General features: G+C 42.5%; 3 protein-coding genes and 1 long non-coding RNA gene across 15 annotated transcripts in view; all 4 read right to left on the reverse strand.

The window, feature by feature from the left end:
- Positions 1-5,953: 5,953 nt before the first annotated feature.
- On the reverse strand, positions 5,954-21,085 carry zbtb34 (zinc finger and BTB domain containing 34). 5 transcript variants are annotated; one of them, XM_079516549.1, is made up of 3 exons: positions 20,874-21,085; positions 17,595-17,645; positions 5,954-12,745 (listed from the first exon to the last, which is right to left on the reverse strand). In XM_079516549.1, exon 3 carries the CDS (start codon positions 12,710-12,712, stop codon positions 11,189-11,191), a length of 1,524 nt encoding a protein of 507 aa, XP_079372675.1. In that variant the 5' UTR covers positions 12,713-12,745; positions 17,595-17,645; positions 20,874-21,085; the 3' UTR covers positions 5,954-11,188. The 5 variants fall into 5 exon arrangements, with proteins under 5 accessions (XP_079372675.1, XP_079372674.1, XP_079372673.1 ...); XM_079516548.1 differs by having other exon boundaries at positions 20,870-21,085; XM_079516547.1 differs by lacking the exon at positions 17,595-17,645.
- A 17,989-nt stretch (positions 21,086-39,074) lies between these two features.
- LOC306934121 lies at positions 39,075-50,181 on the reverse strand. The gene is made up of 4 exons (XR_013791291.1): positions 50,118-50,181; positions 49,684-49,777; positions 48,893-48,986; positions 39,075-39,973 (listed from the first exon to the last, which is right to left on the reverse strand). It is a non-coding gene; the product is annotated as an uncharacterized lncRNA (long non-coding RNA).
- An 8,109-nt stretch (positions 50,182-58,290) lies between these two features.
- On the reverse strand, positions 58,291-116,272 carry LOC306934605 (LIM/homeobox protein LMX-1.2; the record flags this gene model as incomplete). 2 transcript variants are annotated; one of them, XM_079517248.1, is made up of 8 exons in its annotated part: positions 58,291-58,732; positions 60,014-60,154; positions 62,709-62,775; positions 63,189-63,266; positions 64,313-64,485; positions 66,742-66,974; positions 115,148-115,334; positions 116,134-116,272. In XM_079517248.1, the coding sequence occupies 8 exons, from the start codon at positions 116,270-116,272 to the stop codon at positions 58,575-58,577; spliced, it is 1,176 nt and encodes a 391-aa protein (XP_079373374.1). In that variant the 3' UTR covers positions 58,291-58,574. The 2 variants fall into 2 exon arrangements, with proteins under 2 accessions (XP_079373374.1, XP_079373373.1); XM_079517247.1 differs by having other exon boundaries at positions 59,993-60,154.
- Positions 116,273-135,168: 18,896 nt separating this feature from the next.
- LOC306933361 (multivesicular body subunit 12B-like) overlaps positions 135,169-144,179 on the reverse strand; it is a 168,309-nt gene continuing 159,298 nt past the window's right edge. For 5 of the 7 annotated variants that reach the window (XM_079515559.1, XM_079515556.1, XM_079515557.1 and 2 more), the window contains 2 exons: positions 141,195-141,250; positions 140,231-140,438 (listed from right to left, as the gene is read on the reverse strand). In XM_079515559.1, coding sequence (XP_079371685.1) covers positions 140,301-140,438; positions 141,195-141,250 — 194 coding nt within the window. In that variant the 3' untranslated portion in view covers positions 140,231-140,300. Of the gene's footprint in view, positions 135,253-138,266; positions 138,323-140,230; positions 140,439-141,194; positions 141,251-144,179 lie in introns of those variants that run through there. The other 2 variants (XM_079515560.1, XM_079515561.1) reach the window with 2 other exon arrangements.

The following is a 144,179-nucleotide window of genomic DNA, read 5'->3' on the forward strand; positions in this document are numbered from 1 at the left end:
CTTCCCATGGTAGTACCTTGACAGTTGACTTAGGCCATGTGTGGTTACAACGTGCACTAGCCTTCCTGTATATCTCGTAAATATTGGAGTCATCCATGGGGGGTACAGGAGGCGGGGGGACAGGAGCCCTGGCTTGCTGGTGCTCCTGTATGTCCATGGCATCCAGGTCGTCGAAGGGGCGACGAGTGGTGCTGACGTAGTCCCCGGGGGAGAGGTCATCATGGCCATCTCGTTCGTCCGCGTAGGCCTCGTCCAGGACGTGGTAGTCCTGGAGTTGCTCCTGGAAGGAAGGGAGCTCGTCATCACGAAGCTCCCCTTCCTCCCTGGTAGTCCAATGCTCCCGACCGGGAGACATTGCGCGGTCTGGGGAAAGGTCCAGGCGGTCCACCATATAGCTGGGTGCAACGGCAGGCTGTCTGCGTCTAGCTGTATGTCTGGGCGGGCACTCAATGGTGGCCTGCACGACGTGTTGTCGAGCACGTGGAGCTGGGGAAGAGCGGCGCGGTGCGAAGGTATCCCTTGGCCTCGCGCCATGAGCCTCGTAATCAGTGGCCTCGTGAGCCCTGGTTGCAGAGGCTGAAGTAGCGTACCTGTCTCGGCTAGCGCCGGCAGGTGCTGCTCTTGAAGAAGAGGCTCCGGTTGGGGCTCTGTTGCCCGAGTAGTCGAGCCTCTGTCTCGGGGTAGCTCGTTGTATGCGAGCTCGTCGCGGGGGAGGAGTGGGGCTCCTCTCTCGGAGTCCGTGGGCGGCAAAGTTGTCATAATACCTTTGGACACGTCCGAGCCTGTTGTTTAGGACGTCGTCGTCCATTTTCTCACAATGGAGGCAAACGGGACCGATTTCCTCCATGGACTCACGGGTGTGGGTGAGGCCGAGACAATACATGCACTCGGCATGCCCGTCTTTGCCCGACATCGTGTTCCCGCATCCCCAGGTGGAGCACGTCTTTTGTTTGGGGCCTTCTTGACAGTCGGCGGGCACCGGCTGTCCTCGATGGCGTCTTTCCCCGGGCTGGGTCTCCCTCGTCAGCGACATGGTTGCTTGTAGAGAGAGGAGTCCGAGTGCTTAACAGCCACAGGTTTATCTTCCTCGTGGCGTGTAATAGTAGACCACAGGCGTATCTGCCTAGTAGCGCTAAGCTAACTATCGATAGCTTTAAGCTAACAAACGCTAGCTTTAGCGAGAGAGAAAAAGAGGCGCGAGCTGTTTTTTCCGACAAGCTAGCGTAGCAACAAGTTGCCTAGAACTCACTTGTGTCGAAGTTCGGCTTTTTTTCTCGAGAAGTATCCTTCTGTTTGCTTCGAGAGTGTGCCAGAGATCTCACGGTCCTAAAGAATTAATCTCTCGGCCGAGTTTGCGAGATATATTACCCTGCACACACTGGAATGTTAAAGTTCGTTCTCGCAGCTTAGCAGAAGAAAAGTTGAATGAGGGCTGACGTAGCCACGCAGGTATCTATACGGGATAGGCGTGGCTTCCTACGTCACCCTTAGAGCCCAGGACAGCGAAAATTCTAGAATTTTCTGTCCTGGGAGTACATAAAATAATGTTCTGCAGCTAGGTTTTGAAGGAAACCTACCCATAAACGAAAGGTATTTCGTGAAATTTCTATATAATACAACTACGAAACAGTGTAACTGCCATGACCAAATCAGCTAAAAGTAACTTCATTAATGATAAAGCTCAGGAAAACAAAAACAATCCTCATGAGCTCTGGAAGCTACTAAACAATCAACTAAGCTAAGGTCAGAAACTAAAAACCAGATTTTCGAACATAAACATCAAATCTGACAACACTCTCATCACTGACAACCTTGATGTGGCCAACTACTTGAATATCTTCTTTACAAACATAGCAACAACTCTGGTTAACAAACTGCCCTCCCACTCTGGGCTCTTTGGTGTAGAGCACATTACAACCTTCTACAAAAACCTAGGTGTTTGTAAAGACGATTTTAAACTAGTTATGGTAACAACTGATGAGATAATTAAGAAACTGAGTGCCCTCCAACCCCACAAGGCCACAGGCCATGACAACATTCCCTCCAAATTTCTCAGAGACTCAGCCATCTCTATAGCTCCAATCATCACCCACATAGTAAACCTCTCCATCAAACAGGGACAGGTCCCCCAAGATTTCAAACTGGCCAAAGTAACCCCCTTGCACAAGAAATGGAGTAAATTAGACCCCGGCAACTACCGCCCTATTTCTATTCTTAGTTCCATCTCGAAAGTGATGGAAAAAATAGTCTATGAACAGGTTGAAAAGTATCTTGCCACTAACAAATTATTGTACGAGTTCCAATCTGGCTTCAGAACATCCCACTCCACTGACACATGCCTTCTCTATTTAAGCGACCACATCAAACAAGAGGTGGACGCTGGCAAATACTGCGGCATGGTCATGCTGGACCTCCAAAAGGCTTTTGATACCGTGAACCACTCCATACTGGTTAACAAGCTAAAAGCAATTGGTTTCGATAGCACATCAGTGAGCTGGATGCAATCCTACCTGGAGGGGAGAGAACAGATGGTGGAAGTGAACGGAACACTGTCCCCCCCCCTCCCAGTGAGCTGTGGCGTTCCACAAGGAAGCATACTAGGGCCTCTACTGTTCCTAATATATGTAAACGACATGACTTCAGCCTGTGACTGCAACTTGTTCCTGTTCGCAGATGACTCAGCACTGCTGGTCTCGGACAGGGACAAACTGCAGGTTGAAAATGCCCTCAGCTCTGAACTCGGTAGAATCTGCACCTGGCTCGCTGATAACAAACTATCTTTACACCTGGGAAAAACTGAATCCATTCTCTTTGGCTCTATTAGTAATCTCAGCAAGGCAAATGGCTTCTTGGTTAGAGTGGGTGACAATGTTATCACACGTAAAGATGAAATTACCTACCTAGGTTCCATCCTGGAGGCTAATCTTTCCGGTGATAAAATGGCCACCAACGTAATCAAAAAAGTCAACCATAGAACAAGATTCCTCTACAGGATCTCCTCACTGGTCAACAAAAACACCTTGAAGACCTTAACAGGAGCCCTTGTACAGGGTTTCTTTGACTATGCATGCACCTCCTGGTACCACAGCACCTCAAAGGCCCTTAAAACCAGGCTCCAGACTTCCCAAAACAAACTGGTCAGGCTCCTACTTGATCTAGCCCCCCGAACCCACCTCACCCCTGCCCACTTCGACAGGCTGGAATGGCTTAGGGTCGACGACAGAGTACAGCAACTTGCAATGGGTCTGGTCCACAAGATTCGATACACCACCAAGATACCCATGTACCTGTCTAGATACTTCCTTAATGTTAACGAAGTCCACACCCACAACACCAGAGGGAGTGCAACGAACCATGTACAACCCAGATTCGGCACAAACAAGGGACTAAATTCTTTTCGCTCCTATGCCACCAAAATGTGGAACGCCCTACCAACTGTCATTAAGACATGCGAATCCCTTGACTCCTTCAAAACCGCTCTCAAAGGGCACCTACGGATGGCTGCAATTCGAAACTGGCCCCCGTAAAATCTGAATCCCCCCCCCGCCCCCCCCTTTTTTCCCCTCACTGTATATATTTCTTTTCCCTTTTTACCTCCTTTTTGATGAATTCCTGTTCTGTCTATAGAAGTGTCTATTTGTACGTCTCTAAATGTTTTGATGATTTGAACATGGTGGACCCTGTTGGAAACAAGTGTAATGCTTAATTGGGTCGTCCACTCACAGTTAACAGCCTTTGTATTGAGTTTGTGCTTGAAATGTACTGTAATTCTGCAAACTGTTAATAAATTCTTCAATCAATCAATCAAAACCACATGCTCCAGGCGTCCAATTGGTGTCAACTCACCACATGCTCCAGGCGTCCAGTGGGCCTCCCACTAAAATTTCAAAAAATAAAGCATTACCGGTATTTAGGTCTACTGTATGTGTTACATTGAACAGACAGACAGACAATAGGCTATGACTGTATACATCAATTCGATGGAGCAGGTATAATGCTATGAGAAAACATGTTTGCCAGAGCAACAAGCGCCACAGACATAATAAAACAATTTAAGAAACAGCATTGTGTAAACAGCTGTCAGATTGCGACTTGGGGAAAATGGCAGAAATTGATATTATAGCATTTTGGTGGTGAGGGAAGGGTGTTGCTAGGCTATAATAGGCCTAATGCTTTTTTGAAACAAGTAGCAGCAATCGTTCCGGGTTTTGCATTCTCTTTTTTGGCCAGTTTTCCCAAAAATAGGCTCATAAAGGGCAACTTCGCGTCACCAGGCTTTCCACCTCGGAGGAAAATAGCCTACTTTTTGATACTTACTTGCCGGCCTCGAAGACGTTTCGTCACCATTCCACCATTCCGCACAGACATCCACGTGCCGCAGCCCAGAGTGGTGTAGAGTAGACTAGGAGAGTGGCGTCATTGAGGGGGCAGAAAACAGCGCGTTCATGACTTCATGCAGTGTGTGACAAGTTGGAGTTTGAAATGCATTGTTTTCAACGAGGGCGGCGCAATTATATCAGCAATTTTAGGCATGCAACAACAACATGACAACTGTTTTAATGTATTGACAACTAAAGTCTCTGTAATGTTTATGTTGTACTTTACTAAAAATTAAATGAATAAAAGGGATTTAAGATAATTAAAGCTGAGCTGTTGCCTGAGTCTCCAGTCTCCGGTCCAGGACTTTGTCATCTTCGCCATGCTCTTGTCACAAATTAACTTCCAAGAGCATCACATCAGCATGGAACTTCACCAGAGATGTGGTCACTGCAAATAAAAACGTCTAGCTGGGTTTCCGAGGCTAACAGCATCCTCACCGGGGCTCCACCGTGCGCGTCAGCGTCGCGTCTAGACGCAACGCGTCCGGTGGAGCCCTGGCGTTAGCGGCCACTGTTAAGCGAACACCTGGACGCTGAGTGTAGCAACTATTACGTTTCAATCATTTCATTGGTCGGGGGGTAATCACGTGGATAACTTGCAGCTGGCTGTAAGGCTCTGGCGTAAAGTGCATAAAGTAAAGTACACTGTAAAGTGCATCAGTGTTCTGTGTTAGATAATAGTTCAGTAATGTAGGCTATATCTCGGATCCAATATTGTACTTTTACTGATTGATTGATTGAACAGTTTGTAGAATAAGCACAGGAAAGTTAACCTGACTCCGCCAGATGGGGCAGCAGAGAGTACACTGGGTTCCCCCCTCCTGCTCCCAGGGGGGACTCTCTGCTGCCCCATCTGGCGGAGTCAGGTTACAGGAAAGTAGTTCAATACAAGGTCTGCAAAAAAAAGATCCCCCAAGAAAGCAGTCAAAGCACCAGGCTTGTTTCCATTAGGGTCCTCCAGTTTCAATTCATCATACTTCACTACATTTATTTGAAAATGTTAGTTACTAGTTACTTTGTAGATTTTGATTACAAAACATGCATTAACCACTTCAGAAATATACATTTCCGCCATTTGAAAATAGACGATTGATCTACAAGCTCACAATGCACAGTAGGCTAGGCCTACTACTTTTGTTTACTTTTGTTAAGCTACTTTAACCACTTTTACTTGTAACAGAGTATGTAACAGCAGTATTGATACTTTTACTTAAAACATGTGATTACTTTTTCCACCACTTCAAATGTAAGAGAGCAACTCACTTTGAATTGAATATTAATAATTAATGAATTAATAATTGAATATTTTACCAAGAGTATCTATAGCCTACTACTTTGTCTGCCACGTACTGCATATCCATGGGTTTGATATGGCTGTATACTTAACATTTTAGATATCATAAGGTGAAGGGTAAGACTCTGAAGGGGTTCAAATGGTGTCCGATGGCTCATGGCTGAATACTAAACACTGTCTTTCAGTAAATTATATCCCCCGGTAGTGGAGGTATGGTGTAAACTATTTTGAAGGGCTTCACACAAACATACATGTATGTATAAAACAAAAAAACACAATATAGAGCTAAATCAGCATCTTTATTTTACAAACAAACGCATTATTCTATTGACATTTTTTGTATCATAAAAAAGCAATTTACAAGCTTAAGAACCAAATAAAGCAGCACAGAATGATTATGAGTAAAATATATAATTTGAATAAATATATTTTATTTCATGCTATAAAATAAATTCATAAATGGCAAGTTAATAGATACAACATCAGCTCTAGCTAGCTTCATTTACTTCATAGTTGTACAAAACAGTAGAGTTCTGAGGTTCACAGTTGGGTTGTGAGGTTGTGTGTAGAGTGGACAAAGAAAGTAGGAGATGGCCAGATCTGCTTTCATAGTTAAGTTCATGGTCTCCACAGTTCCTCAAGCGTCAGCTCTGTGGAAAACACAGGCTCAGCGAGACCTTGAGGCAGAATGTTTGGGAACCACTGACTGGGGAATGAGTTTCCCCACCTGAAGAGAAGTGCACATTTATACTATGGACATAAGCTGTATGCCCAATGAGACCACTTTTTAAACACTATAAACCCTGAGTTCTATTTTTTTTTTTTTGCCTTGTCACCAAATTCATGAAATCCAGAGACCTGAGAGTGTAGAGATAAGGGAATTTCACAGAAAAGGGATCATGGCCAAGCTGAACTTTTTCAAAACCAGCCCTGGCCACTTCCCTTCTGACCCTGACCAGCTAAATCTACAGTCTCAGTGCCTGAGGGGGTGTAGGAGAGACCACTGAACCTTAACATGGAAACACGATGGCCACTCCTAAAACAGTGGCTATACAGCCCAAAATCCCTTTCAATATTTGACACAGCTGGAGGCTGACCAGTGCCATTGATTTGATGACTGAACGAATGCTCAGTTATCGTGTTGTAGTTCACTGACAGTTGTACGCTTAGGATGCGTATTTATAATACCAGCAAGCAACACATTTTGTTTTTCATCTGAGGAAGTCAAGCTGTCCAAAGTTTCAGAAAATATATAAAAAATAAAATCAATATCAAATTGCCCTGGTCCTACTTCAATTCAACAGCTCCCTGACATTCAGGTTGTTCGAGTCATGACAAGCCCAGATTCTAATAGGCTCACTGAAACCAATACACCACTTTTAAAAAGGTTATTGCTTTTGTACAATACACAGTGGAGAGAAACTGACAGAAAAGCTATGGAAGACTTAAGATTTTCTTCTAAGTCTGTATCAGTGTTCGTAAACTACCTGAAGTGAGTCTAATATAAAAGTAATAGGACGAGCTGCAAATTCAAAAAGTAGTCCAACAGCCTTCCCTGTAAACACTTCCTTTTGATTACTTGTGGCCCATAATGCATGTCGTTTCTCTCAGAAATTTGGAACAATCAATGCAAGTTTGAGTGTGTCATGTTCAGGCGGTACTGTAGTTGAGTATTAGTATTAGTAACTATAGTTCATAAAAAGCGTTAACACAAATTACCCCAACATCCCACCTATATGGTATATATGGATTTGTATACTCATTTGATAAGATAAAAATCAATAAATAACCTGACTAGTCTAAAAGCACCATTTAAGGGTAAAATATCCTTACAAAATGAAGTGACTGAGGCTGTATTTGCGAAGTCCCTTAAGGGGAACTAGAATGATAAGCAATTCCCCTTTGGAATAGGTACTGTATTATTGACTGCTTATTATAAGTGCATGCCAGGTGACATAATTACAAGATAACGTAGATTATAAAAAAAATAACCATTGGCATTTTATACAATTTTTGGGGCAAGGGACGTGCAATTCAGATACAGTGTCAGGGCAAGCTGATAATCACCCAAACACGCTTGACAAATGTTCAGTTTAGGACTGCTAACTACTCAAGCAGCTGTTCCCTGACCAGATGTTCTACAAGAATGATGGAGGGGAAATAAGTCTTGAATTACTTGCTCATCTCCTCTCATTGAAATGCCTGATACTAATGCAGATTGCTTCGATTGTCCTCAGTGCTTAGAGAGGAAAGCTGCAGTATACAAACAGTCTCTGGAGAGGGTACAGGGATCTGGACATTTGAATGAGCAAATGTGATTAGATGTAAATTTACATTATCTTTAAAACAAACTGTTCATTCCATGAAAAATTATAGTAATAATAAATCCAATGATAAAGGGAGCAGTAGGTGGAGAAGTGCACGGGGATCAGAATCGATGACAAATACACTTCAACTTAATTTCTGTATTATTCCCAATCCCACACCATGAGGAACACAGCCATATTTGATTCCAATTTCTCTTTTGAACCGTTTTCAAAGAAGAGGAGGCACATAAGTTAAGTGCCAGAGTCTAGAATATAAAGCTTGTGGCAAGGCACAAAGTTTAAAATGCCACTTTTAGTGAAATATTCTTTTGTATACATTGGCCTTTCAATTTTACAAAATGTATTGCACAACTAAGCATTCTGTGAGCTTCGTTATGGCTTAATTGCCTGTTAATATAGGACAGCTACTTAATGCCTTGTTTATAGTTGAACCAAGCTACTGTGGTGGTAGTATTATGAACGTGTAAATCCATTGGAAATAGCTGAGATCAGAGAGTAGGAATTAGGCCTACATCAAATTATGAGCCCAATTCTCAAGGTAAGCATTCAATTGTACATATTTCCAGTAATGGAGTCTACCTTTAGATTAAGTCTTTGGTGTGAACTCTTGGCACAATCATTTTTTTAAGTTTGTACCTAGTCGATACTTATTATACATGAAACCATTAATGATTAGAAGGCCAAATTCCCTCCTTTTTGTGGACATGAGGATAGCATCTGAACAGATTAAGACATTTCAGAGACTGATCTTGGCTAGGTCAGACCTGCTGTCAAATGTGCACAGTGCATTGCCAGGTAACGAGTATAAACGTGACTTTGCAAACATTCACAGGAAAAATACTATAGTTAGACTGTAGTGTAACTAAGTATGGTTGATATGGATACTACAAAGTACATAGCATACATGAAGACCTAGCTATGCCGATTCTTGCGAAATTCCCAATTTTTGGGGGTTATCTGAACAGTGTCCCTGTCTGGTGAGACATGATAATGAGTGCACATTTAAGGGAAGAAGACTACACTGAAGATGTAATATAAGAAAAATACAAGCAACAAAACACCATATCCTCCAATGAAACAACACATAAAATGGAAAATAATAATAATAAAAACAGTTAAAGTGAATTTTGTGAGAGGACATAGATTAGGCATCGACAGGACGGGACTAATAAAAGCATAATGGCAGGTGTATCTGAAAGAAAAAAGGCGTTATAAATCTGGATGACAAATATAATTAATGTGGCATTTCAAGTGCCATTTCTATGCATTTATCATGAATGCAGATTCTTTTAAAGCACAATGGAAATAAAAAACACATTACCTAGGCTATTTGTTAACTATCCCAACTTCCCTATCCCCATTGCCCTTGGTTCAAACGATACAAAAGAAATAAAAATAACAAATTGTGGCCAATAGCATTCATGTGAATGCAGAGCACTTGTGTTTGATTATGCTCACATTCAGTAGTGATGACCTTTTACTAAGAAGCACAACCACTGCTGTCACACAAGCTTGTGCAGATTCAGTTTAATTGTATTTGTCACTACTCTGGTGTTACCACCACCACCACTACTGCTGCTGCAGCTGAAGCTGTGCTGCTGCTTCACATTTAAGACAAAGAGAGAGAAATGACCATGTTTCTCTCCTAGCCAGCACCCAAGCCACTCCCCAACTCCACAAAGTGCACCAATACTTTGGATCACCAGCTATCTATAAAATCCTTTACCGCCTAGTCATAATCTAACTATACCAAATCTAGGCCAACACCATAAACAACGGACAGACAAATGAGACGGGTGTCCCCGTTTGACCCCCTGCCATGCAGAGGACAAAGATCAAGAGATCAATCACCTCATCATAAAAAGGGAAGATAGAATGACAACATGGGAGCAAAGCAACAGCTCTTATATGGTGAAGAACAAAAGAAATACCATGGCAAGATGGCTGAGATTCCTTTGTTCCGTTTGCCTTATTTTGCATATTTGTCAGTGTAGTATACTATATTGATTTGATTATGTGCGAGATCCAGAGCTGATCCTGCTGTGCTAAGCTGATGAGGGGGAACTCTGTCTCTGTCAGATGAATTAACCTAGAAGCCAACCTCCAGGCAAAATCTACAAAATCTCATAGATCAGTTCATTATAAACCTGCCAACAGGCTATATAACAATGCAAATAAGTTGATCCATGCTATGAACATTGGCATGTCAAACGATATCTTGGCCAACAGAGCGAGATCTCCAGTAGTGATTGTGAAAGATAAAATCTTTGTGTGTTTCAGAAAAGAAAGTGGGAGGGGGGGGGGGGGCTTGATAAGAAGACAGCAGAAATAATTTCTTAAAAGTCTACAGGGCCACTTCTCTTACTCTAATATTTGCATTTTTCCAAATACAAAACACACAAATAAGCTAACGATTCTAATGCACTCCTAGCATAGCACCTTCTTTGTCAACAATTTAAACCTGGCTGACCATGAGACATTTGACAAGGACTTAGTCCACAATTCATACAATCAGCAAGGAATATTTCACTTTAAGTATCAAGGCTTTGTGTTGAGAGAATGTTCTTTTTCAGGGTTTGGCAATGAAATACATAGACCCTTAAAAACGGATTTTGAACGGCGAACGCTTTTGTTCCTGGTAGGTTCTTGGCTATGAGGTAGAACCCGGTGGAGTTTCATAAAAGTTAAAATACTGTCTGTTAGGAGTATGTAGTTGCATCATGAGGTATTGAACAGATATATCACACGAAGCTTTGCACTGGCAGAAAAATCATTCCTTGTGAGTAAGTGGCCTCCTATGGCCACATGTGCAAAAACAGGTCAGGTAAAAAGGTGATATGACAAGCATCTTACCAGAGCTTTCACATTATCAATTATTGCAACATGCCTATATAACTCTGTAAATATCTTTTAAAAAACATTGAAAGATTAAAAAATAAAACAAAACAAAACAGAGGGGCCTTGATTATTGGGACCACCTCAAAAATAGCTGTTACTCCCTTTCCTTTGAAAGAATCAAATTTCCAAAAAGCAGCAATTAGCTTTTTGCACTCAATGGACTTGACAGGCAGGAAAGCCTTGATGCAAGTCAAGATAAGTCCAAAGTTTGAGGGAGCTGACTCAAAGAAGTCCTTTAGGTCCGAATTGAAATCAACATTTTTTAAAGCTTCCTAAACCTGAAGCAGGACTTAAAAATCACATCTGGATGATTGAGCCTCTTCTGGACTACACTTTGAACTCTCCTCCAGGTCATTGGCTGGTGCCTCCTCTGCATATTGCGCCTCAAAGGCCATCCCCTCTGAGGCATCCTCTGGTTCCTTCTGACCTGTGCTCCCTTCCGTCCTCTCTGGAGAATCCACCATATGATTGTTGCTGTCTGCCATGTGCTTCTTCCTCAGGTGCTGGTTGAGGGTGCCCTGAAATGGGAAGCATTTTCCACAGATCTGGCAGTGGAAGGGCTTGTTGTCCGTGTGCCCACGGATGTGGTACTCAAGCTGGTCTTTCCTTGTGTATTTCTTGCCGCAGAACTTGCACACAAAGGGCGTGATACCCATGTGCAGACGCATGTGGCGGTCCAGGCTGCCTTTCTGGTTGAAAGTCTTGCCGCAGTAGATGCAGACGAGTCTCTCGTTGTAGGGATACCACTGGCTGCGCAGGCTCCGCTCTCGCACATCATTCTCAAGGCCCGCTGCACCCAACACTGGCTCACCTTCATCCGAGACCGGTTTGAGGTGACTCAGCACCCCTGCCGGGATGGTCATGGGGCGTTTTGCCCTGGCACGTCCACCTCTGAAACTGCTGAGCATGGAGCGGGAGGGACTTGAGCTGCTGAGGCTGACAAAACACGGGGAAGACAACCCTGAGTAAGAGTATCCGGCTGGCTGGATGACAGGACCATAGGAGCCTACGCTAACTGCCAGCACCTGTTCTCCATCCACCAGTTCTGTGTGGTAGCCGTCATCACCAGCCGAGGAGCTGTCTGAGTAAGTGGGCCTGTCAGTCTTCTCTATTTTCACATGCACGTCTGTAACCTGTCCGTCCTGGCCGATCAGTTCCACTTGCTCGGTCTCTCCCTCCATGGGGGCATCCTGTTCTGACACTCCGTCACTGCTTCCCCTATCTGACTGGCCCTCTTCCTGGTGTTGTCGCACCCTGCCCAAGCCTTTCACTACCAGCTCAGCACGGGCCTCCAAGGTTCCTGACTGACTCTGCCGGGAGTAGTAAGGGGGAGAGATCTGGGTGGGGTTAATGAAGAGGTTGCTGTCATTGACACCATTGTGGCTGGCCTGAGAGCCCTCCTTGTCCGGACTGCTAGGGATGCTGATCTTGGAGTGGATGGTCTCCAGGATTTGGGTACACTTGTCAATGATGGCCTGCATCTGTAGGAAGCTGGCAGCCGTGAGGAAGCTGATGACATCCTTGAGCTGCAGCGCGATATGGCCCGTGTAACAGAACGCCAACAGCTGCTCGAACACCTCGGGACTTTTGATGACCGAGATGGAGAGGCCACTCATGGTGCTGAGGGCCGAGTGGTCTCGAAAGTAGGGGGAGCTGGCCGCCAACACAGCCTTGTGAGCCCGAAAGGGCTGACCCTGGATGTGAACAATGATGTCACACAGCTTGCCTTGCACCCGAAGCTCATTTAGCTGGCTCAGGACGGTGTTGCTGAACTCCGGCACGTCAAACTCTATGTAGCCGCCGCCGTCGTCCATGTCTCGGATGTGTCTTTCTAGAATGGTGACAGCCTGATGGAGTAAATCAAGAGAATAGAGAGTTTAGGCTACAGAATAAGAACTTAAGAGTTTACTTCTTTAACCAGATTAACTCTGGTATCTTTAGTTTGGGACACCTTTATTCGTTTTAAAATGCCGTATATAATGATAATCAGGCTTTATTATTGTTGGATGATCAGTGTAATTTACTATTGTGAGTGCTAAATGTGTGATGGCTTTATTGTTTATTTCAGAAAGTGTGGGTGTGGAAAGGCCAATCTTAGAAGCAATGCAGAAAATGTTTTTTTTGTCAATATATTGAAGAAACATTTTGTACAGTAATAACAGAAGGTGAGAGGCAACAGACAATAATAGCAAATCTACAAGCTCGCACTGCTTTGCGATGCAACATGTTGTGAGCTTGAAGATCGGCAATTTTTTCTATTCATTAAAAAAACAAAAATAAGTGTATGGAGTGAGCTTAAGTGGTTAAAAATATTTATCCTTTAAAATCATCCGTTTAGAATGCCGTTTCGCGCTGCAGACGGTTGCGGTACAGTCAGTAGACATGTCTACTGCGGCATTCAATGCTCTGATTAAACGTGATTTTGTCCCTTTCAATGCATTCCTGGCATTCAAATCCACTATTTAAATTATATTCACCAGGTCATAATTCACAAAACAAAACTTGATTGTAGTTTTAATGCTGGGGAGATTCATTATTTCAGGGTGCCTAGGGAAAGATGATGGTCCATTCTAAACAAAATGTGCTGTCCGATAAACCCTAATGATTTTTAAATCAGCATTCCTGTCTTTCTGCCAAAAACTCTAAATGATTTCCTCCTTTATCAATTTGGATGTAGTTTTCAAAACCGCTGACAGAATTCCTTGACAAAAGCGACGTACTAGACAAGGTAGGTTATATAGGAGTGATTTGGAAGCCTGTGCCAAAAATATACCAACCATATAGCAAACACACTACCTCACACTCACAGTAGCCTGAGAAAATACTGAATGTCATTGCCATTGAGGATATGGACTGGTTTATGGAATAAGCCATCTCAAACTGGATAGCAAGCACAGTATCGCATTGATTTTCTGGAAGGGCTGAGGAAAGGAAGGAAGGAAGGGAGAGAAGGAAGGAATACCTAAAACACTGCCTACAAACCCTGGTATCTACCAAAATGACATATCATTTAGGTTATTTATGTTCATTATATCCATATTCAAACCCCACAAATAATTTTGACCCATTTCAGTGATCCACAAACAATGAGCCTAGCTTTACTGCATACAACAGCCCCATCTGGGAAAATGTGGCCTTGAAATAAGACCCAGCAGCTGGGCAATTTCACAGAAATTTACCAAAGGAATGAGCGTTGGGGATAAGAGCAACATCGTCCAAGTGTCAAGATGCTGTGCAAAAGCTTTGGATCATCCACTCAATTCAGAATCTGCATACCATTGCAGTTGGGAGTTTATAAGATTAACAACACAAAAAGCTATGTAAAACTAAAATCAAAAAACAAATGTTTGATTTGAGGAGTAAACTCATCTGTTAAACTTAAGCAGAGAGGTCACAAAATGGACATGACTTTTAGCCTAATTCTTTCTTTTTTGTTGTTGCAACAATATTGAGGAATTTTACTTATTTGTGTACTTGTACAGATATACAAATACATACATATCTCCGACTCCCACTGCATGTTTTAAGGAAGGATTCGTGCCTCTCAATTCCAAGTATATAGACTAGAACCTTTGTGAAAATGTCAAATTAAACAAAGCCACTTATCTAGTGTTTATTTGGTTCAAAAATAAATTGTATAACAAATAAGTAAACACAGCCACAATACAATTACAATACAATGACGAAGCTAGCTTACAGAATGAACTCAAGTTTTATTTCAAAAACAGACTATATTAACATTTTATATTATATATTTGTTGAATAACTGTTTTTGGTAATGTAGTCGTAGAGATAGAAAGACGAACATCCCTTCTCAATTTGCAAGCATACATAGAAGTTTTTTTCAATGTGGCTCATTCAAATTTGCATTTACATTTATATTTTAGGCCGGGGTTTAGCAGAAGCTTTGACCTAGAGGGATTTGCCAACATTTCGAGTGAAATAAATCAGAGCTAAAGCCAGAATGGTTGTTTCAGGTGCAGAATATCAAGTGTTCCATAGGGTTGAGACTTGAGATCTTAAGTTACTGAGAAGACGAGGGCACATGAAACCACTCAGTTAACACAGAACAAGTAACCTATTTAATTATACTGTTATCACCGGTCCGGTACCCATTTATTTACTATTACTACTTATCTTACATTGGTTTAGCGCCATTGCAATTGTGTAAGGAGGAGAGACCCGCTCCTCCCTACACTGTGATGCTCATTGCTCACACCGACTCACACCTACTACGTACCAAAATTAAATACTGAGCTGAAGTTGCCTCCAATGTGGTCTCTATGTTCTGAATATATTCTGCAATGTGCACTCTACCAATGTGTGAGTATGTCCTAGACTGTAGTCCTGCTTAAGCTGTTCAAATTGTTTTACGTCCGGCTGTCAAGGAAAGATAGTAGGTACCATGCACAAGCCAAATTAAATTCCTCACACTAGAACAGTGCCGTTTGGCTAATAAAGGGCAAGGTCACGCATCATTGTGGTTGTGTGTACACGTGTGTCAAATGCATGCCCCACCCAGATATTATGTATGTATCCCTTTTATGCCCATATATGGAGTTCTTTGTCAGGCATGCCAAATGAGGCTTCTGTGCTGGTTTTGGACAACCGGAAATGCATAGTACCATTCCACCCATCTGTCTGTGTTCCTTTTATGCCCATATATGGAGATTTATGAATGTGTCTCTCTGTGTCCCTTTATTCCTATATATGGAGTTCTGTGTCAGGCATGCCCAAATATGAAGTGTTGTGATGTCAGAACAGGTCAGCTCCATATGGACCCTGGGCAGGGGCACTGTATAGGGCACAGGCAGAGGCATTTTGTGGCGGTTCTGGACAACCGTGAGTCCGACCGACTCAACACCGGGCACTGCACTCCATGTGGGGGGGTGGAACGCGTGTGTCGAATTTGAAGTCGGTGGGGCGAACGGTTCTGGAGTTACGTGCATTACAGCTGTACACACGTACAGACAGACAGAGACGTGGTGCATTTAGATTTAGATAGATATAACCCTTGTTGACAAATGGCAACAAAGTTTCTTCCTTTCTGATGCCACCTTGTGAATGGGGGCACTGTCGTTCTGGAATAGAATTAAAGGGAATCATTCTGAACCATCTCAAGCAAATGCACATTGTTCTGGGAGCCACAAGGATTCTGCTTTCAATAAGCCTACTTTGTAACCTGTTTGGCAGTCAGTCAGCTACTGGTTTGTAGGCTATATCCCATCTACAAAGTACAAACAACTCTGTTTTGACTGTGTTGTTAATGTCTACAATTCACACTAAATGCATAGTTAATATATAATAGAGAGTAGAGACATCATTCTCTGCCAACCTCTAGAATTAAAATGAGGGAAACAGACTTGAGACACAACCAGATAAATAAAAAGAATACAAGTGTACATCTTATTATGCGGTATGCAGGCCTGTACATAAGCCAGAAACCATAACTTCAGTGATTGGCAGTCGTATCCTGAGTCACCAGATTGAGGGCATTACAGTCCTATACATTCTATAGGCTACATTTGGCAAAGAAAGAGGAAAATCTGGTTCTGCTGCTGCTGCCAGAACCAGAAGGGAACATGCTGCTAGCAAGCCATAGCCTGGTTTCAAGCATACCCTTTTCTACAATGCTATTATTCAAGGCAGTACTTTGATGAAGCTGACAGTAGTATTAAGAACCGTGAGTTTTATTCTAACTGAAGCTCCCTCTTTCTTTGTAATTAAGAAATAGCTTATTCTCTTGTGGCCATGTCACACCTCCGGATGAGCATACTGCCACTGTTAGCATTCATTCTTTCTCATGTACCACTAAATAGACTACGTGCAATATTGGATTGGAATGTGTTTAGGCGTGACGATAGAATGATAGACACTCCACAGCCCATTCGTAAATGGCATGCTAGAATCTAGAATCATCATCTAGCAGCTAGAATGATGCCACTAAGTTATCCAACAATAAATGTACTGAGGCTTGGGTTGGTTGCAAAGAAAGAATGAAATCCACCACACCCCATCATAACTAGTTTAACCACACTTATGCTGAACACCAAACACACAGATCTTTTTCTCTTGTTGTACTAGTGATAATATACTGTATATTTAAGCTGGTGGCTGCAAATATGGTAATATTTGTGGAGAAAAATAGTTGCCTTTGCAGTGTTCTAGTCTAGCTTAACCTTGGCCTCTACACCCCACCCCCCCACATCCCCTCGGCGTCCTCCTCCAGCCTGCCTCTCCTTGGCAATTCAGCATGATCTTCTGCACATCAAGTCTCTGTCAGCACTTTGAGAACGTAAACACTTTCTCCAATTGCCAAAGCTTGCCAAGACACCTGTCCAACAAACCATATGCGCCTCTCATCCTGGCACAGGAGAGGGAAAGAAGCAGTAGGAAAGAGGGAATAGGAAAAACGGTAGGCTAGGCCTACATGTTATTTTCACTCAGCCATTTACCAGTCTTTAAATATAGCATGTACGTGCATTAAACATATCGGTGAGGTCTGCTAACTTGGGCCAACATCATGCATACTGAAGTGAGAGCCAAGTTGAAGGGCAGCCAAAGAAGGCATGCTTAGTGGTTGAGATGCACACGTTGGGTGAGGGTCACATGCATGGCTCAGACTCACATGGGAAAACCTAAAAACTCTTGTTCAGTTCAGAATAAACCCACTTGACCCAGGTAGGCAGGTACTACCTCACTTTAGTTAGATCCTGTCTGGCAACCTCAGCTTTGAACTGCAGGATACTTTATCAAGAAAGAAAGAAAGAAAGAAAGAAAGAAAGAAAGAAAGAAAGAAAGAAAGAAAGTCAGCAAAGTTGCAATGAATGCTTTCCTCAAGATCAGCAGCATTTCACATATTTTGCAAAACAGCTTATGGGGCAGACCAGACAAAAATTGCTTAACAAGCAAAGAAAGGGAGAGCAATATAAAACAGATAATAAAAGATGGCAGAAAATACCCAAGATTTTTGTCAATTAAAGGTAAGCTTTTTGTTTAACGCCCACAATAAAACTGGTGAAGGCAGAGTGGAAGAAAAAATAAAAACTCAATCGATATCACAAGGCTAATAATTGTGATACTGGCCCATGGCATGGGATTCTATTTTAATTCAAAAGCATGTCAGGGTTGGTATCACAAGGGACTAAAGGAGTAAACTCATCTTTTATTTTAATCTACTTGCATGTCTGAAAGAATAATAGTCCTACAAGGGTTAGTGGAATTCATGAAAGTGGCCATCCCCTGTTTTCATTTGTCTATTTTTGCCAAAAACCACATGTTCATTCTCAGCTTACTGTAACCTCTGGGAAAAACACATACAGCTTAAAAATATTCCCACAGTGGGAAGAAATTATTTTCAAACCCTGGAGGTGTCAGTAAAGTAGGGCTGTCATGCAGTTTTACCCAGTAACACAATAGCATAAAAGGTATCATGACACTAATACCACACCAGAGCACAGAAAAGGAGGTGTTGCTTAATAGGCTGACTGATTGAAGCAGGAAGGGGGACAGAAAGCAGGTTAATGGCCCAAATGAACCAGTTAATTTAGACTACTAGTTTGTCTTGCTACTACGGTATATTTATTTAATGCACATTTCTACATTTCTGCTGACACACCTCATGGCTACCACACCCGAATCAATTGATTCTACATTTGGTTTAGGAATTATTCAGCTTGTTATATTCACTGCAATGTAGATATCAATTAATACCGAAGTGACACTGAATTTAAACATAAGGGAAAAATGACTTTCCACTGTCTCTTCAGAAATGTTCTACTGATAGGCCTGTGATCCAAATAATCAAAACTCTGAACTCAACTAGATCTTCAGTCAAGTTTACAATGCAGGCTACATACACGTGTACTAGGTTAATATAACATTAAATGTAATACTGATTGAAGTCTGCCATGTCTAGTTTTAAGTCTTTAAAATGATACAAAAGCCAATCATATACTAGTTAACAGTTACTGTGCTTTAACAATACTGCAGTACAAAACTACAAGTAGGCCTAGAGTCCTAATTAAAAATCGGTTGTCAGAAATAGCCAGGGAAATCAGGCTTTGCATAGTTGCTTGCTGTGGCCTAATAACTGCTACTGATAAAAATACTTCTGTCACTTGAAAGACACTGGCTTGAAAGAGAAATCTTTCTCTGTAATCTTTGCACCCCAGTGAGGCCTAAACAAGCCGATTCTTAAGTCAAGTTCATACAAAGCTTTTCTTTACCATACTGTATAATGTACTCACCAGCAGCAATATGTCAAACAATATACCACCGACTTCTGCATTACAAGAATACAAAGAGTCCTGTTTTTACCAGATGCTCCATGATACACCTATCAGTTAAGTTGTGTATTGCTCAATCAACACTGATGGCAATGGGTGGCTCCAACCAATAAGCCTACAATTTTACAGCTTTATCCTGAAGAGAACCATGACTATAAAAATGCAGGGTTGAACGGGTGCAAAGCCATAATGCCTACTCATGCAAAAGGCTTAATTGGTTTGGCTCCCGTCTGCTCTGACAAGCCTATGGTGAAAATATTCAGAGAGAGACGTGCCTGGCTCCATATGCAGTGCACAGGAATACGGTGTACTACTGTGGTGCAAAGTGAAGTGTTTACTGGATTCAGAAACTTCTAAGAAAACGATGTCACCAAAATATTGACTAACAGATATATCCCTGGGTGAACCCAGGTGTACTCAATAACCTGACAGACACAGCCCTGCACTTTGTCCTTCCAGGCCATAACCTATGTTTACAAGAACATGATTTCTTTCCAACAACCAAGTTAGTTTTTAAATCCCTATTATTAACACCATCATTTTGTAAGCTAGAACAGCCCCTGAGGAAAAAAAAAAACGTAATGCATTCAGTTCTGCTATGTGTCAGAGCCTGGAATCCCGTGGGCCTACAACTAACCCCACCCCCGAACGAGGGAGATCGTTGGGCTGCTCCACCTAAAAATGATCCAAATCCCCCTTTTCACCATGTTGGCTTCATATACTAATACTATACATAATAATATAAACTAAAGAAGCAAGTCATTTGAATGTTGTAAGCAATGTTAGGCTGGCTAGTAAATATGCCCTGTCCTAAAAAGTTTATAGCCATGTTTAGTGATGCTGATGATGTTGATCTTATCTCTCGGCAGCTATCATGCCTCAGCCTAACCTTACCTAACCTACCGGTAACCGACACTCAGTTCTGTGTCTATCACACTTGATCTGGTACTGTGACACTTCAACACCAACTTTGGGAGTGACTCAATGGGTTCGGTCGAACACAGTACACCCCACTAGCAGCAGATAAACCTAGCTATCCACTGGGACTTCGTTGCAGGACTCTTTCGACAAGTGTCATACGACAGCAAATATGTGTTTTCAACTATAAACAGTGTCGACGAGACCGACGTCGTCACTTTCCCCCGTTGAACATGTATTTTTCTCGAGCGAAAAAGACCCGTGCGACTTTAGTATTAAATTAGCCGCTAACGTAGCACCAGACAGGCAGGCATTCCGGAAAAATGGCTGAACTTTCGGACCGAGTTAGTTTTCTCCTCCCCGCCGCCGCCCGGCGGTCGGCTAGCAGTGCTTTTATCAACCCTTATCTCGCTGTAGGCCACCTTGTTAACGTTATCAATTTACGAGCTGTTCGCTTAAAGGCAGCCGAAACACATTGATATGGTTGTCATTTGTGATGCTAAGCTATCTTAACGGAGGACAGTTAAAAAGTCTCAAGATTTGACGTTAGCACAGTAGTGGCTGTGCTGTTATAAAGTAGCCCGCTAACGTTAGCTAGCGGCTGCTAACAGTCGCGAGCTGGCTAAGCCACCCAGCTAGCGCACAGCACACAGACGGTAATTACACCGTTGTTCACAACAACTGCACACACTAATAACGCCAATAATTTATGTCGCTTGTTATCGCCCCAAGCTGACATTAAAGTGTACTGTGGGAGCCGCTCACCTACTTGCAGATTAAACGTTGTTGTCCATTCCCCCCAATCAGTCAGTCAGAACCAGTCCAGTTCGCATTCACTGCAGCCAGGCCTCCCCCCCACTCCAGATGTGTCACACTCACACACATACACACACACACAGTTGCTGCTGCGATTCTTTTTCATCAACAGGAAGTGTTCTTTTGGTTCTTTTGCATTCATTCTATCTGTGTGTGCGTTTTGCAGCAGCCCCTCCCTGCTGTCTACTGTCAGTATTTCTTTTCTTTTTTTCTTTTTCTTTTTCTTTTTTTTGCACGAAGACATTATGTTCTAGCATGACGTGGTGGTGTGCTGTGGATTGGAAGAATACATGATTGTCAATCATTGTTGTGTAAAATGCAGTTTAAAAGAAATTCCCCAAATAGGCCCCATGGATAAAGTGGTTGCACGGTTGCACCCTTACTTGTTGTCTGACACCAAGGATGACGAAGGGCACTTTTTTTAATCAGGGCGAATGATCCGTTACGTTAGGGTGAATAATGTAGATAAGTCCATCGTTCATTTGCAGTTAAATTATAGCCTACATTGCGGCTGACTGTGGCGACATCGGATGGCCCAATGGGACAGTAGCCAGTAGGACACCATATTATTGTCTAAACAGACAGTAGCCTAGGCATATGGCTGTTTAAAGCATGATTTTTCATTTCCAGTGATTTCATTTAGTTGTGAAACAATTTAGTTGTGAAACAATTTTGCCAAATGTTTTGTTTTTTTCTTGGTGAAAAGATTCAAGATTTCTATCAAGCTTCACTGCAAACTAAATCCCAAGACAATAAGCTGGATGTTATCATGTTGTAGAAGACAATTTAGCTGTAGCTAACCCATAATAGGCTACAATCATTTAAAAGTATATTTTGTAACAATAATCAAAATCTGCAAAGTAACTTACTAATGCTGTAAAAAAAGCTGTAGTGGAGTAAAAAGTCATGTTCCAGTTTGCCTATGATCATGTGTGTAGTGCAGTAGAAGTACGCCTATAGATTATAACAATTGTAAAGTAAAAAGTATAGCTGAAATGTTAATTCGGTATAGTACTTGAGTACATGTACTTAGTTACTTTCCATCACTGGTATTTTAGACATCAAATTAGTTAGGAAAAAACACAATCGAAATGTTGAATTAATTTACTGCAAGACCAGTTTAAAATTGCATCCTTTATTTTTTTTACTTTGTAAAATAGATAGGTTACCACAAGATGGCGCCAAAGACTAAATATACAGATGATAATCGTGAACGCTAGCCTATGGCTACAACTCAACCTCTCATTTAAATGTTTTATAAACAGTTCTGAAAGGTTGGATTTGGGTTGAACTTAGCTCTGGTCCATAGCCCTAATGCCTTTGCTGCCATTGCAACGGCATTAGGGCTATGGACCAAATCTAGGTTGAACTTGAACAAGAAGGTAAATACTCCAATTAACCAATCAGGCCACATCATAGCTTAATTTATTTTTCTTTTATTCTATTATTTATCCCATACCATTACCAGAAAGTGTTGGTGTAATCACCCTGGGCTTGATAGAGCTGGTAGAGAAAATCGATCAATCAATAAAATCAATCAATAAAATCAATCAATCAGTCCGCCCATCCGTGTCCGTCTGTCCATCTATTGAGGACAGACAGACAAGAGAGACAGACCAAGGCTACTGTACATATAACACACACACACACACACACACACACACACACACACACACACACACACACACACACACACACACACACACACACACACACACACAGAATGAAACATTACCTTATCTTTGTATCTACAGTACTGAATCCAACATGATAAAAGCCATGCTTACAATATACGTGTAACATATTCTTACATTTAGCTTCATGTGTCTTGGCAATGTATGTAGGTGAATTTGTTAATCCAGTTATACAAGCTTTACATGCTTTACATTTGTCAAAATGTGACTTACAGATGTCACACTGGTGTGTAGACTGATGTATAATTTATAAATACAAATAGACTTAGGTATTTGACTTAATGTTTATAAGTGTGATACTGATTATCATTTACCAGGCCTAATGTAACATCTTTTTGGGGTTTACGGTGGAAAGCCTGCTGACGCAAGGTTAATTCTGGGATGACATATGAATGTTTCTGTTTTGGAGAAGAGAATCGAGTATATACTCGAGTCTTGCCTCTTGGCCTGGTGTCTGGAGCACTTTGTCTGCAGTACTTACAGCAGAGACGGATGAATGTGGGCCTGTGTGTTTCTTTTTTTTCCTATTGTTGGTTGTGAGTGACAGCTTGGCAGCTCAGGTGAATATCTGACCTAATCTGTGTGCAGGTGGGTGATCAGCAGACAGAGAAGAATCGCTTTGTCATTGCACGTGCGTCTTGTTAAACAAGTCACTCCTCTATTCTCGACCGTGATTTAACTTTTTTTTTGTCCAGGAGATTGATGCACAAGCGAGGGCGCAGCCAAAGCATGGTGATTAGAGATGGTTTTGTTGACCTGCAGGAATGATCATGGTATTGATAACATTTCAAACGGACTCATAATCAAAGGGTTTCCTGTTGAAGTTGTAATCTTTCCTGAAATGAGGCTTTGTGAGTTCAGTGTCATTTGCTTGACCAGGAATGATTTGGCGGTAAGCTAATGGGGCTGGTTTGGAATGGTGCAGGGCCAGGGATCATATAGGGGCTGCAGGTGGTGTACCCTGCGGCTCTGATGTGCTGCTCCTTTTTAATCCCAGATGACACAGCAAACTCCCCAGACCCCTGCCCCAGTATAAGACCGTATAAGAGACTGCATGATTTGTTTAAGGACCTCATATCATATGTCAGGCTAAAGGAATAGGGAGCTGCACTGTTTTAAGGTAAGCTTGCCCCATGCTGAAACAAATCTTTGTCATATGCCTCAAAATAGAGAATAAAGAAATTGCCCAAATTTGTATAGTATATTTTGGCCATGTTCTATTTTGAATCATCAATGTAAAATATATGTTGAGACAAAAGTGTTCCATGGAACCTTCTAGGTAGGTTCCACATACATCCATAACATAAAATAACTTTAGCTCCTGTATGCTTGAATAATTTGGCAAAGGGGATGTAAAGTGTGAGGTCTTCTTTTCTGTTTCCATATGAGTGAGACCATAGATCATTAAATATCAAAGATTACGCTCTTTTATTTGTCTTGGGGGGGAACTTGAGATAGTTTGTCAATATATACACCCACATTCTGAAATTTATGAAACTTCAAATTCTAAATTTTTATGGAAGCTCATTACAACACTATGGCCAAATCCATATTCCAGAATTATTTACTTTCTAAACATTTCTGAACACGCATTACAGATTTGTTGGTTTGGTATAAGATTGTATGAGATGCCCAGGTTTTATGGTTACCATGAATAACACATTGTATTCTTGGTGCACCAGGAGTCCCAGTCTCCAGAATACCTTGGCTGTCAGTGGCCTGAGAGAACAATGGTCTCCCAGTGCTCCTGTCCAGAAATAGGCTATAGCTCAGTGATGGAGAACATATTTCCCAATAGCAGGTGTTTGAGTCAGTCAGTGCCTGTTCCTCGCCATGACTGTAAAATGAAAGGCCAGCTCGTCCAGGTGCGGGAGCACCTCTCTAGCCCTCTCAGGTTTCTCCTTGAAGGAGGGGCTTTTATGGAAGAATGAGCCGGGGAAATATTGCTATGTGTTGTTTATACCAATGTTAAAGGTATACATTCTTATATTCACAAATACAATCTAGGTATATAATGGGACGGACGTCTTGTCACTATAATTAACACTGATTAACACACATTTAAATAAATAAGTGCATTTTTAACATAGGATACAATATTTATTCATGTCTTATTAAAATTGTGGAAATTTGGACGACCATCTGTATTAACTTATTGTCACTGTTTATCACAAACATCATCATAAACAATAGTAACTGTTACATCACAAAATCTAAATGTAATTTAGGAATGCCATAGGCAGTGAAAAAATGTTATTATTTCTACTTCGATTATAGCACACTGTGTGTAAATTGACGAATGCCTTTAATTGTGTGCTATATCACTTACATCAAATATTCATCTGCCACACTAACAGCTACGATAGTTTAGGACATCTTAATTTCATTTGGAAATCAGATTGGCTCCAGCAAACGCTAGAGAAGACAAACAAGCAGTGAACGAAGACTAAAGCCTGAAATTCAACCAAAGACACTTGCACTGTACTAGTAAGGACAATGAAGCCAATCATTTCATGTGATGCGAGGATAATTAGCTCTCAGATGTGTCATATATTTGCATTAGAAATTAAGACAATTTGTGGAAACGGTGGCCTGGGGTAGAGGGAATGCAGAGTGGTTTGTAAAGATGAGTGATATCTGGCTCAGCATGAAGAGAATGAGAGGTGTGCTGCCCGGTGCTTAGCTCAAATGAAAGCTCTGATTAGTGGAGCAAAGATCAAAATGACAGAGCGGTGGAGGCTTCAGCTGGGCCTTTGTTATTGATAAGTCTGTCATCCCTGCTGATATTGGAGCAGTAATGGCAGCTGATGATTAGGCCACTCCTGAGCTATTAACTACATTTCTTATCCTTTTACTGGGGCCCAGGAGAGCCCGCTGAGGAGACAAAGGCCTCCTTTATGAGTTTGGGTTCTTAAACGGCATCCACCTGACCTAAAAGGCACAACTGTTACGTCTTTCTGCCAGTGCCAAAGAAGTCAGGGACGAGATACATGTCAGAGGTCGCAATGTGCCGCTGTTTGAAATGAAGGGGTTCTGAGTGAGTAGGCTGTTGAAAGAGGGCTGCAGGAAAATTACAGAAAATTGGCTGTTTTGTCAACATTTCATCAGCAGATTTACAGAAAGCTGACCCTGACCCTTTTCTCTCCCCCTCTTTCACGAGGCTAAGGGGATTGAGTGAGTCAGAATTGACTGACAAACAAATCTCTTCTTTATTTCTTTCTCGCTTTCTCTTTCCCTCTCAAGAAGTGATATTCAATATGATCTCTTTTTAATGATCCTAAGTGGCTGAAATTACACACCCACAAAACATAATGTTGATAGTTTAGCAGATTCCAAGCCTTTTCCTTTTTTTACCAAGTGCATAAAGAATCATTATAATAGAATGTTTCAAATTATCCAACATATACTGTAGGACATTTTTGACAAACAAATACCGGTATAGCATTTAATTTCCATTACTACATAGTAGTACAGTACAGTATGTATACAGGGTATATTGTGTGTACATACTTTATATACTGTATTATATTACTTTTTTTCTGTGAGCAATACACCAAGTCAAATACTGTATAAACTTGTATAGAAACTAGATTCTCATTATAAAGTACATACTATACTTAAGTAAACAATTAAGCTATTTGATGTCACACTGTTATTATATGTGATCGTCCTAGAATATATTTAAGAGCATATCTTGATACAAGAGATACACTTGCAAGTGGTTTGGATAGTGGATACAAGCTTGTTTTTGGCATAGCGTTTCTGTCTTCAGGTCCACGTCTTGTCTCTGACCTTAGATCTGTCCTCCTGCTGCCTTTAGTCTTCCCTAACGTCTTGTCTCTGACCTTAGATCTGTCCTCCTGCTGCCTTTAGTCTTCCCTAACAAAAGGCCAACAGGAATCTCGGGCTTGTTGATTTAGCCCCCAGCGGCCGGAGGCAAAGCATCTTTCATTAAAGTCTAAAACCTCAGGAATGAGATACTGGCCTCACGATAAGATCTGGTAATGCAGTAACATGGAATTATGGAAGAAGAAAATTGCCATTTTGTAAATAAGCACCTGTGATCTTCCGTGAAAGCCCCCTGTTCCCCCCAGGTTGGTTCAGTCCCAGGAGGGGGAGAGAGTCCTGGAACTCAATCCAACCTGCACAGGGGAGATTTGCAGGCTGAAGGCCTGGGGCGCTGTTGGTGCTGTGGAAGGTCAGCACAGGGAGGACCAGACAGTGATCTTATGTGCCTTCCGGAGAAAAAAAAGACATCCCCTACCCACAGGAGAATTGCCTGACCCATCCCAATCGACAGCAGCATGATCCGCATCCGTGGCCAGGCAAATACTTGAAGGTCAATACAAAGCATTTAAGGGACACTCATCAGTTATACCATTAGGTGTGCACAAATCAGTGAACTGTTGAGAGACTGTCGCCGTTTTCCCCCCTTCCCCAGAGAGAGCATGTAAGAAGCAATAGAAATTCACTTTTTTGTATATGCGTGGTTCAAATTCAGAATCCTCAAAAAAGCCTACGAAAGAATCCAGGTGTTCTGCTTTTAGCAAACGCTCATGAGGAAAATGGCTTCGACCTCAACCCTTACAGGTTCCAACTTCCGGCAATAACGGAGGCCGAATCCCTTTCTTCGTATCTTAGTTATGTACTCAATCTATTGGTTTTATACCTGTATATATGTTGTTTGTATGTCTGGCCTCGTGGGGAAAGATGGTGGGTGGATGGGGAGGATTGGGAAGGGAGTTGTGGGAGAAAATATAAAAACAAAGAGTTGTATTTCCTTTTCTTTTTGTGAAACTTGCATATGATGCCATGCTCATACTCTTTGAATAAAGTTTATTTAAAAAAATAAAAATAACGGAGGCCGAACCAGGGCAGTGTTGCAAGAATTAAGTGGATTCCAATGTGGTTGACATTTTTGGCTGAATACGTTTGTTTATGACTCACAGCTCACAGTACCAAATTTGTACCAATGAAAAACAAAGCAAATTCAAGCCATGCAAACAAAGCCAAGCAATACAAATTGTAAAGGAAAAGTAGTATTTTCTGGTCCCCTGGGGATGCGTTATCAACTTTAGAAAATTATTTATTTCGCTTCATAAGTGAAGACTCTAGGGAAGTCTTACACTATATAATGTAGGATATCTGAATTGCTAGAAAATTCAAAAGGCAATGCATGCTTGGGGGCAAAAGAATCAACTGGAGAGGCAAGGCTAGATGGAAGAAAGGAAGAGAAAAGTCTTATTGTGCTAGAACTGATGTGTTTTTGTCTCCTCTGGATAGTTTCTTCATCACCTCTTTAAATTTTAAAGCATTTGGCACACAGCCTGTGGCAGGTTCTCTTGAGGAAGCAGAAAAGCAATGAGGGTCAATGGCGCCATAAATCTTAGACTGTCCACTTTGGAATCCGCCATGGACACTTGAGATATGCATATTTAATAGAATGGTCATGTTGGTGTGACTTGAATGTCCAAGTCAAATGCACGTTATGCTACAGGACTGTGGATTGGCATTAACAAGTAAAGGTATTGCTATTGATCCACTGGAAATGTGTGGCACTGTGGAAATCTTTATCTGCATTTTACCCGAAGCAATGAAACAAAGGGGGAAACGTGCTTGAAACTGCCCATAAGTCTTGGCTTTGGGCTTCTGAGGGCCGGAGGGGGAGAAAGGTTGGCAGCCATGTTTACGCACCTCATTCCAGAGCGATGCAATAAGTGACATAACTTTGGCCTTAACTTAGGAATGAGGCAGACACTTACAGACAACGTTCAGCCTCCTCTGCCTTCCCTCTCCTAGATCATACCTCTAGATTAGAATGTACAGATGTACAGTATGCCCTTGTGAGTTAAGCTTAATTGAACACATATTATCAGGCCTTTCCAACAGAATGTTTTGGGGCCAAAACACAGCAGGTGTCTGGTTCTGTAAAGACAAGAGAACAACCTACTGTGCACGTCCAAACATACTATCATCAGGTTAATCTGCTTTGATGTTCTTCCCCAAATAGAAACATTTTATTTTGTCTGGGCTTTCTTTTTTGCTCTGTCATTCAGTCCAATGAAAATACCCTTATTTTATGTCAGAATAACTATATTAAATAACCACATCTTCCACAGTGCAAAGCTGTGATCCAAAAATGCCTCACTGCCGAGTCAAAAAAATGTACTCACTGCCGAGTCATCTAAGAGACACCGGGAGATGCCTGGTATTTTAGATCTTGTGAAGAATAAAACAGACAGTATGTCTTTTGTTGTTGAAAAGAAAAAAAGGGAAAAAGAAAAATCCACCCTTGAGAAAAGTCATAGACAAAAATGAGGTAAAAAACACATTTCCAGTGTATTTAATGTAAATAGATTCTGGCAACACAGAGGGTAGAAGTTCAAGACAATATTTAGAAGTTGGGAGACTGACAGTAATTCAATTAGACAGGAATCCCCACCCGATCTGTGGGTCAAAGTTATCCATGTTAATCAGCAGGGACCGGAGACATATAAGCTGCTGGTTTCCTGCTGGGGCTAGTCAGTCTGACTATGCAGTGTTGCCATGAATAGCATCTAATGTCAAAACCATCAAATGTCAATGAAGAGTCACAATTAAACCTCAAACAATATCTAAACAACAATGTTAACTAAACTATTTGCTAAAGTATTAACAAAATGGTTGAAACATTTAAATATATTTTATTCTGTTCATTTTAAGCGGCTTAAAGTCATTTAAAATGCATTAATTAGTTTATTATCTTTTTGAGAAAATATTTATTTAATATTCATACATTTGCCAACAGAAATGTGTTATGGAATTTGTGATGCAGCCTGTAATCTGAAGTGGACAATTTATACATTTTAAGGGGTGTGCTAATGTTTTAGAAGAATTCAAATTTAAATTTAAATCCATCTCTGATCATTCATCTGATCATTCAGTAAGTATTTTGTTACTTCCTGTTACGGACTGTTCCCTGCTGGTCTGTTCCATTTTTGGTGGAGTGTGCCTTTAATAGAACAGTTGGCAGTGTTTTTTTATTTTTATTATTTATAATTTCTTTGAGGGGCACTAGCCAATACATGGTTTTCCGAAATTACGTCATGTGGCAGCCAAGTCTATATGGACGTTTAATGTAAATGTTGCATTTATATAGCACATTCACCCATTCACACACCGATGGTGGAGGAAACCACGCAAGGCACCAACCAGGGTTCAGCGTCTTGCTCAAGGACACTTCGACACTAACTCTGGGGGAGCCCGGGATCGTACTGGGAACCTTGTGGTCTACCGGCCACTCTACCCCTGAGCCACTTCCGCCCCAAACAGTTTAGACTAGAGCCTAATTATAAATTCCCCATCGCCAGCCAAGTCTATGGACTTTAATGTTTGTTTGGTGTAGTAAATGACAACGTAAGACGTCATCATCTTACGTTGTCAAGATGAGGTTAGGTTAGAATTTGGAGAGAAATATGATAATTTATATAATGAACGTATTTACAATAAAACATGCATGTAAATATGTATTTAGTTACAGACAATCACTAAATATATGTCATCTCCTTGGATCGATCAGCTCAAACCTAACCAGCCTTTCTATCAAGTCAACATGTTAGCTTACATGCTGTTGAGTAATGTTGGTATATGCCACAGTACCTATCTGTTGTTAGTTTGAATAATACTCCATAATGAGTGAATACGTGCTTGAGAAAAATAAGTAGACATTTACACTAATATAATAAACTAAGAATGTGAAAGGGTTATGGCTCGTTGTGTTTTGAGGAAGGCTATTTTCCCTGCTTGCCAGCAAGCTTAGCCGATTACCTTGATGCGAGTTGGCTAGTGCTGTGCTGCTAACATTCTTATGGTCTGTTGCATCTCCTTCTTGGCCGGAGTGCCCAGAATGTGTTCTGAATACTATCGCTGGATGAGTCGGTGAATATACAAACTTCTGACGCCACTCACAACAGCTCCATTTGATGTCGGTGTCAAAGTGCCAATTTAGGAATGCACCTGATGTTTGTACACTTTGCACCCGGGGACAGGTCTGAGATAAGTAATTACTTCAAAGCAGGAGAGGCTGTCAGCTACACCAGAGGCAAATGATGCTCTCTGTGATTTGTGAGCAAACAAATATCTCCAAGATATCAAGGACACACTACTGTAGCTATCACCTGCAGCAGGATGATGTTGATATCAATAATTAAGACAACTTAGCTTGTGATCTGGGGAAATTAGATCAGAACTGATGGGGGCGATATAACACAAAGGTGATCATCTTTATAATCACAAGACCTTTTATATGCTGTTTTTTAATCCTCTATTTCCACATTTTGTGACATGATTGACCCTTTAGTTTACTCCGCTTAAGCACCAATTATTCGTTGCCATTTCCATCACTCCAACGAGAGCCGGGTCCTTTGCAAAGAGAAGGAGCGGGGACAGGCAGCAAGAGAAGAGCCAAAGCTGTCATCCATGACTTTCAGATGAAGTGGGGGATTAGGATGGAGGTGAAAGCATGTTGAAGACCATGGTGACAGCAGATGGGGGAGAAGGGGGGGCTGGGGCAGCACAAACTCTCCAGGAATTCAGAAACATTCACAGACAGAATGAAAGGGGTGGGGGTCTGAGGGCCGGGTGGCAGGATGCTACTAAAATACTAGAATATTATGCTTTTACGGTTAGTATTAGTTCAATTCATGTGTGCTGGTGTTGTACCCCCAAAACCTCAATGTTCATTTATCCACTCTAGCCCCATTCGTAATGGCCGATCTACGCTAGAATGCTAGATAATGCTATGCTTGAAAATTTCAGAAAGTATTTGAGAATTTTTGTATAATGTGTCATGTCCAAAATAGGGATATAGTAAAAAGTGGTTAACAAAAGTGGTGGAAGGAAAGTGGTTAACACTTCTGCACCAAAAATGGACCAGTAATGGTCAATTTGGACAGGGTCCATTTTTTATACTGCGTAGGAATGTGTCTGTGTCTTCTCCTGCTGGGTCTGGCTGTGGTGGTCCTGCGGCACCAGCTATTCCCTCCTCCCACAGACACGCTGACTAGGCCGGGCGGGCTCAGGTATCTCCACTAACCTCCCCTTTGTACCGGCTGAAAATAGGCTCTTTTGTTTGCTGTTTTCTGCAGGTCATTGTGAGGAGCGCTTCTTAGTGTCGGCTTTAATTCACACTGTAACCCTATAGCCACGATGCCTCCCAACGATCCACGCTGGCCTGCTCGCCTGCCATTCAGCTGCTCCTGGGAGAGCCCCCCCCCGCCCCCATAACTGCTCTCAGGGGACAACTTGTAAACTTTGTTGCTTAAATATTTAAATAGTGCTTTAATTGACGTCCGTCAGACCTCACCCAGAGGAACACGAGCCTGAATGATGCTCTGTAACCTCCATGGGAAAGGCTGGCGTTATTGTGTTTTTCACTCATTTTTATGGTTTCTTCAATACCTCTTATGTGGAGCGCTGTTCGGACAGTCCAACCCTATGTAATACAAGATCACATGCTTCACATGCACATACACATACTGCACAACCTCATTCAGCTTGAAAACACCATAACCTCATTCAGCTTGAAAACACCATAACCTCATTCAGCTTGAAACACCATGATAAAATAACTATGTTAGACATAGTTTACAAATAATCCAGTGTCCACCTCTGTATATATAGCTAAGCCACTAACGTATTTGTTTCCCTTTTAACCACACACACCTAACGGTCCCGGGTGGACATTTGGCAAGCGCATTGCAACCAGAACTATTGTTTGTAGTTTGTAGATCTGCTATTTTTTGCTGAGATCCAGTATAGAGGGAAATAAGAGCAGGCCAAATATAGAGCCCTCAGCAACCCCAGTCGACAATATAGGGTATAATTGGTTAAGGAAATGGGTGTTTTCCTGAACAGGTAACATTTCATTGAAAGTGCTCAAATGCACTGCTACAGTATATATTGTTGTTTGACATGTATTGTGACCTGGGGGATCATCTGGGCACTCAGGCGTGTTTTTTGACAATCCCTGATCCTCCTGTATGTAGTACATTTTAAAGCAACCATAAGCAATAATCAATCAAGCACTCACAACATTCAAGCCCATGTGATGAGAACTTGCCAGGGGGTATACTGTAAAACAGAGCCACAGCAAAGGAAATGCACCAAAAAAAAGTGAACAACACTGGTATTTTCCTTTGAGATCCGAACCCAAGATCCCAGCTGGGGAGCTCCAGCCCCCAGGGTCTGTCTGCCCTTAACAACGGGAGGAAAGAGAACAGAGGCTCATGTTAAAACAGCAAACATTATAACCTGATATCAAAACTCAGCTGGGGTTCGCCGTTGGTGGGGCTTTACTTCGATTTACGTAGGCTAGTCTCTGTTTTTCTCTCCTGGGAATGGTGCACTCTATAGGGGCTTCCTTAAACCATATACCCTCCCTATAACTGTAGCTAAAAATAAATCGCACAAATAGAAAAAATGAAGATCCTTTGTTTGGTGTTCTAATGAGATTCCCACTACAGAGCTGATAAAACAATGGTATCATCTTTCTTATCTATTAAAAAATCACACCCGTGTGAACTGAGTGGTGTAAGGTTTTATATAGCATGATCAGCTGTGGTCTGACGTAATGTCTGACGTTAAAGATCTTTGGCTAGGTAGACTCGTCTTCTGATGTGATGATTTGTGACCATGAAGTTGATTCAGCTGGAGTTTTTGTCCGATGTGAGGTATTATATAAGGTAAGGTATTATATAGCCTGATCAGCTCTGATCTGACGTAATTAAATCACACCTGGATGTGATTTCACAACTGGCTTTTTTTGTGCAGAGAAAATGACCACGGTTGCTACGGTCATCCAGTTCACCCGGGTGTGATTTAATTACGTCAGAAATTATTTTGAACATAGCAACCATGCTCATTTTTTTCTGCACACAAAAGCCAGTTGTAGGAGTGGTTTACACCACTCAAAAAGTAGCTAGAAAGTAGTTCTGATGCCAATAAACAACAGATAACCAAGTCATAATCAACATGTTGGCTGTTGTCTTCCAAACATCTTTACACAACTGTAGGGATGTGTGGAGTGAATACCGGTATTTTCACTGAAATTTCAACAATGTTTATCTAACCGACTATACGACTATAGACTAAATTTCAGAGAACACTGATCTACTTTATATGGCCAAATCTAATCAGAAAAGAGATTGTGGGAATAAAAAAAGCCATTTGGAAATGCCTAATGTGATATTCAAATAACATAATCTCTCATTATAAATGCCACAGAAATGTATGGCATTTTGCAACCATGAATTATGCTCATTATCCTACAAAAATGCATGCAAATAAATCCCTTAATTCTGCAAAATGGTTACATTTAGGAAACCAATGTCTTTCCCACGTGAAATTGAAACAGGGAAAACCTTGGTTAACTTTGCTGAATGGAAGTGTGCTTACATTGAATAAAGTATGACTTTTTCCCCAAATGTATGCTTGTAGGCAGTACGATACTGAAAAAGGTATGCTTGCTGCCTTACAGAAGCAACTCTGGGAATAAGGTATACCTTGAGCACTTAAGGAAGTTTAAGGAGAGCTGTGAGTGCAAAACAACATAGTTTGGCAGAATAAGTGTGTTTTGCAATAGAATTATAATAAATGAATAATTGTTTAACATACTTTCTGTACCAATTAGCAAGAGCAGCACCGTTTAATAAGATGAGTCGACCAGCTTCACACACCTCTACCGACGAGATCGCAATTCTTACAAAGATGCCGTAGTAGAATTTGATGTGAACGACTCATCTTCTAGCCATACCAAGGTAGGTACAGTTCCCCAGAATGGGGGTATATATTTTAAACTGCCCTGCTGACTTGTGGAATGGAGTGGAGGATTGTGGGAGCCCGTTTCGGCCCAGTTCCCCTGCACAGCTCACATTCTCTGGGTGAACCCGTGTCCCGGGGCCAGTTGGGCGGCAGTCTCATGTCTCAAGTCCTCACAGTTCAGTGGGCCCTTTAAAGTGAGCACACCCACGAGGGGGCCTCAGGACGACAAAAACTACAAACACTGGGAAGGACTGACCTGAGACACTGTGATGGACACTTGCACGCACGCATGCACACATGCCTGCTCCCCCAATACGCACGCACGCACGCACGCACGCACGCACGCACGCACGCACGCACGCACGCCCAGTCGCGCGCGCGCACAAACACACACACACACACACACACACACACACACACACACACACACACACACACACACACACACACACACACACACTGTATACACACACACATGTTTTTTTTTTCAAAAGGAGAGATATAGATCCTGAGATAATTATGGGAGGGAAATGTCAAGAGAGTGGATCAGTTTTCGGACATGGCACACCCCGGTGAACATGCGCACGGAGATCAAAGTGACCCTTTTGCCTACCGCAGTGCATCCCCAACAGATCTGACAAAGTGCCCCCATTGTGTGACCCTGACCTGTTACTGATAATGGATCGCCTCCAGAACCGACCCCCTCCCCCCGACACACACACACACACACACACACACACACACACACACACACACACACACACACACACACACACACACACACACACACACACACACACACACACACACACACACACACACACACACACACACAGTCTCCAGAGGCAGAACCGGTCCTACACAGAGCTACAGTTCAGGGCAGCTCAGACTGGAGGGCTGCAGCATGCTGATCAACATACATGATATGACATGTCAGCTCTCATGCAGTATGGCATGGCAAAGAAAAGAAGCAGCTCACAACGCATTGCTGTGAGCTTATAGATCAGCTATGTTTGGCATGCAACCCCGTTTTGGGCATCAATGTGTATAGGGATGAACGTTATTGATATTATGACCAATAGCTTAATTACATGGACCAATGGATCGATACAGATATTGCACACAACCTGCTATACAGTAACTGTGATTCTCGGTGCTGCAGGTGCAGATGCAGTGCATTCTTATTACCTGATTTACTGTAAGGCCTACTTTATGCACATAAAGATAAATATGTTAAAATGCATTTTTACTTGACATTTTCCCAACTTATTTATTTTATTTGTTGGTCTACAGGTAGACCCCCTTGAAAGCTTCCCCCAGAAAACAGTCATTGAATCTGCAGTGTTCAAGTAACAACACCGATATGATGAACAATTAATCGTGCGTAATCAAAGTGCAACTGTTCTCTTATATCAGTGTCTGCCGTTCAAAATGTGAGTGTTAGACCTCCACGTCAGTGAATGATAATAAAACCACATATTATACCTTCACAACAATGCAGCGTCCACTTCACTTTGTAATCTTTATTCCTTTCTCTCTCCAGCCACAAATGTTTATTTATTGTAAATGCAGGAGGTTTGCGTAACTTCAAAGACAGGGAACAATTGCCAAGTTTTGGTGAGTTCCGTAACTGAAACGGTTCTCTCCAGTTGTTTGATATTTCTGCTGAAGCAGCAATGCACAGGATTTGGTTTCCATCAGAACTATGTCTTTTGCTTGCAGGAGAGAAGAAGAAAAAAACACCCACATCTGCCACTGTTCAGTGCTATAAATTCTGCTCAGATTCATTGGTTTACTCAACGAATCCATAGATTATCCTGAAAGCCATTGTTTATTATGTTGTTGTTTATACTTTGAATATTAGGGGTTTTCTTTGGAATAAATTTCACACCTAGGAGAATCTTAGTACATTTGAAATCAGAAGAGGTATAAGAAATTGCTTGCAATATGACATATACCTATACCCACACACTGATGATGTGCACAGGTGCACACCCCATATATCTTTCCTATCATAAAATGGCAAAAAGTCAACCAAACAAGATTTTTGTACAGAATCTCCTCACTGGCCAGTGAGAATACTTTGAAGACTAACAGGAGCACTCATTCAAGGTTTCTTCGACCATGCATGCATCCCATGGCACCATAGCACCACACAAAGGCCCTAAGATCTAACATAGCACCACACAAAGGCCCTAAGAACAAGGCTTGATCTAGATGACATCCCAAAACAAACTGGTCAGGCTACTGCTTGGCCTCTCTCCTATACAACTCACCTTACCCCTGCTCATTTTGATAGGTTGGGATGTATGGCTTAGGGTTGACAACAGAGTATACAGCAACTTGCAATGGACCTGGTCTACAAGACACCCATGTACTTCCTAAATGTCAACGCAGTCCACAATCACAACACCAGAGGGAGTTCCACATATCACGTTCAACCCAGATTTGGCTCAAACAAGGGGTTACATTCATTTTGCTTCTATGCCAAAAAAGTGTGGAACGCCCTACCACCTAGGCCTACTGGAACCTAATTGGTTCAATATTTACCAAAGCCACAGACACGCTTAACCACTTTCAACTTCACCTTTGTTTTGAAATAGCAAAAATAGATCTACAAGCTCACAGCATGTCACAATGTGAGCTTGTAGATCTGCTATTTGAGATACTTTTGTGTGACACTGTAGCATAAGACAAAGTAGGGCATTCATTTACGGAAAAAACATGAAAAGTTGAAATATGGAGATACCGGGGCCCTATTTTCGCCAGTGCCTTAGCCCTTATCCCTAAACTTCCTCGCCCTTTTTTTTTTTTTTTTTTTTTTTTTACTATTGTTCAAGTAGTTGATCTACATCGACATGTTGTGAGCTTGTAGATTGGCTTTGAACTATTTAATAATGTTTTTCAAAAAAAGAAAAGGCAAAGACGTTTAGGGATAAGAGTAAGGCACTGGCAAAAATAGGACTCTGCCCGGCAGCAACGATAAGGAGGACCGAACTGAAGGTGGCCAGTGGCTCCCTCGAAGGCAGACGATGTCCTGCGGCAGAGACGGTGCGCGCGTGAGGGGGTCAAAAATGCAGTTATCACCTCAACCCCTCCCCATGCACCCCCCTGCCTGGGCTTACAGAAACGGGACAGACTCCCACAACGCACCCTGCTAGTCTGCCAGCCCCGGGGGCTCATACAGACAGCTCTGGAATTCAGGATAGGGGATCCGACGAGATCTACAACTGGGAGGAGAATTTCTTCCACCATCCTCCGTTTCACTCGCTTATTGTCTGGGAAAGGCATCCCGCCGTTTGCTGTCTAGCCCTGTTGTCTTGTCAACCCAGTGTTTAGTTTTAGGTTTTTTTGGGTGGGGGTGGGGGGGGGTCTTACTCTAGGAGTCAAGGGTGGCTCATTTGGATTTTTAGGAATTTGACGGGAAATTAATTTAACACTCACCACAGCAGGGGGGGAACACACAATTCCTTTAAAATTCTAAATTACATGTCCTTTGACAGGGAAAAGTGATAAGGCAAGTATGCTAATTACACTGCAATAATGTCTGTACTCCTTACTAGATTTTGTATGGAATTACAAACCATTTAATATTCAGTTTAATTAACCACTGAAGCTGTATACAAATAGCTGATCTACCAGCTCATAACGCCTCACATTGCAACACACTGTGAGCTTATAGATCTTTGATTTTTTTTATGTTTGTTTTTAGTTTTTTTTAAAACCTTTCCCAAATAGGGACGACAGCGTAAAAGTGGTTAAGACAAAGTATTTCTGTAATGGTAATAATAAAATAAAATAAATAATAATAAAAATGTCATATGATATATGATATGGCATAATTATCCCATCATCCAAAGTGCAAACATTAGATGTCCAAATGTAAATGTCAGATCAGAAACACTAGATACATGTTGCACAGAGGGACAGGATGGGGGGCAGGAGTGTGTGTGTGTGTGTTGGGGGGGGGGGGTGGGTAATGACATCAATCCAGGGTCCAGCTGTCTTTTTACACCTGGTCCATTTGTTTCTTTAAAATGTTTAATTGCAGTTCACTGCCTGCTTTCCAGGGGGCACCATTGAACTGGGAGATAAACATTGGATACTTTTGAACTGATAAAGAAACACTTTGGCTCACCGCAAGTTGACCATATGGAAGGAGAGAGAAAAGAATAATCCAGTCCTTATCAATAGCCTAGAGTCTACAGTCTAGCCGCTTGACAAATTATTAACTCTTATGTTGATTCAACTGCTAAAATAAGCTTTAAGGTAGAAACTTCCCATTAGATAGAAGTCATCATTAGACTAAAACAACTCCTGTGAAATAGAAACTTGTTTATTTTTCTTCCAACTGTACCTTTTGTTTATGAAGAAAAATGTTGTGTCTAGACATTGCATATTTTTAAAGAGTAACTGAACCACATAGCTCCGATACATACAAAGATTACATAGTATCTTGTCATAATATACTTTCTGCCTTAATATGGCAATTGGTATTTTGACAACCTCTCCAAGATAAATTTTTGAGAAGTTCTAAGACGTCTATTTTTTTGCCATTTGGATATGGTCAAATAAAATACAGCAAAGACAGCGGAATATTGTATTTTTCTCCACGGACGCCATGAAATAACTGATATAAAAATATCAATTGGAAAAAAAAGAGAGACTGAGAAAGAACATTTTTAAATTGACAGCTATCTCATTTTACACACTTGTCAATTTTAAGTCTCAGAGGGATTTTACTGTGTAACTTTCACTGCTGCAACAGTCTTACAAAAGAAACTGCAATAATTATCAGTGGTAACATCACAACCCATGTAAACCTAATTTTCACGTCATCTCATGCCAGTTCCGCTTGCCGAAAATAGCCCATTTAATGAGTTGCATCACATTGTTATTCTGAACATTTAGAAATTTTGGCTTACGGCAGCATGAGGCAGAAAGAAGGGGGAAAAAAAGAGATATCATTAATTTCTGTCACAGCTAAAATTGAAAAGCAGCACGGCAACCCCATGGTGACAGCATATAAGAGCTCACAGCTGAGGCCATAGTGTTGCTGTCACCCAGAAATCAGTCTGCATGATGGACAGATAAGATGGACCAGGGAGATATTAGGAGTGGGAGTATAGGATATGACCGCCATGCAGATGAGCCCCTGTCAAGCCCCCATTCATACTTCGTCACACGTCCAAAATAGCCGACCTACAAACTCCCAACACGTTGCATCTGCAACGTGTTGGGTGCTTGTAGGTCAGCTGTTTTGGACGCGCGACACCGTCGTGCGACAGAGCATATTATAAATTAGGCATCAGAAGGAGGGCAGGGGGAAAAAGGTCCGGGGAGACCGGGTCGGGAGCAGCAGAATGCAGGTGGTGGCTGGCTGGCTGGCTGGCGGGTGCTCCTCAGATGGGCTCGCCGCCAGCGTGGCCCCTGGCTGCTCCTGCTTTGAATTCAGCCTTTTGTGCTGCCCCCGCGGAGGTCAGACAAATTCACTTCTCATCATACACCGAGATAGCAACGATACAGGGTAATGACTCAGCTGCAGCTTCAATACCGTCACCTACGCAGTAGGAAAAAAATGAAAGATTGTTCTGTAGAACAACTCCTCTCATGTTGCGTAGACAACATATAACAGATTTGTTATTGGAGCTGGTGGGGTGGTGAGGGTGGGGGTGGTATACAAAAGACAACTAAACAAAGAAATGTGCTTAATAGGTTAAAATGTCTACACGGTACAAAAATATCAAATAATGAGACTTGTACTGTGTAGCATTCATTGTGCTTTGTTTTTAATTGTATTTTTATTTGTATTCTACTATTTCGTACTGCTGGTGTGCCCTGTATGTGGGGTAGGGGTATACTAGTTTCATCTGGGAAATAGTGATGCTACTGAAGTGATCAATATATTTCAATTCCGTTCACCATCCCTATTGGGTTGCTTTGCTGACTGTGTGAAGAACTCAATTAACAGATGCTTAAAATAAATTTACAACAGATAATTTAACTCAGTAATACAATGCTGAAAAAACACTGACTACTATTGACTACAAATTGAGTTGACGGTGCAGGTTTTAGGGTGAATGAATGAACAAATAATGTATGACTGACTACAAACACAATTGTACATACAGATACACCTACACACAGTCAAACAAACACGTACTCAAACGCGGGCACACCGAGACAAACCATGGGAGAGAACAACGGTTTCGCAGGGATATCATTTTTTTGGCGTGAACATCAATGTTGTTGCTGGCCTGAGTGGCGTTCTACTTAGACTTGAGTCTGACGATTGTATGGGCTCTAATGAGAAGCAGGAGCTGAGAGGTGGGAGTGCGTCCAACTCTGGGGAAAAGGTCATACGGGGTTAACTATCAAAGATGAGTGCAAACCTATCCCTGTGGAAAAGACTCAGAAGAAAACATCACCCTGCACATGCTAAGCCCTCCAAACTGGGAGTTCCTCAGCTTAATTAATCCAAGACACAAGATTTCGCCCTCTTAACAGTTCCCCCCCCACCCTCCCTCCCTTTTGGTCCAGTATAGGATGGTGGATGGTGGTGACACACTTTAGTCCAATGGTCATTTTAATGGAGAGATGGTTTTTCCATGTGTAGGCTGCCCTGTAAAATTTGGGTACCTTTTAGCAAGTTTAAGAGGCGACTCGTGTTTGCCATTAAAGCTCAGATCCGACACAATTTTCAGGACGAAGGTTTTACCTCAGTATGTTTTATCTTTTTCTTAGTGCTGTGCCTGAGCACATTTACGTATTGTCTGCAGAAACACAGAACAAAATTAATTGATGTGTTTATTCCTTTGCCTATTTACTGAAAGAATATCTGAAGTAGTGCATAAAGTGTACATGGTTAACCATGAGAAAATATAATAGTAAATTTATTATAGGAGCTGGAAAGATTTGTGTGGGTACTTTGAGAAACACCCAGCAACCACACAGTGATAGACAGTTAAAACCCATAGGAAAATAAAGACAGATGTGGAAGTCTAGAATTAAGCTCGACAGAAACAGTGGCAGCAATGAAGTTGTCTAGACGGCTTGTTTTTATGACAAAAACTTGCTGCATTTATGCATTATGTTGATTAAACCCAAGTTTACCCAATTTGTCAAGTCCTCCGCCGAAGATGTACACTTTGATTTTCTCAAAGCCTAACGTTTTCTCAAATAACCACAACCTTTGCTGTCATTTTGAACATTTAGTCATTTTACATAAAACAGATTCTAACAATGTGGTATTTAGTGCTGTTAACATTAGCTATCTTTGTATTAATCATATTAACCTCCCATGTCTTTAACACCACAATGTGAATCCCAATGACAAATCCATTATACAAATAAACACCTACAGTATAGTCACAAATAAATCTAAAGGCAAAGTTATACATTGTCACATCCCTTTTGTCACTTGATTAAGCAAATCGGTTGAAAATACATATTTTTTGTCAAACAGCTCTTCAAAAGAGTTGTACAACATCCAGCTATGTACAAATTAGGACAATTACAATTTAAGAGCAACACAAAATAATCGAAAAGGTTGTGAACAAATGTCAAATAATAATAATAATAATTATTATTATTATTATTATTATTAATTAAGCTACATCTTTTGAAGGAACAAGGTGTCATTGGTGATAGTGAACTACTATTGCCTTGGAAACATAATTATCACATAAGGTATTGAAATCACATGAAAATGTCTTGATTGAGGGATAGGCAATATATCAATATTATATTGATATGATATTAATGAGACTTGAAATGATCTGGTATTTTTGGTTACATTGTATATAGACATTAATGATTATCATTTATCAAACATCATTAATCGATTGATTGATCATCAATCAAGCAAGCAAACAATCAATCATATCAAGGTACTGTAACTGGCCAAAAATAGACCATTTGTGTCCATATTGCCAAGTTCTACTTCTAAACTAAACAACATAGGGCAATAACACATGCCACAGACACACGACTGCTAGCTTATTTCATCACCTGTCATTTCTCACCTGTACCCCTCTTGCCCTAACCCTCTCAGAGAGAATCTTTCGTCACACAAACACATTAGGTTCCTTCAGCATGTCCGGACAAGGATTCCACAGGTAATAGCCTTGTAATCAGGGACAGGTCCTTGGGCATTGGCTGTAAAGGGTATATTATTGAACGATCACTTGACTCACAATTAGTGTATAGTCTGTGGAAATTGCTAGGTGGCAACTGGAACCGCTCATTCAGTCAACCCATTGAATGTAGAACACTTAGAGACTGGTGAAAACAAGAATATGTTCCTGGCAAGAAGACCTGTCAGTGGGCCAGAATCACTTCACCAGACAGTTGTGTCATCCACCCTTATTTAGAACATGCTGGATTTCTATTGTAGCTGCCTAGGAGCAAATAACTTCCTGTTCAGACACGTAGGAGGTTTTAAACACTCTCCTCCCAAATCTTATTTATATAATATATATAATATTTTTTACCTAGCATAATCATTATGCAATTAAACTGCTATGAAGAATGACAAGGAATATATAATGGGTAGGTATAATTTCTCTTCCGTAAACCAGCATGTAGAAAATAGGAACTGTAGCCTACTTATTTGAATGTTGCTCGGCATTAGCAGCCTACTGGGTCCTTACTGCTCCAGTAACATGAGTTGTTTCTACATATCCACAAGGGATCCATTTATTGTGGTTGAACGGGACTCCTCCTGCTGAGATCATTTACAGCTTTAGATTGTTTTAGGCAGAAGTCGTGCTGAAATCTAAGCTCCCAGACATCACTCATTAATGCGTCTTGATCGGTGCAATACCATTTGTGGGCAGATCTTTGTCACAAACACTAAAGATGTCTGTCACCTGTCTCTGTTGATACCGCACAGTAGCGGCTGTGCACCCTCGTGTACTTTGCATATTTACGTTTTAATTCTATTACAACCTGCATGGACTATTAATGTTGTTCTGATCCAATTGCTGCGGTGACACAAATATGCCATGTTCCCCCATCAGCAGTGGGGTGTGTGTGTGTGTGTGTGTGTGTGTGTGTGTGTGTGTGTGTGTGTGTGTGTGTGTGTGTGTGTGTGTGTGTGTGTGTTTGCTTAGGTGTACAACAGACAGCTGAGAGAATGAAGGAGTACAGTATGTTATTCTTCCAACCAACACAATAGCATGAGTAAAATCACCTTTTCCAAGATAGATGTGTGTGATACAAGAATGTAAACCTTGACGTGAAATAGACAAGCCAAGCAAGCTATAGGCAAAGGCCTATTTGAATGTGAGTTGGTTTTTTTTGGCACAATATTGACACTGGGGATTAATGACTCTGTGTACTTCTTTCGCATGACATTGAAGTGGCTTATCTTTTGCATCATTCAGACAGTTTAAACACAAAGTGAGGACAAAAAGCATGGAATCCAGTGTTCCCAAGGCAAGTTGACAAGAAATGACATGTACCTTCAAAGGGCCAGCCACAGGCAAGGGTTTGTGGGTAGGTTAGTGCTGAATGCAATGGCAGCTCTCTGTCAGGGCTTGCTGCCTCCACATGAGCCTCCCGTTTCGAGACACCCGAAGGAGAAATTCAGGCCTTTCTGTCAATCTACTGACTGACATTGCTGCCGTACAGGTCAAATCCTTTCATGCCCAGTTGCTCCACACATAAATCAAATTTTGATAGTTTTCTCTGTCATGAATATGTTTGGCAAATATATAAAAACTCTACATTCAAAACAAGATCAAGGGCTACATGTGTCATTTAGAGTATTTCTGGGGTACGTCATGAATGAGTTTCAAACATCACCCCTGGCCTGCGCTCAAAAGCAGCCTAGTATGGAGAGCAACTTACGATAATATGTAACATGAAATTTGAAAGTAAAATGCTTCAAAACAGAGTTTTACTTATTCTGTTTCTGTGGCTCAGCTCGGCGGTTTTGCGCTCAACGCCATGTAGCTGGTCAGGCCTCCCCTTGTCAGCAGAGGAAGTCAACAGAGACCTTTCAGTCAGGAGGGCACAGGCAGTCTGATGACATATATGGAGGTGGGGGAGAGGACCATGTGAACTCATGTACCACTGCACCACCTCAGGAGCAGTGTGGACTTTTAGTCTCAGGAAGCATCTCCTCAGCCACAAAGTTATGACACCAAGCCAATTCTGGGAAATCTAAGCCTGGCGCACACTCACACATGCTGATATTCACAGCAGAGTGAAGTGCACGGGTCAGGGCAAGTACGGCGATGTGGCTAGGATTAGTTCTGATATTGCTCTGCTCCAAAACAACACAATACATGTTTGTGTTCTGCACCGTTGGCTCCACTTAGGCTGACCGACTGCAGAGTAATCAATATCTACTCATAAGGGTCACTCTGGGAGGTCGTGACCCTTGGTGTTTGTGATTGGTTATAATCTTGAGTTAGAGCTCAGAGATCCTGACGGACTCCATCGAACAGAAAAACAATAACTCTCGCTCAACAGTCACATAAGCAGTCGATAATAATATCATAGCAAGGGAACAAACTGCTGTCATGATTAAAATGTACTATGGCGTCATTTCAGCTGAATCAAATAACTCTGACAACTGACACTTGATAACCTGAACCCTGGCATTTAAAAAATAAATAAAATAAGATAAGATAGATTATAAATGTTGGCTCTTCAGACCATAAAAATGTTTCCCTATCCCCAACACTAAGGCCTTAAAGGTCATCTAGTCTTTCTTTATTACAGCCAAGTCACTCTGGCCACAAATCCATCTTCATTAAACACAGAGGAAGGACAATGGTCTCCGCTACACACTTAACTTAACTTAAGTCGGAACAACAATATCGTATAAGACAAAGTGCGAATCTCTCTTCAAAATGGCCCCACGGTTAATAATTAAGCCATGACATTTGGGAGAGACACCGTGAAAAAAAATCCATATGCTGAAATTTACTAACCTTTTGAAAAGCTTGTCTGAAGAGCCTGTTAATCTGCAGTTGGTTTGGCCTGTTTTAGACCTTGTAATAAAACTGTCAAAAACAGGGAAAGGCCGAGCAGACGAAAACAAAGGATGATGGTCTTCTGTTAGCTCGCAGGGAACATAAAGCTAATCAATGCCCTGGAAATCAAGGCTCTATTAGAGGACTTCTGTCTCTGGGGAAGGGGGGGATGCTACTGACAAATGATATTCATATACAACATTATGGATTATAATAGCAATGATGAACTGATAATGATGCTACACCGAAAGAGGTCAGAACAGGGCAGAGTAACATGGACCTCTGTTTCCTAACAATACTTATGATCAGGTTTGGAAAGGTCGTACATGAGGTCACATGTGTCCCACTGGTCATTAGATCATCTCTGTGGAATAGGTTCACACTTAGCACAGCATTAGTCAGTGTGGCACTCAACAACTCCTGATTTACAGTTTTATAAAGATCTTTTGGAATTAGCTAAAAAAAAACTGGATGTAATTTACGTAAACAAATAAAAGCCCACATAACAGGCTTGCTTTTATAACCCACCACATATGACGGACAGAGGCCAAGCATTTATTTTCAGAGCAAACGTATGTCTTACAAGTCGATGATGGCCTCCAGGAAGCCAAGCGAAAAAGGTCTCTCATTGGAGCTATTAAAGGTATGTAATAAATACGGTACACATGACAGGAAGTGTGCCAAAGACAGAATTCCTAACAGTTTAGTTTAGGCCTCATTGGCTGTTGACTTTCAGATTTACTGTCCACGAGCAGGTCTAAGCGCACACTGTGCCTGTGATTTATCAGCCTCACAGGTGAGTTCTGTCGAAAACATCCAGAACCGAAATATACGACTCAGGGCTCACCTTGTCTTGCACCACATCCCAGGTTCAGAGCTAATGTTTGTAGTACCTGCTGTGAACAGCCTCCCAGCTCCACGTCTGTGTGTGAGCTATACAAGAAGCTGCCTCCGCTGCTCTCCAATTTCAGGAATTATCACTGTGCACAGAAGGGCAGATTTTAACAGACTATCAAATGATAACACCTCTCTCTTATACTACACAATAATCACTGTGCACAGAAGGGCAGATTTTAACAGACTATCAAATTATAACACCTCTCTCTTATACTACACAAAACTATTTTGGAAAACAGGAATAGTGAGTAAAAACTAAATGCAATGCAGTATCTTGGGCAACCTGAAACTAAATGTGCAGTTTATGTAGTTCAGTGCACGGATTCCAGTCTGACAAATACGCATCATCACTAGAACTGCAGATGAAAAGGCCTGTGCAAGAATGTTAGGCTTGCCAATACTGTTGTGTTCTGTTCTCAGTTTGATAAAAGGTCACTAAGGTCATGTAAAAGGTATACACAGCTAATCATTTTGATTTTCTTTAGATATGTAATAATCAATTCATTTTCTATTATGCTACTCTCTTAAATTCTAGCACATTGGACTCAGGACATCTCAGGACATCTCCCTTTGCTTATCATCCAAACAGATCAACCAACGCCACCATCTCCCATGTTGACAACAGCAAAGAGGGAGGCTATGTTAGGCTGTTATTTACTAATTGATTGATTACAGAGCTGCCTTTTAACACCATAATCGCCACCAGGCTGTCTAGCAAGCTGGCAGACGTGGGACTGAACCCTATGGTGTGTGACTGGGCACTGGACTTCCTAACTGTCACCCTAAGTGGTGAGGGTGGGCACTCACAACTCTACCACCCTCACCCTTAACACTGGAGACCCAGACCCCCACCCCAGGGTTGTATACCAAGTCCTCTGCTGTACCCATACAATTGTACAGCTCAAACACCATGCTTAACCGAGGACAAAAAGGCCTATCTGTTGGAGTTGGTAGGCCTGACGCAGTGGTGCAAGGAAACCTACCTCTTCCTAAAATTCAGAAAGACCAAGATGATCGTGGATTTCTGTCTTACACAGCCCTCCTGATCAACAGGGAACCAGTGGACTCAACTCTGCTACAACTGAGAGCATCCCGAAAGGAGACGCATCTACTGTATTGGTAAAATATGGTAGAATAACAGGACACATTCTCCCTGGAGTCATTTGAAGATATATCTTTTTATATTTTTTATATTCCATTCTGATTGGATACAATTGGCTTCCAAATAGGGATGTTCCGATCATTTGATTTTGAGTATCTGCCGATATGCCATATCACAAAAGTACAATATCCAAAATCACAGACAATATCCAGTCTAATATCATGATATGGATGTAATATAGATACTAGTAATGTCCCGATCATGTTTTTTTTTCTCCCGATCCGATTCCGATCATTTGAAAATGACGTGATCGGCCCCGATTTCCGATCACGTGATCGGATCGGGACAACCCTGCTTCCAAAGTTCGCGGGTGGGCCCATTTTGCAAAGAATACCGCAAATAATGAACGCAGCATCCGATCTGCCACAAATTTGAATCATACAATGAGTTGAGGGGCATTTAAACAATACAGAGCCAAAAGCGATTTCATTTCCACACATATGAGGTGCCAGAAATGATCCAAACTGTTTTTTGCAGAAATATGGTTTTGTCCCCACTAGATTATGCACACATGTTCTCATGTGTCATGTGACAATGATCAGGGAAAACCAGGGTTTACTTAAGCAATATTATACACGAGAGGGTGTGTGTTAATGTCATTAATGTGACGCCTGCGTTGCTGCAAGAACGAGCCGTAGGCGAGTTCTGTAAGCAGCGCAGATAATTTACGATTCTGTCCCTATCAGTACATAACTCGAACGGCTCTACTGGACTTTGCAACATTAATGCGGGTTGTAGTCTGTTCTCACTAAGTGGGCCGAGGGGTCTGGCGACAAAAACTATGGTTAAACCTAACCTTAATCTTAATAAAATAATTTGTGACACGATTTTAGATTAGATTTAAAAACCACAGCGGGAGAGGGATTCGATCTTGAGGCACTGGGAGTGTAAGGATTTGGTAGTGATCATTCACTAATGTAAGAGATAGTGCCGCTTGCGTCACAGACGGGGGCGTTGCCAAGTTACTACGATCGGGTAGGAAACCACACACGTGGCTGCACCGCATGACTGACACAGCCCTGGGTATGCAACCCGGCCTAGCGGAGGTAACATTTCTAGATACCTTTATTTTAATTAAAATATATTTTTTATTTTCTTGCTGATACATGTAGTATTGTTGTGTTAACAGTAGCACAGTCTCCCCACATGTCCCACCAACATTTCGCTGCTTGTACTACATTAGTAACAAATAAACCCTTCTTGATTCTATTCATGGGAATAAAAAAAACACAGATTAATAATTTCTCTTTGAGAACTGGTGTGTTAGCATTGCAACGACATCCAATACTACTATACAGGTCTGAACTTAGGCCAAAACAATACAGTACTCTTAGTCTTCTTCCAAAGCACATTTGGCTACAATGCTTTCATTACCTGCACGCATTTCAGACACACATTCATTCACACATGAATGGAGGAGGCAAATGTAACCAACCTGCTCATCAGTCTTCTTGCTCAAGAGATTAGAACACTTCGTCATGATACCAGGATCAGGATTCACGGTTTCTATCATGCTCTGCACTTGAGCTCTACAAAATATAAATAGATACAAACTGTTACTCTCATAATGTAAATAATATATACATTGTTGTGGCATAGGAGCGAAATTAATGCCAATGACAATCTCAATGATGTTGTTTGTGATTGTGGACTTTGTTGACATTTAGGAAGTAGTTTGACAGGTACATGGGTGTCTTCGAGGTGTAGCGTATCTTGTAGACCAGGTCCATTGCAAGTTGTTGTACTCTGTTGTCAACCCTAAGCCATCCCAAACTATCATAATGAGCAGGGGTAAGGTGAGTTGTAGGAGTAAGGCCAAGCAGTAGCCTGACCAGTAATGATGCTTTAGTGTCTGTCCACTGTGGTGGCTGATATCATAATTATGTAACACTGCCATCAAAATCCATTCTTATAATAGAAAATTGCATTTAAAAAAAAACACTGACAATTGTCAGTTGTTTCGTTTTCATGTATGTTTGATTCAAATTCAATAAAACGTAAATAAAAAAAAACAAAAAAAAACACTGATTAATAATTTCTCTTTGAGAACTGGGTGTGTTAGCATTGCAACGACATCCAATACTACTATACAGGTCTGAACTTAGGCCAAAACAATACAGTACTCTTCTTCCAAAGCAAATTTGGCTACAATGCAATACAATTACCTGCACCCATTTCAGACACACATTCATTCACACATGAATGGAGGAGGCAAATGTAACCAACCTGCTCATCAGTCTTCTTGCTCAAGAGATTAGAACACTTCGTCATGATACCAGGATCAGGATTCACGGTTTCTATCATGCTCTGCACTTGAGCTCTACAAGTACAAAATATAAATAGATACAAACTCTCATGTAAATGTAAATAATATATTATATATATATAAATATTATTTGTAATACAAACAATGCAGGTTATGCTTTCTAATAACATGAATACATTGATTTATATCCAAAAAGGTTACTGCAGACATTGAAGCATTTCAAAGAGAAAAGCGTGGCAATGTAGTTAGAAAAGTAGTGATGCTGATGTTTGATACTGTCCAATGACAGATGATCAATCATAATTTACTCACAACATAAAATCAACATTTAAATTTTATTTTCCTTTTTTCTTCTTCTTTTTTTTTTACACACAACTAATTGATTTTGTTTTACCTGCAAGATGATAGATAATGTTTTGGCACATATGTATGGTTTGGCATGCGTGTTTACATTTCTGTCAGCCATCTTGGATGTTCTTCTTCTCTGGGTTTTATGGCAGATTACCACCTCTGGGGTGTTATACCGCCACCTACTGTATATAGTAGTGTTTGGCCATATTGGATGTTGATAAATGATGTTGATTGATTGATTGATTGATTGATTGATTGATTGATTGATTGATTGATTGATTGATTGATTGATTGATTCATGACATTAAGGGGGGCATTCATTCATTTCAGATTCACTGCCACTATATATGTTACGAGACATGAATGCAGTTTGTTTTTATTATTGTATAAAACGAAACGCTCGCATTGTATTGCATGCATTACCAATATATCTGTATGACCAATGTACATACTTATTGTTATTGTTTATTATTGTCACCGCCAGGTCAGACGGGCAAAGTGTCTAGCTCAGGGACTCTTTGACATGTATACCAGGCCGGCATGGCGGGGGAGGGGGAAAATCTCAGACTTTGTGATTACCACACGGCACACGACCTCTCTCACAAATCCTGATTGGTCCAAGAATCCAAGTGCAGATGGCCGGTCCAGAAAATGTTAGGCTCCTATTAGATGTTTTACTCTTGGAGCCTAGTGTATCTAATCTTACCTGTAGCCTAGCTGTCCTGTATTGCCTAATACTGTGGTGCCGTTGTGACAATTTCCCGTACGGTACCTATATCTATCTATAGTATGAAATGGTTCCAACCATTCATATTGCCCGGCTAATGGCTATGTTACCTTCATATAAATATGTTTTGTTTTAAGAAATTACCAAAATAAAATGGCAGTTATAAAGTCCAAGACCTTTGGGGTGGCAAAGAGTGCAATGCTGTGCACGCCTTGGATTCCAGCATCAAGGGATAGGCTCCTGGAGGTTAGGAGTGCTCGCTTGTGTTAGACCTTGAGGTCACCATTCCTTCAGCCAATGCCCCTGGCATCACCTTCCTCCTGCACTTCAAACACAGAGACTGCATTCCTAGACCATGTACCAATAAGCACTAATAATGCAGAAAAATGAAAACCAAAGCAGATGGGCGCCAATAGTGCTGAGGATTACTGAACCTATCCAGGGCTATATCTCCACCCCGGGCACAGAGAGGTGAATCCCACGGCATCTTTTTCAGAAGAGCCTCTGTAACTTGTTGTGAGCTTGTGAATCATCTATTTTCAGCGACATCGTTGTACAATGAAATAATGGTTTCACGTGGCCATTCCTGGTACAACTAGGCTCTGGAATTAACTTCATTATAATTAATTATTATTTATACATTTAGACCTATTTGATCCCACAGGGAAATTCAGTTTTCAGCTTCACCCAGCTGATTGCTTTGCCAGGCAGGGAATCGAATCTGGGATATTTCCCAATTCCCAGGCAGGCTGCCTGGGAATTGGGAAATATCCCTCTACCCATTCAGCTACTGTATGGTTGTCCCAACTTATTGTTACAAAAACAATGTTCTCTATATTCCGATACATGGGTCTCCCCATCTCTCCAGCTCTATATTCCGATACATGGGTCTCCCCATCTCTCCAGCTCTATATTCCGATACATGGGTCTCCCCATCTCTCCAGCTCTATATTCCGATACATGGGTCTCCCCATCTCTCCAGCTCTATATTCCGATGGGTCTCCCCATCTCTCCAGCTCTATATTCCGATGGGTCTCCCCAGCTCTCCAGCTCTTTAGTAAACAGTAAACAGATACATGGGTCTCCCCATCTCTCCAGCTCTTTAGTAAACAGAAAATATATGTTCAGCTCAGGAGACTAATGTTATCCAATCAGCAGAGAGAACCGCACAACGATCATGTATCAGCTTAAATGTTATAGTACCATAAACCTTCAATATTCCACTGTATTTTTGTATGTTGCTCATTTTTTTCTGTTCTGGTCTATGCAAGCAAGCAGTGTCCTGGCTGTACAATATTGTGTGTATTGTATGACTTGTGGTGTTTCAATGATACACATATTTCCCACTGTGAGATCAATGAAATAATATTACTATTACAATGTCTGCTACTAGGTCAGGGCTTATACCGCACAAACAGTGTTCTTTACAAGGGAAGAGTGTTGTGTGTTTCTGATTGACACACTAAAGCAATGCTTTGCTCTGAGGACATGCATGAATGGTTGGCTGTGACCCCTCTTTCTGGTCGCAACCACAGAATAGTCTGTCATCTGATTACGCACAAGCCCTCGAGGCTCAAAGAATATGTGTCAGACGTTGGTTACGAGTCTCCCCCTAACAATTAACCACACGCCATGGAAAATGCCCAACAAAAACACCAAAAAAATCTCCCCCTTCTCCCACTTGGACTAGCTGTGAACTCGAAAATCATATGAGAATACATCTACTGTAGACGGCACTGAACCCACAGATGGCTGAGTGTCTTGGCCCGGCCCATATATAATTAATTGGGCTTGCTATGCCCAAAAAATGTTATGTTGGTCTGTTACAAAATATAATGTTGAGAAATAACAATTGAGAATACACATTAAATGCTGTCACTGCTGGCATACCAAATTATATTACAACCAAATCCCAACTCTCGATACAAAAAACAAACACGATGAACAATGCATTTTGCGGTTTAGTTGTTACACCCACTGATTGATTAGCCTTCATTATTCATTACAGTATTATATGTCATTAGGTTAATTAAATGATTGTGGGTTGTACTGCTACTGTCGTTTGGTCATGTGTAAGATGCCATTGATCATAATTAATTTTTCCTTCAATAATACTCAATGTGTGCAGTAAAATCCGGAGTAGGGCTATAAATTAACACCCTCTGCCTGGATGTTGCTGTGTGTTCTTTCGATTAACACACAGAGATGGATTTTGTTTTTTCATAGGGAGGTGAGTGAAGCAAATTGTAAGCAGAGAACATTAAATACAAGCCTCCAATTGTGTCATTGGGGTTAAAGAATCAGGAATTTGGCTATCTAATGAAAATATTGTCACTAGACTCATTTCCTATGTGGTGCCAGAAAAGCAGAGGAGAAAATGTGTGAAAAGTTTACTCATGGCCAGCTCTTAACTTTCCTGCAGGTTGTGTGTGTGTGTGTGTGTGTGTGTGTGCGTGCGTGCGTGCGTGCGTGCGTGCGTGCGTGCGTGCGTGCGTGCGTGCGTGCGTGCGTGCGTGCGTGCGACCGTGCGTGCGTGCGTGCGTGCGTGCGTGCGTGCGTGCATGTGAGTGTGTGTGTGTAGTCTCCAGCTTAGGTTTCAGGGGAGCTGTTTTCATATCCAGGCCACACTGCCTCAACCTCTCTGCGTCCTCTTTGGCCGATTCAAGTCCCAGCGCTGGTGTGCAAACAGTGACATGGCAGGGTACATTCAACCACTGCCTCTACTGTTTGGCATACGGGGAATTTAGGCAGAGGAAGTCTATTAGGAAATAAATATCACTGCAAAACCCGTAGGTGCATGGATTATTATTCTCTCAGAGTTAAGGTTGGTTCGAGCTGCACTGATAAACGGTGGTGTCCTGCAGGTCAAATGGCATCTTTCAACTTGTCTAAGCCCAGTCTTTAGTGAGTTAGGTGCTCTCTTTTGAGAGCAGAAAGAGTTTGGGCGTTTCTGTGTGGGGTAGTTGACTAGATTGATCACAATGAAATGAAATGAAATGAAATTAAATTAAATTAAATTAAATGATTACTATATTTACCCAGGGTATCTGGGCTAAGCTCAAGAACTTGTTTCCAGCCAGGCCCTGCTCATAGAACATTTCATCGTAGTGGTTCAATGCCTTGTTCAAGGGCACTTCAACGGTGGTAATTTTAACGTGTCGGACCGCTGATTCGAACTGGCGACCTTCCGGTATCAAGACCGCTCCGCAATCCGTTCGGCCACCGCTGCCGAATGATATGATATGATATGATATTATATAGGCCTACACTGCAAAATCCTGAGTGGTAACGTCTGTTTAAACCCTATTCAGAATCATACTCCATTTTTGAGTGGTGTAAACCACTCCTACAACTGGCTTTGTTAGTTTACGTGTCTGTCTGTCTGTTTGTCTGTCTGTCTGTTCGTACCAAAAAATGAGCATGGTTGCTATGGTCACCCAGTTCACACGGGTGTGATTTCATTACGTCAGACATTACGTCAGACCATAGTAATAGCAAAAGCAAAGAGTGTTTGGGTGATCGGTAAGTCGCTTACCACCGCGGCATGATGTCATGTTGTAGTTTACAGTGGTCACCTTAGCACCTAAAACTGGAGTATGATTAGGCCATAACTCTTGGCATTAAATGCACACATGATATTAAACCCCAGGTTGTAGTAACAACACACAGTAACATTCCCAGTTAAAATATCACAGTGTAAATGTAACTGAATACAGAGTAACACTCTATGCTATTGCATTGTGTACTGTATGCTATTATAATGACATCTTGATCAGTGTAGAGTTTGGCAAATAATGACCCCCATCATCTTTTGGAAAAATAAATGTTTCCCCACAAAATGCTATTCAGGCAAAGCTAATGGCAAAATTCCCTGATGTATTTAAAGGTTTTATAAATGGTTACATTTGTTTCATCTACAAATTGGACTGCTAAATGGAGCGTGTCATAACAATGGCAGTGACAGGTCCTTCTGTCTTCCTCTGTACCAAACAACTATTCTATATGAACTCACCTGGCTGGTAGCCTGGTACTGAAGAGGGTGAAGTTCAAGCCAGTCATCCTTGCTGCCCAACGCAAACAGGGTGTGCGTACCAGCTCCATCCATGTTTACTGTAAGAGGGGAGGCTTTGTCATCTCTGTTTGCTAAGCCTTTCACGCTGTAATCCTCACACAGTTAAAACATACACCTGAACCTGCCTGCCTGCAGCCATCGTCGGCTTGAATTCACACACACACACACACACACACAAGCGCCCACGCATAAACACACGCACACGCACACGCACACGCGCTGCACTCACTCACACATGACACATTTGCTTGAGTTGCACACGTGTACACACACACACACACACACGCATGCACGCACGCACGCACGCACACACACACACACACACACACACACACACACACACACACACACACACCTAATTTAGTTTAGTTTAACACACCTAGTTTAGTTTAATTTAAATTCACCGCCTATGATGTAGATTTAGTAATGACATTAGCGCCAGTGACGTAGATCTACGTCAAATGGTCCTTTATAGTGGTTTGGTTTATGCTACATACATTAGCATTGGGTTGCTAGGCAAAGAAGTAAACAGAAAATGTATCGTAATGCGTAAGCAAGATAGCCTTTATCAAATGCCTTTATCTTGGATTCCTTTCCCAGATTGCCCCCAAACAAGCTTTATTCGACAGTCGGCCCATAACCAAAGAACTAACGATGGTGACCACACAATGTCTTCTCCAGGTGATATGTCTCTGTCACAACTCACAACCTATAGAGCGTCGCAGTCCCGCCCCCTACCATGGCCCAGGAAATGAATCCCAATGCATTTTTCCCATAGACATTTCAAAAAGTATTTATTTAAAGACGGTTACGCCGCGGACAAAGCCAACTCGAGTCGTGACAACTCATGACAACACAAACAATATTTTGGACCAAACAAATAATTACAAAGAAGAAAAACAACAAAGAAAGTGTTGTAACCTGCCGTTTTTTTTCTTCTTTCTAATTATTTGTTCGGCCCAAAAAATTGTGTTTGTTGTCATGATTTGTCACGACTCGAGTTGACTTTGTCCGCGGCGTAAACGTCTTTAAATAAATACGTTCTGAAATGTCTATGAGGAAAATGAACGGAGAATCATTTCCTGGGCCATGGTAGGGGGCGGGACTGCGACGCTCTATACTCTATGGTCACAGTGACAACACACATAACATTGTTTTTCTACATTCACTTCCGGTTTTCAGCTTCCGCTGGAACCTTCACAATAAGGGTTTAACTGAAAAATGCTGGCGGGTAAGTGAGAATTAATGAATGAATACCTGGTAGTTAATATAAATGCAGTTTTCTAATGTGATGGTTGAACCTGGGGGGGGGGGGGGATCGGATCATGGGCCATGAGCAAGGGAAGTTGATAAGGACTGAGGAAATATATGATTTTATTTAAACTGAACAAATTGTGTGTATGCTGATCTCCTGGCAACAAGCAGACGCAAACACAGCAAATCCAGAAAGAAACATTGTATTGTGATGTGACAGGTCATGGTAGACTCATCCATAGGTCATTTGCATATTTGAACAGGTCAGCCAATGAGGTGTGAGACTTAAGTTGATGTCACTGTAAGTGTAAGCCCTTTGGTGGGGGTGTGGGTGGTGGTGAAGGGGGGACCTCTGACAGGTGAAGATGAATGTCAGTGTAGCCTGCCTTCCAACACCTGGCTGTCAGATCGCTGTCGTGATAGGAGAGATATATATGACGCTACCACACGGGAAGAACAGGTCACACTCACACTGTGCGGTTACGAGTGCCGGTGCCCTGTTCTTTCTCTGCCCAGGAATAGCAGCACTCAGGATCATTATAACATGGCATGGTGGTACTGGTACACAATGGGTCCATGTTTGAGTTAAAGTAACACCAAGATTTTACTGCGTTTTAAAATACAGAAATACACACTGACTTATGACATAATACTACAGTGGTAAACGGTACACTGGGATAGAAAATAAATACAAATAAATATCGCACCACACTTACAGTACGTGTGGTGTTTCATTAATTATAAGCAGATTAATTTAATCCATGGCTGGCAGTATATTTCAGATCTGATGGTCCACTGCTGAGTGGGAGCGGAGGGTCAGAGAATGCAGGTTGCAGATGAGGAGCCGAGATAACGTTCCTTGACAGGGAGATGCTGGACTGGAGTGACGGTGGATGTGCTGCTGGAGGGGATGTGGGTGAGCTTGCCTGGCCACATTGAGAAGCTGTCAGGTCGATGAAGAAGCACCCAGATGGTACATCCAAGCTGCCGCCATGTAGGCCCTGAGGATGGAGGCGGGGTTGTTCTCCAATCATGTCGATGTATTGGTATGTCTGTTGAACTTTTCTCCTGCCTCCATGGTTATGCATGTCTGTTTCTGTCTATTTCTACACAGGATCTCTTCATTCCCTCTCGAGTTTCTCTGTAGCAATCGTGGCAAAGCTGTCACATGGTTAGTGAGAGCATTAGTGTTTCTCAGGCGGACAGGTGGGAGCGCTGGGATAGTTTGAGAACTGTCGCGATCACAGTTATAGGAATAGGAACAGATTGGATATATTGTCAGATCTGAGATATAGGGACAGAATGGGACATGGTGGCTGATGAAGAAAATGAAACCAGCCAACCAACCCACCTCATGAAACCAATGAGACTTGAAATGTTGACATTTGAATGATCACTGAATGGCATTTATTGAATGTTATCATCAGGAGAAAGACATTGTTTATTCATCAAACCAATCAACTTTGGTCATTTAGCAACTTGAACATTTTGAGAATGCACATATGACAATGACAATGTTTCTGGTCTGTACGAAATAAATAGCATGTCACTCATTTACAGCTTGGCTGAGAAAGAAAAAGGGTTAATCTTCATATTAAAAAGGCATACAGATGAGTTGTGATACTCATGTAATCACGAATTAATTGCGCTCAACAACAAAACAAAACAAAAAGTTCTCCTTTTTTAAATAAAGCTTTTCAATTTTTAATATGTACCTTCAAGAGCCTGTTATAGTTAAATAAATAGAATGTTTTCCATTTTTAACATGCACATCCAATTTGCCTGGGGAAATTATTTACACTTTACTGATCCTACATATCCACCAAATTCTCCACTTTTTTCTCTAAACAATTCTTTCTCTCTCTCTCTCTGTCTCTCTGTCACGCACACATACACACACGCACAAAATATCTCATACATACGTACATTTACAGTCAATCTTGCAGACATGCTGCATCTATTTACTATCAACACGATATCTAAACCTATGGAAGTGATCAAAATGCTAAACGCTGAACATGGAGATCCATGTAGTGTAATGAAACAGTTCAAACACCACAATTTAGCCAGGGGCATACAAAAAAATGTTTAGTTTACAATTGATCATGCACTGTATAAACTCGCTGTGTTATTTGGTTTGAGACGGTATAATCAGTGGCTTCAATATGTACTCGTTTTCTTTAAGTGAACAAAGAAAGGAGTAATATCTCCCGTGACAGATAAGCAATGCTACCAAATAATCTAACAATATTTGTAGGTCTTTTCCCCAGGAATCTTCACTGTTCTCCAACAGTGGTTTATTTAACTATCATTGCGTCAGCTTCCATACATAACCAGGAGCTTGTTCCTTTCACTGTCTTGTCCATATCGATGTAGAAACTCCTGGCCCTCCGGCCTCAAGTCGAGGTGTACAGTTTACTGTATTCCGTGCTGATGCCTTCACTCTTTCATGACGCAAAGTAAGAGTTCTGCATGGAATAAAGCCGGTCGATGGGGTTTCCCACGCGGGCTTGCATGGAGTTGACTTCCGATGACGCCATGAAGCAGTCGCTGAGGCTGGTTAAAGACGTGTCGCTGTCTATGTCGTGGAACACAGAATCGTTTCCTGTGAAGGGAGGGAATCAAAATGTAGTTTTGGTGTTTGGCCATTAGAAGACACACAGGCATCCCATGGTATTGATTACAAAATCAATTCAGTCTTGTATACCAGATTTATGACATTGTTGTGAAACGATAATTACTAATAGCCCTATTGAGAAATTGCTATTGTGTGTCATCACAATTGTGAAAGCTGTTTTGTTAAGGATCATCAAAGCTCACTTTTTGCTGCCCTCACTGGGACAATTGTGGTCTACGAAGGGGCATGTAAACAAGGGGGCATCCTCCTAAAAGATCTGGTTAATAGCAACTGTTTACGCCTTTCATAAAACCTCAACATGTTATTTCTCTGCAGGGAATAGTTAACTTTATTACACTCTGGATCTTAATGATAGTGTTGCACAAAATGGGGACAGTGTGATGAGACATATCTTTTAATGCCTTGCCAATATTGTTCTCTTCCCCGAACCAAAGGAGAGTGATGAGACTGGGGATTTGGGTCCTTACCACTGAGAGAAACTAAATGGAGGCAAATTATAAGGAAGTTATGAACTTCATGAAATGGTCCCTCTGGGACTTGTTGAGGACAGCGCTCAAAAATGTGTTGTTCCAGTTACATCCTGTGGACTAATACTTGATTGACGGGCTTCTTCCCCCTTGTTTGTTTCTTCATACGTTGCTGCAAACAGCAAAGCATGCGCACACACAGACAGATGGACGTACCGACGGATGGACGGACACACATGCGCACACACACACACCCACACACACACACACACACACACACACACACACACACACACACACACACACACACACACACAAAGAACATATGACACCCTCGCTTCTCGGCTGAAAACGGCACTAAGCCGCTCCAACTCTTATCATTGAAACCCAATGATCACTTTGATCGCACATTAAGAAGTACGGTATTTACAGTAGATTACCACCAATGGAAACGGAGAATAACTTTTGCCTCGCAGGGGGAGATGGAGTGTCGGGGTGTGTGTGGAAAAGTTAAAAGTCGTATAACATTTATTTGAAAACAAACTTCAAAACCCGACGGCTTGTGAGCATGCTTGTGTTATCTCATGTGGGAGGGGAAGCTGCTCGTATTGCTCTGTGAGCGGTCTAAATCAAGGGGCTGTGGCCAGGACACATGTCCCACACTAGGGAGTTATGAGGTACATCAAGGGATGAGTATGAGTGTGTGTTTTTAAGGGGGGGATGGATGGGTGAGGTAAGGGTAAGGGGACTAGATGCTCACCATATGGATTCATGTGGTCACCGGGCATCTGTGGGGGGGTGAGCCCCTGCTGGAAAGGGTCTGTGCTGTAACCGTTCTGATCCATGGCAACCAGCTGCTGCTGCGGCGGAACCAGCGGCGTGAAAGAGTTCATCATGCCCTCCATTCGATTGGACATCACCTCTGTAAGACGGCCAATCAGAATGATGGAAAAGTGTTATCGAGTGTGTGGTCCCGAGGTGAATCTGGAGTGTTTCCAGTCAGTTATGTTAGCTAGCTCTCTAAAAATGTTCAGAACTCGCAACTTTGTAATGGTAACAGAGCCGTGCTAGCATGTTCCTGTAGCTACTACCCCGCATCTTCTTGGATGACCTGTGAATATCGTTATCATGGTCACCTATTGTTCACGTTGGTAAAGAGTGATTCTCTCACACTTGACTTTATAAATCTTGCTCTTGGCTTACAGAGTAGTGAGTGGGAATCATAGTCCTTGTGGCTTTGTGACTGGAGCCCATCCCCCTTAACTTTCCTTTACAGTGGTGAGGCCTTGTGAAATTCTGTTTGCCATTCATTCCTTTTGGCTTCCATAACTTTTCCAAACCATCCAGATCTTTTGATGTGAAGTTGTTCTGGTTTACATTCACATTACATGTATCTCATGGATGTGTGAACTCTACTTTGTAAATTACCATCATTGACCTGACTATAGTACAGCACAGACAGCCGTACACAGTCGAGTCGAGTAGTCAAATTATAGATACTCCTGCCCTGGTCAAATATTACTCAACTGCTGTACATGCTTAATTGGGTCGTCCACTCACAGTTAACAGCCTTTGTATTGAGTTTGTGCTTGAAATGTACTGTAATTCTGCAAACTGTTAATAAATTCTTCAATCAATAAATCAATCAAAGCTGCTCAGTCAATTGTACTTGAGTAAAAGTAGGTATTTGACTTAAAATACATGCTTTTAAAAATGCAAGAGTACAACTTAAAAGTACACTTTCTTTCATTGCATTGCTGCATTACATTTCTGACAAAGACCTTCCACAGACATTTTCAAAAAATATCAATAACGCTGTGTTGTGACTTGTAGATTAGCATTTTTTACTCGATGAAAATAGTGCTTAATTCCTAATGTACCTTTCCCCTTCAAATAAATGTGGTGGAGTCAAAATTACACATTTGTCCTTGAAATGTTGTGGAAGGAAAGTCACTTTGGGCTGTATTTTGCGTGTCTTAAGTACCAGGTCTTATTACTTAACTTAAGACCTGGAGGTGTGGTCAATGCTCTTTGGCCACTCAGAATAGCCAAATGGCATTGATCACGCCTCCAGGTCTTAAGACACGCAAAATACAGCCCTTTGTCTTTTACCCTTGAACTGACTACAGCACAGACACTCGAAGGTCATAGTATGTTCATGTTTCACACAGAGTATTTGGTAGATGCTGCTCCCACACTCCTCCCCAGCTCTCTGCCATGCTTCACCCAAACTATAGGCTCTTGTCTCTTCAACCCCCACCCATGCTTCACCCAAACTATAGGCTCTTGTCTCTTCAACCCCCACCCATGCTTCACCCAAACTATAGGCTCTTGTCTCTTCAACCCCCACCCATGCTTCACCCAAACTATAGGCTCTTGTCTCTTCAACTCCCACCCATGCTTCACCCAAACTATAGGCTCTTGTCTCTTCAACTCCCACCCATGCTTCACCCAAACTATAGGCTCTTGTCTCTTCAACTCCCACCCATGCTTCACCCAAACTATAGGCTCTTGTCTCTTCAACCCCCACCCATGCTTCACCCAAACTATAGGCTCTTGTCTCTTCAACTCCCACCCATGCTTCACCCAAACTATAGGCTCTTGTCTCTTCAACTCCCACCCATGCTTCACCCAAACTATAGGCTCTTGTCTCTTCAACTCCCACCCATGCTTCACCCAAACTATAGGCTCTTGTCTCTTCAACTCCCACCCATGCTTCACCCAAACTATAGGCTCTTGTCTCTTCAACTCCCACCCATGCTTCACCCAAACTATAGGCTCTTGTCTCTTCAACTCCCACCCATGCTTCACCCAAACTATAGGCTCTTGTCTCTTCAACTCCCACCCATGCTTCACCCAAACTATAGGCTCTTGTCTCTTCAACCCCCACCCATGCAAACAGAATCATACCAGGTCACACATGAGCAGAAGAAGCCATAATGATCCATTACCATCCAATGCTGTTTGTTTAATTTCATTAATATGATTAGACAGAGGCATACATAATAAACTAATACATTAATACAATCTTTATCTACACAGGACAGTGAAGAGATTCAGCAAAGAACTAGAGAATAGGGATGCCTTAACGGTACCCATTTTGACCTGAGATCAGATTCTAAAAATGTCTTCTACATCCTGACAGTTTTCTGAAAAAGCTGTTTATATGTCAGTGGTTCTTCGAATTTTCAAAAATAGCAGACCTACAAGCTCGTAGCGCGCCACTCGGTGGCGCGCTATGAGCTTGTAGATCTGCTATTTTTCAATAGCTAAAGCATAACATAATGCTTACACCAAAAGGGGTTCCCGCCCCAAAATGGGTTAAACTGAGAATGTTGCAGGCCTATTTATACAGTCACATTAACCGTTTAGGTATACTGTGATATAAGATATACCTCGGCTTTTAAAAATGTGACCTCTAAAACAGGAAAAGAAATCAGTGAAATTCAGTGTGCTGTACAGGTTCTGCATCGTACCTTGACCGAGTCTTTGAGAATTCTGCTGTTCCTGTTGCTGCTGCTGTCTTCTTGCCAACTTCTTCATCTGTAAAGAAGGAGTCAAAGTTGTGAGAAACTCCTCAAACTAACATGTGCACTCTTTAATTTAAAAAGGATGCTCCTCGCTGCTCACCCTTGAATGAACTACATAAACTTGTATCTAAGCGCATTTCATTGTCAAATATCAAAGGCTTTCAAAGATAATATCAAAAAAGAGGAGGGTGTAGACATTTAAAGGCAAGAATGAGGTGAATGTCCAACCCACTGCAGTTTAACTTTACTGATGGGAAAGGAATGCTGTGATAAGTTTAACACACAATCTGGGTGATTTATTATTTGAGTTATTAATTGCCTTTTCCTGCAAATTCAAGAGGGAACCAAGCTGTTGTGACCTGACTCATGTCTCTAAATAAAAACAAAGTCATTCATCATTGGTTGTCCTGTGCTAAAGGCTCTCACCTTAGCTCTCTGGTTTTGGAACCACACCTGCACAACCCGAACACTGAGTCCTGTCTCAGCAGCCAGTGTCTCCCTCACCTGTAAAAAAAACAAAATAAAAGGCTTTAAACATCACACGACAAAACAAAACTCTCCACAGCACACGGAAATAGTTTGTGTCCTTTATGTACCTGGCACATTTCCCAATGGGCACTTTGCCTCTTTTATTTGCTTTGATTTCAATGAATGTTGAATTAATACAGCAGTCCCGTTGGACCTCTTGGTTACTGCCTCTTCAAAGCCTTGGACTGGCTGCAGTGCATGTTTTAAGGGCCTGGGCTACAGTATGGAAGCAGATCTCCTCTCTCAGAATGTCATTTGGCGCAGGCGGACTGTGTTACAACTCTACCTCAGTTAACACAGAACAGAATGCTGCTCGCCCACTTCAAAGCCCAGCTCTGAGGTGGGGGGAACTTTTTTTTTGAATTTGAGAATTTTATTTGTGAAACTACTGTAGGCCTCGTGGCGTGCATTTAATACTCCATGTGTCCCCAAAGCCTGATGAAAGCCAGGGGAAATAATAAAATCCTGTATTAAAAGATAGTGCAGAAAAGTATGGCAACATCAGTGTGTCTTGGTTAAGTGCCTGACTAAAATGTCTTGTCTTATGTATAATAAGTAGGGATGTGTCACTTTTTACGTTCCCGATCCGATCCCGATACCACAATTTCTGTGTTAGCCGATACCGATACCAGTGTTGTGATCTCGTGTTGTGTTTATCTAGCTGCACTCATATGTGCACTTTGGTTTGGGCAACTCTAAAGCAAACTCCACATGCCCCAACATTTTATTTACCTGCCATAGTGTCAACCCCTTACCTCTGTGTCGGATCGGTAGTTAGACTGGCATATTCAGAGAAGGGCCTTTAAGGCCTCCTTTGAGGTCTCCTCCAAACCCGATATGTCCCGATATGACAAATAAGGGCCGATACCGATACAATATCGGGACATCTCTAATAATAAGACTTTTACATGCATGCACGTTGGCTTAATGTATACTTGGTCGACTCGTACGACTCTGTTGAAGTGTCACACCACAAAAATGACATGTTTTCAACTTAAGTATATATTAGCCTTTTGGCTCACCTTTCTGCAGGGTTTGGAGGAGACCTCAAATGAGGCCTTAAAGGCCCTTCTCTGCTGAGTGGTCAGGATGGTGCGAGGCCGCTTAGGCCTCCTGGGATCCTTCCCATCATCTTTCCCCTGGCCTCCAGTACCTTTCTCTGGCTTGATGTCCAACTCCTCGTCGTCACTTTTCTCTGCAGAGAGAATGATTTCACTGAAACATCAGTAATGGTTTGAACTGACTACTCCCCTTTAGTCAGTGACAGTATGCTGAAAAATAGATATTTTTGTTCTTCGCTATTCCGAGAGATTCAGACACCACAAGCATATAATCAAAGGAGACACACGTGTTTTTAATACTTTGTTATCAATTTATTACAAAAAGGAATAGGCCGGCAAGCACGATTAGACTTAGAGAAGACCAGCTCTTATGGGGAGAGCGCAGTGAAATATGTGCATTTGTTACTGAACTGGACACCGTGTCACTTATTATTAATTGCAGTCAGCTTTGGCTGATTTACACCGAATCAATCTTTGATAAGAACAGTACATCCACCGCAACATGAAAAGACAGCACAAGTACATACGGCATATGCACCCCTCAAGAGACTGCAAGAGAATGTGACTTTTTGCACTTATGCAGAGCTCAAAATGGTGACCATATCTAGTATGGATTATTAAATTGTTACTGTCAGTAAAAGGATATTAATGTTTTGGGTAATAATAAAATCTCTTTCATTTTCATGGCTCTCTATTGTACACTACACCTTGCCATTAAAACGAAATTACACTGTGGCTTTATGAGATTTTTGAAATATGTTACTGGAGAAATACTTATGACAGTAGCTGTTCACATTAAAAGCTTAATGTGTTTGCAGTGGTGACTTATAAAGTCACCATTCAATCAACCCTGCACAATTGATCGTTTCAAGGAATGTTCCTTAGTTAATGCGGTTCTTTGAACTGTATATTGAATGCAAGTTTTAGTCTCTGGTGACAGACATAAGAACATCTGCATCCTTTAGTCTCTGGTGACAGACATAAGAACATCTGCATCCTTTAGTTGCCGTCAATGGCAAATTAATGGGTCAAATAATCAGGGATTTTGGGGAATACAATTATTGATAGAGTCAACTTGAAAATAAGCATGCATTGATGCTGGATTAAGTGATTTTCAGAAATAAAATTGATACAATTCTGCTGAGCATGTATAACCTATAAGTCCTATACTGTATATAAAATATAGAAATAACAACTATCCATCACACAAAAGCAGGAATTATCCTTGAACATGAGGTCTTATGAGAGTGACAACAAGGGTTCCCAAAATCACAACCAGTGTATCCGTTAACAACGTCTAACAACGTGATGTTCAGTTCTAGTGATTTCTGGAAGATGTACAGTGTACAGTATGTGATGGCATGGTGTGTCACGTCATCTGGTTCTGATATGTACTGTACAATATATCTCTACATCTCACCACCGAAAACCTACATTTCATCGGCGACATGCCGAGGTTAACCTCCGCTCATGTCAACATTTTCTCAATCTTGAATTTTGGAGCCATTCAACCAACACGTGCATATGTGATACACTTGACTGGGACACAACCAAACGAGGAGGCAAAGCAAATATTCCTATAAGTTGACAAAAGTTGACACAGGCACAGATGTACTTGACAAATTCCCTGCTTTTGTGCATGTTTAAATGCGAGCCAGATGGCAGTGAACAGTGGGGTTTGGCGAGACGCCTCAGTGTGTGTGTGTGTGTGTGTGTGTGTGTGTGTGTGTGTATGTGTGTGTGTGTGCTATAGAACACCAGAGCTGATAAGAGTGGAGGCGCTGCTCGGCTTTCTGCAAAAAGGCCCCCAAATCCCTCTGTCACTCACCATGATACAGTGATTTAATTCTTTCCAGCACCAGATACCGCCCACGCATGGATAGCCATTAATACAGGGTGGCTTGGCTGTGTCCTGTTCCCACTTCCTACTGTACATCATAAACTGACGCTCCTCGCCCCAAATTAGAATACTACTACAAAATCAACCATCAAAAGCCGTCTCAGAAGTCTCCGATTTTACTGCCAGCGCTGCATGGAGCTTGTAGTTTCTCTGCATCCAGGAAGAATTATTTGGAAAATTCAGACATATCAGCAGGTCGAAGCCCCAAGGAAGGCCTTGGCAGCCAGTTCATTGAAATTGCAAATTTTGTGCAACAATGTGCCTTGTCAGTTTTTATCACAAACATAACTATTGAGGACAGGCAGCAGTGGGTGCTGTAGTACTAATGGAGGATTGATTCAGGACAGAGACATGATGGAAGACTTCTAGGATGGCTAACACCACCGCGGTATGGGTAATACACCATACAGAGTACAACACCCTGGTGCCATTTTACGATAGCACCGGAGTGTTGTTCTCAGGTTGGTGTGAGAGGGTGCAGAGCGCCCACCTGAGTCTGAGTCATCTGGACTCACGGAGCTGAGCAGGTCCTTCTCTCTCTCGTAGTCGATCTTACACAGCAGCTGACCCTCCTTCAGGACAAACTCGTCCCCTTTCCTCAGCTGGCGGTCACAGACGCAGCAGCAGAAGCAGTTGAGATGGTAGACGCACTCCAGAGCACGCATCACAAACTCTGTGGGGGCAATCTTCTCCAAGCAGCCGCTGCACTTGGTAGCGAACAACCTAAGTGACAAATAAGAAAACATATTGGTAAGATAATATAAAAGCAAGAACACATGTCAAATCATATTAATACAATGATTACATACGGTTTGAGCGAGGGCGAACTCGGTTTGAAACAAACCCAAAGTCAAGACATTCTGTATTGTTAAGCATTTGATGAATACAACTTTGAACTAAAAACCCTAACCCTTGCAATGCTACAGATCTACAGATTAGGCTATGCAAAATCAAATATGAAATATTTTGTATTTAATTTTTAAATGTGTCCTGGATTTATGCCGTTGTTAAGAGTTACTTGATGTTTCCATCAAGTGGTTTTGATTAAAGTGTGGAGGCAGGGGTGACCAGATGATCCTGTGGGCAGCCATGGAAGTGATCCCTTTGACAGCAGCTCATCTGTTAAAGTGCCTAGGTGGACTCAGTCCCACATCATCCCTCCTGAGTTCAGTCATGGGCACCCACTCTCTGTCACAAATCCAGGAGACCAGACCAGATCATTTGGTTGGTGGGATCAGTTGATCCTGATGAGCCACTTTAAGGTTTCAACCCATGGCATCCCTATGTTGATTATGTCATTATAGGCGAAATAAACAAATAATTCTAATAGCAGATCTACAAGCTCACAACGCATCACGATGCGATGCGTTGTGAGCTTGTATAGATTGACTATTTGTGCTATTCACGTGCTGCGAAATACTGTATATAGTTTTGATTGCCATATCCACTGAAGATTTTCTTATATCCATGCTATTCCATCAGATATCTGTGAGTGCCGATGTTGATTCATAGCGTACTACCAGCCTCATGGTCAGTTCATATTTCATCTTAAAAGTCTAATATTATGCCATCGTCTACTACACACCGCACCACTGCCTCTATCACCATTTCCCAGATAACACCTCTATCTTCTTTTATATCCTTTCAGGAAGATGTTTGTATTGTTTTATTGGTGAGTGAGAGACATTTAATTCATTCGCCCATGTTTTGAAGAAACCACATTAAATGGAGCAGGAAGGCAGCGAGTGTGGTTGATCTTGTCCAGCCGTAAAGCTGGATTTATTAGTGGCCCCTTTGTTTGCCCTGGTCTGGAAGACAGCTGGCAACCGCCTATCTATTTGTGGTGAACGTCTATTTCATTGTGCAAGGCAGGGGAGGCAGAGAGAGAGAGAGAGAGCGGCAATTGACATCATCTGCTGGTTCGGGACAGGGATGAGCGATAGTGATGAATATAATGTGTAAATATGAGTGGAGAGAAACCAAAGGATGGTTTTGTTATGGTAATATCATTGTAGGTGCTGATTGAGTACTGATAGGGAGTGGGTGTCTCTCTCTCTCTCTCTCTCTCTCTCTGCGTGTGTGTGTGTGTGTGTGTGTGTGTGTGCGTGCGTGCGTGCGTGCGTGCGTGCGTGCGTGCGTGCGTGCGTGCGTGCGTGCGTGCGTGCGTGCGTGCGTGCGTGCGTGCGTTGGGTATATGCAATATGCAATATGCATATACCCACACGTGCATGTGTATGTGGCAAGGCTCAGTACAGCAGCTGTATGCATTTTGGAAACAAGATAGTGTGGGTTGGTTGCTGTCTGCAGAGCTTTGTAAAATCATTGCTTTGCTACTGCCCATCAGACTATTATCAACAAAGCGATGGTACAAGTCCAATGTCAATGTTGAATTTCACATGCAATCTAAATTACATCATACTGATTGATAGGCTATTTTACTCTGCTTGATAATCATTGTTCCCTATAATCAAGAATCACAACTAATAACTGACAGAAAATTAAGGCAGGCATGATCCCTAGCTCTTACTTTTTATCTTTTAAACAATCACACAACAGGAAAACAACAGAGATATCAAAACTGGCACTTGCAGGGTTCATGAAATCCTTTAATCTTCCATTTATTACAATAAGTTAAGAAGATTATTATTCAACTATGGAAAAACCTCATGGATAATCCCTTGAAAAAGAAATGTTGGCATGTTCCTCAAACAAGCTGAGTTCTTGTTTAAGTGACCTGCCAACCTGGATTTCTCTTCTAAACAAGTCGCCAGTTCTGGTCATCGGCAAGGAAACATTTATTTGCAAAAGCAAATTAATGACATTTAGGAAGAAAAATAAATAAATCTTAAATCAGCTCAAACATCTAAAGACAAACGGAAGACTCACAACAACCACAAAAATCAACAGGATTAGCATGTTACATGCTGAGATTTTGGGGAAAATGGGGTGATGGATCTGTCAAGACTAGTTCCCATCTCTAACTCTAATGTTTAGCTAATGATTGGAGGCTTAGCCTAAGAATGAAGGAGAAAGGCTGAGGAAATGACTTGTTAGCATGGTTTTGATATGTCCAAGCTTCTGCATTCACCTTGGACAACCGCTCTCTCTCAAATCTTCTCATCCAGATGAAAACATTCTCATTCAGCCTGCTTCCCTTTCTTCCTTTTCCTCGCCGACTCTAATCTTGTAAGCCATTATTTTTCTATTTCCCCTCTCTGTCACTTTGCATTATTTTTGCTGCTGTAATTCCTATTCGTGCCTTCTGGAATCTTCCTGTCCTGCTTTGTCCTCTGGCCTAATCCGGACTTTCTGCCTGTTTTCAGTCCCCGGTCCCCATTCTCAGCAGGGTTCAGATGGAATAGCCACGCATGACGCCCCTTCTATGGCAACCACACCTCCACAGGAAGGCAACGGCGACTTTTCGGATGGGCAGAGAGGGCCTTTGAGAAGCTGGCAGCAGAAGCAAATCCTTCTCTAAGGAACAAGGAGAATTAGCAGGGAGCAGTGGACTAGGGATTTAACCCTACCCCTCTCCCTTTGAAAGGCGCAGTCAGTCCCACTCCCGCGGCTAGCCACAATCAAACAGAGGAGGAGTGGGGAGGTGGCAGTGGGGAGAGGAGAACACAACTCCCTGAATGACACAAGCAGTGGATTGTGGAGGAGCCTAATCCCACTTTAATACCTTTCCAAGTTCGGCTGCTAAAGAATGCTCTTTAAAACAACACCGCTGTGTGAGCAGTGAAGCGCTGACCAGGGGGAGGCACGCCATTCAACCTCCCTAACATTACCTGATTAGTGGACTGAGGCCCAGGCCTGAGCCGGCATGCCAACAACGGACAGGGGAGAAGGTGTAAATGATAATTTTATATATATACTTTATGTGTTAATAAACACAACATAGTCTCTCGCAACTCAAGGGATAACATCACACACACACACTCTGCAGGTATAGTAGACATAGAAGGTTACTACAGTATATATCTTTAGATGACATGACAAATTGTTGTATAAACTCTTTGTAAGGACCTACAGGGACATTACGGCTGAGATGTGGGGGGTGCAGTTGTGACTGGGATCTGATTTAACGTGATACAGGTGACCAGTGTCTGCCCTTCCTCTGCTGTTTAATCCCAGTGACCCGTCAAATGAAGGTTTGTATCGACTTCAAATCCACTTTCTCAGCCTCGCCGTCTGGGTAACATGACTCCCAACGACGCAGGAGAGGGTCAACATTGGCATGATCAGCACCTCCTCTCGTCTGTTTATAAAGGACAGGGGAGAGTTTAGCGAGGAGAGCTGACAAAGGGGGACCACCAGCATGAAAACCCTCGTCCCTGCGCCTCGCTTCTCTCCTCCCACACCTGAGAGCACAGATCGAGCGACGAGAGGCCCTCCTGTGTGGATCAATGGCTGCATCTCTCAAGCAGAGAGGTGTCAATATTTATCCAGGACTCCCCAGGACTGAACTCTCATAAATAATAAAAGAGCTCATCTCAGCACATACCTTTCTCCCACAGGAATCATTATGTCCTTGCCTTTAATCCACAACGTCCACATAATCCCTCATCACTTCCCTCCATGGGTTCTTTAGCACTTGCCTCCCTCTCATTTACACCTTTTATCACACTGCTGAATGCTGCCTGTAATGCTACAAGGCAAGCCCTTACTTACCTTATTGGCCATGCAGAATAACAGATTAAATAAAATAAAAAAATTATAATAATAATCAGAAACTGGTTTCTTCTTTTTTACATGTAATTTATGATTTAAATCATGAGCCAAGTGCAGTGTCTGTGCGTCTCTCTCTCTCTCTCTCTCTCTCTCTCTCTCTCTCTCTCTCTCTCTCTCTCTCTCTCTCTCTCTCTCTCTCTCTCTCTCTCTCTCTCTCTCTCTCTCCTCTCTCTCTCTCACCCCCTCTAGGCCATTGCTCTCTCCCTCTCCTCTCCTTCCATAGGCACTTTCGAGAAGTATGCACTTTCTCTTTGAACAGATTATAGGCAACTTAAAGTGTGACAACATCTTAAGCTCTCGCCACATGTTGCCAATGATTTCCCTCTACAGACATTACATTTAATGCTTCTGCCACAGTGATAAGGATCAGGAAGGCTGGCTGGGATAAAGAAGCCCGAAAGAGTGAGACCAAGTGCCAGGGTGAGAGAAAGTGAGAGAAAGAAAGGGGGGAGGGGGCTTGGGGGGGAGGCACAACTGGAGCTTGATAATCATGCTACATTTAGCAACACATGCTTTGGTCTCACCTGCTCCACTGTTCTATTGAACAACCCTTCTGAGAAATACCACAACAATTTAGGAAAGAATGGCCAGGGCTATTATGTCACCACATCCCTTCAAAGACAGAGGGGATGAGGATTAGCCCGGGGAACAGCTGTAAGCCATTACTTTGAAGATGGGCTCTACTGTTGAGGCAGGAAACCTGTGGCCGTGCCAATCACGCTGAGGTGAGGGATGAGGTGTACAAGGCAGGTTGCCTGTTGGCTTCTGGACGCTACAAACAGCCTGCGTGGAGGTATTTTATTTCCACTGCTAGCCAGCTCCCATCTCATGATGCCCTTTTAAATTATAAGTTCTTCTAACAATGATGATGTCCACCACTTTGATCCCAAACAACACAAAAACTACTGCTTGGATTGCCATGGATTGTTCTGTGCACCATCCCAGAGGATGGCCCCTACTGATAATTTGGTGACACAATGGCCTTTCCTAGGGCATTTTGTTGTGCCACAGATGTGTGTGTGTGTATATATATAATTTATATAAACTAGAGCGGTGCCCGTGGGGCCTCTACAGTGGTGCCTGTTGGGCACTGGCCTACTTGGAACGATGCAAGTTGGAAATGCATGCCTCACCCAGATATTATGTCTGTGTCCCTTTTATGCCCAAATATGGAGTCTATGCAGACGTCAGAACAGGCCAGCTCCATAATGGACCCTGGGTAGGGGACCCTGGGTCCAGAGCCCGGGCAGAGGGCTTTTTGGGGCGGTTCTGGACAACCGTGGGTCCGAACGACTCGACACCGGCCACTGCACCCTCTGCGGTGGTGTGATACACGTGTGTCTAATTTGAAGTCGGTGGGCTGAACGGTTCTCGAGTTACGTGGATTACACACGTACGTACAGGCAGAGATCTATACCATTTATAGATACGGTAGATGGATAGATAGATAGAAGATATTTTCGGAAGTGAAAAAATGAATGAGGTTCCTATCTGTGAAACCACAAAATGCTCCACTGCTATGCAAAATGCATGCAAAATATCTGAAAATTCAACAGGCAGAATGCCATGAAAGTGCTGAACATACAGTATGCTCACCTGGGGATGAACCCGACTGCTTTTTGGTGGCCCCACAGCCTCATTGTTCTAGTCTAGCGACATACTACGGTCCATATTTCCATATTCACACAAGATAGTGAAGATTGCAGGAAATGGTTTTGGTAACCCCATGGCCTTTTGTCTAGAGCAGTGGTTCTCACCCCCATGGCCTTTTGTCTAGAGCAGTGGTTCTCACCCCCATGGCCTTTTGTCTAGAGCAGTGGTTCTCAACCCCATGGCCTTTTGTCTAGAGCAGTGGTTCTAACCCCATGGCCTTTTGTCTAGAGCAGTGGTTCTCAACATTAACCCCATGGCCTTTTGTCTAGAGCAGTGGTTCTCAACCCCATGGCCTTTTGTCTAGAGCAGTGGTTCTCAACATTAACCCCATGGCCTTTTGTCTAGAGCAGTGGTTCTCACCCCATGGCCTTTTGTCTAGAGCAGTGGTTCTCAACCCCATGGCCTTTTGTCTAGAGCAGTGGTTCTCAACCCCATGGCCTTTTGTCTAGAGCAGTGGTTCTCAACCCCATGGCCTTTTGTCTAGAGCAGTGGTTCTCAACCCCATGGCCTTTAAAGAAAACAAACCATGACATTTTTCTTGAAATATTAATATTATTAATAAAATCTGTTGTGTTTGGCCAATTATTTGGGGCCCTACTTGCAATGCCCTCATGGCCCACCCGGCCCACAGGTTGACAATGGCTGGTCTCAGGATTTACTTAAATAAACTTTTTTTTTAATAATAATACACGTAATAATAACAGCTTAATAACAACAACCATAATAATATACCTTCAGCCAGATTTAAATACCTGTTTGCAGACCTCCCCTACACATCAATCATTATTTTTGTCCTCTAAAGGTCAATGGAGCTTTTTATTTGAAAGGTCACGTAGTACCTGTCATCTACAGAGCAAGGAGGCCGCACGCAGCAGAGGTCCTGAAGTGGCCAGATTAGGGATAGGCTACCATCTAACAGACCCTCCTTAGTCACTTAAGCCCTACGTATGCACTTTAATATACGTATGACGATTGACGAAGGGCAAAAGTGCCCCAACTACAAGCTCACAACGCAAAGCATTGAGCTTGTAGATCTGCTATTTTCAATATTTTTATCATTCTATCTATATCATTCTATATACACACACATATATATATATATATATATATATATAAAACTTTGAAAATGTTCACCTATAATGACATGCCCCAAAAAAGGTTCAAAGTAGTTAGCTCACACCAGACCCTACCGTATGTGAATCAAGGTTTGAGCAACAGTGCGAAAGCTGCACTATATGGTTAAATAGGAAAACATTTGATGCCCAGATGTTTCACAGTACGCAGATGACTGAAGGCAAACCTTTTCAACTTCATCTCAACATTTTGAAAATTACTTTGTTATGTATGGCTCAGTTGTCCGTTTGATACGGCAGACACTGCTCTCTGACCACACTGTTCTAAACATAGCACCCTGAAATTAGCCGATCCCCATGGCTAATTGTTTGCAGAGGGCCAGAGGTAAAAGCAGACACAGTAACATGCAATAGAAAGGGATTATAGTGTAATGTGATGGAGTGTCTGCATAACTTAACACAAGCAAGCTAAATATATTTATGGCTTATTAACCGAACCTTTACTTCAGGATGTACACATGGTTATTTAAACAACCATTCTTAAATGGATCACTTGAATAGCAGAATACGTGAGCTGGACTGTGTAGTACAGTACAAACAGTGATAGCGATGATACCGTACACTTAAATGATCTCAGTAACCGATCCATTTTCATAGTATCAGCGTTTCTCTTTGGAGCATAGATTCATGGAAAGTAATGAAGTCAAATAAAAAGTGCCATGCTTCCCGTCCCCAGGGCCAGCTCCAGTCAGCTCTAAAAGCTGCTTAATCACCATCCCGTGCTTACTACATTAGCATAATAATGGCCTTTAAATTGAGGCTCTTTGTTTTTTAATTAAACTCCCAGCAGGTAAAAGTAAAACACATTAAAGGGAGATGTGTACAACACTAATGGCCCAAAGGTGCCTTCTTCATCACAGAGCCCTGGCCATGGGGCTCCTGCATGTGCTCCCTGTGCTGGAGAGCAGCACTGGCTGCCTGGCAGTCTGGGAGTTCACTAGGGAGAAATGAGACAATCTGATTGCACTTGGCATGGCAAACGGCTAGATAATAGCGGAGACGTGTTAGCGTGGCTACACACCTGCCCTACATTACAAAGAGAACACACATACTATAGCGTTTGTGGAACGGAACAATATTTTGCACGTCGGGGGGGAAAAAAAGATGCGGCTTACAGTTAGCTAGTCACCCGCTGAGCTGTAGTGTTTCTAGTATCAACTAACCCACACATACCCTTTTGTAAAATAAATATGGCCACTTTATTTCTATGGCAGCATGAGCTCCTATGTGCTGGAATGTACAGCCCCTCAGAGAAGCCCCTGGCCACATAGAAACCCAGTTATAACTCTGTATAACACTGTACCGCACAACTGCACAGAAGTGCCAAACCGTAAGTCATTATTCAAATGATCACAATCAAAAGGAAGTGCATTTTATTAGATTATTAGTCAACCTGCGATAACGAAAATCATGTACGTGTACAACGTCAATGTACATCATAACAGCTGCCATATAAATCAAATGTATAATTGTAAGATATGCAAATAGGGTACAAAAGAAATCTTGAACAGAGTTTGACAGATTTACGGTGTACTGGACATTCTAGGAAATGTGCTTGGTTCATGGGTCTACTTAAAAAACATTGAGCTCATGTGGTTCTAAGTACCATTGGTTTGATATGATTATGGCAAGGTACAGTACAGATAGCAGCAGGGTTTAGGCAAATATGCTTCAGCAAAAAGTGTCATAAACCAAGTAGTCCGCTCTACAAATTAAATGACATGAATTAGTCTTTGAGCATATTACTTCTTCTACTTCATATAAATGTCATCTAGGTTTTTTTCTTCTTTTCTTTTCTTTTTTTCAATTGTGTGAATTCACACTAAGAGCCAAAAGCAACAGCGATATGCAGAGTATTGTCTTGCAGTATCAAATGGTCCAGTGCCTCCGGTTCACATACAGCTACTAATGAGTCATGAGTGTTACCCATGAAAACAGGAGGTTTTCTTTGCCTGTTATGGAAAGCATTCAACTCCACAGCCACACAGCTAGAACAAAGCTTGTGTTGAGCAGTGAAAAGACAGTGTAGTGGGCAGCAGAGGAGGCTAAGTACACATCTAAACAGAAGAGTAAGCAGGCAGGCACACATGCAATGTTTGTACAGCTGGTGTTCTGAGTATTTAAAATGAATGCAACATCACATTTTGGTTCAATATTTACAGCTGCAAACAAACGATGCGGCCACTTACAGCAACAGCGCAAGTGGGAAAAACAACGACAATTAACGTTATATGGTTTTCCATTATATTTCTCTGCATATCTTTACCTGTTCTCAAAGCGGCTAAGTTGATCCTTAAGCAAATAAATTAGGAGCCTGTGAATTACAAGCCTGTTATAAAGCGCTTTGCTCTGCCTCTTGTCACTACCAAAGCCCCAAGTAACCGAAGCTGTTTGTAAAACCCATCTCTCCAGCCACCCTGCTGGAGATGTGACATCTTTACAACATGCAAGCAGTCAAAAAAGCAGTCAGAGTCAGAGAGGCCTGGATATCTACCATTTAAAGCCACTGTAAATTCCTCTGCACCCATTTTATATTTTTAATAACTCTATCGCCAGGACTCTCTTTGTCTGCCCCTTCCAAGCTAATCTATGTGAGGTGGTGCAGAGCCCCCCATTAAGGGCTTGGCCCGCTCAACGAGTCATCCTGGCCGACTGCTCCTTCTGAAGGAACTGTGAAAGGAAAGACGGAGATGGCTACAATGGTTCTAATGGCTATCACATGTTATATTGCTATGGCTGCCTATGACCGACCACAATACAGTAGTTTCTTTTTTTTCATGAAAGTGGGTCTGGCTTTCTGAGGTATACTAGATGGGGGAGATCAAGCGCTGTGTGTTGGCTATATCACTATAGAGACCACAGTGCTTACATCACCATCATCAGTGAAAGCAAGCAACTGCGGTCTGGTGTCTAATTAATTAAACTATGCTAGTATATTACAAAAAATAAAATGTTGATTTGCAATTAACCACTAGGGGTGTCCCTATTTGGGGCATAGGCGAACATTACGATTTTTCTAATATTTTCCAGAATTCTTCAAAAATGACAGATTTACAAGCTCATAATGTGCCATGATGCGCTGTGAGCTTGTAGATATCTTTTTTTTTATCCTAAAATTTTGAACAATTAATACATTGGGCTATAGTCTGGTGCAACCAACTGATGTCTCTATAGGCTACATCAAGATACCTCCCTTACCTTCTTTCCATTTCCATATTTTCCAATGTCGAAATGGTTAAAAAGCAACATTTGGATTGGAGGGAATTCAGCTATAATTACTATTGACCCTAAGGTTCTGGGTCTAAGACATAAAACAAACAGTAATATGAGGTGTTTTAAAGCACAAGTCTGCAAATATGCAAAGACAGGGTCTGGTGGAGAGCATCACGGTTTGGCTTCTTTTCTCAGCTCCTAATCTGTAGGCCTACACAATATTAAGACGGCTTTGGAGCCACTTGTGACCCAGCTGTGCACTAATGAAAAATTCCACAGCTCCGTGCAGAGGCCAATGGAGCCTGACCCCTTTCCACCCCGAACCGAGCAAGTGTCCATCTTGAAGAGTTTACCAAGGCTGAAAGATACTGGCTTAATAGGTAGTGAAGGAGAAAGAGAGACAATCTGGGAAAAGGCCTCCCCCCTCCACCTCCCATCTTTAGTATATTGCCACGAAGTGGAGTGTTTGCCCAAGTATTAATGGGCAGAGATGATCTGGAGATCATTGTGATGGTGGCTAGCCGTATGAGAGGCTCTGTTTACTTAACAGAGAACCAGTCTAAGCCCAAAATGAGTTTGGGGGAACAGAATGCAAGGCAACTGGGGACCTGCTTTGCCAGAACCCTTGATTGTCTTTTAGCAGCATGGCCCTCTATACTCGGACTAGTCTCATGTATGGACCATCACCGGTGATATTAAAGTGTCCGGCACGATAATCTGTATCGTGCCGCACATCGGTTCTAGAAAACCGTACCCAGTGCCCATAAATGTTTATGTAATTGTGGAACAAGCTGGTTCTGGAGAACCGTTGATCCGACAAACTTCACAAGAGACACTTGCACTCCCTTGTCAGCAATACACACAATGTGAAGGCGATTGGCTGGACTGTTCTTGATAAATGTATAGATTTTATCTGCGATGTCAATATTAACATTCACAGTATTTAAGCTGTTGAGTACTGTTGTAGAGATGATCATAGGTCAATCAGATGCTGAATATTAATATTTGTGGTATAGGTCATATAGCTAATGTTGCTATCGGCTTCCTTACATATCTTTTTGTATGTGTAATGTAATGTAATGTGCTGTGTGTATATGTTTTTGGTGCTAAACTCCCATTGAATCAAAAGCTTGAAGGATTAAGTTGTTTGCTTATAATAGAAACTCATAATAGCATATGAAGGTTCTATTAATGCACGTTATCTTATGTATATAAAATGCATCTAGTGCATGGATAGTGATTACAGTGGTTTTCTTCTGTGACGAGCACATCACCTCCCATTCATTTGACCAACTGTGTTTGTCCTCTTCTCTCCTAATGCTCTTTGATAATAGGCAGGTCCTTCACATCTATAAGGCGAGAGCTGAGATGATGTCTTATCTACACCACTGCTTCTCAAACCTTTTAATTTCAAGGACCCTCAATTTAGTATGCATTACAGGCCACAGACCACACACAACTCCAACCGTTTACAAACTGTAACCAAATAGACCTGCTGGTCCGTTTGGGTCAATTTGTGCACTCTTGGAGTTACAGACCTGTAAAGGACCATTTGGTTCATAACTATAAATAATTTAGCTGAGAACTCCAGGGGACCCGCTACCCCACTTTGAGAACCACTGTTCTACACATTTTGGTATTCACGCTAAAGTCAGTATAAAATCTAAATGTTTTTTCCTTTTCCTAAGAGACTCAGATGACTGACAATTGTAAATATTTTTTTTTCTATTAAAGTAAGTAGATAAATTTACCCAGTCTGCCTTTCATTATCGCCTCGTTTTGTTTAATCCCTTATCATTTATTTATCTAATTTAAAGTATAATCAAAAGAAAATCCGCCTCTTCTGCCCACCCACGTCCCTCTGTCACAAGCACACACTCCTGCACACTACACATGTATACAAGCACACACACACACACACGGGAGCAAGCACAAACATACACATTATATACACACACACACACACACACACACACACACACACGCACACACACACACACACAGGGGAGCCGCACACAAGCACACACACGCCAGCAAGCAAGCCCACACACATGGATGCAGACTCGTGAGTGCACACGCACACACACACACACACACACACACACACACACACACACACACACACACACACACACACACACACACACACACACACACACACACACACACGCACACACACAGAGGAAAAGATAAAGTCAGGGAAACCAGGTACTTTAGAGCAATAGATGGCAATAAAAGGTGCACAACACAACATTGCTCAAGACAAATGGATGTCAAAATGTTAGCTATATCATGAACATTTACAAGATACTTTTTGGAGGAAGTTCAAATGTGATCCATGGGGAGACTTTGAGGGAGGTGGCTGAACGGCAGTCATTTTAGTTTTAGTGGCAACATGCTTCCTTTGATAACTGTGCATGTTGATATGGTGGACAGAAGTGGTTCTAATGTTTAATGTGATAACTGTGCATGTTGATATGGTGGACAGAAGTGGTTCTAATGTTTTCTGCAGGATACAGACACAGCTGCCAGGAGACAGTGTTTAAAGCCACATTTCACTCATAAATATGTCTGAGCTGTATTTTGTCCCCGTCATTAGACTAAAATATTCTCCATGACACATTTCCACTTGAGTCTCAGTAGTTTAGTAGATATTTTCTTTGTGATGCAATTCTTTGCTTTGAATTCCTAACAAGCCCAAGTCCAAGTACCAGTGACAGTTGACAAGATCTGGGTAAGATGCACGCATTAACCCCGGAGAAATTGAGCCGTTCACCCGAGATAGAGAAAACATTCAAAGTTCTCATCAGACTATAACGGTCCCTATCTCGAGGAGCATCTAATCGGAGATGGTCTCAAATGGCCGAAGCCACTGATAATAACCACAAGGGAATACATAAGAAAGAGAGAGCTAACGCGAGATAAAATGGAAAAGAGAAAAGCAAATGAAAAACAAACAAACCTTATTGGGAAGACAGGATGTTTTAGGACCCTGGGGGTCATGGATTAACATTTCAGATTAGCAATTCAAAGAATATATTTGAATTTCTGATCAGCGATCCTCGTCAAAGCGCTAAATCCAGAGATTAGCAGGTGTTATGCTAAAAAGCTGTTTTATTTGCGGGCACCTAGTTACACTAGCCAAACAAATATGTCTTTGAGTGTGAAGGACTGGCATGGATGTATGGCTGTAACCATAGAGACCCAATGGTAGTTAGGAGCCTTGGAGAGGGCTACAGTGTTGGAATGTGTCAAACAGACAGAGGGGCGCACACACACCGCAGAGCGAACCAAAAACCTGCTGTTTCACAAAAACCCATCCACTACGTTATTGAGACCACCTACAAATTCCAAGGATCTCTTGGCCGAGGTTGGAAACAAAAAGAAAGGCCATTTCACACCATAATCGTTGAAATGCATGCTTATCCAAATTGTGCTGATTTAAAGAGTTGGCCCGGTTGAGTGGATCTAATGCACAAGCGACTTGGATTTATGTCTGAAGTGTTTGGACCATTATATGACGTAAAACTATTCAGAAGATTCATGCTGTGGTCAACAAAAAGGCAAGTGCTGTCCATTTTGGTCAGGAAGGGTCACTTAAATCAGGAAAGAATCAAGCTTATGCAGATAGACAAAACCTTTAAGACTGATCTGTACTTAGCTGTGTGCGTAGTAGATCTACAAGTGTTGTGAGCTTGTACATCATCTATTTTCAATGTGCAACATAGCACAACCAGGAATAAATCAGGTATTATTCTAATTACCCTTAGTAATGCTACTGAAAATAGGAATTAGTGTAAGAAGTATTTATGCGTTACACCCTGAAATTGCGCACACGTGTACATTAAGACCTTATCTCTCACATTATATGTTTTTTCCTTGCTTATGCTCATGTAAGAGGTGTCAATTCTGCACACCTACAAACTGGTATGAGATAGAGCACTGTAAACTCCTAGGTGTAAAATTAACTCGGAGAGTGTACAAATGGAACAAAATATACCATTGGTTTCTTTTTTTACACAGAGTTACAAATGGATACATTTACATTTTACTGTGTACCCAATCAAAAGTACAGTACATGGCAAACATATAATAAACTGGAAAGCTCTGCAAATACTGAATACGAACTGGGTTACTTACTGCAGATACCGGTAATCAATATTCTTGCTTCACTGATATTACTTACAGACTCATTTTGCAGCTCACAAATATCTGGCTTTGAATTTTGTGTAGTGATAATAACTCAAATACTATCATATTTCAAATATCTAAAACAAAGCCATAAATTTTGTTTTTGCACCTTCACAACATAGATGATTTCATCAACGTCACCTGTGATGTCGACATTCCACCACAGCATGATTTACAAAATATCCCCAAAAGAACAATAAATGAATTGTCTGGATTTCTGATACTTGCTGGAACTTGCGTTGTGTCTGTTTTTTGTGTCTTTAATCTTGAAAGGGATTTTCTCTCCATGTTACCAGCTAATGTTACCGTGAAACTATTTTGTTCATGTCTTAAAGTATTCAAGCATGCATTTTGCCCCAGGAGGTCTGGCAAAGAAGTTGTCTGATGCCCTTTCTGTTCCCTCTCTCTCTCTCTCTCTCGTCTCTCTCTCTCCCCCCCCCCCCTCTCTCTCTCTCCCCTCCCCCCACCCCTGTTCTCTCTCTCTCTCTCTCTCTCTCTCTCTCTCTCTCTCTCTCTCTCTCCTCTCTCTCTCTCTCTCTCTCTCTCTCTCTCTCTCTCTCTCTCTCTCTCTCTCTCTCTCTCTCTCTCTCTCTCTCTCTCTCTCTCTCTCTCTCTCTCTCCCACACACACAGACACTCACACCAAGCTTTTCTCTGTCATGTGGTTGGCGGAGTGTATAATCTTATCTCTCCAGCTGGAAGAGAACAGGTTCGACAAAATACCCTTTTCTCCACGTGGAGCCTCTAAGGCACAGAATGAAACGGCAAAGCATGGCACGGCACGTCTGGTCTCTCCACAACCCAAGGCCCAGCCCTGGAACTGATACTCCATCTGCACTGTACTGCACTCCCCTTCGGCACTTACCTCAAGTCAACTCACCGGTCTAACTGTGGGCTCCTTCATGATAGCAACATGACCCCCAACAGTGCTTATTTTCCCCTTAACTTTCACTTAAAGATGAACAACAATTGTAGCATTGGTGCAAAAGTAAATACAAGGGGGGCGGCTATCATCTTGGATGGGTGATATTCATATATGAAGCCTGATGAGGCGACTGATATAAACTCCCATGGTAGTGCTGGCGCTGAGATAAAATCTAAACAGCTGTAGACAACTAGACATGTACGTTTGGCTATAAGCGAGGAGAGTTCATCGGTGGCCCGACCAGTCATTGTACAAATGATACGCCTGATATGAATCTGTATTTCTCCTCCAGATAGGGTGACAATGTCTGCTGCCGTGGTGACACCCGTGGTCAGCCCTCTCAGCGAGAAGAAAGGCTCTGCATTCACCCACCAATTTTACACTCTCTTCAGGTCCGGCAGCCTCTTTGTGCCGGGGAGCAGCCCTTTTCTCTGGCGCTGTCTGAAAAAAGCAGCTGTTTCTATAACGCTGTGGCAGCACTTTATGTTGCAGAATGATAAATGAAGGGGAAGCGAGGGAGAGCTGAGGTGCAGCTGAAACACAACCACAAACAATGCACTATATTGATATGGATATGCTCATTCTGTGTCTCACACACACACACACACACACACACACACACACACACACACACACACACACACACACACACACACACACACACACACACACACACACACACACACACACACACACACACACACACACACACACACACACACACACACACACACACACACACAGTCTGTGCTGCAGGTTAGGTTCACACCCAGAGCTCAGCAATAGCCAGAGGTTATGTGAGCGTGCCGAAGGCGGGGGGTTAAGTGACTGACACGTCCCACCAGTCTCAGCTCAGACTCGGGGGAATCAGGGGTTGTGGACCCGTCCCACCAGGACCTGTCGCTGGGCTGTCCCCGGGGCAGTCATCTTCCTTCCCACCACCGACCTAATGACAGCGCCCCGAGGCCTCGTCACCCCTCCCCACACACACACACACACACACACCAAGACTCCACCCCCAGCCTTCCTCCACTGTTCCGCTCCTCCTCTCATACCACTGTCCTACCCAGGTGCCTGTCAGAGGGGTGTCCGCTCGGCGACTGGTGTAACCATCCACATAAAGCATCCCCCCCACCCTCCGCCCTCCGTGCCTCCTCCCCCCACGATGGCCCCCGGGCTCAGCCTTTCATTTTGAAGTGGCCTGGGCCAGCTACGCCACAGCCTGAGCCACTCGGCCTGCAGCCTGCTCCATTGTCTGGCCTCGAAGAAAGACTATTATTTCAACTCAATTTACTGTGAGTAAACACTGACTGATAAGTCCCCCCCCTCCTTCTGTCGGACGCACACACGTGTGCGCGCGCGCACACACACACACACACACACGACTCCCCAATCCTTGCCTCCCTGACCACAGGGCTGTAATACACACTGCCAACAAATCACCAGGCTCTGCCAGTCCCTATCACTGGCTTTAGAATGGAGCTCACTAATTCACTTTCCAACACAGAGCAGGGGACAGGCCTCATGTGCTACAGAATATGGCTCTAGCAGTCAATGGTATTTAAAATGGCCTGTGCATGGCTCCATGGTGCACCACTATAAATTGTATGCAACAGCGTCCTAAAAGTCCTCGGCACGCAGCATTCACATGCTATACAGGCACGATAATTGGAAAATAAACAAATAAAGACGGCAGTGATATAAAGTTTGCTGAAATACACCGTCTTTAAAACAATGTTGCCATATAAAACACTTTTAAAAAATGAACCGTATGATGTATGGATCACTGGGTGTAAATAGACCAGTTGAGCTCAGCATAATCATGATGGTTCCTTTTTGTGTTTCCTAGACAATGCACACAGTGTGACTTGTGACTCGCAGCTGCAGTCTGTGAAGTGTGTCTAATGGTGTCAGAGAAGTGTGTGTGAAGTTAAAGGAGAGGACGAGACTGTCTCACTTGAAACACCCTAATGCATGGGGTTCTCAGCCAGGGGTCCGGGGACCAGCAGTGGTCCTTGAAGGGATTCCAGGTGGTCCAAAGCTATAAATGATGGAGAGTTGGTAACCAAATTGACCCTTATAGATCTTGAACTCTTGGGAGTGTAACATTAGGTTTCATTATACGCTCTCAAGAGTTAAATTATTGTTAAACAGACTGCATTTCATCTGCACTTAATTTACAAGAAGTCTACACAATTAGAGGATGTCGAAGAATTGTTTTTTCGATAAATGTTTGCCTGTTATATCTTCTATGGTACCAACATCGACGACAACTAAATATTCTAAGTCTTAGGTCTGAGAGGCTAAATGTCATCAAATTGTGGTCCATGGTTCAAATGCCGAATAAATAATGGACCCTGATATGAAATAGGTTGAAAACCATTGCCCTAATACAGGGGTTCTCAACCCATGGGTCGCGACCCCTCGGGGGGTCGCCAAATTATTTTAGGGGGTCCCCAAATTATTTTTAAAAAAAAACAACTCGGTGGCGCGCTATGAGCTTGTAGATCTGCTATTTTTCAATAGCTAAATTATAACATAATGCTTAAAACACCAAAAGGGGTTCCCGCCCAAAATGGGTTAAGGTTATTGTAGCAGTCAATTTATATTGGGGGTCGGGAGGGGGCGGGGCGGGGGTCCCGAGACATTGCCAAAGCATTTCCGGGGGTCCCCGGCCAAAAATGTTGAGAACCCCTGCCCCTGAATAGATAAACAAGTCTAGGTGGATTTGGACACAGTAATGATGACACTAGAGTCCGCTGAAGTAAGAGTTAGCCTACACACTGTATGAATTATTTTTTTTTCGAAGAAGAAAATATGTGCTTTAAAAACACTACAGTGTGCAGTTTAATTCACCATTGCTCAGTGAAAAAGTCCCACATCCCTAGTCTGCGCGAGCAAGTACAGTATGTCTTAATTATGTGGAATTATCAGCCGGGTTTAAATAGCGGTCGTTTGCACTGTCTCTGCCTGATGTTGCTAATATGATTATTTGGAGCCTACTTTATCTTGGGGAGAAAGAGGCTGACACAGTAGCACAATCTAATGTGATAAAAGCTTGGGCCTATCATGGCTTGATTCGTGGATTTTAAAGGTAACTGCTTATGACAAGGTAATAATGGCTCATGCAAAAGGCTGGCCTGTAAATTGGTTAGTTAGGCCATGATGGATGAGGGGAAACCTAACCTTATTTCCAATAGAGCCCCTTGATTTCTGGAGCTGTGGATAATGAATTTGATTTAATTAGACTCTCCCTCATCTAATTAAGAGTAGGAGAAATTTGACCTCGCGTGTCATCCAAAAATAGACACTGCTGCGAAAACAGAAGGAATTATCAAAGCAAATACCTCAAATTAACATTTCTGTTTGCAGGGCCAGAAATGCATTCTTCAAAGCAGTATTTAAAAAGTACAATTGCACCAGATTCACACATGATCAGCTTATCAGTAACATGACACCTGTTGTAATGAACACAAATTATAACCTATTCTTATCAATAGTGTATTGTCTATGTGAGTAAAAAACTAAAAACAAAAGCTCCAGTACTATACCCCCATTAAGAAAGAAGGTGATGGAGGGGCTTGGGACAGGGCTGCAGCTATAACGGTCCAATTAAAGTAGCGATTCATCATCAGATTATTAATGAAGCTTGTGAGAGGGATCCTCTGCTGTACTGGTAATGGGGCTGCTTGGCCTATCTCCCTCGGACCCCTCTGGGTAGACCTGCTCCTTACTCTGCCAAGGTAATCTTTTTAAAGGCCAAGGAGAGCCGGTCCACCTTCCCTCCACACATCACACTTCCCCCACCCCGCCCCAAAGGAAACCACCGTAGCTCCCACTGTCTGCCTACTCTCTACGCCTCACCACCCCAAAGGAAACCACCGTAGCTCCCACTGTCTGCCTACTCTCTACGCCTCACCACCCCAAAGGAAACCACCGTAGCTCCCACTGTCTGCCTACTCTCTACGCCTCACCGTAGCTCCCACTGTCTGCCTACTCTCTACGCCTCACCTCACAGGCACAGACAACTCTTATTATGACTCCGAATGTTCCAGGTTTCACCTACTAGGACAAAAGAAATGGCAACTCTCTCTCAACTTGATCATTCTGACAGCCCCGGGTGCTGTATTTGTCATCCTCTGACTAACAGGCCAAGCTCGCGAGAGCCAGGCATCTGACGGGGAATTATATGAGAAGCTGTCCTTGTCCTGGAGCCAGATAGCCGAAGCCAGCTCCGATTTGCTTTGGGCACTGATGGCGTCCGTGGGTATGCAGTACAACCATCTCGAATCGGCCGTTTATTACAGCATGGCTGAGGAAGACATACTTATCATTGACAGTCCATCTCAATGCCCCTTGGTAAGCTGAGGAACAATGGTCCACAACACACATGCCTGTAGATGCTTAGGTATAGCCAACACACTCCAGATCCAATTACCTGTAATACACACTTCAGTTTATCTCACTCCCAGTCATTATCTAAATTGCCGACATATTATTAGGGTACCTGGTTGAGAAGTGTGTATGTGTGTTTCCCTTTGTCTCCTAATAGGGCCCAAAGGGAGCATTGTTTTCTAAGGTAGCCTCTGTAGGCTGCAAAGGAACCGGCTTTATAACCATTTTCCGAAGCGAAAGGCATGCAAGAGCACAGCACACTTCACCATTATGCACCGAACACAAACGTATCTGTCATGACATGGTGAGTCGTAGAATCAGGAGATTAATTATGTGATCGCGGAGAAGGAGCCCATGCAGCCCCTCAGCCAGACCGGTCCCTCATTACATTACCTCTGCCTCCTGAGAAGCCCAATTGACTTTCAGAGGCATGCGGCTGCTCCACGGCATCCAGAGGTGAAGCGCCCGCAGTAGATCTACACTGATTGAGATTATTTTTATTGGCATTCCTGCTTTATTTGTGCCAGTATAGAAAGACAGGGAACTGAGGGCTGAGGCAGGGGAGGGGTGACATGTATTGTAACACAGGCCAACAAGCCAGAATCAAATCGAAGCAAGGATGTTGCGATTATATAACGGTCAACTAATCCTATCGTAGTAGTCTTTATGTTGATTGAGAACTATTAGCAATTGATTTTGCCATGGTTCCACCTGGTTGCAGTCAATTGGCCGAGGTTAACCACTTAAACCCTAAACAGTATAGCCTACAGTACTTTGTTTTACTAGTAGCCTATCGCCCAGGGGTATCCCCCTTTTTTTCCTCTCTACACCAAATATCTTCACCGAAAATAGCCGATCTACAAGCTCATAACTCATCACTGTTAGCCTATTATGAAATGCCCAGAAAAGGGACAGTGATTAAAGCCTATATTTGTGGCGAGAAGATTTCAATTGTTACTGTCCTTGTGCAATTTCTTCTGAGAGCTCAGCTAACCAAGCATTAAGCAATGTGTGAATCTTGGATTTAATTAATGGTGGTTTGGGGCAGGGAATGGGACTCCCATCATTGTTTTAAATACTTAATTTTACTTTTAAGAATACATACTGTATGTACTAACTACACGGACCAACCTTTTTTCCTAGCCACTTCCGCCATTTCCTGTTCTCCCAAAAAAATCGGAGAAAAATAAATAAATATATATATATACGTTTTTCAGGGAAATGTAGGACCATGGTGAGGTCAGCAGTTGCCAAATCCTGAGAAACCATGAATAATCATTGTGCATGATATTTGAAATGAGACAGAGTAGAGTGCATTACTTTTAACCACCAACATTCCTCTAAAGATCAGAGATATAAAGGTAGAAATTATGACTGCTCTTAAAAGTCAGCAAAAGTAAATTATATATCACAAAAAGGGTCTGCAGTGCAGACCAGACCACAGTTAACACAACTTTATATGATATTACAATGACTCATTGTAGCTATGCTATAAACAGTCACCCTGAAATTTTGTTTATTGTTAGCACTAGCTTAATGAGCAAAGAAATTCCACTGCGGAGAGTCTGTGCCATTATTCACATCTTAAGAACAAGAGGCCAATAACATCATTCAAAGCATGTCCATGCAAGTGAGATGTACATCTGACACTGGCCATTCCTCAGAGAGACAACCCACGACTACACGCAATTACAGAATAGGTGAGGCTGGGAAAATGTCTCATCCATAGGGACGTTGGTTCACAAGCAATAACGTACGATATGAGAGACAGACAGCTAGATTGGATAGAGAGACAGCTAGACAGGCAGAGATCAAGTCCAATCCCACTCCCGTCATCTGGCTGTATGTTCTCAGGTCAGGCTTAGCTAATCTAATTCCTGGGCTTTCCCAGAAAGAAAAAAAAAGCCTCAGTGCCACTCAGAAGAAGTGGCAGGGGGAGAGAGAGAGAGAGAGAGAGAGAGAGAGAGAGAGAGAGAGAGAGAGAGAGAGAGAGAGAGAGAGAGTAGTGGAGATGTGAAGAGGGGGCTTGAATAATTATGAATCAGGGAGCTTAACCTTCTGGGGAGTTAATTTGAAGAGCACTGGGGATATGGGAGTGGGACTCTTTATTTCCCTGGGGTGCCCCTAATGCCATTGTGTGGGAATGGAGAGATCAGGACGCACAGCAATATCGTGTCTGTTAGCCACCATATGACGAGCTGACCCCAGAGCTGCGTTCACAATCACACCTGCCGTCATCAAGGCTAATTTGTTAAACATATCAATAGCGCTCTGCTGGCCTTTTTTCTAACGCCATGGCGGCCCATTGATTCTGCCACGGCGCTGAGTGACAACGCCAGCAGACCCAACCCCCCCCCCCCCCCCCCCCCCCCCTCCTACTCCCCCAAACGCCTCCCAGAAGACCCACAGGCACATCACATCACTTGTTCTCTACAGGCACACACGCGCACACACACACACACACACACACATGCGCACGCACACACACACACACACACACACACCCCCCACACACACACACGCACACACAAATCTATACTGTATCGTTTGAAGTGAAAATAGATATATTACCAAGACGACAAACAACAACAACAAAGACGGCAATTACAACCCACAAAGAATGGAAGAAATACGATGCAGATTTCTTTTCGTTTTTACAAGTTTACATAAAGCACACCTTTTAAACGCTGTGATAGTTTCGATATGTATATTTCCAATTTATGACCCACTAAAGTCTATTTACACAATAGTTGTACCTTTTTTTTTTTTTTTACAGCCTTCTCCCACATGCACAGTAAAACAGTGAGAGATAGAAATGGAGAGGAGGGCGAGGACAAAGAGAGGATAGACACACAAACCAAGGGTTAGATAAATCACAGCATGCTGCAGAAATGATACTTTGCACTGCAGCAGCCCTCGGCTCGGCGAGGGCCGCGAGCTGGAATTCTTTTATATGGAGCGGGGCCCCCGACCGTCCCCGGCTCGCTCCAGGAGAGTCTCCTGTCATGCAGTGGTGGAAAAAGTATACTCACATTGTTTTACTTAAGTAAAAGTATCAATATTGCAGTGTAGAAATACTCTGCTACAAGTAAAAGTCTGCAATTCAAAAGTAAAAAGTACAAAAGTATTCAATTTCAACATGTACTTAAAGTACCAAAAGTAGAAAGTACTCGTTATGCGGAATGTCCCATTTCAAGTTTTTAAATCTATAGTAATCTTGTAAAATAGCAGATCTACAAGCTCACAATGCGTCGCATCATTGTAGATTGGCTATTTTCAAATGGCCGAAATGTATAGGGCTGAATATGATTTGTAATAATAATCAAAATCTACAAAAGTAACTAGTAACTAAAGTTTTCAAATAAGTAGTGGTGGAGTAAAAGTACAATATTTGCCTCTGAGATGTAGTGGAGTAGAAGTAAAAGTACTGGCAAATGGAAATACTCAAGTAAAGTACAAATACCTCAAAACTGCACTTAAGTACAGTACTTAAGTAAATGTACTTAGTTACTTTACACCACTGGTCTCCTGTCATGTTTTCAACATGGAGGCTGAGAGATTGGCTGGCTGGCAGAAAGGCTCTGTTGTATGGCTGTGGCAGCCGCCCGCCTGGCCGCATGGCGCTATAAGGCGAGCGAGAGACATCTGGATCCAGTTTGCTGGGAGCGCACGCTCAGACAGGACAGACCGACCGAGGGGGAATCTCAGCCCTTTGATTCCTATACTCCCATGGCCTGCTCTAATTGTCATCCCTCATTATTTAGTCAAAGGTGCAGGGATGAATCATAAACTATTGCACAGGGATGACATTTCCCTCTCTTGGAGAGAAATGTTCCTCGCGGCCTCCCTCCTCATCCCCCCTCTCATCTCAAGCTGATAACAACAATGGATTTTAAATAATAAAAATATAAAATAAAGTAAATCTTCTGGAGCGTAAACAAGTGTCATGGCTTCCACTGCACCCCCCTCCCAGTTACAGTTGGGTGCCACCGATATTGTCCCTTATCATTTGACCCATTTAGGCCTGACCTCAAAATTTTAAAAAATCCTTCTAAATCCTCCACGATTTTTCAAAAATAGCAGACCTACAAAGCTCATAGCTCGCCACTCGGTGGCGCGCTATGAGCTTGTAGATCTGCTATTTTTCAATAGCTAAATTATAACAATGTTTAAAACACCAAAAGGGGTTCCCGCCCAAAATGGGTTAACTGTCCTTTTGCGCAGATCACGCAAACCTCAGCAAAAAGAAAAGGACAATATCGATGGCCTCCAACTGTATATTATTATGAGGGGATGTGAATTCTCCAAGAGGGAGTACAGGGAGGTTGCTTCCACTGCACCCCCCTCCCAGTTATATTATTATGAGGGGATGTGAATTCTCCAAGAGGGAGTACAGGGAGGTTGCTTTCCAAACCACAGCTGATGCAAGACGTGAGCAGTGGATGTTCTGGCTGATTTAACGGCAGCCTTCAATAAGAGGGGATCTTCTATTGTCAGGAATGTCTGAAAAAAATAAAAATAAAATAATAAAAACAGAGTCCCTTTTCTGCGCCTCAATAGCAATGACAGGGATTACTGCAAATAAAAACGTGTTTTCTGTTTCATGTAAAAATGCATGTGGTAAGCCAGAAAAGAGATTCATATTGGGTGGATGGAGCTATTTCCTTTTACATGAATCATCAGTGAAATCAATGGCCTGCAATAGAATTGTAATACTTTAACAATTTATAGCTAATAGAGATAGAATTATGGTGGGGAGGTGAATGTGTCAGAAGGGTCTGTGGTGGTTCCCACCCTGTTTTTTCTTTTCTTTTTTTTGGTGTACTTCCACACTATCTGTAAATAAATCAAAAGAATTTCTCAAAGATAGCTGATCTATATTTCTGTTTGTTATATAAACACGAGCGTACCTTATGCTGTTCAACTTTCACAGATTTAACCCTCTCCTTCAAATCAGCCCAAACAAATAAATCATCCCCCATTCCCATCAGATAATTTCCACAACATTATTTTAACAACCTCTGGAAGAGCGCCAAAAGAATCTGGCCACATGGCCATAGAATAAAATAATAAAAAGAGTGATACAGGGCAAAACGATATAGTGGTGTACTGATAAAAGAAACCCAGTAAAATACAATGAGCATCCTGTTGCTTTTTCCCACTGCATTCAGTTTACATTAGATTGAGACAGCATAACTGCAGTGGAACTACAAAGGCATGATAGTATGAGTTATGGGTTGAGTGATCGCCAACCCTAAACACCCAAATCACTCAACGGTCTAATCTGGTCTATAATCTGCCTAGTAATGAGAGCTATGTGACTGGAGATAGCACTAGGCCAGGTGAAAACAGGTTATGTTGATCTAAAGCAGTTTTCAACCTTTGATTTTTTTTCTGTTTGTTTTTGAAACTCTGGTAGGTGTCAGATTTATGGCATTGAGGAACCATCCAAGGTGTCTGTGCATGCATGCGTGTGTGACGTGCCCTGCTCATTACCCCTGAAGTGGTATGCGTGTTGCCGTCTGCTGCCTTTGACACATGACATTGTGTGTCTGTCACACGCGTCACACATTCTGCGCCGATGAGCTGTGGCGGTGACGACAGATCACTCAATCATTTTTTTAAAAAGAACATTAAACACTTTCACCCCGGCATCCCCATTTATTGGGCCACCTGTTTATCGGTTAACCTTACGGAGATGAAAGGGTTATCGGATCTACAAGCTCACAACGTGTTGCATATCATGATGTGTCGTGAGCTTGTAGATCAGCGGTTTAGATCAGATTTGTTTTTGGAAAAATAGAAGAAATTCCGAATTTCTTTGAAAATGTGAACATAGGGCTTACAGTAAGTGCAAAGAGACTTTTTTTTGCTCATCCAAACTGCACAAACTATGTGAAAGAGAGGTGGGATTGGCTGAGAAAGATAAACTATGTGAAAGAGAGGTGGGATTGGCTGAGAATGATAAACATGTGAAAGAGAGGTGGGATTGGCTGAGAATGATAAACAAAAGCCTCGCCATCCCCACTTTCCCATCCGAACAGTGAAAGAAGGTTTCGGTGAAATTCACCACTCGTATTTGCAGGAATATTGAATGGTACAAAACGGAGGCGGAAAGATGAGTATCAGCCCCGTCTCTCTTACACGTCTTTTGATTGTGATGTTTATAGTGCACGGCCATCACTCGCTCAGCACTAGCTAGATGAGCCGTCCTTTCCTTTTGTACACCAGGCCTACCATCAGATTAACCAGGCTCTGATTTCAGCACTAATTGTGCACGTCCACTTAAGAAGCTGACAGCTTCGCGAATGAGGAGAGGCTTGCAAGCCTCTGTGGCGCGACACTCATCCATCACGGCCTAACCGATTGCATCCCTCTGAAGGCTCAACACGCTAACCCCATTAGCTCTACTGCTGGGCATCTAACTAGCACATCACTCACACGGCTACATGCTAACAGCATTAGAGCTAATGCTACCCCTCTAACCAACACATCCGTCATAGGGCTAGAAATCCTAGGGCTCTGCGACAACATTTGGAGACACACATTCTCCCGAGACAATCGCCCGGATTATTTTGCCTTAGTAGCATTTGTTGTTCTGTGGCTAATGCTCTCATTTGTCATTGAGGACATTGAATCCCATTGAAAGAAAGTTGTTTTGATGTCTTCCAGTCCTACCCACAATGGATCTAGGGTGTCTTCGGTTGAATATACATGCCTCTACGAAGGGAAGCCATTCAAATCCTATTACGATTTCATATTTCATGAAGCCAGTGCACCACCAGGCTGATTTTTTAATTAGAAACAGAATCAGTAAGAAAAAAAAGGAATGGGGTAGCAAGACAATAAAAGAGGAATGCATTCATCCATGGGATGATTCTCTAGCTTTATTTAAGATCTGTGCCAATGTGCTAACAGCATTAATGAAGTTATAAAGAATTATGAGGGGAAATCAAATTTGCCTCGCCACTTGAGCGCCACTAAAATGCCAAACAATAAACTACCAGATTGCAAATTAGATCAGTAAAAATATCAAACACATTGCGGTGGAGGAAAATCCATAATTGCGTTTAGCGCCCGGCCTCTCCTGAGGGGATAGAGACACTAAAGATCATCAGCAGGCTACACGGGAGCCGCTATTGACAGAGCGGTAAAAATCGACAGGCTAACTAAATAAACACTCCAGGCTCCATTAAATATTCAACGGCTGAGATTTGACAGTCTAGCGTGCCCGCCCGCCCACCCGCCCCGCTCTCTCCCCCATCACCTCCACTGTCCCTCTCTCTCTCTCTGCAGCACATCTTCCTCCATCTTCCCTCCTCCTCACCCCCACCTCCTCCCTCCTCCCCTCCGTTTCTCTTCAGCATCCTCCCTGTCCCCCCACCCCCACCCCCCTCGCTACTCCTGACAGCAATAAATGATGCGGTGCCTGAGGGCCCAGCTCTAGTGGGAGACCTGGGAGGAGAGAGCAGGAGAGCAAAAAGAAATAAAGAGAGAGACAGCCTATGACCAATGGCCATTAACCAAGGGGCTGAGGCTGGGCTGTGTGACATCCATTGACACCCCCTATCACTCCACCCACCCACCACACTCTCATTCTCTCAGGCAGACACAGACACACATACACACAGATGGACGGACGGACGGATGGGCGCGCACACACACACGCACACGCGCACACACACACACGCACACACACACACACACACACACACACACACACACACACACACACACACACACACACACACACACACACACACACACACACACACACACACACACACACACACACACACACACACACACACACACACAGCTACCAACCTGAGCCAGCACAACTCCCACTTCTCTCTTTCCATTTATTTTGTATTTTTTATAAGGTAATATCATAGGCGGTAGAGCCGGAAGGCTCCGGATATTCACCACAGGGGGGAAAAATAATGTTTCCCCTTTTTCCCTTTTGTTAACGTGATGATAATCAAACATTTCATCCTTTGTGTTTATAACAAGACTGGCACCATAGCGAGATCTGAAAGAGCATGTATACCGACATGCCAGCAGAAACTCCCTTAGTCCTCTGACAAGATCACACGCATTCATCTGTGGTGGGGATACAGAGTGAGGTTATGCAAATGGGAGATGACAGTATTATTGTGCAAGGAATATCAATGGAGTAATTACTGTTCCATGTCGGGCTATTGGCCCCTCCGCCGCTACGCCCAGCCAACGTGCTTCATTTCTCAGCCGCCCTCTCGGGGGAGAGATGAGCCGCCGCGTGCTCTGGAGAGCAGAGCTAATAATGGCAGCTCGGATGCAGGCAGAGCTTAGACGAGCCCCGGGGTCCTGAGCCGCAGACTGCTAAACGTTGCAGGGGTCTCGGGAGAGCCCCCCAGCAAAGATGAAATGATTAAAAAACCCACCCAACCTGAGTGACAACCTGACCTGCCACCTATAACTCTTTGTGCGGCAGGTCAAAGCACCAGCGTTCACTTCAATCACGGCAGTGGCTGAGCTCCTTGAACATTAGCCGGCCACTTCTTTCCTCTAATAAGAATCATTGTCAGAATGATTCGTATTAGAGGAAGAAAGTGGAAATAATACAATAATCGTCACATAGCGGACATTCATAGAGGACAAATGCTGCACCCGCACAAGCTATTGTATGATGTTGTAAAACCTTCTTAATTCCAAGGACCCAGGTGCGTTAGGCCATGCACCCCCATTTGATACGATCTTTATATCTGGGTCCCCAATCTACACTGCAACATCCTCAGTGTTAATCTGTACAAATGGACCCAAATGGACCCATAAGAGTCTACGAAACAGAAGGTATGCACGTGACATCATCATCATACCCAGAAGTTACACATGAATGCCTACTGAGTGGCAAAAAACGACTTTCTTGTATGGAAAGCCCACACATCCAAACAGAAAAGTCCTATCTGATTGCATTAAACGACATTAAACCACGTTAAACTCACTTTGTCACTCACAGTATGCATGCGCATACCCTCTATAAGTGGAGAGTGTACAATTTCCATGTAAGGGTCCATTTGGTTCCATCTGTACACTACACTCTCAGAGTTACAGACCCATAAAGTGTAATTTTCTTTCATGAAATGAAATCTATATTTACCCAGGGTATCTGGGCTAAGCTCAAGAACTTGTTTCCAGCCAGGCCCTGCTCATAGAACACATTTCATCGTAGTGGTTGATGCCTTGTTCAAGGGCATTTCAGCGGTGGTAATTTTAACGTGTCGGACGGCTGATTCGAACTGGTAACCTTCCGGTATCTAGACCGCGCCGCTATCCGTTCGGCCACCGCTGCCACAATAACACATCATTTAGCGGGGGACAGCCTAGGACTCCCTGACAGACCCCAGAGGGTCCCCGGACCCCACATTTAGAACCAGTGTTATAAAACGACATACTATTGGTCCGACTGTCATTAGACCAACACCCTACCCAAAACCCTAACCTAACCCTAACCGCAAGCACGGCGCAACGCATGTCGGACCAACGCATTGTCGGGAGTGACGGGTGATTTCCGGGTGATGTTGGACCTTTTGTGTGTCGGATCTGTGTGCATCCCATAATGGAGACTTGTGCACCTGTAAAGTTAGGCTACCCTCTAAGAACACTGTCTCGCTGACGTTTGTGAGATCAGAATGATCTGACATGACTGGTATATACAACTCCACGTCTTTTAAAATGCACTTTTGGCAGCCATCCAACGAGCAAACACCTTTGGCATGCATGTGCCGTCAAACTTTTAAAGCTCAAATTTGTCCTGGTGTTTAACAAAGCACTCTTCTCGTCATTAATCTATGTGCAAAAGCAGCAAGTGCCTGCAGAGTTGTAATGTGTCAACTTTATCATCTTTTTACAGGTGAGGGATCGACTAATAAATAAAAATGTTCAGAGGGCAGAGGTTCACCTGATGGGAGACAGGCAAGACGAAGAGAAGCTTCAAAGGCTGAAGGCTGGTGAGGGCCCTGGAGCTGTGAATTAACATACCAAGCGGCAGGAATGCGTCTCCCACATACCTTACTAAAGAGGGAGAAACCTAATCGCTCTTTTTAAAAGGAAACAAAAAAGAGAAATCATTAATTTGCTTATAGCCTACTGTTATATAATTAGGTCAATACAAAGCAAGGGCTTGGAATTCCATTTAGAGTTGTTTAATCCCATACAAAATACATTTTAAATATTATTACCGGTAGTTTAAAAGCAGTTTTAACCAACATACAGTATAACTGTATAAAGGGTATGTGCACATTTCTAAAGTGGCTTTTAAGACATTTTTAATTCCTCTTAAATTAATAATATAATACATGTATGTATAAAAATAAGACCATTGCATGCATCAAAAGTAACCAACAAACTATAAAATGGTCAGACATTGGCCAAATTGTCAAATAGTTCCTAAGAAAGAGAGATTTTTTTTTAATAGTCAATCTACAAGCTCACAGCAATGTTATGTAATGCTTCAACACCCAATTCCAAGTGCTTGTACAATTTCTGAGCGGAATTTATTTTTAAAATAGGGCTTAAGCCAGGTTCCGAAAAAGGTTTTGGGATTACACCAAATTTTTATTCTGGAGCTGAAAACGTCTGTGAACCTCTGATCCTAGGTGTCATCATTAGGATTGAGAGGGGGCTCCGGGCACTGCACTTGCACCTTCACACCATTATTTTCCAGGTCAGGTGCACCTCTTGCAGTGTCCGGACACTTCATATATCTTGCAGGCTAGGACCAGCTTATCTCCACACTTATCTTGCAAGTAATAACTCCTACTTAAAGCTGTAGCAGTTAGCAGATGACTTGGAAATGGCAAAAACCACAGGCCCGGGCCAGGTGGTACAACCGCTCCTAGTGTTTACCCATGTTAGTGAGTGCTGCTACTGCACGGAACCGCACAGTTGAGACAGGTTTGACCACTACTGAAAGTACTCGCATAAAAAAAAGAAAATAAGTGAAAGCTCTGCAACGTCTTATTTGTCAATGTGAATGCAAAAGTTGGCATAGAAAGAAAAAAATAAATGTGTAACTGATTTCCGTGAGGTTTTTTAAAAGTGAGGTTTTTTATTCACTTTAACCACGGTGAGATATGGGGGGGGGGGGGGACACCACTTGTAAATATACACAGCTAAAACAGTCAAGTGAATTAGTCTTTTGCCATTTGACAAGTGACAGAAAATGCTGGTTCTTATATGACCCAAGCTGAGCGGCAGAACTGAAACCTACACAAGACTTCTGTATGACAGCGAAATGCTTTAGTCATGGAGACTGCTGCTCGGTGCTTCCCTACAAACTCACAAATACACTGAGAATGAAGGAGCTGTCAAATACAGTTGACTTCCAATCAGTTTCTTATTTCAGAGAGCAATAAAAAGTGGGGGAAAAATCAAGACAACTGTGTGTGTGTGTGTGTGTGTGTGTGTGTGTGTGTGTGTGTGTGTGTGTGTGTGTGTGTGTGTGTGTGTGTGTGTGTGTGTGTGTGTGTGTGTGTGCATGCGTGCGTGCGTGCGTTTCCCTCCCTTGCTTTTTAACAGCTATTGTTCTTTTGTACAGTGGTGTATTTTCCTTTTCTGCTTTTTTGACCAGCATCTTGTTCTTTTTTTCCACAGCAATAAAGAGCAACACGACAGAAATTCACCTCTCCCTGACATGGTTCCTCAATGCCATAAATCTGTAGACTGTATGAGTAACTGTGCATGGCAAAAATAAGGCCATTTTGTTTATTTTTCCTGTTTCCTTGCTTAACGTCCTCTCAACAGGGCTTTGATCCTGCTAACCTTACGGATCCTCACCATAAACACTTACCTCCCGAAGACACTTTTATCACCCTGAGGTTTGATGCCAGGCATCTGCACGGAAGTGTAGCAACAGATAAAATAACCAGTCATAAGGGCAAAGAGTACAACAGGCTCACCTAGTGACTTTTGCATAGCGCTATTCTCCTCTTTTTCGACTATTATATTGTACTCTAGCTACCTATTTTTGGGTTTAACGTGCGTAATCAAACGTCTCATGTTGTGCTTGTGTGATTGTTGTATTTATTCATTTATTTCCATAATCTTTCGTAGTCGTATTTGTTGCACTGTTGTTTTGTCTAGTTGTTTGAGTGTTGAATGTTTAATGGACCACAGTGGGAACAAGCCTTTGGCTTCTTTGCGTCATCCATTTGCCGTGTTGTGCTGCCTGTACCTTTAAAACCGTCAATAGGGTTTTTGGACGTCAACAAATTCTTCGTAGTATTTACATGTTAAGCACAGCTATCTACAGCTCTGCTCTCAAAAAGAGACCTTTTCACACCCTTTTAAACCATGTTTTGTGATGGCCATTCCTAACTAATCAGATACTATCCTGGTAAAGACTTGAGACATATTGGTCACTGTATGGTCAGTGTTAGCAAAATATTGATCAGTAGGGTTTTTGTTTGTTTGGAATACATTCATAAAATGTATCCAAACAAAAACAAGCCCCCTGCCCGCCCGCCCGCGCACCCACACACCCACACACACACACACACACACACACACACACACAGCTGTGAGTAAATACTGTACATACTGTATACAGACCAACACAACACACAAACCGCACCAGGACGTACACACAAAACAATACACATCAGTTGATCTCGGAGACCACAGGAATTGTTTATCACCATGAATCATGGTGACTAATCAGAAACAGGCTGTTACGCTTCTGAACCTGTCCGACGTCGGAATCCTGCCCCACCCCACACTGGGACGCGTGTCTTGGCATGACCTTTCCCCTCTCCCCTCCTCCAATGCACTAACAGTTCCCCTGCCCCGCCAGGCCAACTCGCAGCCCCATGTCCAAAGGGGACACTCTGTGATGTTCATTTATACCAGTGAAAACTTCTTCTTCTACAAACAGACATTCCGGGGGGGCGGCAGTACGCTGGGGAACCGTGCCTTACTCAAGACAAATGTTCCCTTTCGTTTTGGTTTATTTATCCTATCCGTAATCTTAATAATTATCAAGATAATGCATATTCTTTACCCCTCTCAGGCATGAGTTTGTGGTTTGCGTATATCAAAGGCACAAACAAATAATTACAGTATGGTAAATAAATAAATAACGGAAAAACAGAAATGCATCAAGAATAGAAGGACCGAAATGTGATTGCTGGGCAAAGTAAGAGTTTCCATTTGTATTTGCCAAGGTACCATTAAATGTTATGGGCACATCAAGGCCCTACAGAGCATGTTGGTCAGCACAGCGGGAATATGACATCTTACACTGTGCAGGGCCCCATTCTAGACCATGCAGACAGCTTCAAACGAACTTAACCATCAAGGAAAACAGGGTCTGTAGACCTATATCACAGGGCCAAGGCAGCACTCAAAACAACAGATAAACACTGAACTGAGTTGCCCCGTTGGAAGAGTGTATGCTGGTGGATTCTGCGTAGTTTTGCTGCCTTTCTGATGTAAACAGCAGCAAGCCGAGCATAATACCCAAGACTGAACACTCTTAATGCAGAGAATTCTGACTTCTACAGTCGTGTTGAAAATATGCTCTATGGCGGCTGAGATGGAGCTCTGCTGCCCATGAGGGATGTTTCAAAGCCACTCGAACGCTTGTCAGTGCAGTTTATTACTTCCCTGAAATATCTGTAAAAGAGGAGCCATTGAGCAAAAGAAAACTGTTTAAGAGCTTGGGGTGTAAATCTCTTTTAATGCTGCTGATCCCTGCGTTAGTGCCGCTTCCAAAAAAAAAACGCTTGCTGCTTCTCGTTTCCCTACGGTTCCCTCATTACGCATCGTCTAGGAGAAACGGCTACATTTTCACTTCGCCTTCTCAAATATTGCAAACTATAAGCGGTTTTCTAAGTTATAACTGCAGGGGCTGTCTCTGCCAAGAGTCTGTCGCTCTCTCTCCCCCCCTCCCTATACCAACCCCCTACGCCCCATTTGTGTAGCTGTCGGTAAGAGAAGCCATGCCACAAAGCCAAAGTTGTGACATACACACAGGCGTGCTGTTACAATACAAACTGCATGCGGATAATTGCGCCGCTGCATGAAACATCACTGTGGATTGAAAACAAAGGATTTTGGTGAATCCTGTGAACAATAGAGAAATAAAGGTTGTTTTCTGCCTGGATAAACGTTGGCAGTGGATCCTAAAGCCCTCCGTCATTCCCCCAGGTTAGGTTAGTTCCCGGTGGGATGTTTTTGTGCAGAGAGGCCTCCTCTCTCTCTTATCTTCCTGTCATCTCTGTGGGACAGCTAGGGCACGACTCCCTCTCTGGCTCCAGAACCGCAGGCTTCCCCTAGACACCGAAATTCTGATCTACACTGGATGTACTCTCTTTGAGGGGGTGGGTGTTTAGGGTGTGTCAGAGGTTATTAGTGCCAGAATGTGTGAAAGAACCAGACTCGGGTCAAATAGTATACACAAATTTATTTGCAAATTTATGGGTTTTGCTTTTTATGGTTTGTTGTAGTTCTCCTCCAGCACCAGATGGGTGGGGTTTGCCATGTTGTAGCTACACTACTTGTCTCCCAACTGTCAGAAGGTTTAGTCAGACAGTCAGAGTTACAGTAAGTACTTGCTAATCAATCTGCTGTTCTATCCTGGCTGTGATTGACAGCACACACAGACTTGATCTCTGTGGTTCTCGTGCAATAAACCCTACAAATGGGTTTAATCTCCAAGCCGAATCAATACATCACTCACGGCAATTTGACCTGGACGTAGAATTAATGTATTTATAGATTTATAGATAGGTAGAAGACATACAGGTAGTTATGTACAGTACTATGTATATAAATCCTGTAAATGTATAAACACTAAACTAACTATGATGACAAGACACCCCATAACACCCATATTTATATATTGGAAGTATTATTACTAGTAATGACAAGTGACATTGGAGTATAATTATTAGTGCACATCAGCAAACATGAACGTGTGTAATGTATCTGGAGATAATTCAAGCTTTACAGAAGTGTAGAAGAAGAGAGGGAAAGGGGTGGGAGAGGAGGGGGGTAAGCAGTAGCCATTCATATGTATAAGTTGTGGTAAGGCTGAAAGCTATAATAAAATAATGAATGGTAGTGTGTGTGTTGATAGTCCCTCACATAGAAATACTTGTGGGCAAAAAGAAAAACATACGCTGGGCACTGTGGCACTGAACCTAAGCTTCATGCATGACTTTGGAGAATATTAATAAGGATTAGGACTACAGTAACAGTTGGGTTAATGTATTTATGATATGCTTTACAAGGCCAAACTTGTTTTTACCATTGTCTTTGAAGAGGACAGGATCTCTGCCAAGCAACACAAACCTTCAATGTTTTTATTTTTGCAACGTTCTGTACGAATGCTTTCCTTCTGCCGACGTGTGACTTGAAAAGAATAGCAAGACTCGGAGAGTTCTGTGAGGAATAGATACAAATTCCTTCGTTGTGCGACAAAATGAATCTGCCAGCACGGTGGTGATTTTTGTAACATGTAAGCCATAAAAGGGGCCGTGCCAGAGAGCGTGCTGTGACCCTGCCGACCTTGTGCCTGCTGCCTGGCTTCTGGTTATTGTAAGCAGCATCCAGCTGAAAGCTACCAGAGGCCTTCATGTGTATATGTTATGTTTCCAAGGAAAGATGGACCAATTAATCTGATTAGAGCCACAAATCCTCCAACATGTGTACGTCTGTCTGTGAACATGTGTGGTGCAGATGTGTGTGTACACGCGTGTGTGCATGTGTGTGTGTGTGTGTGTGTGTGTGTGTGTGTGTGTGTGTGTGTGTGTGTGTGTGTGTGTGTGTCAGTGAGCTAGAGATACAGTACATAGATCGGACGGACAGACAGACAGACAGACAGACAGACAGACAGACAGACAGACAGACAGACAGACAGACAGACAGACAGACAGACAGACAGACAGACAGACAGACAGACAGACAGAGTAACAATACTGTACATTACTGTACATTACTGCGAGGGACATTGTGCATACATCCACAGTAACAAAGGAGAACATGTCCATCCAGAAACCATAACACCGTACCGTAACTGTATGCAAATACAGGCTGCGGGTGATCGGCTATTCTTCGGAAGAAGCGACAGCTAAAAGCGGCTGAAATGAAATACCGGGTGAAATTGTAAACCATCTGTCAAAGCCTTCTCGGTCTGTTTGAAAGCACAACACCAGAGCACTTAAGGGGTTTTTAACAGCCCCCTTTTTTTCACTGGCACGGGTATGAATATGCCTATTCTGAGGCTTTCACTTTCACCCCCCTAGATCTGAGCTGAGTCGCAGCCCTGTCTTTCCGGCAGGGCCCGCGTCCGTCGGTGCCGCTGTGTGCCCGCCGGCGGTAAGGCCACGTCGAGGGCCAGGAGGGGGCGAGAGGAAGGTGGAACGAGGAGCTGACAGACAGGGCCTGATACTGCACTTCCACCGCAGGCCAATCCCCAGCTAACCCCTGTGCTGACAGCCAGGATGTAGCACTCATCCACAGCCACGGCCCAGACGCTGGAGGCCCAGGAAGGGAGAGCAGAGGACCAGTTGGGTGATGATGAGGGGGTCGGGGGGGTGTGGGTAGGTGGGTTTGGGGGTGTGGTGGTTTGGGGTGGCACGCACCACTTACTGCGTCCTCCAGAGCAGCACTGTGCTGCACCGAGAGGGGAGTCCACAGACTGCGGCGCCTGCCAACAGTGTGTCCAAAGGTTGGCCGAATGACAGACCCAACTGCAAACAACCGCACACACGCGCACACGCACGCACGCACGCACGCACGCCCACACGCACAGTCAGAAACACAGTCATACGCACAAATCACATGCACTCATGCACACACACACACACATGGTCATACATACACATACACATGCATGCACGCACTCACGCATGGTAAATGGTGCATTTATATAGCACCTTTATCCAAGGCGCTTTACATAGATTACATAGCATTACATTGACCCATTCATACACCGATGGTGGAGGAAACAATGCAAGGCACCAACCTGCACATCGGGAGCAATTGGGGGTTCTTGCTCAAGGACACTTCGACACCAACTCTAACACTGAGGGAGAGCCCAGGATCGAACTGGTAACCTCACGGTTCCCATCCAGCTGCTCTACCAGCCGCGCGCGCACACACACACACACACACACACACACACACACACACACACACACACACACACACACACACACACACACACACACACACACACACACACACACACACACACACACACACACACACACACACACACACACACACACACACACACACACACACACACACACAAGTAGGTTCTTGCAACCAAATAGGCTTGTGTGCATACACATGGGCGCACATCATACAAGCACACACATGCAGCCCAAACGGCAACGCGTAACAACACACTGACTTCAACATAGAGTGCATGCCGACTGAGAGAACACAGACATGACTACGTGTTCACACCGCAAATGCTCAAAATGCACTCATGCTATGGCCATATATTTCCTGCTGCTTTATGGCCTTTCAGCATTTCAGAGTGAATACATCTACCAAAGACATAACAAGTAATGGCTCTGTGGTATTTCCACTGACATCACTGGTCACATGATGAAACATTAGCAAAAACAGGCCTTTGAAGCTGCTGCAATAGATAATTTGATAGCATCAAAACCTAAAGGCTGATTTATACTTTGTTGTAGTATGACAGCGTCGCACGGCAGAAATTGCCAATCTACAAGGACAAGCTCACAAGCTAACACAAATCTTCTCTTCTGGGGGTCTACATTTTCAGATGGGGGTCCGCGCCGGGCCAAATATATATGAATTTGGGGGCCGTTGGCACAACAACGTTTGAGAGCTACTGGAGCGGAACATAGCACACAATTCTACAAGTTTTGTTTGTGAATCAAAGCTTCACAGCCGCTGTTAAAACTTCAGCCACCGGTGGAGTGATGAAGAGAGAGAGCTGAGGCCACCGGTGACCCCGGCTCCACACTGCGAGAGAGGGCCCCGCTCAGAGCCGGACCTGTCTCTCCAGCTGGGATCACAACACTACATTGGGGCTTGGGTTTCAGAGCGGAGCCCTGGCCTGGGGCTCGGGATGGCTCTCCCCTGTGTGGCAACCAGGCCTGCAGGGCAGGAGGCAGAGCCTGCGGGGCTGACATGAGGCAGACAGACACCCAGGGGGGGCCGGTGGGCCCACTCGCCCAGCCGCTCTCAGGAGGAGGCAGCGACAGCCACAGAGGCCAAAGACTGATGGGAGCTGCCTCAGACCGCAGGTTTGCTTTCTTAACTGCTGAGCTTGGGTTTGCGTCCAACCACAGCCTGCTGCAGCTATATTAGCATTCAATGGGGGCTTTCCATTTAAGTGGCCCGCATGCACAATTGGTGCATAGATGAAATAGATTGAAACCAGGGGAATGGAATCAAACAATATCAAAAGAAAAAACATTATATATAGATAATTAGATCAAAATGTCTCAGCTTTTGCCTGCAGGAATAAATTTTTCATGAAAAATCAAGGGTGCTTAAGTCTCAGCATCAATAAGGCAAAGAATAAGTATACTTTCTTTTGTTGTTGAAGATTTCCCATGTTTTATCCTCTTATCTATCCCTTTCCTAGACACCAAATCATTTTACGGCGCTCGTGAGCCACAGAATTTCCCAGGAAGACGTATGGTGGCTGTTTTCTGGGATATATTAATATCCAGCCAGCAGAGGCAAGGTAAAGAAGAGGAGACAGAGGGGTGGGGTGAGGTGTGGGTTGGGTTGGGGGGCACAGACGATCAGTATCACCGTATCTGATGATGAAATGCCTCTTATATTGCAGCCCCCGCCCTCCCCTGAAATGCACAGTTTCTCTCCACCGCATGTCACCTCAGTGTGCGGAACATGGTGTCTGTATCCTAGCTCCCCGGAGAGTGAGTGTGTGTGTGTGTGTGTGTGTGTGTGTGTGTGTGTGTGTGTGTGTGTGTGTGTGTGTGTGTGTGTGTGTGTGTGCGTGCGTGCGCACACATGTGTGTGCGCGCGCACACACACACATGTGCGCGTGCGCCGAATCCAGGGTGGGCATTCTCTCTGCACTCTGGTGGACAGACTGTCCTGTCATCACCACCGCACTGCAGATCCACCACATCTGCCTTGTCTTACACCAGTTAGCCCTGCTCAAACTACCCCCCCCCCCCCCCCCCCCCTCCCTGTTACCTCTCCCTCTCTCTTTCCCTCCCTCCCACTCCTCCCACTATCCCATCTAGATCATCCAAATATTTCCCCTCGCTGCTTTTTGAAGCTTCCATGGGTCACAGGACCCCAAGCACAAATCACGCTGGCTTGCTGTGGGGGGGCCTGGTCGGAGGGGACGGGAGTAAGTCAGGCACGTAAGAAACCCAATCTGCACTGTTTTCATATGGGGTTATTTTTCTTGCCAAGACGGCCATCACCAATCAGCGGACGGCTCTAAACAGAGAGTTTAGGGAGCTCTCGCTGCTATACATGATTTTCAACCACGTTCCCTGGCCGCACCGAGGGGCGCAAGAGAAAGAGAGAGAGAGAGAGAGAGAGAGAGAGAGTCTGACAGACTGCAGTGGCTGAGCAGAGACTGTAGCCCCAGGTACACAGCTCTGGGTCTATGTTGATAGATGGAAAACCAAATCCATCTTCCAGTATCCAATAAAACAAAGATGTTAGTTTTTACACTATGACACCACACTTGCCGTCGTTTTTCATACTGAATTATGATCCACTGAGCAAAGGAGCAGAGAAGCTAAAAAAGAAAAGAAAAGCCTTTGGTTCTAGTACAAAGGCCGACTCCTGGTGCCCCTGAATGTGAAACCATATACACTCACCCCCCAAAAAATAAAAAAGAGGTGAAAATAATAAAGACAGAGGGGCCATAATAGCAAAAGAATCAACTTTTTAACAGAGGGGTTTCCATGTGGAATTCTACGTTTTATAGAATCGCCTGACAGAGACGCTAGACGTTTCCTTCAACCAGGTTGGGTGCATTACAAAGAACAGGCATACACATACTAGGGGTGGGACGATACGGGTACTTCACGATCTGTGGCGATAGTAGGCCCTTGATAATGATAATATCACGATATTCGATAATTGCAATATTGCGAGATTTCATCAACGATATATCACGATATCTGCAACTGAAAATTAAAAAAAATAACCATAAAAGGAAAAATCTGGAATTATGTATTTATATCAAAAAGAATTGTGTCACAAACTGGCCAAAAAGTACATGAATCTTGCCTCCTCCAAACAGTAAAACACTGACTGCAACCTTGCAACTTGTCTGTCCACAACAATGGGTAGGCATACCACTACTAGTACTAACTAATCAATGGGTAGGCCTACCACTACTAGTACTAACTAATGGGTAGGCCTACCACTACTAGTACTAACTAATCAATATCCCGATATTCGATATATTGCGATATTGCCGGGAGGATGATACAATATATCACGGGAGAGGAAGTATCGCGTTACTTTTTGTCACACCCCCTAATTCATACAGTACGGACGACGTACGACATGACGCCAGCATCCTGAAGGAGCTTCTCCTCCCATAACCACCTGCAGGGCACAAGGGGTTCACACAGTGGGGAGGAGACGCCGGCCTGGGCAGCAAGGAATCTGCAGTGCTGGTTAAAGTAATCACATTGGTCTCACTGCATCTGATCTGCAGTCTAACAGACTTCCAAACAGTTGAATGAGTAAATAAAGTGCCCCGGGGGACTCCCGCTGGAGATGGATTACCACAAGGGGTGCAGCACACAAAAGCAGCTGAAGCGCCCACAACACCCCCCCCAAAGAAAAAGGCCAGTTGCTGGGCCGCTACCATGGGGGACCCGGCAAACTTTTATTAATCTTATCCCAGTTGGTTCCTCAACCTGTTCTGGAACAGGGCCCACTTTAAAATCTCAAAAATGTGTTTGCGGCCCACCCACCCAACACAAATATTAAATGCCATTGACAATGAATAGACAATTTTGAGTGTAAACACAAACATTGCGTAACACAAACCTTGATGACGAAGGTGAGGACGCAAATTGTGATTGGCCGGCATGAGATGATGTATGATGATGTACGATGATAAGAGCGCCCCTCACTTCACACGGGTGTGATTTTTTTGTATTAATGTTATATCATCATCCACTGCACAGGTGATTAGTCTACTTTTACCAGAGCCCTTTTAGTCAGCATTACCTGCTTCCACCTCTGACGACGAGGATGTAGGGTTGGATTTTGAGAGGCAACGTTATATTATCGTTAAAATCTTAATGTTTCGCCAATAATTTGGGGCCCACTTGCAATGTCCTCTCCTCCCACCAGTGGGCCCTGGCCCACAGGTTGAGAACCCCTTTCCTAGACCGGAACTTCTTGAAATCCATGCACTCACAGACACAGGCTATGTTGCGGGCCAGGCATGACATGTGCTCTCAAACGTGTGCATGTTTTAGGCCTATGCGTTTGTCTGTGTGAGCATGTGGGCATCGGCATGCGTGTGTGTGCCTATATGCATTGTCTCCGCATGTGCAGGCGTGCGTGCGTGCGTGAGCATCCGCTGGGAGTGCATAGACCACATAAGATGAGAATCGTGCTCACTTGGCTGTGGAAGCGGGGTCTGGAGGGGACTAAGGGTCCGTGGCATTCTAGAGCCCCATCCCACCCTGCCCCATTCTTCCCTCTTTCGGGGCCTGACACAAATAAAAGGATTAGGAGCCCCCGTTTCCGTCAGACCCTCCATTCAGGACAAAGCTCTGACCAGCTTAGTGTCACACTTAATGATAAAAGTGCAAATCTCTGTCAGCCACTTCGGGCAGGAATACCAGTGTTTGGGGGATAATCTCGTTTGATGAAGAATAAAGAGAGGGGGGTACAAAAAACTGAAGGAAATGTGTTTTATGATATAACATAACTACTCATACCATCAAGCGATGTCGAGAGGGTCTGATTTTTGGGGGGTCTGTGGTATGTCCACGGACAAGACAACAAAGGTCATTTGACTCATTTCACAAGAAAGACACTGAAATGTGTCTGTCTTGGTCATACAGCAAAGCATGTCGGAGGGAACAGAAAGAGACAAAGAAAGACACACTGAGCAAGAGAGTTTATTGTCTATGCACACGCATGCACGCACACGTATGCACGCACACACACACACACACACACACACACATACGAAACCTGGAGCGTAGTGTATAGATAAATACACTCCTCTGCCCAGATTCCCGTGTAGAGCTAGAATGTGTGACGTGAGTGTGAGAGTGAGCCTTGGGCACACAACAGTCTGAATGCAGCACTTGCCACCGTGATGCCAGTTCTCTCTAGTGTATCTGCGAAAAGCCTACGTGTTGGAAAAACATTCCAGAGTGGGATCACATATACAGAGCTGGGGCCAGCAGCGATACTGTGCGCCAGCAGCAGAGGCCATGTCTCAATTCCTCATGCACGTTCGACCAGACCCCCCCCCCCCCTCCCCCCTGGAACAAGACGTGGCCCACTTCCAAACTAATTCCATTTTACACCAAAATGAAACGGAGCAGAATCAGAGCTGAACAATAATTAGAAAGATCGTATGTACTATTATGTGCTATTATGTTGCTTTCTTGTTTTGTTTTTACATATTCTTGCCAACATTATAAATGAAGCTAATTTAAAATGAATAATTTCGTCACATAGACTGGTACAGTTAAATCCAACCATTTCAAATAAAAACATTTTGATTCTCTTCTTACAAACAACGAACCTGGCAAACCCGTAAGACTGAAAACATTCGCTGAGTGTGTGTATTTCTACGGCTGGCTTCTTTAACAACCTCAAGCCCATTACGGTATTTCACAGATTTGGCCAGAATCTAATTTGTAAATTGCATTTAATGGTTTTGCGGTGGCCTTCCCTCTTGTTATGAAGAGTTGTCACGCTGTGAAAATAAACCTGAGGGCCCGAGGGAGGTGAGGCTCGGGATGAAAATCACTGCGTTGCCGCGTCCAAGCCGTCTCCTCTACTGTCACTGATTAGCATTCCCGATTGACTGACATGTCCCACTGGCTGCCTAACAGCCGGCTTTAGGAGATGAGGTTAAATTGTGGCTACCAACAAATTGCATGCTTGAGTTCCTCTGCACCCCTCTGCTATCATCCAGTGTAATGTGAGCACACCATGCAGGCAGACCCCCTCAACACACACACACACACACACACACACACACACACACACACACACACACACACACACACACACACACACACACACACACACACACACACACACACACACACACACACACACACACACACACACACACACACACACACACACACACACACACACACACACACACACACACACACACAAAGCCACAGAGCCCTCTTTCCACATCCCTAGGCACCAGCCTAGCCTCTAAAGTGGTGATGGGGCACTGCCGTGGCTGAGCCTCTGTGGCTTCCCATATAGAGTCCTGTCCCAAAGTGTTTTGTGTTCCAACTGCTGCTGCAGGAAGACTCACACACATGCACCCATACACACGCACACAGATGGACGGATGGACACACGCACACGCACAGTTGCACGCACACACACACACACACACACACACACACACACACACACACACACACACACACACACACACACACACACACACACACACACACACACACACACACACACACACACACACACACACACACACACACACACACACACACACACACACACACACACACACACCATTCTGTATACGGTACACACATACTACCATTACTTCCAAGCATTAACCTGAGGTGGCTTTACAAAAATCCTTGATGAAGTCATGGAACATATAATGATATTAGTACTTAAGATTTCATACTTATGATGATTTAGTGTGGTAAAAATGGACTGCAATTTACAAACTATTAACTGAAACAGCACACTGTTTCACTACTGTTGAATGTGTAATAGCATGCTATCCATACATAAGTGTTTTGATAAAATGAGCCGTTTAATCAAATATTAATCACTCAAAGTGGCTATAAGGGGAAAACAGGAAGGACTAAAAGAGTGAATTAATGTAGTCTTTCTTGAGCGTCATAATAAATGCTGCAACGTTCCAACAGGTCCTTAATGGTTCTAAATGTACTGGAGGAGGGGACGGTTAGCAAGGCATGAGATGACAGATGATGCATCCTCGTATGCTGCTGGGACAGGCCGAGCCATGTTGATATAGAACCCAATACTTCCTTACAGAGGAACAGGCCCGAGTCCAGCCAGCTCCTTGCCGAGCAGTAAAAAATCCTTGCAAGCTGAAGCAATATTATCCAGCTTAGTGTTGCTAACATTAGATTTGTCTCTCTGTAGAGGTCCTCCTTTATTTACCCAAGAGAAGTGGCTATAGACCTGTTTTCCTGATTTTTTTAGGCAGAGTTAGACAAAAGATGCTAGCGGTTAGCATAGAGCATGCACAACTGGATCGTTGATCTGGTTGGTTGTTTACAACTCTTCAGCATGATGGACAAAAGAAGCATCTCTGTTGTTTACAGAATGAGTCTTCATTTGAGTGTGAACATGGACCCTGAGAGTGTAGAAATGGACCCGTTAGGTCCAAAAAATCAGGGTTTTACTGTGTGAGGGACGAGGCTGAGGACAGAAAAAAAAAGAAAAAAAGAAAAACGTGTCCATTTTGTGTGCATGTATTTGTAAAGTAGCAGGCCACGCGGGAGTGTCCTGAGGTGAGGAAAACACACTGTGAGCTAACAGCGAACCCCAGTCGTCAGCATCTATCCAACACACTGCTCACTACAGCGTCCCAAGCATGGCTAATTAAAAAACAACAATTTCACAGGAGGGCACTACTAACAGTTCTAAAACGCACCTCTCAGCACACCAGGGGATCGTCCAAACGCTGAGAATTACAAGGGAAGTGAGACAGGTTCTGGGGGCTCAGGTTTTATGACTTCATCTGGTCTGCTTTTCCAATATTCATAGAACTATAACTTGGACCTCATTCTGGTTCTGAAACCATGAATTACCAAATTAGGAAAAAGGGGGGAGAATATATAAAATACCGGTACTGGTAATCTGCATACTGGTGAATTTTGATCAACTCCCTGTGAGCCAATTTAAATCAATATTTTCCTGAAAAATATATTTTAGAATGCTGTTAGAAAGTTGTATATCGTACCAGCAGTATATGTAGTTACAGTTGTACTGTATCGATACACCACACAAATTAGAACTATTGTTATTATAGTTATATTAACCTCAAAGAAACACCCCATCACTTGAGCGTGTGTTCTCTAACAAGGCAGTCAATTAAAGGGGTGTTTTCCAACACTTTGGTCAAGTGATAGCCTTATTACAAGCCTCCTTTCAAAGCATCTGCTCGGTTAGAGAAAAAAGTCCCTCCAGGGGGAAAAAAAAAGATCTCCCACTTTCTAATGATGTATAATTGACCTCTAAACACCAGGACACAACAAACTCTCCGGGGGTGGTGTAATTCCACTCTACACACCGTCCGTCTCGTTTAAGCTTGTTCCCCCTCACGCACTCGGCCACGGCGCCCATCCAGCTGACAGCCCTGTTTACCAATTCTCAATCTAACGCCATATGGAATACTGAGGTAAAACAATGCACCAACATTCTCATGTTTTTCAAAAATCGTCATCCTTAACTTTGATGAGTTTGATGAGTGCACAATTATAAATGAACTGAGGATTTGACTGTACTATATGTATCTTCCTTTTCCTTTCTTTGACTGAAAACTGAATCTAATGTTTCCCAAAATAGTGCAGGAAATAGTTTCATCAGCTTCTGTGCATCGGCACACTGCACTGTCTCTGATTTCTTTTATTATTTATTTTTACCATAAAAAAGGCAAAGCATAAAAATAACAACAACTATATACTTCGTACACAGAAAGTCAGCCAATTATATTTACCATTATCCATTTGTCCTTACACTTAGCTGAAACTATATAAAATGTGTTTACCTCCAAAATCAGAAAAAACAACAGAATAAAAACATAGGTCAACTGTCAGAGGAAATCCAACCAAAATATAGGCTGATAAATGTTCAAATTTTTAGCACATAATCATACTATTTGGAGGTGTGCTTAAATGTGTCGGGGAAGTATGTACACTGTATGCTGTACTGTATTTTTTTTTACACAGCACACAGTATTTCCCCCTGTCAGGCTCCTTAACCTGTTCAAAAGGTGTGAAAGAAAGACTGCTTGCCAATTCCTTGATTTACGGCAGCTAGCTTGAGCTGATTACGGGTATGAATCAGTTGCTGTAGGAATGTAATTAGGCACGTAGACCTCTGTAAGTCTGAGCTCTCCTCACAGCCCAGAGCACTTTGTGGGCTGACAAATGCATCTTAAATAGGTGTCATAAAAGTCAAAAAGGTGCCAATTACATCTTTAAGTATCCCATCAGTGCAAATGAAATAAACAAAAAGGGATACTTTTGTCTAAGGTGAAGTGGGACCCTCCAGCAAGGTTATTTCTTTGTTATTATGGAGTTGTTTTTAACCTGGGAGGGATCAAGAGAAAATAGGGGAGGAGGTTGAACAATTAAAAGATGGAACGTGCGATGAATAACGCTGTGAGAGAGCATGATGGCGCCTAGCAGGTTGCTGTTTTTGGCGTGGATGTTTGGACTTGTCACATAAACTCAACATGCAAAATGCCAGAGGTAGCAAAGCGAGGGAGGGCTGTGGACATGCTGAGCTCCTAATAATAACGTAATATAATATATTACAATAAAATAATACTATACCCTTACTAACACAATATTGTGTGTAAAAATATATTGTATGCAAATTAAGATATACACCAAAAAGAGATATTTTCTCTGGCTTCGCACGCACACGCGCACGCGCACACGCACACGCACACACACACACACACACACACACACACACAATAGACAAACAAAACAAGCATAAGGACAATATGGAGCAACTACAAAATGGCCAGGGTAAAATAAGAAAAAAGAAAGAGATCCCTCTCTTTGCTGGACTGGTCTCCTTTTCCCTTTCCAGCCAACTCTAAGCCGTGAAGCCGTGACACCGGTATCCCTTAGTTACTGCTATGAATTTCCCCATTGTTATCAACTGACTACACTGCTGTCACAAAGCTGGATGAATAGCACGCATGGCAATAGATGTAACTCATTGTTGGTTGCAAGGTATCTAGCAGAGAGCTATAATGTCCTAGTAATCGAAGCCGAATTGTTAAAAAGCCCCGACACAAAAAGCTGAAAATTCAATGACAAGCATGAAAAGCACTCATGCAATGAGAAACACAAGGCACCCCATGGACTACACGGCAACACTCCACATTTAGCCTTCAGTTCAGTAAAAATATAACAAAACCAAAAACTGTGATAATGTAAATTTCAATGTACTCATTTCTTCATCACATAGTAATGTATTTTTCTGCCTCATCACTTACATGAAAATGTTATTTTAATTTTAGGTTATTTTTTTTAAAGAAATGCAATTGACTTGAAATTGATTACTGCATAATTACATAATGCAAAATATTATTAATTATTTTAAAATAATAAAATTCTTATTCTTACAGTTATTATATTTGACATATTGTGATCAAAATAGCAATAATCTTTATTTTCACATTAGCCTGCAAATAGCCACACTGGCTACTATAGGCCTTGGGCATTTTACTGCTGTTTTAGTTATATATAAGTAGAACAAAATCTAAACATATAAGAACAATTCAAACTGCCAAACATGAAATAAAACGTTAAATTGAGAATGTAGGCTATTGTGCATGCATGTGTCAGTGCGTAATAGTTTGTGCGTGCATGCGTGTGCGTGTACGCGCGCAGCGTGCGATTCTCTGTACAAGTTTTATTTTGTATTTTTTTCACAACTATTCACATCCGTTCAATATTTAGGCTATATAGCATATAGCGTATATACAGATATGCGGGTATACGGGGCGGGCTATATTGTTCATCGCATAAATTGCCTGCTAAATGATTGCCGGATGCGTCAAATGCAAAACATAAATAGGCGTTATAGGCCTAACATAAAACGCACAAATGCCCTAATAATTTAAATCAAATTAAATCTACAAAAGTACAAAGCAAAATACAAAACGTATACATATTGCGCTGAATGAAGCACATGCACCTTTATAAAATGTGCTTGCTTAATAGCAAGTCATTGACAGCATATATCCCGACTGAAGGTGCGTTGTAGCCTACCACCAATAGGTAGCGTATTGCGAGGGACTGACTTTCTGGCATTTTCCTCCTTTTTGGTCCTTTGAAACTCAACTTGGCCTACGTATTATTAGTGTACGTCATATACTGTATAGCAAGTGAGTGGACAATCAACGAGAAGTGAATTAAATGGAAAAGGATTCCCCGGCCTGGTTGTTGTGACCATATAATAGCCTAACTATTATGAATGCGCTTCACATGGTCCAGTGGAAATAAATATGGAAATATCGCCGACTCTATGACAATAATATAGCAATAAATATGACAATAAGATGTGCCCAGTAATGCAATCATCCGCCATGCCGTGGAGTGAGTGAGACACATTGAAAAGGTAAGGCCTATAAATATAGGCCAACTGTAGCACAGCCATTTGGAGCATCGGTGCAGGGACATATGGGAGATAGTCAGATGTGCTTACTGTTGGTAGTCATGCTTGCAGTATAGTTTCCTTTCTCTGAAGTAACAGCTGGTAGTGAGAGGTTGTTGACACACAGTGCACTGCAAACACTCCTCATGCCACGAAGAATCGTTGACTCTCATCAAGAAGCGGTCAGAAATCGCACGCTGGCATCCCTCGCACACTGATGGATGGTGACAGTCAGTCCCTAAAACATATTTGCTCGTGTGAGTGAATTGTATAGGCCGGTCAAACACACACACACACACACACACACACACACACACACACACACACACACACACACACACACACACACACACACACACACACACACACACACACACACACACACACACACACACACACACACACACACACACACACACATATATACATATACACACACTACGGGGTTCGTATAGTTTGTAGGCCTACAGGCCATTGTCAGATAGAACACACAATCACATGTAAGTGTAAGTCAATAATAAGCTGGTATTAATTAGAATAAAGTCGTTTAACTCGTTCGTACCAAAACGAGACACTTGTAGCTTTAGCTAGCCATAGGCCTGCTGGTATGTCCTACACACCATAAGCTGTATAATGAGACCAGATACGATCATATATCAATCATCAAGTTATTTGATGTCACAATCAGTAGACTATAATGCAAAGAGGATGCCAGCCAGCAGGCATTTAAGAGGGCATATAACGATACCGTTTTCATTTTGGGGGGAACGTTGATGATGTATGAACACAAATGGTTACTTTTCATCTTTTGTCAGCGAAATTGCATGCAAGGGCGAAAAACTAAAAAGCTGCAAAGGCTCAACACATGCCAGGAGAAAGGTAAAGGCTGCAAGCAGTCACGCGTAGGCAAATGGCATATGCGTACAGACAGGCCTGGAAGCCAAGTCAAACATTTTGTTTTAATCTCGGACATTTTGTGTTAAGCTGAGTGATTTCGCTCGAGTTATGCAGACTAATGTCTTCTATATCAATCTTACCAAGCATGACTCCAAGCGTAGCTTGTCCTGAACGCAGGGGGTGATCTTCAATTTTTATGCCGTCCAGCATTATAGAAGTCTTGGATTGTTTTCTCGTGGAGAGGCGCTCTAGTGACACCAGACCTGTTGCAATATCCATAATGATATCAGACTCAGTCACTTATAGGCTATTAAAATCGTATCCCCACAAAAAGGCTGTTCGAAGATGCCACTCGTAACCGTAAAAACCTGTTGAGACGGTAACCGGGAGTCCCGAAACAGCCTGCTGCATGGAGGAACAAACTTGCACGAAACACAAGCACAACTCGTCTTTGATGCTCACAAATCTGTCAAAGCCAAGCAGCCTACGACGGCTAAACAGATTGTTGATTGGTCAGAGTGCAGTGGAAAAGATAATAAACCTGGCAAACTCTGAACAGTCACCTGTTATTTAGAAGTAGAACGGAGAGGAAGCTGTATCTTCCGCGCGCCGCGCCGAACGGAGAAGCTTGAGTCCCTATACTTGAAATGTTTCTGTTTTGTTTAATCGAGGAGAGGAATAAAAAAAAGACAACAAATCCCAGATTTGTGAGTGAAATGTCCCGACAGTGACTCTTCAAGTAGAGGGCTGATGTGCCCCTCTCGGACCCCTGTCGCTTGAAAAGTCTGAGTTGGAGATTGAAGCGACTGGGATCCTCCCACTAGCTGACTGCATGCATGAACACACTTTCTGAGTCCCTTCAGTGCCATTGGGATGCTATTGGTGCAGAGTGCAGGCTACAGTCCGCTTCACAGAGCCGCCCCAAACAGCACACATGGATAGTCACACATAAATAACAACAATAAGGAGATCAATAAATAAGTAGAACATTATATTTTGCGGGACATCACATAGCATGAGCTATATACTATTATTATTATAACAACAGCTAATTGCAACAACACGTTTACACGTTTTAATATAGGCTATATGCTAATATACCTTTATTAACGCAAATATATATATATTTGCCTCAAATTATATTATAAAACGGGGCCCTAGGATAATTTAGCTTTATAGGGGTTGTTTGAAAGAAATAGGCGTAAAATAAAATACTTTCGTGTTATTACTAGACTATATTCGTTGGATTGCCATGGCCATCTTGGGTTTCGGTATATTAAAACATGTATAGGCCTACAGTAGGCCGATTTGAAAGGACTAGGACACTGAAAATGTAACGATTGTATTAGAGGCTATACCATTTCAGTGGACTGCATGCTGCCAAATATTATTTCCTGATTTTATAGGCCTAATATATTGTGTTCGTTTTTTTGTGCAAAATGAAAAACGAGGACATCATTATCACAGTTATCACGTTTGAGGGTTGTGTGTGTGTGTGTGTGTGTGTGTGTGTGTGTGTGTGTGTGTGTGTGTGTGTGTGTGTGTGTGTGTGTGTGTGTGTGTGTGTGTGTGTGTGTGTGTGTGTGTGTAGCCAGTCAGTCAGTGCGCTAAGCTAAAGAACGCCCTGACCCCCACAACAACTGATGATGCACCTGGCGATCAGTGGCGATAACACAGACAGCGCTGCTGCATGCATGTGTTCAGCAGCGAGGGAGCCACGCCAGCAGTTGAGCCAAACAAACATATTTCCATCTAATCCCGGCAAGAAATGTAAAATATGCACCGGGCTTTGCAGTGAAGGCCTGCCTGCCTGCCTCAGTCAGAGATGTATTTGACAGGAACAGCGCGTATATAAGAAGTAGTAGGCTAACTGCATGGCCTTGTGCTGTCTGTCTGTGAATCAACGGGAACTCCTGTCATCTGAGCTGCTTTATCGGCGCCGGGGTTGAACGCGCTCGTTTTGTTTAGATCAGTGGTTGTTAATTCTGGACCGCCAAATTAATATAGGCCTATATATTAGGCCGCGGACCACCTCTTAAAATATTTACAAGATGTGGGTTGTTAAAATGTAGCCTATCAATATAAAAAAGAAAAGAAAAAAAGTTTACACATTAAAATAATAATAATAGGCCTATTGATAGCCTATTTAAACAACTTGTGATGCTATATATTAACCAATTTAGCTGGAGACCGCCGGGAACCCCCTCAAGGACCCCTGGGGGTCCCCGGACCCCACTTTGAGCACCACTAGTTTAGATCACAATCTTGGCTCGTTGAAAATGACCACCACCGAAATGAGCATCCTTCGAATTGGCAGTGTTGTTCAGTAGGCTATAAGATTAATAAGAGTAGAGCATAATAGTTCTATAAAATATCACTCTGGCTTTGTGTTTTACCCATGGCTCGCGTCTTGCGTATGCAAAGACTAGGAATAAATGCTGACAGGCAACCGCTGAAATAATAGCCTAATGAGATTATTTTTTTAAATGTTTTCCATTTCCATTTCTGCCTGGATATTATAGCGCATTTTAAATGCTATATAGGCCCATGCCAATAGGCCTACTTTTAAAAGGATTATAGCATCAGACAGACAGTCATCAAACATTTAATTCCAAGATCTATTTATCTCGAAGACAAAATTAGGTTAACCCATTCTGCTCAAATTAACGAATAGGCTGCAAATCACAGTGCCATGTTCATTGTTGGTTAGATTGTTTTTGATTGTCTTAACCTACACAGGCTAATATTTTTAAAATAATCTCACTGCGCACTAATTGGAGACAAAGCAAAACAAGACTTTATGCATTTTAAGGTCAACATAATAATAATAATAACAATAATAATAATAATAATAATAATAATAATAATAATAATAATAATAATGACAATATCATATAATAGCATAATAATAATAATAATTTCTTCCATGGTCTATTGCTGACACATATATATATAAACCGGTTTATATAGGCTATATTTTAAACAATTCGACACACATATTAAAGAGGTAAATGAGAAAACATTTTAATCGTGTGAAACACGATTGTCGCTATATTGACCCATGGTATCCACAGTGCATAGCAGCCATGTGCTGTGTGTGTTTGTGACATCCTTTGTGAACCATCAAGGCGATGACCTGTAGCCTAGATTGGAGCAAAACAGAGAATAGATTGTTGGCTATTTCGCTCGCGTTGCCCTCTGCTGGTCCGTGGGCGAACTGCCCACGGAATTACCCAAAGAAGAAGGGGATTGAGAATAAAACACAGTACAGATAAGACTCAAGCAGTCTTGAACGTTACGTATAGGGTAAGGTATCAGGTATGTAATCTTTGGCACCTCATGCGTATAGGCATGCAGTAGCCTACTCACTCTCTGCAGGTTATCCCTGAAGCAAGACATCAAGTTGCTGCTTTTGGCAAGGAGGTATAGCCTAGCCCAGCGGAGCCTACTGTCTGGTAGGCTTACAAGCACGGTGCAGCGTGCATGGGTCCGGTGACTCTGGTCCATACCACCCCCCCCCCCCCCGCCGCAGCATTATGAGCTTGCGCAATTTATTCACACAAAGTGAAGCAAGTGGCCTCATTCACCAATTATATAGACAAGCAAAAGCTCAACGGCGTCGCAGTGAGTGAGTGAAGGGACCGACCGACAATGTATGAGCCTATTGACTTAATCAATAAATCAATGTAATAAATTTGGCCCGCGGTGTTTAATGGGCCTATACGTGATGACCCCTCCCTCGCCCTCTGTAACGAAGAAAAATCATTCAGCAGGTGTGCTCATGTGTGTGTGTTGTTGCGCGCCCATAACAGCTCAAAACTAAAGCACATATAGCCTATACTAAGCCTATAGCCCAGTTATCTTTTAAGCAACCATTCATTTCATCCAGAATAAAGGTAAGATGTCATTATAATGCACATTACGCTGGTGAAAATCTGCTTTAACAAAAAAAAGTTAATTGACCCCGAATGATAACGAAATAATGTGAAGTAAATAGTCGTCCCTGTTTGGGATATAACGGATTAGCAAAAAGGGCAGCTATAGATAAATCAAACTTGAATGATCTAATGATTTAAATATTGTTTATTGAAAACGTCGTGAAAATAGTGTGCCGTTTTTCTCCTTTTGGCATGAAACTTATCAGACCGACTAATATGCACGAATTTGAGACGTGACTGCATTATAGGATACATTTCTATTATTTTATTTCCATTAGCCTATTTCATTGATGAATCATATAACCTATCCATATGGATATTTGAATGGCGGAGGGATGGCAGTCACAAATAAATAGTTTAAAGCTAAACCAGAATAATTATTAAATCGAATTCAGATTTCGTTTAATTCGTTTAGTGTAATCTTTTCATACATAATAGCCTACATATTTTCAAACTATATTTAACCTGACGGTATATAGCCTATACTAACCTACGGTACTCATATACTTATTGTTCATAGCATTATAGCAAGCATATATTAATTTGAATTTCCTATAGGCACTGCCCTGGGGTTAAAAAATAACTAATTAATAAATACATTAGCCTAAAATGTGGTAGAATAAGACGAGAATGCATATAAAAGGGACCAACTATTTTGATCTTACTGTGATGTTCATCTGTTATTGGACACTGGAAAAAAAATCAATTATGCGTAAACAAAAACGGACTAATGACCTATATTTATCATTCTTTAATGAGCTAAATTGTATAGGAGTAACTCAACACACCAAAGACATAATGGTATGGTCCAGAATGCAGCGGTGGAGGTCGGACTTTGTCAGTTAACTCACTTTGATCTTTTAATGAGTGTTTCTAAAAAGCTTAAGCTCGCCATGCCATGATGCTTCTGTTCTGTAAAACCGTGTACAGTACAGCAAACATTAGAGTCTTGTTTTCTCAGCCCGACGTCAGACGTGCAGTTGAAGTTCAACACCTTCAAAAGCTGCAATCGACTAGACGGGAATTATAGCCTCGGCTCGCATACATGCAGGCATTTTTATCTTAAATATATTCAGTCAAATGGATCAAACAGGCCCTAGGCTATTTGATAAAGTGGAGCGAGCTCCTTCATTCTTTTTTTTTGCGCTTTCTTCTTTTACATTCCCATATATAAGTCCATGTGTTAGGAGGAATAGCCTATACTATCTTAAAATAGCTTCCGAATGGCTTATTTTTTCACGTGAAATTCCAGGCGAATCGTTTATCTCGTCAATTCAGGGTGACCCTGACCACTGTGTGAGGAGCACGAGAGACGCTTATTAAAGGTGAGATTTGCCCCCCGGCCAGCTTCGCTGCAGACAAACTATACACTTTAATATATATTGTATATGTGCCTCGTGCGGTGATGATGTGTTTACTTTAGGCCTACTTTGTAGTCAGCAGTAGTACTACAGCAAACATGGAATGATTGCATATTATAAGTGAGAACGTGCTATAGGTTAATAAGGTTATATATTCCGCTGGTTGATCAAAAGCTATACTACCGTCATGTGAGAAAACAAATGCTGGTCCTCCCTGCAGATTCCCATGCAATTTCCTTATAGGCCTATACATTGGCCCTTAAATAATACAAATAGGAAATAAAATAATATTTTAATAAATAATAATGCTACAAAAAGAATATCTTGACTTTAAATTCATATGTAATGTCTTAAAAGTATAACTCAACTATACATATACTATATAATTTATACTGCAAACACTTTCCTAGTTTATTGGCACTCTTATAGGCTCGTATAGGCGGCCTATACCTTAATTTCCCATCATGCATTGATCTGAACTTTCTTAGACCCACTAAACACAGTGCAGGACATGGAGATTTCTTTGACCCCCCCCCCCCACACCATCACACCACACCCCACTCCTCCCCTCAAATATTTTTTTGCCTTTTCTCCAAAAAACATGCAGTCTCTCTCATCTATACTGAGACCTCTGGGAATGTCACGGCCAAATAACTCCAGCAGTGGGATAATACCAAGAGACCCCAAGGAGCAGGTAAAGTAGAACACACCACTGTCTAGCTCACTGCTGCCAATGTTTATGTTTTGATGTGCTGGATGGATTGATCGTTTATTTCCTCTCCCTCGTTCTTGACATAATGGCTGACAGTATAAAGTATGGCCCTCTGTCAAAGTCTGCTGTGAAGGTGAAAAATATAGCATATTTGTACTGTCTGTAAGTTAAAGTTGTGGGATATAGGATCTGAATTTCTAACACCAAGAAAGAGATCCAGAGTAGACTATACTCAAAATCATGATTTGTTTCAATTTGATAAGAAAAGGCAGAATTTATCAGCAAAGATCTTTAGAGAGCTAGAGTCATTATTAGTTAGTGATATACAGTTTCAATATTGTTGCAGGATATAAGTAAGAGAAAGAAAGTAAGGAAAGTAAGGTCATTGACAGATTTTAATTGTCAAAATAATTTAAAGCTGGCGTTTTGTCTATTTTGCTGTTACACAGTATATCTGTATAATAATACAGAATTAACTTCATTATAAATGGAATATTTGTGTCCGAGTGGAATCTGGTATGATAATAAGGAGCAGATGCAAGAAAATGATGTAATCACTATAACATAAGTCAAGTCATGAATATTCAAATAAACATTGTCATGTTAGATACTATACTATATAGTCAGCAAAGAACTACAATAGCAGAAAGCCATGACTGTTGAACTATCCCCTCATGAAAAATGAATGTAACATAGCCACATTTGACTTTATACTTTCTTTTAATAGACAAAGTTTCAGGGATCTCATTTTGACGGCATTACTCTACGCAAACTATATAGCCAAACGTCAATTCCTGCAGTTCAAGAACCCAATGAACATAGCCTGAAAACATGGAGCACTGTGGGACACATCAGGTTATCCAGGATGCAGCCATATTTACACACCTGGTCCCTTCATTCATGTTTGCAGCTCTTGGTAACCCACCACTACTCAACACGTTTATGTGGTGTGTGTGTATTACCTGAGGCTGGGATTCCTTTATCTGAATTACAATGTCATCCCCTGCTGGACGTTCACACACAATACACCCGGTTGTACTTCTTCAGGGTTTGAAGAATTGCAACAGCATTATTTCGTTTTATCTTTCACTAAATCATGAGTCATGAGTCTTGATATTTCCAAGTGATTTAGAGACAGAAAATGAAGTAGTAAGTATAGGCTTATTATGCTTTTAGTATATAGCTATATACAGAAATTCATTTTTTTCTTGTGCATGACATTGTTCTGAAACAATTTTTTTCTGTACATGTGAGGCTTTTCAATTGTTTTGCTCATATTCATTGTCTTCTTATTGTGAAAATTGTTTTCATGTTATATAAATAGTTGCAAAGGGCGCATATTAAATATCCACAAAGTGCCTACAGTACAGTATATCTATATTTACTTTACACTCTCATGCCTACTCAGTGTTAGTGTATAAACTAGAAAGAAAGAAAGAAAACCTTTTTTTTGCAATAGGCTACCCAGAATCTAAAACCAAAACAAAAATGTCACATTCTCTAAGCATTTGGATTTATATCATCATAATTGTAAGGAATATTTTAATTATATTTCAAGATGATGAGAAGCCATATTATACTGTAATAAAAGCATAGTATAAAACCGTAAAGATATTGAACAAAATGAATTGAAGCAGAGGAACTTTCTACCTAACTTTTATCTTTGTGGCTGTGTGGCTGTGTGTCTGTGTGTCTGTCTGTCTGTCTGTCTGTGTGTGTGTGTGTGTGTGTGTGTGTGTCTGTGTGTGTCTGTGTGTGTGTCTGTGTGTGTGTGTGCTGACAAGTTCAAAGGGAATAGATAGTGACATCCATTTAAAACAAAATGTTGGTTTTATATCATGTAATAAAAAAGTGCAACGAAAACAATAACTTTCTTTGCAGTAATGCTTTCCTTGTTTGTATTGATTCATCTGATATGCTCTAGATGAAAATGTCTCCCCACCCACCAGGTTTTGACTATAGTTAATGTAAAATGATTTATGAAGACAAAATTAATGCTAAATCTCCCTTTCCTTCACAAATGCACACCTCCAAAACATTTAAAATGATCAAAGCTGGCAACAGATGAAACACTTAAATCCAAGAATAACTGAGAAAAATGCTTTCATGTGGCAACTCCAGGGATCTCCCATTCTTCTGTTTTACACAAACATGGCAAAAACAATGCTTCATTTAAACACACACACACACACACACACACACACACACACACACACACACACACACACACACACACACACACACACACACACACACACACACACACACACACACACACACACACACACACACACACACACACACACACACACACACACACACACACACGTCAAAATAAAAGTATGTCACCAATTACCTCTTAACACACACTATGTGTTTCTCTACAACTGTTGGAGATGATTAAGATGCAGTTATTGTCAAGAGTTATTGTTAAGACCTTTCATAAATATATTTATCTATCTATGAAATGTACGTACCACATTTCAAGGTGTTGAGTGTAGGGCGGGATGTATAGCGAGACGCCATCTGGACAAGTTGCTCACAGAGAAAAGGGAAGTTGCGTCTGTTAAGTGGAAGATGATAGGGCCGCACAGAGCATACACACACAGCTGAAACAATCAAGAGTTCATAAAACAAACATTTGTTCATTGGAGCACAACAAGGCCTTCATGTGGCATAAATGGCAGCAGGGACATGGAGCTTGATGTTGTATTGTACTGTTACTGTACATCATGTGACTGTTTTTATCATTAGCAAAAGCACCTCAGCCCAGGCAAGATTTGCAGTGCCTTTCAGCGGACGATCATGTTATTCATTGGATTTGTCTGCAGAAAAATAATGTTTCCCTTGATAGAAAGCAAGGCTGCAGGAGGCCAAGTGCATGGTTTTAGGATGCGTGCCATCAACAACAAGCATGGGCCTTCGCTACCCATTCCTCATGTGGAATGGATAAATTCTCCCTCTAATGTCTTAAATGCATGTGACTGGCCACAGATTTCGTGGCAGTAGTGCAAGTAGTGAGAGAAATTCGGAAGAGATCTACCTATACGTATACTATGTTACACAACTACGATGTTAGCTATACATAATTATCAGAGAATCAGGAGAATTAGCTATGTAGTAACCAGCATTAATCCTAAGTACATATATGCAGTAATGTGCACCAGAACCATTTAAATGAGCGCCATTGATACTGAACAAACATAATAATAAAGAAATGATTTGCCATAGAGACAAGTTTGAGAGAAACTTTAACAAAATAGGCAAATGGCAATAAAATGGCATCAGTCTCAAACATAACTCATTGAGCTTTGGTGGTGACCATTACAAAATAAAATACTCATGCATACTTGTGCATGTGTGTTCCTTTGACACACACGCAATATATATAGTGAACCGTATATGCACGTGTGCACACGTGCACGCGCACTCAGCACATATATGAATGTAAGTGTGTCATTAATAGGCTGCACTTCAGAGAAAAGGTTGAGATCCTCCAGATGTTTTGCAGCTGGATGGATCTGGTAGTGAAGATCTAGACAGCGTCTGTCACAAGCTAGCATTTCTAATCTGTCCTGAACATTAGGCAGAGAATGCTACAAGCCCATTGCTAGCAGCACATGCGGCTCTGTACACAATATGCTCAATACGCTAACCACACAGAACAATAGGAGTTGGGATTCTTTGTAAACTCAAAACAAAACAGGAAATGTCAAATTTGATATTTACTTTGACACACCATTTCTTTACTGAAGTTATTGTATCTTCAGTATTGAACAGTATTTGCACTTTTGTAACTGAGAGTGCAAACATTTACCCAAAAGGACACTTAACCACTTTAACCATGATATAGCATCCCTATTCTGGGGGAACATTTGCCAAAAATAACTGATCACGTCACGTTGTGCGACGGGTTGTCGCACAACACGTGCAACAATTTGGTGTAGACAGACAAAAAGTAGAGTTGTAACTCAAGTCTGCGTCTCTAAGACTAGAGGCTCTATCTCTATTTGGTTATGGATACATTTTTTGCACTGTATAGATTTATAGACTTTTATATAAGGATTTGTTTTATATACTGAATGAAACCTTGTATGTCATACAGCTGATGAACTTTCACAAAGCAAATCAAAGGCTGATGGGCTAAATGAAGTTATTAGGGTAGAATGCCTGGGGCAAGGGAGTAGGGCTTTGAACTAGGGGTCTAGCGGCGCTTAGTGAGGTCACACACCCCAGCAGAATAAACATCACAAGAACCTGGTCAAGGAGGATGATTAGATTTCTAAACCTTTCTCGAATGGAGGTCAGTTCAGCATACTACTGTGCCATATTAAAGGTAAAAACATTGACCAAATGCTGGAACTAACCCTATTTAAAACACAAGAGAGCCTTTCAATACAATCTTGTGAATGAGTTAATTAAGCAATACTAACTCAAGTTACCTACTTACGTTACTACATACACTACACATCAATACACTAATTGTCATGTCAAATCAATTCAATCAATCAATCAAATAAATTGCGGATATTTCATTTTTGTAACAATACTCTTCGAAAGCAAATTGTCGCTTAAGTCCCACATACTGTACACACAGTACATCTCTGCTGCTTTGCTTTTCACTGTTTCTTCAGCCACAAGAGGTACGTTTCTGTAATACTAATGAGGATATATTAAGGACCAAAAACATCTTAAATGGCTACCACTGTATTCAAACAGTGGTATTTCAATGCCACTGTTTCAACTTCAAGGTGTTTCAATAACACTTGAGTTTGTATGACTATATAATGTGTAACGCCCCTCCTTCGGTGTGCGATGGGAATAACTCCAAACTGACCTTGATGGTCTCTAGATATTTCCCCTTCCTGGGTTCATGTGCCTAGTAACCAGTAGGGCCAACCCCATGCCCTGTGAACTGACCCTGTCCTCCCTCTTGAGATTTGAAAGGAAAAAGAAAACCAATCCTCTCGGGAGCTCTCCGACTAACAAGAAAACTGCTAGCCTGAATCTCTCAGAACTGCTGTGTTTTCCCACTGGACCACTTTCAGCTTAATAAACATCTTAACCAGCCAGCAGTCCCACGGGGGCTGCTGGGAAATCCTCTGGGCAGCCAGAGCTCAGGGGCTGGCCCTTTATTGCATCCAGGTGGTTGTTAAAAAATGCTGGCCGGCCATAAATGTCCAATAAAATGCATATGACACCTCCAAGGGTGGACAGGGTCAGTGCACCTGTCTGTGTATGAAGGCTGCCTCCCAACTCCAGGTCCTCTCACATCAGTTTGAGATTCCACCCCCCTCCTTGTTGAGCACCATGCCAGCCATGTCCCTGTACACTGACTACTGGCATGGACACCTCCCCAAGGTGTTTGTATGTGTGTATATATTTATATATTGTTGTAATCATACTCAATGATTGTACACCAGATATCCACAAGAATCCAAACACACTCTACTTCCCAAAATCGATTTGTTTATTATTGTCAGACTGTCTTCTACTGTAATTTGGTGTTATTTTTGAGCTATTCATACACAACTATCCACTACTAAAGGTTTGCATGTACATTAGTTTGAGGTTCGACAATAACTAACTTATTGTTTGTCAATAGTTGAAAGTTTAATTCTAGAGTAACACGGCATGGTATCAGATCTGATCAAGTACACCTTGTCCATTCACGATGAGAGCTAAGGTGTGTCTCAACAAATCAGCTTCCACGAGTGTGAGGAATGTCCTGTAGGCAGGATAGATGAATAGTTGCATAAAACTTAAAAGTGCCGCACAGATTTGTACAGAAATAAATCACACCCGTGTGAAGTGAGGGGCGCTCGTACGTCATCATCAGTAATCGAACTGGCAACCTTTCGGCAACAAGGGCGCTCCTCTAACCCTTAGGCCACCGCTGCCCTTAGGCCACCGTGTTTGCACACACACTAAAAGCTGGACATAGGAGGGGCTATCGTCCCTCAAAAATAATACAAAGTAAAAAAGCTAAATGTGCAAACATCATGAGTGGTATTGCTGCCAGTGCCACAATATATTCAGGGACGGTTTTAAAGTTATTTATTTTCAATATCAAGCAGCAAGATGGCTTGTTAAGTGTGCGTATTATGTCTGTCCTATCCAATCACAACAGCCTTGTTTATGACCACTTCTCACATAGGAGACCAGTGGCAGCAAGTTCCCTTCATCTGTCCAGAATGGGTGCTGTCCTAGGCCCCAGTTAATTGTCCCTCAGGTTGTGGAGAGGCCTGGATGGTGTATTGGGCCTTTGATCTGACTTGAAAGGAGTTAATTGATTTCTGTGTTGCAGGCACTTTATGTTGTACTTTCCCGAGAGGAGGAAAAAAAATCTTACTGGTCATCTCACAACATGTGGAGAAAAATCCAGGAGAAAGAGAGAGAGAGAGGGAAGGAGGGAGGGGATGAAGAAAGAGATCACCTCACACCCTGCTCCATCCTTGCTCAATTACAATAATTTGACTCACATGGCGTGGTCGCTGCAGCATACAGAAAGAAGGAGAGAGGGAGAGAGGGAGAACCGCTCTGTGGGGGAGGAGGGTCTCCCTGCTCTGGGAGATAACTCATCTTTACTTCTGGCTGAGGTAAGACAAGACTGTTTTGATGTGCTGCTGTACCGCCAGGAGCTCAGTTGGGGCTTGTTAAGGTAGCATGGAGGGAAGACCACACGTTCAACTTCCCCACTTAAAGCCTCATTGAGACTCATTGTGATGACATCACTACACCACGAGAGAGAGTGTGAGAGAGAGAGAGCGCGAAGGGGGGGCTTCTAGAGTTCACTGATAAGCTAAGTGAGTTAATCTCTGTCAAAATGGCTTCAAATACATCAGGGAGAAATACAGAATGACGCATGGCATGCATAGTTGCAGCTGATCCTGGTTGCCAATAGAAGAATGAATCATCTAGAATAAGAGCAGTTGCGGTCTCACATCCTGTGGAATAGCAGTTGCCTCCATGTGTGAAGATCAAGTACGGATCTGTTATATCACCTGCCTGCCAGTCTATATACTATGGATCTAGGTCTGCGCCTGACTTTGACAGGTCCCCTGTCTTAACTCCTTCACCTCTCCCTCTCCTTCCCTCTCTCTCTGGTCAGCCCAGCTCAGGGGAAGCAGGGCTGTCAGAGGGAGAGTGGCAGGCTAAGCCTGTCTTAACACAGCACCTCAAACCACCTCATAAATACAGGCTTCCTTTTCCAATTTCCAAGCAGCCCATCCACCTCTGTCTACATGCTTACACACCGCTCCATGTCATGCTTCGGGGTGTGAGTTTAAAAATGACCATGGGACATCTGGCAGGCTCGCTTAGGGCGGGGCTTTGATGTGCTGCTCTGCAGCTCAGGCCCACTTCAGCAAGCCAAATCCTCCATGTAACGCAGTAGTGACTGAGGAATATGAAGAGGGCCTTCTGTGTCGGAGATAGCGAGGGAGTTTAAAAAGTTCCTTGGGAATGGGTCAACAATAACGTGCAACACACAACAGGCCCAGAAAGTCCTTCGCAAAGTATGTGAATAAGTCTTGCCTTAATGCATGGCCTTCATGTAATAGGGACAAAATGAAGGCCTTTGCCATTTCCATTTTACAATGTGGTCTCTCTGAATATCATTATTATTTTCTATATCATAAAGTGGAACCGATGGGAAAGTGAAACCATGTGAGCCAGCTTTTTGATGGGCTGGGCACGGATCTTAAGGGCGTTGTGGTTCCCAGAGCTAGATTGCACGGTGCCCATCTGGTGGGTTTGGCTAGTGCAGCAGCAGTTTGTCCATGCAAAACTCTCAACTGGCAATTAGCTACAGCCTAAACAGCACACATCTGAACTGCAGAGCAACAACCAGACTACCTGGAGTGAGTCCATGTCAGCTATTCATAAAACATAAATAAATGTGGCATATATGGCATATATGCATATTATGGCATATACTGTAGTCTTAGTCTATGTGTGTACTGTATGGATGGAAGTTAACATAGGCATACATTACTTTACATAATGTATCTTAAAAAAATCACACCCGTGTGAACTGAGTGGTGTAAGGTCTTATATAGCCTGTCTGACGTAATGAAATCATGTCTGACGTAATGAAATCACACCCGGGTGAACAGAGTGAACATAGCAACCATGCTCATTTTTTCTGCACAGACTAACAAAGCCATGAAATCACACCCGGGTGAACATAGCAACCATGCTCATTTTTTCTGCACAACAAAGCCAGTTGTAGGAGTGGTTTACACCACTCAAAAAAATGTTGCAAAGTATTGTGAACAGTCAAACAAAGCATATACTTAAAATAATACTATTTTTCTAATGATTTGTATTTCTTATATAGTAATTATTTAATGTGCTTTCAGGCACTTTTTTTTCCTGAAACTGCATCCTCTATTATAATGAACCACATATGCATGCAGCAACTTGCGGTTTAAATATTATGGTATTGAATATTACTTACACTATTATAATGAGATGTGACAACATGACTTATCTGAAAACTCAAAACGGACTTATGTGGTTCTCTGCCTGAAGGCTTCACTGAGTGAAATGGAAAAATATTTTTATGATTACTTTGAGGCTCCTCTCTTAGTCTCTTCATAACAACTAAAGATAATTAAGCCATCATTGATTTTTTTAAAACAGGAAGAGTTAGCAAGCCATATGTGGCATGCAGACAATGTGCTCTCTATGTACTGTACAAAGGGAGGGCAGTATATGGCCTGTCACTGCATGACAGGACATTACTGACATGTACAGTTGGAGGCCATCGATATTGTCCTTTTCTTTTTGCTGAGGTTTGCGTGATCTGCGCAAAAGGACAGTTAACCCATTTTGGGCGGGAACCCCTTTTGGTGTTTTAAACATTGTTATAATTTAGCTATTGAAAAATAGCAGATCTACAAGCTCATAGCGCGCCACCGAGTGGCGCGCTACGAGCTTGTAGATCTGCTATTTTTGAAAAATCGTGAAAATATTTATTTCAGAAAACTGGAGGATTTAGAAGGATTTTTTTAAATGTTGAGGTCAGGCCTAAATGGGTCAAATGATAAGGGACAATATCGGTGGCACCCAACTGTATGTCACCTTCATGAATGAACACAGTACTACCACCCTCACTCTGACGGAAGAGTTTGTTGAAATAGTGGGAGAATTGTTATCTCTTGTGCACATTTTACACCTGTAGATACCAAAAGCCATTAGGACTCTTGGTTTAAAAAAAACTGAAAAAAGGGAGGGGGGGGGGGGGGGGGGGGGGGATATAAATAAATAATCCCCATACAGAGTTCATAAATTCACAAGCGTGGCAGCAAAGTCTAATTAACAATAGGGAATTAATTCATTAGGGTGTTTCTGAGGCTAATTAGACCTACAGAAATGTGCAAATAAATTCTGATGGCTTCATTAGCTGGGTGTGATGACACGCCTGAGCGATAGTGGAAAGAACATGATTTGACTTTGACTGGAGAACAGGTCCTTCAGGGGCTGACGAGACACTGAGTGTGTTTACATTCATACCAAATATGTCAATCTTAACCCAAAATAAGGCAACATTGAAATGTCATTGAAATGGTCTTGAAAACACATCTGCATTTCCAAAATGAGCCTGTGGCCTTAATCAATGATAAGTGATTAACATTTCATGTCAATCATTTCTCATTTTGTTTTGTTTTTGTTTGTTTGTTGGTTGGTTGTTGTTGGTTGTTTAATTTAAATATACATGTCTAAATGTGTAGCCATAAGACCATAATTATATATAGTAATAGAATTTACAAGCAACTCTGATGTTGAGTAAAAAGGTAGGCTACTGTATGCCTACAGTAAAGTAAACAATTAAATGCAATTATTGCCATAAGCTAATTATTCCCAGTAATCTCATTAGTTTGCATTTAAATTGGTTCAGTTTAGATGTTTAGACCAGTACTGACTATGACTCATGCTAGGCCTATATATCTTATATTAGTGCTGGCCATTTCCCAAAGCATGTGTTAGATATTGCATAATGACCAGATTTCAAAATCTTTTTCTTTTCAAACTCCTGGATGATTAACCAAACTTAAGCTTTTCTGGCTAATATGTCTGTTGACTGACAAATTGCCAAAATGTAACCGTGACGGCTGACAGAATGTCAATGTGTTGGATTACCCTGTCTCAAGTAAATTTCAAGTCTATGCTAGTTTATCTTAGTTTGATTTAATTCCGTTCTGAAATGAATGAAAACAAATGGCTTCCTCAAAAACAGAAAATAGCGTGTATCATCAGTTGTGGTCATAATAAAGTCAGGTTCGGTCCTTTAAACTAGGTGAAAAATAGTTGGAGAGTTTATGAATTTAAGGAATTTAAGGAAATGTCTTCTAAATGTTCTGTGTAAAGAAGTTCAGACAAAAATGTGACAATAGATATTGTGACATATCAATATTTTGTCCTAAAATATTATGGCGTCACCATTAAACCATCATATACTTGGCCACATAGTCGAAACGTCGTATTATTTTTTACTGCTGTGTCGCTTAATGAAGTTTTTTGGAGCATCTTAAAGTGAGTTGCAAGCCCCTGCTTTGTTCTACATTGACTGTTTTAACAGTTTGGCTCAGCACCAATGATGGAGGATGTGCGTTACATATCTTATTTTGACTGTCACCTTTAAACCACCCAGCACAAATGTAGACACAGAGGAATCCTCTAAATTAGGATTTCATACTGATGCACAAGTAGACAAGAAATCAAGACTCTAACATATGATTTCATATATCACACATTTATGTAGATACCAAGAACTCATGACATCTCATCTGCGATTTCATACTGGTGCACAAATCTATTAAGAGACCCACAACTCATGATTTTAATCTACCGGTATGACTTCATAATGGGAATCATGACTCTAATCTATGATTTTATAATGATGCACAAATAATATATTTAGATACCTATGACTATAATTGTACACCAGTTTGAACTCAAAGATTAGACTTACAATCTACTAGAATGTTCGGGCACCCAACATGCACTGAACTGCTGCATCAACGCGCGTGTCATGTATCGGCCGTAGCCAATCGGAAGAAGGAAATTGCAGGATTTCAGCGCCGGCCACTTCCTGTTTCAGTGCCGTTTTAAAACCCTTTTTTCTCAGAATCTAGGCTGCATCTGCGGTGACTGAACAGAACGTGGACGTTCTGGCCTCACTTCTGAAGAGAAATAAAGTTTCGGTCCATCGCCGCACAGACACGGAAGCCGACTGCTGCTGCTTGTAGGACCGCAATGTCGCCAAAACGGTCGCCAAGAAGAATGTGGGCGTGGATTTCTCTCAAATGTAGATGATTTCATAATGGGAAAAAACCCCTCTAATCTATAGATAGTTTTTTTCCCCCCAGTATTTATTGGAGCAGTCAAGAGCAGTTCATGGGCGGTGAGAGACTTACATTATGGGTTTATACATTCTTTCCCTCTTTTACAATCAAATTAGCTTTATATTACAGTAGTGACAGTAAAGAGTGTCTGAAAGAGAAAATGTATTCTTATACCCAAGACTATCATCTAAGATTCTAGGTTACTGTCACAGCCACCTTTTCCATCCTTTTCAAATTCATTCTCTAGGCAGCTGTTATATGGGAATAGCATATTTCAAGAGTGGATTTCCGTGGCATTCTCTTTGAAGACCTGGCTCAGAGGAGGTGTTGTATTAGAGTGGCGTGGGTGTCTGCAGTGGTGGAAAGTAACTAAGTACATTTACTGTACTTAAGTACAATTTTGAGGTATTTGTACTTTACTTGAGTAATTCCAATTTCCAGTACTTTTACTTCTACATCTCAGAGGCAAATATTGTACTTTTACTCCACTACAATAATTTGAAAACTTTAGTGACTAGTTACTTTGTAGATTTTGATAATTATTACAAAACATACAGTAACAACTTCAGCCCTATATACATTTCGGCCATTTGAAAATAGCCGATCTACAAGCTCACAACGCGTCGCGATGCAACATATTGTGAGCTTGTAGATAGTTATTTTCAAATGTTTTTTTTTTTTTTTTTATACATTTGAAAACTTGAAATGGGACATTCTGCACAATGAGTATTTTTACTTTTGGTTGCTTTCGACTTTTTCTTAAGTAAGACATTTGAGTACTTTTTCCACCACTGGGTGTCTGGGGGTAAAATAACTCATTTCTCAAAGCTCTGCTTGAGCTTCGTGCACGGTGCTCATGATGAGCTTCGTGCACGGTGCTTGAGCTTCGTGCACGGTGCTTGAGCTTCGTGCACGGTGCTTGAGCTTCGTGCACGGTGCTTGAGCTTCGTGCACGGTGCTCATGATGAACTTTGTGATGGAAAGCTGGCATTACCTGAACATGAACATCAGAGGGGACTATCTGTACGTGTCAGAGGGAGCGTGACAAGGCTGTCCCCTATTCCCTGTTGTCTCAATCACTGCTAGTCTCTGAGGTCTGAATTCTCCTGTTACTCTTGATGAGCAAAACAAAATCAAATGAGTTACAGTTTATGCACTTATGTAAATCTGTAAACATACATTTATTTAAAAAAACCTCAAAAACGACAGTAATCCTGGTCTCTAAACGGCCTCCCCCTAATGGAGGGGAAAGGAACTGGTTGGAATAACGTGTTCCTTCCACGCACTACGTCCAACCGGGGAAACTACCCCCCTGTCTTCTATGAATGGACTCCTCATTCATAGAAGGAAGTATGAGGTCAGTCTGTTGATCTCCCCAGGTTGGCAGAGGGTGTGTAGAACCCAGGATTACATTAGATAATTGACACTGGGTGAAAAAATGGGTGGCAAAATCGTGGGACAAAAATTTAAGAAAAACAAAAAACAATAAATAGCTTCATTAATCAAGCTTAAATTAAGTTTACTTTAGAATAAGATACTATGCATACAAAATATCATATGAACCGCTAATGCATTAAAATAATTTATATGAACCACTACTATTGAAATTCATGTTATTTTCATTATGAAAAAAAGACAATCATCATCATTGTGATTTTTAAAGACCAGTATATGTTTCAAGCCGTTTCGTGGTACTGTAAATGATCCCAACTGCTGGTTGTGCAGACCTCGTGACTCGCTTAATGCTGGTTGTGTCACACAACCAGCATTAAGCGAGTCACACAACTTGTGTGACTCGCTTAATGCTGGTTGTGTGACTCGCTTAATGCTGGTTGTGTGCACGCTGGGTGGGAGTGAACGGGGAAATGCTTCGCTCTGTGCTGAAGTTGTAGTGAAACTGTAGGTGAAGAAACGCACGCACGCGCACACACACACACACACACACACACACACACACACACACACACACACACACACACACACACACACACACACACACACACACACACACACACACACACACACACACACACACACACACAATAAAATTGAAATCTCGATCTCTGCTGTCTGAAAGAAACCACCTAACTCCAAATGTTAATTTTTCAGAAAATGAAAAAACATCCTGCTCAAATGGAGTTAGGAGGTTTTTGTCAAAGCGCTTTTTAATACTTTTCATTGGTTCAATATTTAACTAACACACAGACGTAAAGGGTGTTCAATAGCACTGATTTATGAAAAAAGATGACTAAACGGGAGGAGTTAGCTGGTTTGGCAGATAGCTTGAGGATCCAATGGAGTTAGGAGGTTTTCACTGAAGCACTTTTTAATATTTTCCGTTGGTTCAATATTGTTTGAACCAACACAGACATAAATGGTGTTCAATAGCACTGAAATATGAATAAAAAAACTCAAAAACAAAAATGGAGTTAGTTGGTTTCTTCCGGGCAGCAACATCATGTACAACCCTATGAAAGATGAGGATAATATGTCCAGAGATAATACTATGCTGTGTAACCTGTGCACAGTAGCTACTAAATAAAGCTATAAATAAATATATATATTGCTTACTAACTAGGCACTTAGCTTAGGTTAATATTTGGGTGATCGACAAACAAAAAAACACAAACGAAATAAAGCAATATTGTAACATATTCTACAGTCCTGTAACTTCCAATCAGAGTGGTTAGAGATAGTAGTGTCAGGACAAACAATGGCCAGCATAGAAATATGAATAAACACTGCCCCCTTGTGGCAAAGCATGAACATCACTCTAAAAAAAGAAAACCTGTAACAAAACAAAATAATTCTATAAGTGGGATGTACTGATGAGGAGAAAACACATTAGAGCAGCATTTAACACACCTCTAGATACATGGCTAACAATAGTAACAGACAAAATGCGTCTGTGACTAAATATTGGTGCAATGTATGTATGCCCATTTTGTGCTGTGATGGCCATTGTAAGGACATGGATGGATGTAATTAGTGACCGTATAATTACCAAGGACCAAAATGCTTAAAGTGTATTTCATGGAATGCAGGGTCATATTCAGCTGTCCCAATCCATACAGGAGTTACGCAAAACCCCAAAACGCAGCTACAACATACTGTAATTACATAACGTCAATTTTAATTGATTTCTGTGATTAACAGAAATTATTGTTGGTTAGGGACCGCAAATGGTCTCAAACCAAAATACTAATCAACAGACAATAGCTAACTGATCACAATATTAGTAAAGTTATAATAAATCAAATATAATAAATAAAGTTATAGTTAAATGAAAATGCTGCATTGCATTGTACAATAAAATATGAAATCTATATTTTTTGCTTTTGTGTATTTATAGGAATGAGCAGTCAAATGCTATTATAAGTAAAGGTTATTGAAATATATATTGATCAGAGAGCTGTAATACTTCAACACAGCACTAGGGGATGCTGCATGATCACCGAAACGAGTTTCCCCCCCCCAAAAAAACCAACATTGAGAGAAGCAAGTGAACCACAGTGGTCGGAAAGGTGGTTTCTATTCCATCTACCTCAAGCCAACCCCATGCATCCCCCGGATTCCTATCTACTCCCAGGAAGCTGCAAGTTACACTAACGTGTCACCTATCACAAGCCAGTTAGTTGTGAAGAAATTCTGCCCCCCCAACTCCCGCACAAAATAAGAAAAGGGGGAAAAAAATAAAATCCAGTCTCAACATCTGGCACAGTAAATAAATAATCATGTGTGTGTGCGCATGTGCGTGTGTCTGTGTGCGTGTGTGTGTCTGTGTGCGTGTGTGTCTGTGTGCGTGTGCGTGTGTGCGCGTGCGTGGGGATGATGGATGGGGGAATGGGGTGTTATCAGGGAGAGCATGTATCAATGTCTGCCACTTTTACACGCGGGCTGACAGGACACTGACACACTGGAACATGGGCGGCAGTCACCCAGACGAGCGGAGCTTCATTTCCTGTCCCTGCTCCACTGCCAAAAATATGTGACATGTTGTCTTCATTAATTCCACCTCTATTTGGAGCTCTCCCTCTCACCTCGCTCACACATACATACACCCGCACATATATGCTACTGTCCTTCCATACATTCAAATGAGACCACACACACACACACACAGATATAGACACAAACACACCTACACATGCTGAAATACACACACACACACACACACACACACACACACACACACACACACACACACACACACACACACACACACACACACACACACACACACACCTACTGTAGATGCATGCAAATTACGGGCACACGCACGTGAGCAGCGACACTATTCATTGCTAACTACAAATGCTGAAAACTCCTCATACATAGGTGCTAATGAAAATCTTGTCATGTGCACAGTCATACCCAGCCTAGCATACACTCGCTTTCACGTGCGTTCCCTCCGAAAACCATTAGCCAGCCGCCAACAAAATGTTTCAGCAGTGCAAACTACATAAAGACGTCACTTTAAATCGCTTACTAATTAACACTTAAAAAGACACAAATTAGATATGCGTGGCTAAAAGCAATTATAATATCTGCAAGTTTTGCAAGTCATTTGGGAAATGAAAAGAATACCTAATTGCTGGAACCAACATCATCTGAGACATGGCTTAAGTGATGCCTGTTAGGAAATGGTCTTATCTAAAACTCTGCCTGTGATTACAACAGTTTTCCTCAATTACATGTGCATATGTTTGGAGAGAGTACATCTCTTTCACAAATGTATTTTTTAATGGAATTAGGAATTAGTCAATTAGATTCTGTTCAGAGAAAAAAAAGAGAGGGGAGAAGGCAGAAGGGAGAGAGAGAGCACCCCTAGCAGAGCACTGACAGTGACCTCTTCTGGACAACGGTATACATAGAGCTTCAAAACATCTGGGAGCCGTTTAGACTGAAACTGCTGTTCTTCGACTCATCTCTAGAGTGCGAGTGCGTCATGTTTTGTTACACTGCATCTGGAACAGACAGAAAAGCTGTATTTAAACTAAACTACATTTGTTTTACGCCATAATGCAGAGTAGAAAAACGGCTGATAATTGTACAATGTAGCAATATATATCGCAGATGTCCTGCAATGTTAGGGCACAGAACATAACGGTACAACTGTATTTCTCTCCCTGCTCCAGAGGTATCATAGCAGGATAATAATAATAAGAGGAGAGAAGTAAAAATAACACAATGGTGAGGGATGTTTCCACTTGGAAACTAATTATCAACCTAAGCTGTGACTTCATCCTCATCAGCCTGGCCCTGCCATTAATCTTGTGCTGTCGTCCACTTCACTAAATCCTGTGTGTTACACTATCTCACATTTACTTCATCAGCTCCAGCGCGGCGGTAATTAATGATTTCTCGCGCCCTTCTCTTCCCTTCCCTTCCAGAGCTCAGCTCACCATGTGTCCTGCTGCTAATCACACTCCGAGAGGAGAGGAAGGAGAGAGGGTGGAAGAGAGGAAAAGAGGGAAAAGGGAGAGAAGAGAGAGAGAGAGAGAGAGGGAGGGAGGGAGAGGAGATCAAACCAAGAGGACAAGCTGCCAGGCTGTCTGAATGAGGATACCACACTGGACACACACACACACGCACACGCACACACACACACACACACACACACACACACACACACACACACACACACACACACACACACACACACACACACCATTAATACCTGAGCTGACAATGAGCTCCATGTGGATGACCAAATGACAAGATGGCGACTGTGTGTGATTTGGATAGCATGTGACAGAAGACAGAGGCGGAGTGCAGAACAGACACCCAGTTTGATGAGGGAGTGTTTGCTCTGTAACACATCTCAAACCCAACAGCACCTGTTCTTTTACAGTGGTCTGTCACATCCTGGCAGTTCTGATACCAAGATACTGTGCTAATGAGAGAGAGGGGGGTGTCGCTGTCTTTAATGCACACGCACGCATGTGCGCGCGCGCACACACACACACACACACACACACACACACACACACACACACACACACACACACACACACACACACACACACACACACACACACACACACACACACACACACACACACACACACACACACACACACACACACACACACACACACACACACACACACACACACTTTCCCTTGCTCTCACATGCTGCCTCCTTTCTATACGGTAGGTACTTTTCTTTGGTATGAATGTCTACAGGCTGCGGTGTTTCATCAGAAATCGGATTTGGCGGGGCATTTGTAATGCTCTTGTTTTCTGTGTAAATTCTCTGTCTGTGCGATCTCTTGTCTTTCACTGTCACACTGGAGTAGGGAAGAGGGGAATGGGATCTCTTGTCTTTCACTGTCACACTGGAGTAGGGAAGAGGGGAATGGGATCTCTTGTCTTTCACTGTCACACTGGAGTAGGGAAGAGGGGAATGGGATCTCTTGTCTTTCACTGTCACACTGGAGTAGGGAAGAGGGGAATGGGATCTCTTGTCTTTCACTGTCACACTGGAGTAGGGAAGAGGGGAATGGGATCTCTTGTCTTTCACTGTCACACTGGAGTAGGGGAGAGGGGAATGGGATCTCTTGTCTTTCACTGTCACACTGGAGTAGGGAAGAGGGGAATGGGATCTCTTGTCTTTCACTGTCACACTGGAGTAGGGAAGAGGGGAATGGGATCTCTTGTCTTTCACTGTCACACTGGAGTAGGGAAGAGGGGAATGGGATAGGCTACCGGAACTCTGGACTTTTTTAAACAGGAAAACGGCACAAAGTTCCCCGAAAAACCAAAGCACTGTGAGAGACATTCAATTGAGCCGTTTCAGAGAACAATTGGGGAATAAAAGTCAAGTGTTTTGGAACAGGACACAACGCTTTTAACAGAGAACGGCAGCCTAGACGGGGCCATGCTTTTATTCAATCGGGGCTTAGTGGAGCCAACAGGGCCCTCGCCGTCTCAGACACTTAATTACAATCCCAAGACCGTTTGCTTTGCATTCTGGGCCAGCGGCGTCAGTGGCAGCCGAGCGTTGCAGCCCCTACTCACTTCCTCCTCGATCTCTGCCAGGGATTTGATCGTAATGCCCATTAAATTGACTCGCTGCATCTGAAATCAAAAGCAAGGAGGAGAAGAAGAAGAAGAAGAAGAAGAAAGAAAAAAAAACAAGGAACATGGCGGTTAGGCTCATGGCTAAGTAAGCATGCTTAAAATCTTTAATCCTCTCTCTCGCTCTGTGTCAATACAAACGGGGCTATAGTGACAACCGCCGCCAGCCAGCCAAATGGACTGCATTGAGCCAGCTCTGCCTGACTGCACGCATTCATCACTCACTCTACACTGCTGGAGAGGAGAGGAGAGGAGAGGAGAGGAGAGGAGAGGAGAGGAGAGGAGAGGAGAGGAGAGGAGAGAGGATAAGGCAGCAGGTGAGAGGAGAGATGAAGAGAGGAGGGTAGTGGTGTAGAGTGAGCTGGAGGAGCTGATTGAAGTTCATGACCCGGAGAGAGTAATACAGGCTACATACTGTGAGAATAACGTAGACTAGCCATCACTGAAGAGCACTGAGCTCTTCAGTGTGAGTAATGTAGCCCATCACGACTGACTCAGAGCAGCACAATAAAACAAAGGTGAATATTATGACCACTGTAAGCTGGAACTGAACTTAAGTCCCAGTCCTGAAAATAGAATAATTAACCACTTGTTCCAACCCGGCGACCCTATTCCGGGGCATGTCATCATAATTGAAAATGTCATTGTAAATCATTTTCAAATATATATAAAAATGCAGATCTAAAAAGCTTACAACTCGGAATACATTGTGAGCTTGTATGTAGACCAACTATTTTCGAAATTAGTTACACTCACCTCACTGGGGGTTCTGCAAAATTTCTCAGAGATCCCAAAGGGCACATTATCCATGGCTGCAAAGAGATAAGAAAAAACAGGGTGTGAGTAGAAAAATGCATGGAGAGTATATTTTGACATTTTTTGTTGTTGTTGTTCTCTTATAGAAAAACAATAAATCTCCCTCCCTCCCTCTATCAGTATCCTCTGCCGCCCCAGACCCCCTCCCCTCCTCTCGCCCTTCCCCTTCTCTTCCCTCTCTCTGGAAAGATGAAAGGCTTCTTATTCTCTGCCGTATTTGAGCACCTCCACTCCCTTCTCCACCCAGCTCTTCCACAGCCCCATCTTCCAGTTTAATTACTCTTGATTATTCCTGATTCTGTCTTGTCTGAGAGATGTTCACCTCCAAAACAAAGACGCCCTAACCCTTGCGCAGAAAAGCAGAAAGACGAAAAAATAAATAAAAAAAATCACCTGATATCAAATTTGCATGAAAATAAGCCACGCTGTTCAGCGGGGATGAAAAAAAGAAGGAAAAAAAAGTGGATTGAAATGGGGACTTGCCAAGAGCGTGGTGGTATAATTAGCATTTGACCAAACAAACGAGCTTCAACAGAGCTATAATTAAGCAGGCCTGTAATTAAGTGTATGCCCTTTATCATAATGATGGTGGTTAAAATGGTGTGATGGCTGCCAGTTGATTATTAATGGTGTGACCCGGTGCTGCATGCGCCCTGCACTGGAATCAAGGTGTCACGACTGTCAGGCTAGAGAGCAGGCCTTTGTTTATAAAATACATTAGAGCCCAAATTAACACAGGATGACAAGGGACACAAAGCCTCTTGTTTCCAGGCTGAGGAGGGGAAACTACAGCTGCTCAAATTCATTATGGAAGTCCAAATTTAGGAAGCACAAAACTCTTGTCGTTGTCGCTGCAGTTGGCTCCGACAGGAGCCCCCCGGATAGCGAGAGGCCAAGCTTCCACAACTGGTGTTCTTTTACCTCCAGTCCATCAGGCTGCTGGCACAGGAAAGGGAACTCATAAATGTAAGCCAAAGCTGTGCATGAGTCATGGTTTTGGAACTGACACTCTCTTAGTCTTTCCACCTCACAGCGGTATTTAAAACTATGAACTTTTTACATATCCTTCATTTTGACACTTATGTGACTTGCTTTCCTTTCTAGGCTATTACCCAGATCCATAGCTCTGCACTTTCCACCCGAATGCACTACAATGTGATCTTTGTAATCAAAGCATGACCCTCACGACCACGTCTAGAGGAAAACCTATTCCGTTTCCTGGCTCCCTGAACTACCATCTCCTACAGTAAATCTGCTGCATTAGAGAATTCCAAGGACTGGGAGACTAGCGTCCAGGACCCATTTACACTCACCCAGAGGCCATTCAATGCCCTGGCTTTGACATGGAACTCCGTGCAACCACCATTTAGCAACAGCTCTGGGTGTGGGGCTACCTGGAGTAGCAGGCAAGGGTGATTGGGTGGATATGATGGCTTGTTTAAGCCCATAAAAACAAGTGAATAAACATGTGCTACTGTGTCGCTGGGAGCACACAACACCAGGCAAAGAGGTGGGCGGCGGTTGGTGGTGGTGGTGGTGGGGGGGTGGGGGTACATTTGAATCAATACCCAGCAATGGGAAGCATGAGATTGTCGCCATTGATGGATCTGCGTGGAACAGACAGATGAATGTATAGAGCCGAAGGCCAGAGAGCTTCTTTATTGTTCAAGGATTACATTTAAAATCAGATCTCACTTTGTATTCCACCACCATCTATACTCGAGATAGCCTATCTTACACCCAGACAAATGGAGAGGTGCAGGAGACGACTGCACTTGGTAAGAAATGGATACCATGCAGGGGACAAATCTGGAGGTGCAAAGGGCAAAAATAATGTAAATCCAATCTTCTAGCTGGGAGTCCCAGTATGAAACATGCTCTTAGCTGCTCAAATGGCCAGGATACAGCCCATTAAGTCATGAGTGCACCGGAGTATTGGGAATTGGATACGTATTTCGTATTTGGATTATCTAAATGTAGCAACTATTGCAACATCTGCCTGGAATTTTGGTTCCACAGAGGAGTCGATGATGATGATGATGATGATGATGATGATGACGAGTCCGACGGTGGTGTTGATGAGCACAGAGGTGGTGTTAAGTAAGGAGGACCCTGTGGCTTGAGTGATGGTAGTGTAAAGAACGGAGTCAGCACGGGCCCCGTGTGGATCATTGCCTTATTAATGGCTCCGTCAGGTGCGATGAGCAATGGCTGCATTGTCATCTCCAGCCCCCGGGCCCAGATGAATGGCTGTTTCAGGGCGGGAAGGGCTCCCTCGTACGCCGGGCTGAGCACTAATCCCTCACTCTTCCATTGTTGGATGCACTGTCAACCCAGGACGCCAGTGGTCCCACTCGCCACCGTATACGCTGCATCTCTGGGGCTCTAACGCACACATGGGCGCACACACATACCCAGGTACAACCCCACCCCTCCTAACCCTCTACGACACACACACACACCCAGACAAACGGAGACACACAAGCACAGTAACACACCCCTCCACAGACACGCACACATGCGTATCGCACATACGCAAGCACGTGCACCTATGCGTGCACCTATGCAAGCCCTTGATCGCACACGCACACACATCATCAGGGATACAGGCAGAAACACGCACAGACAGACACACACACTCACGTGTGTGTGCGCATTGGTACCGAGACATTGACTGATGGAAAAATGTGCGTGGGTGATCGAGCATACCCCATATTACCTGAACCACGACTCAACGAGTAACACCTTTAGAATGTTGATGAACTTTTATTTTACACTTCACTAATTCAGCAGAATTGCATTGATCTCTGTCCACTATGATTACTCAGGTGAATCCGTCAGATGCTTGAATCAAGTGAGAAAGGCCAAACAACATCTATACCTCATAGATGTGTGGAAATCAGGTGGGTGCAGGCACGCACGCAC

Source organism: Electrona antarctica (genome assembly GCF_951216825.1).
Source record: "Electrona antarctica genome assembly, chromosome: 12".
Lineage (NCBI taxonomy): Eukaryota > Metazoa > Chordata > Actinopteri > Myctophiformes > Myctophidae > Electrona > Electrona antarctica.

Excerpts from the sequence above, each read along its gene's own strand:
- zbtb34 (XM_079516547.1), bottom strand. The coding sequence starts at position 12,712 with ATGGACGACGGCGGCGGCTACATAGAGTTTGACGTGCCGGAGTTCAGC.